The sequence below is a fragment of the Musa acuminata genome, chromosome BXJ2-6 (genome assembly GCF_036884655.1).
Source record: "Musa acuminata AAA Group cultivar baxijiao chromosome BXJ2-6, Cavendish_Baxijiao_AAA, whole genome shotgun sequence".
Classification (NCBI taxonomy): domain Eukaryota; kingdom Viridiplantae; phylum Streptophyta; class Magnoliopsida; order Zingiberales; family Musaceae; genus Musa; species Musa acuminata.
In genome coordinates, this window is record NC_088343.1 from 36,796,520 (window position 1) to 36,940,464 (window position 143,945).

The 143,945-nt window shown below is 37.1% G+C and overlaps 10 protein-coding genes and 1 long non-coding RNA gene across 24 annotated transcripts; 5 read left to right on the top strand and 6 right to left on the bottom strand.

Annotated features, from left to right (window-relative positions):
* Positions 1 to 21,151: 21,151 nt before the first annotated feature.
* Positions 21,152 to 22,367, bottom strand: LOC135613619 (probable WRKY transcription factor 70). Its single transcript, XM_065110646.1, has 3 exons — positions 22,019 to 22,367; positions 21,817 to 21,921; positions 21,152 to 21,629 (listed from the first exon to the last, which is right to left on the bottom strand). Exons 1-3 carry the CDS (start codon positions 22,345 to 22,347, stop codon positions 21,251 to 21,253), a joined length of 813 nt encoding a protein of 270 aa, XP_064966718.1. The 5' UTR covers positions 22,348 to 22,367; the 3' UTR covers positions 21,152 to 21,250.
* Positions 22,368 to 35,813: 13,446 nt separating this feature from the next.
* On the top strand, positions 35,814 to 47,977 carry LOC103989038 (transcription elongation factor TFIIS). Its single transcript, XM_009407773.3, has 2 exons — positions 35,814 to 36,222; positions 46,715 to 47,977. The coding sequence occupies exons 1-2, from the start codon at positions 36,064 to 36,066 to the stop codon at positions 47,699 to 47,701; spliced, it is 1,146 nt and encodes a 381-aa protein (XP_009406048.2). The 5' UTR covers positions 35,814 to 36,063; the 3' UTR covers positions 47,702 to 47,977.
* A 1,887-nt stretch (positions 47,978 to 49,864) lies between these two features.
* LOC135615396 (methylesterase 17-like) lies at positions 49,865 to 51,367 on the top strand. The gene is made up of 4 exons (XM_065113825.1): positions 49,865 to 50,104; positions 50,281 to 50,421; positions 50,517 to 50,651; positions 50,842 to 51,367. The coding sequence occupies exons 1-4, from the start codon at positions 49,874 to 49,876 to the stop codon at positions 51,109 to 51,111; spliced, it is 777 nt and encodes a 258-aa protein (XP_064969897.1). The 5' UTR covers positions 49,865 to 49,873; the 3' UTR covers positions 51,112 to 51,367.
* LOC108953043 (uncharacterized) lies at positions 50,647 to 56,380 on the bottom strand. 3 transcript variants are annotated; one of them, XR_001978327.2, is made up of 8 exons: positions 56,220 to 56,380; positions 56,001 to 56,123; positions 55,192 to 55,282; positions 54,975 to 55,097; positions 52,126 to 52,235; positions 51,775 to 52,000; positions 51,580 to 51,680; positions 50,647 to 51,099 (listed from the first exon to the last, which is right to left on the bottom strand). It is a non-coding gene; the product is annotated as an uncharacterized LOC108953043 (long non-coding RNA). The 3 variants fall into 3 exon arrangements; XR_001978325.2 differs by having other exon boundaries at positions 54,975 to 55,109; XR_001978326.2 differs by having other exon boundaries at positions 52,126 to 52,268; positions 54,975 to 55,109.
* Positions 56,381 to 57,301: 921 nt separating this feature from the next.
* Positions 57,302 to 62,693, bottom strand: LOC135615397 (probable inactive receptor kinase At5g58300). Of its 5 annotated transcripts, none has more exons than XM_065113830.1 (5): positions 62,332 to 62,693; positions 62,158 to 62,249; positions 61,777 to 61,921; positions 59,751 to 61,095; positions 57,302 to 58,150 (listed from the first exon to the last, which is right to left on the bottom strand). In XM_065113830.1, the coding sequence occupies exons 4-5, from the start codon at positions 61,018 to 61,020 to the stop codon at positions 57,525 to 57,527; spliced, it is 1,896 nt and encodes a 631-aa protein (XP_064969902.1). In that variant the 5' UTR covers positions 61,021 to 61,095; positions 61,777 to 61,921; positions 62,158 to 62,249; positions 62,332 to 62,693; the 3' UTR covers positions 57,302 to 57,524. The 5 variants fall into 5 exon arrangements, with proteins under 5 accessions (XP_064969902.1, XP_064969899.1, XP_064969901.1 ...); XM_065113827.1 differs by having other exon boundaries at positions 59,751 to 61,100; XM_065113829.1 differs by lacking the exon at positions 61,777 to 61,921.
* Positions 62,694 to 67,056: 4,363 nt separating this feature from the next.
* Positions 67,057 to 72,216, bottom strand: LOC135615398 (uncharacterized). The gene is made up of 5 exons (XM_065113831.1): positions 71,895 to 72,216; positions 71,712 to 71,802; positions 70,180 to 70,303; positions 67,938 to 68,987; positions 67,057 to 67,758 (listed from the first exon to the last, which is right to left on the bottom strand). Exons 1-5 carry the CDS (start codon positions 72,091 to 72,093, stop codon positions 67,357 to 67,359), a joined length of 1,866 nt encoding a protein of 621 aa, XP_064969903.1. The 5' UTR covers positions 72,094 to 72,216; the 3' UTR covers positions 67,057 to 67,356.
* Positions 72,217 to 79,590: 7,374 nt separating this feature from the next.
* LOC103989778 (dof zinc finger protein DOF5.7-like) lies at positions 79,591 to 80,991 on the top strand. The gene has a single exon (XM_009408727.3). It carries the CDS (start codon positions 79,879 to 79,881, stop codon positions 80,785 to 80,787), a length of 909 nt encoding a protein of 302 aa, XP_009407002.2. The 5' UTR covers positions 79,591 to 79,878; the 3' UTR covers positions 80,788 to 80,991.
* Positions 80,992 to 107,988: 26,997 nt separating this feature from the next.
* LOC103989044 (uncharacterized) lies at positions 107,989 to 110,467 on the top strand. Of its 3 annotated transcripts, XM_009407779.3 has the most exons (7): positions 107,989 to 108,130; positions 108,254 to 108,371; positions 108,673 to 108,761; positions 108,839 to 108,885; positions 108,977 to 109,065; positions 109,160 to 109,293; positions 109,364 to 110,186. In XM_009407779.3, exons 1-7 carry the CDS (start codon positions 108,032 to 108,034, stop codon positions 110,048 to 110,050), a joined length of 1,263 nt encoding a protein of 420 aa, XP_009406054.2. In that variant the 5' UTR covers positions 107,989 to 108,031; the 3' UTR covers positions 110,051 to 110,186. The 3 variants fall into 3 exon arrangements, with proteins under 3 accessions (XP_009406054.2, XP_064966719.1, XP_064966720.1); XM_065110647.1 differs by having other exon boundaries at positions 109,160 to 110,467; XM_065110648.1 differs by lacking the exons at positions 107,989 to 108,130; positions 108,254 to 108,371 and having other exon boundaries at positions 108,673 to 108,885; positions 109,364 to 110,467.
* A 9,957-nt stretch (positions 110,468 to 120,424) lies between these two features.
* LOC135615399 (uncharacterized) lies at positions 120,425 to 130,644 on the top strand. 2 transcript variants are annotated; one of them, XM_065113833.1, is made up of 4 exons: positions 120,425 to 122,273; positions 122,394 to 122,544; positions 122,680 to 123,484; positions 130,308 to 130,644. In XM_065113833.1, the coding sequence occupies exons 1-4, from the start codon at positions 120,885 to 120,887 to the stop codon at positions 130,465 to 130,467; spliced, it is 2,505 nt and encodes an 834-aa protein (XP_064969905.1). In that variant the 5' UTR covers positions 120,425 to 120,884; the 3' UTR covers positions 130,468 to 130,644. The 2 variants fall into 2 exon arrangements, with proteins under 2 accessions (XP_064969905.1, XP_064969904.1); XM_065113832.1 differs by having other exon boundaries at positions 122,394 to 123,484.
* Positions 130,645 to 131,514: 870 nt separating this feature from the next.
* On the bottom strand, positions 131,515 to 134,812 carry LOC103989046 (CBL-interacting protein kinase 18). Of its 4 annotated transcripts, none has more exons than XR_010488011.1 (3): positions 134,642 to 134,812; positions 132,009 to 133,711; positions 131,515 to 131,922 (listed from the first exon to the last, which is right to left on the bottom strand). XR_010488011.1 is itself a non-coding variant. In XM_065113834.1 (3 exons), exons 2-3 carry the CDS (start codon positions 133,379 to 133,381, stop codon positions 131,882 to 131,884), a joined length of 1,329 nt encoding a protein of 442 aa, XP_064969906.1. In that variant the 5' UTR covers positions 133,382 to 133,711; positions 134,642 to 134,812; the 3' UTR covers positions 131,515 to 131,881. The 4 variants fall into 4 exon arrangements, 3 of the variants coding, with proteins under 3 accessions (XP_064969906.1, XP_064969907.1, XP_064969908.1); XM_065113834.1 differs by having other exon boundaries at positions 132,094 to 133,711; XM_065113835.1 differs by having other exon boundaries at positions 131,515 to 132,008; positions 132,094 to 133,711.
* Positions 134,813 to 136,427: 1,615 nt separating this feature from the next.
* Positions 136,428 to 138,412, bottom strand: LOC103989047 (EPIDERMAL PATTERNING FACTOR-like protein 4). Of its 2 annotated transcripts, none has more exons than XM_009407786.3 (3): positions 137,746 to 138,412; positions 137,430 to 137,464; positions 136,428 to 137,187 (listed from the first exon to the last, which is right to left on the bottom strand). In XM_009407786.3, the coding sequence occupies exons 1-3, from the start codon at positions 137,849 to 137,851 to the stop codon at positions 136,972 to 136,974; spliced, it is 357 nt and encodes a 118-aa protein (XP_009406061.1). In that variant the 5' UTR covers positions 137,852 to 138,412; the 3' UTR covers positions 136,428 to 136,971. The 2 variants fall into 2 exon arrangements, with proteins under 2 accessions (XP_009406061.1, XP_009406060.2); XM_009407785.3 differs by having other exon boundaries at positions 136,428 to 137,197.
* Between the last annotated feature and the right edge of the window lie 5,533 nt (positions 138,413 to 143,945).

Below are 143,945 nucleotides of genomic sequence, written 5' to 3' on the forward strand. Positions count from 1 at the left end.
CAAGCTCCTTATCGTGAACTGGCTTCTCAATTTCCCCACCCCTTCGTGAGCAAGGCACTTTTCTCACAATAATCTTCTACTTCTTTCTCGGCTTGTCGATGCTAGCATAGTGGTCGGACGCAGTCGAGCCCAATGGCTCGCGGACAGTGGCTGAAGTCCAAGAGGCCACCACTATGCCCAAAAAGGAGCCAAACACCTTCCTCTTTAAGAAATGCATATTCATGTATATAAGGCATCATAATCACAAGGCTATAAAGGATTAAAAAGAGGGATGAAGTAAAGTAATGGGAGGTTTGGGTCATACCCCGAAGAGTCAAGCTGAGACCCATATCAATCAGCTAGTCCTCATCCATCTTCTTAATGGCCTCGGAGGAAGAGAATATACCCCTTCATTGAAGCACTTGATTTTCCTCCTTATTTGACAAGAAAGGGGGTGTGTTGTCTGCTAGTCATAGGTGCCCTACAAGCCAATCACGTGAGTGATGGCATGTGTGACTTGACACGTAATCTTTTTATTTATTATTATTATTTAGTATTTTATCACTTTATATTGTCTATTGCTTGAATATATTGTAATATTCATGGATCTGTGCAATGGGAATCGAATCGTGATGAGATCATGATAATGAGACTGATTCACCTTTAAACATAGATCCTAAATAATCTCAGTTATACATTACTCGAGAGGGAAATTGAGGTAACTGGACAGACTGATATGCTGCATAACCGTCCATATGATGGATGCAGCTGGTCTCATATGAGGACACTAGGGATACAATATAGGTGCTCATTGGAGAATGAGTTCACTTATTGATCCGCTTACGGAATGTTGGATTGTTGATGATGCCTTATTGTCAGACAACGATTCCATAGTCCTAGTGGTGTATCTGGTCCTTAGACTTGAGACACTAAGGATGTCCTGTATGAGTACTCCACTCTTTGATACCAAACTTATAGGTCTGCAGGTTTCAGATCTAGCACAACCGATCATTAGGAGTGGTAGCTAACCTTACGATGACTATTGAGTGTCGATAAAGGATCATCCACTCTCAGTGTCATAAGAGGAATATCTTATTCATTCTTACTCAAACAAATTTCTGGTCATGGTCATTCAGATTAAGAGAGAAAGAGTTCTCTAGGAGAATCCGATTAGAGCAAGACTTGATTAGAAACTACATAGGTTTGACAGCACCATGCTCGGTATTGTGAGGATCAAGAGCGGCATTAAGAGGGGGGGTGAATTAGTGCAGTAGAAAATTCTTTGATTTTCGTATAAAATATTTCGTACATTCGATGAAAATCGAATCGGAAGGATAGCAACTTGAAATGTATGAGAGCTTAAGCAAGATGAGGAGGAGAAGCAGTTTGCTATAAAATAATTTACAGTTAAAGTAAATTGAACTAATGAAAAGCAAACTAGAATTTAGAGTGGTTCGGTCAACGTGACCTACATCCACTTTCGGATTCCTCCTCCGACGAGGTCTCCAGCGTCCACTAAAGGCCTGTTAGGATCGAGAGCACTAAGAGGGGGGGGGTGAATTAGTGCAGCGGATATCTTTCAGCGATTTAAAAACGAAAGCTGCGTTCGTCCGATAAAAACGATTTCGATGTAAAAGCCGATTCTAGGATTGCATAAGATTAAGCGCAGTTTACGTCTAAGCACAGTTTACTTCTAAATGCAGTTTGCGTCTAAACGCAGTTTTGCGTCTAAACACAGTTTTGCGTCTAAACTCAGTTTACGTCTAAACGCAGTTTTACGTCTAAACGCAGTTTGCGTCTAAACGCAGTTTTACGTCTAAACGTAGTTTGCGTCTAAACCAGTTTCAAAGGGATCTAAACTTAGAAACTAGTTCGTAAAAGCGCAGAAAACAGTTTTGCAGAATCAAAACGCAAACGTAAGCTGATCGTACGAAAAACACAGATTTACGTCTGAATGCAAATTCGAAAAGATCAGCACTTAGAACTTGTTCGTAAAGGCGCAGAGAGCAGTAGTTATGTAGGAGGTTTGCAGTAATGATAAGGTACTCGAAATAAATGCAAACCAGAGATTTAGAGTGGTTCGGTCAGTCTTGACCTACTCCACTTTTGGCTTCCTCCTCCGACGAGGTCACCGACGTCAACTAGCTGCCTTCCTTCAATGGGCGAAGGCCAACTGCCCTTTTACAGTTTCACTCCTTTTGACGGGCTCAGGAGACAACCCTTACAGATCCTTTCTCTCCTCTCTTTACAACTCAAGACTTGAAGAACAGAAAGAGGAGAACTTTTGGACTTTACACAAATTTGAGCTCTTAGAATCACAGAAAAGATCAAGAATTCGTTGTGGATCTGTATCTTTTCAGTGCTGAATGGGTGGGGTATTTATAGGCCCCAACCCAATTCAAATTTCGAGCTCAAAACGATCAAATCCCGGAATTCCGGGATCAGGCGGTTGCACCTCTTGACTGGAGAGGTGGCACTACCTGGCAGAGCTCGAAGTCTGAGCTCAGGCGGTTGCACCTCTCGACTGGAGAGGTGGCACCGCCTGGCAGAGCTCGAAGACTGAGCTCAGACGGTTGCACCTTCTCTGTCAGGGGTGGTTGCACCTTCCTGCCAGAGCTCGAAGACCGAGCTCAGGCGGTGCATCTCCTGACCAGAGAAGTTTCTCTTCTCTGCCAGAGGTGATCGCCCCTTTCTGCCAGAGGTGGTTGCATCACTCTGCCAGAGGTGGTTGCACCACTCTGCCAGAGCTCGAAGACCGAGCTCAGGCGGTGCATCTCCTGTCCAGAGAGGTTGCAGCTCTCTGCTAGAGCTCGAAGACCGAGCTCGGTGGTTGCATCGCCTGCCAGAGCTCGAAACTTGAGCTCTGGCGGTGCTACCTCTCGACAGAGGAGGTTGCACCGCCCAGTCTCGCTTGGAGACTGAGCCCTGGGCGGTTGCACCTCCTGGCTGGAGCGGTTGCACCGCCCAGTCTCGCTGGGAGACTTAGCCTGGGCGGTGGCACCTCTTGCTGGGGCGGTTGCACCTCTTTCACTATTTCAGCTCACTTGGTTTGGCTCCAAACTTGGCCCAAACCAATCCGAACTTGAGCCTAATTGGCCCCTACTTGGGTTATAGGATTAACACCTAATCCTAACCCTAATTAACGTGCTAACTATGATTTTAAAGACATTTTCTAAGCTATTACAAAGTCCGCAAGTCAAGACTTCTTCTGGTGAGCTTCCGGCAAACTTCCGACGGTCTTCCGATGAACTCTCGGAAACCATTCTGCGGACTCCCGGCAAGCTCCTAGACTTCACGATTTGATCATAGCGAGTTCCAACGAGCTTCTTCGGCAAGCTCCGATCTTTCTCGGCGAGCTCCGCGAACTTCCAACGAACCTTCTGGCGAGCTTCCGAAAAACCCTTCGGCAAGCTCCCAACTCTTTCTTGGCTGGTTCCGGTAGCATTCCCGACGAACCTTCGGACTTCCGTCGAACTCTCGAACTCGCAACAAATCCTTCGCGCTTGACTCCGACACTTTGTTTCGCTTTATGTCTTCATCGTTATCATAGTTAATCCTGCACAACAAAACAAAACTTCGATCGAGACAATTAATCCTAAGCAATTAACCAAGTTGTCCGGCATGTCATTGGTCCCTCGACGCTTCGTCTGATTCTTCGGCGCATCGTCCTCTCCTGCGGCCTATTGCCCAATCGGCCAGTTGACTCCGCAACTCCGATATCCTTGGCACAATACCCGCTCTTCTTGGCCCGATGCCCGAGTCCACGGCCCGAAGCCTTCTGTCGATACGTCGACCGATCCACCGGCCCGACGTCCAATCTTCTGACATGTTCCTCCGGCACAACATGATTTTCCTGCTTTAATTGTCTCATCCTGATCGAAGCATCCTGCGTCACTCAAAACGCAGATTAAATCATAAACATATATCAAGTAGTTTCATCATCAAAATACGAGATTCAACAAGGTCTTCCTTCAATAGGTGAAAACTAACCACCTTTTACAACGCTTTCTCCTTTTCACGGGTTTAGGAGAGAACCCTTACAAGTCTCACACCTCTCTTGAATGATCTCAAAACTTAGAAAGGAAGGAGGAGAATTCTAGCACTTGCTTATAACACTTTTACACCCCAACAACTCAAGAATATCTTAATGCTTTCATACCCTTTCATGCAGAATAGGGTGGGGTTTTTATAGGCCCTGATGACTTTAAAAATGGAGCTAAAAAGTGTCTAATCCCGGATTTATAGGGTCCTAGCGGTACCACCGTCATTACTTGGCGGTACCACCACCTGACACCTAATACTAGATGATACTATCGCTTAGTTTGGGTGGTACCGTCGCCTAACAGAGCTCGGAGACCGAGCTCTAGTGGTACCACCGCTTGATAGGGGCGGTACCACCACTAGCAGCAATAACAGCCGGCGGTACCATCGCCCAGTCTGGGCGGTACCACCACCTAGATTTTCTGGGGCATTGCTTACCTGGCGATGCCACCATCGGCCAAGAATTCAGGGGCTGAATTGGGTGCTCAATTCGGCCCAATTCAGCCTTGTTAAGGGCCCAATTGGCCCCTAATTAAGTTAATGAGATTACCTCCCAATCCTAACTTAATTTACGCTATAACTATGACAATTAAGACATGTTTACTGCACTTCTTATTCTGGTGCGTCAATTGCTCTTTCGGCAAGCTTCCGACGAACATCCGACGAACTCTCGGCAATGCTTCGGTGGACTCCCGGCAAGCTCCTGGACTTTACGACGATCTTCTTGGCAAGTTCTGATGAGCTTCTTTGGCAAGCTCCTGGACTTCTCGGTTGGTTCCGACAGAATTTTCGACGAACGTTCAGACTTCCGACGAACTCTCGAACTCCAAACGTGATCTCGAACATGACTCCGGCACAACACCTACTTTATGTCTTACTGCTATCGTAGTTAATCCTATACACTTTTCTCAACATATAGATTAGATAAAACAAATTACAATTGAATTTATCATCAAAATTCGAGATTCAATAATCTCTCCATTTTTTATGATGACAATCAATTGATGATGGAGTTAACCTTAACTCCCCCTATCTATATGTCATACTTGAGAAAAGATACTCTTGAATTCAATGCCTTTGAATTCAAGTATCAAACTGATAAGTTAGATTCATTTAAACTTATCAACATGCACATCATGATTACTATCATGATCTAACATTCTCAAAATGATGTCAAGGCATGACATCCATTTTCAAGTATGATATTTCAAATATGAAAGATGAGAAAGATAGCAATTCATCATTCTATGGCAAGATATCAATTGTAAAATAGTAAGTTAAGCTCTAGATATCTTATCATAATGAAGAAAATTTATTAAGCAAACATTTTAAGTATATATGATGAAATAAATTACATATATTTGTCATCAATTTACCACATTTTTGGTATTATTTCTCCCCCTTCGTCATCAACAAAAAGGAGAACGATTCAATGATGCAAGTGTGGTAAAAATTCATGTCACATTTCAATTTGTATTTGACGATACCAATCATATTTTAAGTATTCACGAAATGATATCATTCAAAAGTTCTCGCATTAAAAGTTATAAACATTTAAAAAGATGGCTTCCATCACTTTCTCCCTTTTTTATTTTTCATCAAAACTTCGCATAAAGAAGAAAAGTAAGGAGGAAAATCCATTGAGAACCAACTTTGTGAAATAATTTGAATCAAGTCAAAAACGATAAAAGATTTTCATTAAATCATTGCTTCAATTTTCACAAGGATCAAGATATTCATGTAAAATTAAATCCTCACTCTAGCAAGCGTTCATCTCATACTAAAAAAATTATAAAAATTCTTCCTTCATTAAGAAAGAATTCATTAAGAAAGAATTCATGTGAAAGAATCATCATATGAACGATAAAAGAAATTCCATGAATGATCACATCGAATCCATTTCTCATTAAAAATTCACAAGAGATAAACCCGTGAGAGATGCATTTGTCAATTAATTCTATGGATCAAAAATCATTAAGTGATGGAACAAGGGTATGAAGTGAACTTGATATGACATATACTCATGAAAGCTCCATTCAAGAAGATAGTCCAAAAAAGAAATATAACAACTCATGCATTCAGACAAATTAATATTCTTAATTCTCTTCTAATAAAATTATATTATTTTTCACTTAAAGGTTTTATAAAGATATCAGCTAATTAATATTTCGTATCAATAAACTTTAAGATTATATCATGATTAGTGATATGATCTCGTATAAAGTGATGTTTAATATCAATATGTTTTGTTCTAGAGTGTTGAATGAGATTCTTTGTTAAACATATTGCACTTGTTATTACATTTTATGGGAATATTTTTTAGATGAATCTTATAATCTTCTAAAGTATTTTTCATCTACACAACTTGTGCATAATATGCACTAACTGTAATATACTCAGCTTTAGTTGTAGATAGTGCAACCGAGTTTTGTTTCTTGGAAGACCAAGAAACAAGTGTATGACATAAAAATTGACATGTTCCGGATATGTTTTTTCTATCTAATCTACATCCAGCAAAATCGGCATCAGCATATGTAATTAGTTCAAAGTTCTTAGATTTTGGATACCATAATCCTAGATTAGTGGTACCTTTAACGCATCAAGATATGTAATTAGTTCAAAGTTTTTGGATTTTGGATACCATAATCCTAGATTAGTGGTACCTTTAAGATATTTAAAAATTCTCTTAACTACTTTAAGATGAGATATCTTAGGATTAGATTAAAACCTAGCACAAAGACCTATACTAAACATGATATCCAGTCTAGTTGTGGTGAGGTATAGTAAACTTCATATCATACCCCTATAAGCTTTTTGATTAAAGCTTTCTCTACTTTCATCAATGTCTAACTTAGTGGAGGAACTCATGAGAGTATTGATAGCCTTTGAGCTATCCATATTAAACCTTTTTAGCAAATCTAAAGTATATTTTGTTTGACTAAGAAAAATACAATTACTTAGTTGTTTGATTTGTAAGCCTAAAAAGAAAGGTAATTCCCCCATCAAACTCATTTCAAATTCAAGACTCATACTTTTGCAAATGATTCACAAAGAGATTCATTCTTAGAACCGAAAATAATATCATCAACATAAATTTGAATAATAAAAAAATTATTTTTAAAATTTTTAATAAACAATGTAGTATCAACCTTACATTTAGAGAAATTATTTTCAATAAGAAATAAACTAAGTCTCTCATACCAAGCCCTTGGGGCTTGTTTTAAACCATAGAGAGCTTTAGTCAATTTAAACACATGATTAGGGAGATTATTATCCTCAAATCCGGGAGGTTATTCAATATAAATTTCTTCAGAAATAAAGCCATTAAGAAAAGCACTTTTAACATCCATTTGAAACAACTTAAAATTATTACTACTAGCATAGGCAAAGAGCATCCTTATAGCTTCTAATCGAGCCATAGGAGCGAAGGTCTCTTCATAATCGATACCTTCTTCTTGGTTGAAACCTTTGGCCACTAATTTAGCATTGTTTCGAACTACGATACCAAATTCATCTTGCTTGTTTCTAAAGACCCATTTAGTACCAATAACTAAATTGTCATTTGGTCTAGGAACAAGCTTCCACACCTCATTTCTCTTAAATTGATTTAACTCTTCTTTCATTGCAATGACCCATGAATCATATTTCATAGCCTCGTCAATACATTTAAGTTTAATTTGGGAGCATTTAGGTTCAATTTGGGAGAGAAAAGCGGCGTTGACATAAAAATTTTTAAGAGAAGAATGAGTTTGAACCCCTTTCGATGTTTTTCCTATAATTAGCTCCTTAGGATGAGCATCTATATACTTCCATTCCTTCGGTAAAGAAGGTTCGGAAGAAGATGCATCCAAATTGCTATTTGGAGAAGGGGTTTCATTTAAATTTAAAATGTCAAAATCAACATCATCATCAAGTTCATTTTTCTTAACTTCGAAAATTTCATTAAAAACAACATGAATAGATTCTTCTATAATCAAAGTTCTTTTGTTAAAGATACAAAATACTTTAGAAACAAAGGAATGGCCAAGAAAAATTCTTTTTACCTTAGGCATCTTTTTCATTCAAAATAAAACATTTATATCTGAAAACTTTAAAGTATAAAATGTTGAGCTTTTTATTGTTCCACAACTCATAAGGAGTCTTGGAAAGTAGTGGTCTTACTAGAACCCTATTCATAACATAACATGCCATATTTATGGCTTCGACCCAAAAATATTTGGGTAGGCTATGTTCGTTTAATATGGTTCTTGCCATTTCTTGTAAGTTTCTATTCTTTCTTTCTACTACTCCATTTTGTTAAGGATTTCTTGGAGTAGAGAAGTTGTGGTTGTATCCATTAGATTCATAAAATTCTTGGAAATCATAGTTTTGAAATTTACCACCGTGATCACTTCGAATTGACAAAATCATAAAACTCTTTTTTTAAAACAAGTTTACAGAACTTAGAGAAATACCTAAAGCATTCACTTTTGTGTGCCAAAAAATAAGTCTATGTGTATCTACTATAATCATCCATGATAACAAATGCATATTTGCTACCTCCTAGGCATATTATAGCAATTGGTCCAATCAAGTCCATATGGATCAATTGCAAAGGTCTAGAGGTACTTATTTGGTTCTTAGGTTTGAAGCTATCTTTTATTTATTTTCCTAGTTGACATGCATCATACACATTATCTTTGATGAACTTGATATGAGAAATTCATCTTACAAGTTCTTTAGATGAAATTTGAGAAATTAGTTTCATGCTAGCATGACCTAATCTCCTATGCCAAAGCCAAGTATCGTCATTCAAAACCGAAAAGCACATTTCATTACAAAGATCATTAATCTCGATAGTGTATACATTATTTTGTTTTAGGGTAATCATAGATGTGTTTTTGTATGATTTTTCAATAATACAAACATTAGATTCAAATCTAACGATATATCCTTTATCACATAATTGACTAATACTCAAAAGGTTATACTTTAAACCACCAACTAACAATACATCTTCAATAAGAAGGTTGGATTTGTTACCTATGGTTCCTTTGCCAATGATTTTACCCTTATTGTTGTCTCTGAAGGTGACATATCTTTCGTCTAGGCTAGTGAGCTTAGAGAAATGAGATGGATCTCTGGTCATATGCCTTGAGCATCCTCTATCAAGGTACCATCTCTTGCTCTTAGCTTATGATGATACATTTTTCTACAAAAAGAGATGATTTTTAGGTACCCATTTAACCTTGGGTGCCTAAAAAATCGATCTACATAGCTTATCATGTTGCATTGAGTCACTTGAGGTTCTTTTAGGAACCCAAATCAATTTACATGGACAACATTTCTTGAATGGACAATGATAAACTATATGTCCAAATTTGCAACAAAAATTACATTTGTTTTGGGGCAAAGTGGGGCCTTTAACAAAGGTGGTTGGATTTTGGTGAGAGCTACTCACAAATTCAATTCCGTCTTTTCTATGAACGTGACCCTTGTTGGCAAGAATTATGTTCAAGTAATTGCTACCAACCTCAAATTTTTTTAAGGTTTCCTTGAGTAGCAAGTTGTCCTTTCTAAGTGTTTCTAATTCTTCATATTTCGTACATGGAGCTAAACTATCATTGTGCTCAATGTTTAAACTATTGAAATCATTAACAAGAGAAGCATGCTCCTTTTTTAACAATTTATATTTTTTTACTAATTAATTTATATTCATCAAATAAGTCATAAAAAGTATTTAATAGTTCATCAAAGGATAAATTTGTATCAAATGAACTTATTACCTCATCTCTAATGGCCATTAGTGCATAGTGAGCAACTTGCTTGGTGATGGTAGGCTCCTCTTCTTCGGATGTACTTGAGTTATCCTATATAGCTTTGAGAGTCTTCTTCTTTGGTTGCCTCCTTTTGCTTGGGGACATTCACTCTTGAAGTGTCCCGGCTTCCTGTATTCATAACATATCACTTGTTATTTCTTATGTTCAAATTTATTTTTAGTATCATTTTTAAATTTTTTTCTTTTTATGAATCTTTTGAACTTCTTTGTTAAGAGTGCCAAGTCATCATCAAAGTCCTCATCACTTGAGTTTTCTTTCAAATGGTCTTCTTGTGTTCTCAGTGCTATGTCCTTCCTGTTCTTTGGAAGGGTGTCCTCAAGCTCTTCACGAGTTTTACATGTCATTTCATAGGTTATTAGTTATGCAATTAGTTCTTCAAGAGGAAAATTATTTAGATATTTGGCCTCTTGAATGACCGTTACTTTAGGATCCCAACTTTTTGAAAGGGATCTTAAAATCTTATTAACAAGTTCAAAATCCGAGAAACCTTTACCAAGTCTTTTTAGACTATTGACGACATCCGTAAATCGGGTGTACATGTCTCCAATGGTCTCACTCGGATTCATTCGAAACAACTCATAATAATGCACTAAAAGATTAATTTTTGACTCCTTTACTCTACTAGTACCTCCATGAATCACTTCGAGTGTGTGCCAAATATCAAAAGTCGTTTCATAAATCGATACTCAATTAAACTCATTTTTATCTAATGCACAAAACAAGGCATTCATAGCCTAGGCATTTAAAGTAAAAATCTTCTTCTCTAACTCATTCCAATCGCTCATTAGAAGAGAAGACTATTGAAAATCATTTTTGACAACATTCCAAATCTCAAAATCCATTAAAATTAGGAAGATTCTCATTCTAGTCTTCCAATATGTGTAATCCGTCTCATTGAACATGGGCGGACATATAATTGAATGGCCCTCTAGGTTACTAGCAAATGCCATCTCTCTTGGGTTTAAAACCAAATGAGAGTGAACCTTGCTATGATACCAATTGTTGGGATCAAGAGCGGCACTAAGAGGGGGGGGGGGGGGGGGGTGAATCAGTGCAGCGAAAAATTCTTCAATTTTCGTATAAAATATTTTGTATGTTCGATGAAAACCGAATTGGAAGGATAGCAACTTGAAACATATGAGAGTATAAGCAAGATGAGGAGGAGAAGTAGTTTGCTATGAAATGATTTATAGTTAAAGTAAATTGCACTAATGAAAAGCAAACCAGAATTTAGAGTGGTTCGATCAATGTGACCTACATCCACCTTCAGATTCCTCCTCCGACGAGGTCTCCAGCATCCACTAAAGGCCTTCCTTCAATAGGTGAAGACTAACCACCTTTTACAACACATTCTCCTTTTCACGGGTTTAGGAGAGAACCCTTACAAGTCTCACACCTCTCTCAAAACTTAGAAAGGGAGGAGGAGAACTCTAGCACTTGCTTACAACACTTTTACACCCCAACAACTCAAGAATATCTCAATACTTTCGTACCATTTCATGTAGGAAAGGGTGGGATTTTTATAAGCCCCAATGGCTTCAACAATGTACCCAAAAAGTATCTAATCCCAGATTTCCAGGATCCTAGTGGTACCACTGCCATTACTGAGTGGTACCACCGTCTGACAGAGCTCAGAGACCGAGCTCTGGCGGTACCACCACCCAGTCTGCTTTAACTATGATAATTAAGACATGTTTATTGCACTTCTTGTTCCGATGCATCAATTGCTCTTCCGGCGAGCTTCCGACGAACATCCGACAATGCTTCGGCGGACTCCCGGCAAGCTCTTAGACTTCTCGGTTGGTTCCGGCAGAACTTCCGACGAACGTCCAGACTTCCAACGAAGTCTTGAACTCCTTCCGACGAACGTCCAGACTTCCAACGAAGTCTTGAACTCCCAACGTGATCTCAATCTTGACTCCAGCACAACACCTACTTTATGTCTTAGTCTTTGGGATATTAGATAGATGAGGGACTATAGATACACGGTAACTGAGGACAGACAGGTCCAATAGATTGGATTCCCCTATATCGTCTGGGGACTACTGTCATGACCCGAGTCTGATGAGCTAACTGGCCAATAACTCCATTTTGGTCCTTCAATTGTGGACCAAAATACTTAAGCGAGAGTTAACGTAGTACACTCATCAGGCCCATATAAGCCAATCATACACATTGCCCACTTCCGATGTGGGACTAATGGGATGTTACGACTATGGCGTAGTGTCACGAACGATTATCGTGCACTCGCAACAACTCCGTTCAATGAACCATTCGTCGCTCTCGTCTATATGTACAATTGCTTTGCAGCATGTTTTGGCTGATTTTAAGTCCTTTTGCATATAAAAATGTAAGTTTGAACAAATTACAGTGCTATAGTGTGATCGCTCACCGAACCGAGTAAAACAGCCCCAAAACAGCTACGTTTTCATATGCCATGGGCTGATTTCTGTAGCCCACTACTGCACATGAAACGTCAGCCATCTCAGCACCCTGGAACCCCCCGAGTGGCACAGGGCTAGATGGGGCTTCGGTATAGTGTCAGGTGTTGAACAATCTTTCGCAAGTTCGCATGTTACCTTGACGGGAACTTGTTGTCGTGCTCGGCACCCGGTGAACAACTGTTTGTGGACTTGCAGCTGTTCGTTCAACCTTCTAAAGTTTTTATTTTCCCCCTCTCCCTCTTTTCTCTTGTACACGCAAGGTGCTCATTGGATTACTTATAAAGCTTCCCCTTTTTGCAAGACGTCGGGATTTGTCCGTCGCTCATTCTTCGAACTAATCAACTTTCTCTGTTTACAGGTCCTTCGGGACCTACGAGAGGTTACAAGTGGGCTAATCTTTGTGGACACAAATTGCAAGGGCGAAGCATGACTTAGGCAACGCAAGTTAAGTTTGCGTCTTTGCCGTAAGGGTGCCTCGCGACTTAGGCAACGCAAGCTAATTTTACGTCTTTGCCGCAAGGGTGCCTCATGCCTTAGGCAATTCTAGCTAAGGTCGTGACATTATAGTATTAGAGCAGGCAAGCACTTCGAGCGAGTAACGAAGGAACTTTGCAACTTCACTATGGCAAAGCATTGTGGCGAATCAAGCAAGACGGGGCAAGTCGGACCCTTGCCCCAAGCAGCCACAGGTGGGCTGCAAGTGCACATTCACTCGCATGTTGTTGGAGCTGCTCAGGAGTAGTGTGGTAGCAAACATGATGAGCGAGAAGTTTGCTACTCTCTGCAAGTGGAGGAGGCACAATCTAGAGCGCCAATCGGGAAAAAGAGTCATAAGGAGAGACTCACAATGATGGAAACCCGCTTGGACATTCTCGAAGCGAGCTTGGAGGAACTCTACCATGGCCAATGAAGGCTTGTTGGGGTAGAGAAATCGCAAGAAGAAGCGGAGTCTAGGATCGACAAGGTTGAGGCCCTAGTCGACCGATTGTCAAATGACACCAAAGACTCCGTGCAACACCTGCAGGAAGTTGTGGCGAAACTCACTTCGAGGGTGTCCATACTCACAAGGGTACTAAATGCGGAAGGAAGCAACACCCATGTTACGCTGTTACAAAACTTGAGGGCACTTGAGCCTCATGGTTATGGAGAGGCCAGAGATGTAAAAGAGCTCGAGAATTTCTTATTCGATATAAAACAATACTTTCGAGCAACGAGGCCTGATTCTGAAGAAACCAAAGTTTCTATAGCAATCATGTATCTGAACGGAGATGTAAAACTTTGGTGGCGAACCCGTTGGGAGGAGATCCAACAAGGTCAGTGTCGAATTGACACATGGGAGGACTTGAAGCAGGAGTTGAGAATAGGCACTCCCTCACCATGTGCGGCCCTCCGCACAAGAAGCATCCGCCAGGTTTCGGGGCCTTGCCTTTTGGGCTTGGCCCTTTGTGGGAACTTTTCTTCTTTTGTTCGCCCCCGAGCTCCTTCCCTCGAGAATATTTTGGAGGGTGATTGCTTGAAGATTGTTTCTTTCTTCCCGGGTCTTCAGAGAAAATGAAGTCAGTGAGCCTTTCTGCGGTAGCAATTGCCCCGATCAAATCGGCGATATTCCTTCGATGTAGTTCTTGTTATGCCCATGACTTCAAACCATCGAGGAAGCTGAATAGCTTATCCTTCTCGGACATGTCATGGATGTCCAACATTAGCATAGAAAATTACTTCACGTAGTCTCGGATGGAAGCATTTTGGCGGAGTTGTCTCAATTTCCTTCTTGCGACGAACTCGACGTTCTCCGATCAGGCACTTAATGCTTTAACAGCTTCCATCCATTCCCACAAATCGGACAAGGGCAAGGCTATCGCTCTTTATTCGAGTAGTTCTGAACCCAACAGCGATGGCGAGGAGTCGCAAGGACCCTGGATGGGAGCAATGTGTTTGTTGAACACCATGTAGGGTCAAGTGGGGGAGAACACGAAGACAAAACTACAAAAAGTAGGAAGTGGTGAGCTGATATACGCAGACATCAAGCTAAATGGCCAAACGACCCGTGCAATGGTGGACACAGGTGCTACCCATAACTTTATTGCCGATCGAGAAGCAAAGCGACTTAGGCTGATCTTAGAGAAGAGCCCAAGTTGAATGAAGGAGATAAACTCGGAGGCCAAGTGGATCTCCAGGTTAGCAAAGGGAGTCCCCATCAAGATTGGAATATGGAGTGGGAGCATGAACATAATGGCGGTGCCATTGGATGTCTTCCAAGTGATCCTTAGAATGGAGTTTATGAACGCGGCGAAGTTGGTACCAATGCTGTTCCTAAACACTCTATGCTTAATGGGGGGTGACTACCCCTGTGTGGTTCCTATTTCTCAAAGAGGAACCAAAGACCCCCAACAGATATCAGCATTACAATTGAAGAAGGGGGTACGAAAAGGCGAACTAACACTCGTGACCGCTATGAAGCTAGAGCCACTCGACAAGAAGGTCATTCATGAACCTGCTATGGTGGCGAATGTCTTGAAAGAGTTCAATGACGTTATGCCACCCGAGTTGCCAAAGACTCTTCCGCCACGTAGAGGCGTGGACCATAATATTGAGCTAGAGCCAGGAGTGAAGCCTCCAGCGAGACCACCCTATCGCATGCCCCTGCCAGAGTTGGCAGAACTCAGAAAGCAATTAGGTGAACTACTAAGCGGTGGTCTCATCTGCAGTTCGAAAGCACCATTCGGAGCTCCAATTCTCTTTCAAAAGAAACAAGATGGGAGCCTCTGATTATGCATTGATTACCGAGCCCTCAACAAAGTGATGGTGAAGAATAAGTATTCCATCCTGCTTATCATGAACTTATTCGACCAATTGGGCAAAGCCAAGTATTTCTCAAAGCTCGACCTTCGGTCGGGGTATTGGCAGGTGCGCATTGCTGAAGGCGATCAAGCGACGACAACCTGTGTGACTAGGTATATAGCGTTTGAGTTCTTGGTGATGCTTTTTGGCTTAACCAACGCTCCAGCCACATTCTGTACTATCATGAACTAGCTATTCAAAGAGTATTTAGATAAGTTCATGATCGTCTACTTGGATGATATCATCGCCTACAATCAAATGCTTGAGGAGCATGTCAAGCACTTTCGAACAATTTTCAAGGTTCTCAAGGAGAACATTTTGTTCATAAAAAAGGAGAAATGCTACTTTGCTCAAACAGAGATCTATTCTTGGGGCATTGAATCAGTAATGGCTTCATTCTGATGGATAAATCGAAGGTGTAAGCGGTTGTGGAATGGCAAACTCCAAAGAAGGTTCTAAAGTTGAGATCCTTCCTTGGTTTCGTCAATTACTATCGACGCTTCATAACGGGGTATTCGAAGCATGCAACTCCATTGATGGAGTTTTTTAGCCTTGATATAGCTCATTAAAGAAGGCAAGGCACGACGGTTTTGGGTTTAGGAGGGACTCGTTTATACCAAAGGGAATAGGGTCTATGTTCCTCGAGTGGACAATCTGAGATGTGAACTCTTAAGAGAGTGTCATGATTCCCTTTGGGCTGGATATCCAAGCATTCATAGAACCTTAGCTCTCGTGGAGAGGGCCTTCTATTGGCTGAAGATGGGGACTGATGTGGAGGAATATGTTCGAACGTGCCTCACTTGCCAACAAGACAAGGTGGAGCAACAAAAGTCGGTGGAACTTTTGGAGCCGTTGCCTATACCAGAAAGGCCATGGGAGAGCATTTCCTTGGACTTTATATCAAGCTTGCTCGTAGTAGGGAGACTTGGATCGATACTTATGGTGGTCAATCGATTTTCTAAGTATGCAACTTTCATTACTGCTCCCCTACACGGCTCAGTAGATGAGGTGGCCAAGCTGATGATGAATGATGTGGTGAAGTATTGGGGAGTCTCGCACAATATCATCAGTGATCGAGACACTCAATTCTTAGGACGATTCTGGACCGAGCTATTCAAATTATTGGGGTCAAAGTTATACTTCTCCACAAGCCTCCACCCCAACACGGATGGCTAGACTGAAAGGATAAACTCACTCCTAGAGCAATATCTTCAGCACTACGTGAGTGCCAACCAACGAGATTGGGTGAAGTTGTTGGACAATGCCTAATTCTCTTACAACTTGTAGCAGAGCTCTACATCTAACAAGAGCCCCTTCGAGATTATTATAGGACAACAACCATCAACTCCTGATACCATGGTAATTGGGTATACTGAGAGTAGTTCGTTAGCCTATCACTTTATAAGGGAGTGGCACCGAAATACAGATATTGTGCGGGCTTACTTGGAGAAGGCGACAAAAAGAATGAAGAAGTGGGCAGACTTGGGAAGGCGACCGCAAGAGTTCAAGATCGGCGATTTGGTGTTGGTCAAGCTCCAACCAGCATCACTCCAATTCTTTAGGAACAAAGTACATAAAGGATTAGTGTGCAAGTATGAAGGGCCCTTCCTAATTATCAACAGGGTGGGCAACGTCTTCTACAAGTTGCAGCTGCCGGCATGGTTCAAAATTCACAATATTCTTCATGCTAGCAACTTGAAAGCCTACCACTCAGATCCATAAGATGCTTCCCGAAGTATTTCAACTCGGCTAACCCCCACCCCAGCCTCCTATGAGAAGCGAGTTGAAACCATTCTAGCGGACCGTAAGATAAAGCTACCTACTGGAGCTGAGCAAACCGAGTACTTGGTGAAGTAGCAAAAGCTTCCCCGAACTGAAGCTAGTTGAGAGCCTGAAGATGCCCTATGACATGAAAAAGCAATCATCAACAACTATCAACAAGCGTCGACGAGGGCGTCGACAGTTTAAGTGGGGGAGAATATCACGAACGGTCGTCGTGCACCCGCAATAACTCTATTTAATGAACCGTTCGTCGCTCTCGTCTACATGTACAACTGCTTGGCAGCATGTTTTGGCTTGGTTTTAAGTCCTTTTGCTTGTAAAAATATAAATTCGAATAAATTGTAGCGCTACAGTGTGACCGCCCACCGAACCGAGAAAAACAGCTCTATTTTCACGTGCCACGAGTTGATTTTTACATCCCGCTGCTACACGTGAAATGTCAGCCATCTTAGCACCTTGGAATCCTCCGGGTGACACAGGGCTAGATAGGGCTTCGGTATAGTGTCGGGCGTTGAACAATCTTTCGTAAGTTCTCATGTTACCTTAATGGGAACTTGCTGTCGTGCCCGACACTCGGTGAGCAGCTGTTTGTGGACTTGCAACTGTTCGTTTAACCTTCTACAGTCCTTGTTTTCCCCCTCTCCCTCTTTTCACTTGTGCACACAAGGTGCTCGCTGAATTGCTTGTAAAGCTTCCCCTTTTTGTGAGACGTCGAGACTTGTCCATCGCTCGTTCTTTGAACTAATCAACTTTTTCTTTTTACAGGTCCTTCGGGACCTGCGAGAGGTTGCAAGTGGGCTGATCTTTGCAGACGCAAATTGCAAGGGCGAAGCATGACTTAGGCAATGCAAGCTAAGTTCACATCTTTGCCGCAAGGGTGCCTCACGACTTAGGCAACGCAAGCTAAGTTTGCGTCTTTGCCACAAGGGTGCCTCATGCCTTAGGTAATTCTAGCTAAGGTCGTGACAGTAGTAGCCTAGTACGTTTGTAGTTGATAAGTCGAGTGAATTATTATAGAGATAATAATTCACTGAGTCAGAAGGAGTTTTGATATATGCGACTCATGGCCAACTCGATATTAGGCCTAGAGGGTCACACACATATGGTAGGCGTTGCAATAAGTAAAGGTTTAGATATGAGATATCCGCCGAAGCCCCTGTCTTATTGGATATCCAATAAGCCCATAAATTATTGGATCCTATGGATGAGATCCAATAAGAGCAAATGAGAGATTATTGGATAGAGATCTACTAATCAAAGAGGCTTGGGTAGTTGGATGGAGATCCAATACTCAATATGGCAGGATCCATTAGGGTTAAGTTGACAGGGGACCTCTATAAATAGGAGAAAACTAGTGGTTTATAGGCTAGAGCTTCTTGGTTGCCTCTCCTATTCTCCTCCCCTTCTCCTCCTTAGAGCAAGCTTGGAGTTTTGAGGAGCATCGTCGTAATCCTGCTGTGTGGATCATCACTAGAGAGGAGGATGCTTGACCTCCTTCACTCTCTCCTAGATATGCGAATATACGATCTCCTTAAGTAACATAATCTTTTATATACGTAATTTTTAGTTTCATGATTTTTATGCACTAATTTTTGCACGACAATGAACATATCTTTGAGAAATTAGAGATTTTGTTTTTAATGTTCTTTCGTTGTGCATGTGATGTTGCCTCCTAAGATTTCCCAACATTTTCCATGTAGTGTGCCAACTAAGCTAGATCAAACCCCCAATCTCAACTTGAACCTATGAAGAAGAATTGCTCCTTCCAACCTTTATGGTTAGAAGGGGCTCCACTAACTTTGAAGCCCCCTTAAGTTATCAAGTAGTAACCATTTTTTCCCTTACATTATCAAAAGTAAGCCATAAAAAGTTTGCGGGTCTTCATAGTGTCGGCATACCAATATTCCCCGATAAATATTATTAGATTGTATTATGAGTTGGGCATCATCTTAGAAGGTGATATCTTAGGTGGAGGGGAAGACAAAGTCTCACCTCGAGAGTATCACAGGATAAGTAAAAAGACCCCGACGTGGGGTTGAATAGACGTTTGACTAAGTTGGGGGACCTGCAAATCGAACTCAGTTGGGATGGAATACTTACTCTTAAGTGATCTAGAAGTGGTGCACTCACCACTAAATCGTAGTCATGTGAGCCTTTAATAGACTCTAAGTCTTGAAAAACTTTTGAGTTCATAGGAACTACCTTCACCAATGAAGGGGAGGTATGGACTTCCTTCGCCATTGAGCTATCCAAAGACAAAGTGTGGACCTCAATTGTCTTGTACCTAATAGATCGAGATGAAATTGTACAAGAAAGAAGAGATATCCTGCCCTAAATAGACAAAAAAATAGAATGGTAGAAGACAGATCTATTACTAAACCGATGTTGGGATTATAAAAGACCCAAGGACTAACTCGCCCTGTAGGGAACCAAAAGGAAGTAGAGAAGATTTCTATGAAAGCTTTGGAGGCTCGAATGGAAAAATAAACCTCATTCATGAAGTGAGGAGGGATTTATAACGAAGGAGCTAGTCTCTCTCTTCTCACAATTGAGACAAGTGTCCCTTCAGGACACATCCATAGGGACGCTAGTCTCGCTAGCGAATTAAGGACTCAAAAAGCATGGGCTAAAGGATTCAAAATATATTGGATGAAGAATTTAAAAAATACCAATGAATGACTTGAAAAGCATTAAATCTACAATAGTGGAGGTGCAAGGTAAAATATGTCTGAGGTGCATGAGTCGTGAAGAAAAATATGCCATAGTGGAGGCGTTTATATATCTCAGGTTACTAACTTGAGTGTCAGAAAGACTAGGTTGAGAAACCTCTCCCGACCTCAGTTTTCATGTAGGCGACACCTTAGGAACTCATCATTTCTACCACGGAGGCATCTCGAATAATCATGTACACACAGGTCCGAACCACATCGGACTGACTAAGATATCAATAATATTTTCTCCTAATAATAATATATTTAAATATATTTTACTTTGAAAAATATTATGAAAAAGACATGATTTGAAGTGTATACCAAACTGATGATTTGTAAGTCGTATAAGCATAATGAAAGATTTAGTATTCAAGTATTTTATTTTGTAATGCATGTAAAGTCCAAGTTTTGTATAAGCATAAGAAAAATATTTAATATTTATGTATATTTTAAAAATATATTTTGAATGTATAAAAAATTAATTATTTATGATAAGTTTTGCTAGCAATGAGTCATGTTGTTTATTGAAGTGTAGTTTTCTCGTATGGTTATCTTCAAATTGTTTTGAGTTGCACGCAATAGAAGCATGGTGGAACTATTGCTGATTGAATTATGTAACTAATCTATTAAGATTATTATTGTTAAGAATGAAACGATGAAGATATCACTGTGTTTAATACAGTACTCCCTATTTAGACACGTTACGATGGAAGATTTTTTCAACAGAACAACGATATTTCTTTATATGATTGAGGAAATCTTAGCTGTTATCATAGAAAATCTTAGCTGCTATCAATTATAAATTAAAATTATTTTATATATATATATCATTTGGATTAAAATATTATGATTTTTTAAGGAATTAATGAAACTATTGAATGTCCTATGAGTGGATTGAGTTATGTTATTAATGTTTTGTGGGTTAATTGATTATGAACTAGATTATACAATAATTATACTGTAAAAGTTATTTAATTTTGATTTTGAACTTGTATTCTTAAAAGCAAAACTATAGGATTACGACATTGTACCATCCCTAACTTTGTGCTGATTGGGGATGTTACATTACCTCCATTTAACTTACCAATTAAGCTATTTGATGTGCAAGAATCAAATTCCTCTTAAATGTTAGAATCTCACTACTGAATTATCCATCATATTTTCTGAGCCTAATCCATTTGATTTGGAAATCCTCAGAATTCTTTCTTACTAAAATATACAATTTTATTTGTATAGAATTGAAATAACATAACCATTACAACAATAAACAATAAGATAAAACAAATAACATATGGTTGATGTCAAATGATATTATATACATAAACATCATATATATAACTATGTACATAGAAATAGAAGCATAAAATGTATTAAACTAAATAAAATGAAGTACTAAAACATAAAGCAGTATATAATATAATATAATATAATATAATATAAATAATATTATAAATTTATATTAAGTTAATATAAGTACCAAATATTAGACAATAAAACTAGCTTATGAGACAATAAATTAATAAAGCACAGGAGAGGGTTGCATAATATTGATATTGATATAATATAAACCCATCACATCAATAACTTGAGCCGTATGTCGTGCACTAAGTAGCGATAAGCATCGTTCCTAACTCTTTTAACGTAGATTCATCAGAACACTGCTGTAAAATGGATCTGCATCAGCAAACTCAAACAAGCTCATCACAGGATCCAAATCGTTGTCCAGGTTCCACTGCTCTGGAGTCAGTGATATGTTCGATATCTCATCAGAGAGTAGCAGGTGGGTCATCTGTGGGTCACCGTCGGAGGGGGTATCAGTTCGGCTCTGGTTCTTCACCAAGGAAGCTTCAGCAGACTCCATCACAAATGGGATGTGTCTATCACTGGATCTGCACCTGTGTTGCATGTTATAGACGACAATAAACTCTGGTGGATCTGCATCCCTATCCACCCTTTGCACTGTCTTTGTTGCTGGGCAGTCCTGGTCTTTGTGATAAATGCACCTGTGGTAGCTCCTTGAGAGAAAAAGGAAACATCGAATCAAGTGATTAAGTATCAATGTGGACGCTCTTTTGTACATATATACATACATACATATATATACATATATAAATATATATACATATATATATACATATATATATACATATATTTATTTATTTATTTATATATTTATGTATGTATATACGATGATGAGACTACCTTGGGTATTTCGCACCGTTAATTCTTTTCTGCCCATACGTTGTCCACTGATGTCCATCTTCATACGGAACAGATGTTACTATGGACGATGCGTTCTGCGACTTCCTGCATCGTAAACTCCTTCCTTTTACTTCCGTTTTTTTTTTTTTTTGAAAGAGAAGATTCCTCCGTGGATTAAGCATGTTATTATAGATGTACGGACCTTTTCTTGTGACCGTCAAGCATGGGTCTTTCTCCCTCACCGTGCTGTTTACTTGTTTGATGGCCATGGCCGCCGGACTGGAGCATGAAGACAGCCAAGGAGCAGGACTTGATGATTTTGTCGAGAATCTCTCGGGCGAGGTCGGCCAAGCTTCCTGCAGGCAGAGATGGGAGAAGAACTGCTCGTAGTTGCCTCGTGAGCTCATGCGCTTCGTTGATCTCCTTGATCTCCAGGTGATGATCGCAGTGCGATAGGTCAGTGGAAGTGAAAACCAGCAGGTTGTTGTGCTCCATCATCAGCAAACGAGAAGTGGTTTCCCTTGCTCTCATAGATAAGGAAGCTATGAGAGCCAACCACTTTATATAGCAACTTTCGGCAATGCATGACCATTTCATCGTTTACATATATATATATATATATATATATATATATTCTCAAGTAGTATTTTTTGACAAAATAGCTAGAAAAGACTCTCATTTTGAATATTTTTTGGGAGGTGCCTCTTTTTATATTTTCCAAAGGACACCCCTTATTTATTATAATTTTTGAAATACCCTCTTACAATATAATTAAAATAACACTTAGTTAGACCGTATAGACTATTCTATAAAGCAAACTGATCCATGGATTTGGATTGGTTGTCTCTATGTTAAAAATATTATAATCAAAAAATTAGATCGATTTATCTTATGCACCGGTCCACATGATCTTTTAATCATCTTGTGAGGGATATTTTAGAGATTATGATAAATAGAGAATGACCTTTTAATCATCTTGTAAGTGTTATTTCAAGAATTATGACAAATAGAGAACATGAGAAATATGAAAATTATACCTCTCGAAAAACCAAACGAAAAAGGATTTTTTACGTGAATTCACAATTTTTTTTATTTGGTAACATTTTCTATTCCTCGTCTTGAGTTACAACCATATACATCGGAGAAGTGATAAGGTTCCTATGTTCTCACCATGATTTTGACAATGATTAAATGCATGATTTGACAGTGAAAGAATCACGACCACAAGTATTTCCTATGATGAGTCGTACAAGATGGCGTTATACTGACACGTATGAAGTAGCATTAATATAGGCTCCGGCAAGATTTCCACTTTCTGACCATGACTAATGTGTTCATATCAAGGATTTAATGCGAACCACCTACATATTTGTGAAACTTTGTTCTTCTCATTTTATTAACAACTTTATTGTCCTCGTGTTTTAGGCATCATCAATTGAAAGTTTCTGTTCTCCAACTTATTCGAACAATTAAATGTTTAAAGCACCTTGTTATTTGGATCATTGGATATATAACTCTCATGTTCATATATATCTTCAATCAATCGATGGCTCTGAATTCACAAAATGTCACACCATACAGTTGGAGACTTAATAATAATAGAGTTTTCAACGCAAATTACCCATCAAATGATGTCCATATTAATTGAATGCATTCTTCTCTACGTGTATGTCTGATGTAGTGAATTCACATGGTGTGTATGTGGATGTTGATTAATTTCTCTAACATCCAACTCTAGTGTGAAGATAATCTTTTGGAGGTCCACATAGTTTTCAAGCTCAAATCATCGAATATCGTAATAAATACATATGACATCGAACAATATCAAATGAAACTTTAGGGTTCAAATATTTTTAGAGGCTGTGAGCAATGCTCATGACATATTAGGGCTTGGATCATATCGATGGTGATACATATTAGGTTTGGAATTATAAACACGAATATTATTTCCTTATATTTGTCATAATCTAAGTGTAAAATCATATGAAATCAACCATACATTATTATTTTTTTTTTGGAGTGGATAATGAGATAGAATAACTTTTCAACTCACATGCATGAGATGTCACAATTAAGAAGATCTTTTCTACGTTCACACATCATAATTGGTCCATATCTTCCAACAATCCATTTGATGTGATATTTCTAATATAGTAATCAAGTCAAACATTGGCTTAAGCTTAAAATCTAGGAGATAATTTTTTTTGTATTTTTGTGCTACAAATTGATATCTTGCTTAGGACTAGCAAACGACTTCTAAGGTGACGTATATAACATGACATCATGAAGAGGAAGCACTGATGACCTAACGAGATGGAAAGAAGTGATATCATTGATATAGTAGTCCTTTAATAACTCCATCATAATGTTGTGGTTTGTATGTCTTCGTTATATGTTAGAGCAATTCTATGAAATAAAGTTAAGGATATGAATATCTATCGCCTACCTAATAATGATATAATTATAATTATATAATTCTGTTTGATTCGATTGAAGGATATATAAATTAATAGCTTCGAAATGTACTAAAATTTAATTAATAGATTAGGCTGATTGGCTCATTTTTTATAAGATTAATTTAAATAAATAGAATTAGATGACATAAAAAATAAAAATTTAGATTAAAATAAATAGATGATGGTGAAAATATTTATTGAGATATGTTAAATTTTTTTATTATTTAAAAAATTTATACCATATCTTTTGTTTAGGTACTTTTGGATGAATTCAATACGAAGTACTACTCATTACTTCTACTATATTCTTTCTCTTTTTCAAGTTATATAGAAAAGTCAATAAATATAGTAGCAAAGCCTCATTCTAATAAGACCAATAGGAGTAGATCAATTAAAAAAAAAGAAGACCAATAGATAAAAAAAAAAAAAAAGATGACAAGCATTAGAGTAAGTGTTTCTAATTAACTTCTTCTTATCTTCAAAGGTAAAAATTATCAATTTTGGATAGTTAAAATGATAACTCTATTTATTTCACAATAATTATAAAATTTAATAGAAAATAATTTTATTGAGTATGAACTATAGGATCATAATAGTACTAAAGATCAAAAAGATCAAATAAATAAGAATATGTAGAAAGATATAAGAGCCCTCTATATGCTACACCAAGCAATATATGAGTCTTTATTTTCTTGAATTATAATAGTATTAACATCAATAGAAACCTAAAAAATATTTAAACATATATTTAAAGACACGAACTAGATAAAAACTTCAAAGTTTCATATTCTTCGATGTGAATTTGAAAAGATTCTGAATCTATCGTTAGATTTTTCTCAAAAGTCTCTTTTATTGTAAATCAAATGCGATCTTATGATCAAAATCTAAAAGATTAAACTATTAAAGAGTTTTTCTTCTTAATATGATTTCTACTATTATAGAAGATATTAAAGATACAAATATATCGTCTGTTGATGAATAAATATGTTTGCTTCTAGTTCATAAACAAAAAGTGAATAGATATTTAAATGTAATTTTATAACATGATTTTCAGATAAAGATAAATCAAAAGAATGATAAAATAAAATTCAGAAACCAAATATCAGAAAAGAGATCAAAACGCTAAAGGTCGTGGATGATCTGATGCTTGAGGCAAGGGATGAGGCCAATCAAATAAGGGTCAGAGAAATTCTAATGAAGGTAATAAGGAATCTTATTAATATTTTTATTACAAAATAAATTAGATAATCTAGTGTTTGAAAAAGATTGTTCGTATAAAAATAAAAATATAAATATTCCTCTCTACTCTCATTGTGAAAAATATAACCATTTTAAAAAAATTAAGCAAATTATTATGAAAAAAATAATAGTAAAAAAAGGATAAAGAAATATATTTTTTTTATAGAGTCTGATAAAGAATATTCTAAATCTATTTGATTTTTGCATGGTGGATATAGTAATCATATGACAGGAGATAAAAGTTTATTTTAAAGGCTTGATGATTTAATCAAATCTATATATATGAAAAATGATAGTAAGATTCAAGTGAAAGGAAAAGGAACTGAACATAAAATTTGGTAAAAAAATTATTGATAATGTGATATTTATTTATGGTTTAAAATAAAATCTCATTAGTATAGAGCAATTAATGAGAAAAGTATATTATGTTATTTTTTTATGATGAAAAATATTTGATTTATGAAAAGAAAATAGAAGAATTGATAGCAACTATAAGGATGAAGAAAAATAAAGTGTTTCTCTTATTTATTTCATATTTTTCTGACATGCATTAATTGCTAATATTATTAATGAATCGACATTATAGTATAAAAGCTATGATTATTTGAATTTTTATGGGTCTATGAAAACTATCTCACATGACAGCTATGAGATAAAATACCATAGTATAAGTCATGGTAATTAGGGAACTATAGCTAATGAGACATATGTACAAAAAAGAATGAGGTCCTAAAATCTGATGATAACAAGCTTACAATTGAGAAATCACAAGAATAGAAAAAGTTAATATTATCCGAAGAGACTAAAGATAACAAAGAAGGTATAACTAATACTTGAAAGAAAAGAAAGAGGATATATTGATGACTCTGCAAGAATATAAAAAGACAAATGAAGAGAAACAAAAAACCTTACTTGCAATGAAGTTTGAGGAGAGAAAAATATTAAAATTGACATAGAGTTGCAATCAAAGAAACTCAAAGAAAAATAATCCTTTCTTTATTAAGTTGGGTTCTAAAAAGGATTCAAGGAAAAAAGAAGGAAAACATTGATTGTGATAAACAAAGCAAAAAAGTATTGAGTATCAATAAGTTCCTAAAAGTAGCTAAAAGAGTTCTTAGATATATCAAGTGAACTATTAATTATGACATCCTTTATAAGTAGGTAAAAGATTTTAAGCTATATTCTGATAGTGATTAAGCTAGTTGTATAGATGATACAAAAAGCATATAAGGATTTGTGCCCAGCCTTGACTCATGTATGATTTTATGGACAACAAAAAATTAAGAATATATTGCTCTTTCAAGCTTTGAGGTAGAGTATATTGCGATTACAAGTGTAATATATCAAATAATTTGGTTTCGAAGAATTATAATAGATCTCTAAAAAAAAAAAAGATGAACAAACTAAAATCTACTTTGACAACAACTCTCCTATTCTATAGGCACACCAAATATATCAAAGTTTGACATCATTTTATTTATAAACTAGTTAGTTAATAAGGGAGAAATTTAAATAGACTACTACAGCACTGAAGATCAGCTTGTCAATATTTTTACAAAAGCTTTGACAAAAAAACTTATTTTTTTCAAAGATAATTTCAAGTTATAACTATTTTGAATTAAGAGGGTATGATAAGATTAATTCAAATAGTTAAGATTAGATGAAACAAAAGATAAAAATTTATATTAAAATAAATAGATGAGGGTGAAAAATTTTATTGGGATATGATGAATTTTTTTATTATTTAAAAAAACTTATGCTTTATCTTTTAGTTAATGTAAATAGATACTCTTAAATGAATCAAAGCATTACGGAAGTACTTCTCATTCTTTTCTCTTCTCCATGAAGTTTTACAAAAAAAAGTCAATAATTTTTGCATTTTTCAAGAAGCACATATCCTCCAAGCTGTTGAAAATATCATTATATGGTATTTTACGTTATCATTTTATCAAACATCACAACTCTGGCAATTTATGACATTTATTTTTTCGATTGAGTAGACATCCAAATTTAAACTCATCATATTGCCAATAAAAGAAAATTCTCATTTTTCATTAAATTTACCTCTATATTGAGAAAAGAAGAGTACATGAAGCACAACCAAATATTTTGAATTGCTTCATTCAAGGTTTTAGATAATGAAGTGTAGGCACTATCGTATTGAATCATTTCTCATATTGATCTTGAATTTTTATGTTGGCCAGTATTTAATGATACTTTTGCAATACTTTTCTTCTTTTCCTAGTGTTTTTAATTAATAATATCTAAAGTAATATGGAGAATATTCACCCTATTTGATAACTCAACATATGGCCACCATCAGTAAAAAAAAATAAAAAAACCTTATAGAACGAATATATTGAAATTCAAATGAAAAATATTTGAATGAAGAATATTTTTCATTCAGGAGAATATCTTATGACTACTCAATTTTAGAGGAGGCTAATAATAAAAGAGTCGGCCAACATAATAATTAGGTGGATCACTCTTTCCCCATTAGTTTCTATCAACTTTATCTGATCTTAACAACTCAACACCATCTTAAAAGCATCCAATAACTAGGGTCGACTCCATCAATCACTCATTTTGGAGGGATATGCAAGTAATTTTAAAATTTATATAAAATGCAAAAATATTGCTTTCAAATATTACATAGAGTAAAAAGATAGCATGTTGTCCAATTAGTGGCATTACTTTTTGTCTTTTGTTGAATGGTTGTTAAAAGAAAAAAGGCTTTGAATTTTTGCTGAGATTGATTCAAGTTGATTAGGCACAAGCTTAGTGAGATCGATTCACCATTATTATTACTATTTTTTTTTTTACTTCATCCTCCCAAAGAAGAAGCTTAGTGATGACAAGAACTTGTAATTGCATCCTTACAATTGCTCTAGGTGTTAAATAGATTAGACTGAGAAACTATGGGTGTTAAGAGAGAGATTCCACTAAGAAAATCTCGTTTTTGTCTATCTCTTGTCCTCCTCTTGCCCGTGCATTGCTACCCTCAATTGCTCTTCAACTTTCCTCTGAGAAAAAAGATATGTTCACTCAGCACCCTTATAACTTCTACCCTCAAGAATATATATTTATTAGTAAACGATTTACCCCTCTTATCCTCTCTTGAATGTGCCCATCTAAACATGAGTTGGCTCTAAACAAGGTGTATTTTGGACATAAATCATCGCGGGACCAGTGCCTTCCTCAAGGGAAGATATCTTCTTGTACTCTAGAGTTTTTAATCAGATTAAAGATTCTATAAAGGATCATATTTTGTTTCTAAACTGTGAACTCTATAAACTTCATAAACCTTGGTCATGTTCCTTAATCAGTAAATTTTTAAGAAGGCCTCCTCTACTTGATGCTCTAGGGGCTTCTATCAAACATTTTACGGACTCTTCCTTTATTAAGATTAGTATGTATTTTAGAAATCCTAATTAGGTTTTAGCTACTTAGGAGGAGTCTTATTAATTTTAAACTCCTTGACATATTAAGATTATGATTTAGATTAGAGATTTAAGTAGGAAAAGTCCTTAAAGCATTAGGATTTATTTATATAAATATATCTTGAGTCTCAAGGTTTTGGTGAGAGGAGAGGCATAGAAAAATACATTTTGGGTACTCTTATGTTTCACTGTTTATAGAGGGTTGAGAAAAGAGTTTTTTTATTTATATAAAAGTGTATAAGAGGTTTTATGCTTGTGATTATATTAACTCAAGCGATAGTGATTTCTTACATTAATTTTTCTTATATACCGAAGAATTTAATTTTTTATTAAATGTTTATCGAACCACATTAAATCTTACATCATCTTTTTGGTTTCTTATTTATTTGTTAATATTTGATTTTTGAGTTTTCTCCTCTCTTTCCCTAATAAAGTAGTATCAGAGTTTAAAAGATCTGATGATCAAAGATTCAACAAGGATAATAATGGTAACTTTTATTGGTCTTATCATGAAGAAATTTAATAGAAGAAATAGTTTTATCCAGTTGTAGAGGAGGGTAAAGGGTTCTCTTGTTCAACAAAATCTAACAAAAATATTGAAGGGATGAATAGACAAAATAAAAAAAATGAGCGATGAAGATTAAAAGGAGCTTAAGGGAAAGTGCGTAAGTAGTATTCATCTTTGCATCACTAATAATATAATCAATAATATTATTGATGATATCTCATCAATAATATTATCAATAAGTATTATTTAACTTTAAAATAAATTAAAAAAGCTTTAATATCTCATGCTACTAAGAAAAAAGAGTAATTTGATAATATGAATGGTGAGGCATTAGCTGTTCAAGGTAAAGGTCAATGATAAAGATTTTTTGATAGAGGGGATCTCAGCATGATAGGTCAAGATCAACAGTTAGATCTTTAGATGATTTTAGTACTATAGATATAAAGAGTATGGATATATCAAACAAAATTATCTAAAAAAATAAAATAAGAAAAAGAGGTTGATAATTGCACTCTTGTGATGAATAGTGATGAAGATGTCCTTATAATCTCCAAAGGTAATGATGCATCTTTCTAAAAGAGTTAGTTTAAATTTTTATTTTTATTGTTTATGTTTAGGTTTAAAAGGATTATTTTGATTCACTGAATGATAAGTTAACTAAGAAGTTAAGTTTGGGTGATGATTTAATGCTGATGGTCATGAGTGTCGGTAGAGCAAAGATCAAAACATTTAATAAAGTAGTGTATACTTTGAAGGATGTGGCCTATATTCCAAAAATATGAAAGAATCTTTGATGGAGTTGAGTCTTTTATATCATTGCTAGGGTTATGACGGTAAAAATAGATGTAGAGTTTTAAAATTCACTCGGGGTTGCATGACTTGATGAAAGAAGGTTATATTAAGGTTATACCATCTAGAATAAAAATATAATAAATATCTCAAATGGCTCAAAACAGGTTACACATACAGAAGATGATAGGTACCAATGGCTACAAGCTTTATACACAATATAGGAAATGAAGGGTGTCATAGTTTCTAGGATATATATGTTTTTGAGAAAAAAAAAATCCTATTTGTGATAAGATTGTGAGATGAAGGTCTCTCCAAAATTAAGTAGTGCTATTGATTAAATTCCAACTATACATGATGCATTGGTAAGTTTGTTAAAAAAATTAGGTGTTGAATCATGAACTGATCATTTTATGAAGCTATAGTGAATTTTTTATAACAATAGTTCAATTTCTAAATAAAGCATAAAGTGGCATTATACTCATGAAGATAAAGATTGTTAGAGTTGATAAGAATTCTATAAAGTACTAACTAGGTTCTAAATACTTGGGAGGAGTTCTAATTAAATTCAAACTCCTCGACGGATTAGGATTAGGATTTATATTAGAAATTCATGTAAAAAGAGTCCTTAAAGAATTAAAATTTGTTTATGAATACACATTGAGTCTCAAGGATTTAGTAATAAGGAGAGGCATATAGGAAGATATTTCGGGTACTCTTGAGTTTCTCTTTTAAAGTATCTATATAGGGTACTTTCTAGGGTTTCTAGAAAGGATAATAGAAAATGCTTTTAGATTTATATGAGAGGGTGTTTAAGAGGTTGTTGAACCACATTAAATTTTGCATCGACTTTCTAGTATATTATTTATTAATTGATATTTGATTTTTAAGTTTTCTTCTCTCTATTCCTAACATATTTCCTTCCACAAGTTCTTAATATGGCTCATGGTTTTTCTTGTTTTGATTTTTATCAAAACTTGATGGTTTGAGGATCCTCACTAAGAGCCCTTGGTCCACTGGGAGGTGGGAATCTGCATCTCATCCATTGGTGGTTGAATTTTTAATGTTTATTCAAAAATTTCTCATCAACTACTATGTAGATCTAAATGCCTGAGCTTTTATTTGAGTACTAGACTCCTAAATGCATGTTCCATATTGCATCAGTGATCGGTTGACCTCTTAAACTAGATGATCATTCAATATCTTTTAAATGGATGTTTTGTAAAGATTTTCATCGAACTTGATTTGTTGAAGCCCCTAAAATAGGGCATTTTGATAGGAAAACCCTATGAGAAAATTTTTAAATTTTTATCAAAGAAGGGTGGTGGTAAAGCAACTATAAGTAAGGCAGTATGGTTTTAGTTTATCAAGTGAACCCTTTTTGGAGGAAATTGTTTATGGGCTATGGATTTTTGTTCAATATAAATGCCTTTAAAAAAAAGGATAAATTGGCTTAAAACAAATTTAATATAGCTATTTTTCTTAAGGGAGCATGCGTAAACACAATGATCAAACTTTTCATAAAAGTTATATTTAATTTTAAGGTATACATGAATATGTAATGTGGATCATTTTACATATTTGATTGGCTTTTGATGAATGATATTATTAGTGAATCCAATACCTTTTATTCTAAATACATTATATTGTTTAACAAAAATCATATCAAGTAACTTATTTTATGATGATTTTTTTTAATTATGGGTATTTATTCTTGAAATGTCTTTACTTTTGCATTTATAACATATAATTACATCTTTCTTGGGTTTACTTTTGGTCTTACCTTGTTTTCTTATTAGATTACTATTTTTTTTTCCTCATAGGTTTTTTGAATCTTTTTGTAAGAAGTGTTATATTTTCATAATCATCATTTGACTTTATTTTAAATAACTAAGATTAAATTTAGATTATTTTGCTCTATTAGTTTATTCATGTGTGACTTCAAATATGTGTTATATGTGTGTGTGTTTGTGTATGTGTGTGTCACAAGTGAAAATTTGTGTGTGTGTGTGTCACAAGTGAAAATTTGTGTGTGCGCGTGTGTATGCGCACGTGTGTCACAAATAAAAATTTGATAAGAAAATCTACATTCTAGTTTTATAATAGGTATAGACTATCCCATTAAATACAGAAGGATATGCTATGAAGTGACCTTCACGATTGCCTAAAAGAGTTATAATCTCTCTTGGATGTTAATACAATTGAGAGAACCATACTATAAAATCAATTGTTAGGATCTTAATGGTATGAAAGAATAAATTAGTGTTATAGTAAATTTTAATTGACTTTTAATTTCAATCGAGAAAAATATGTATTGAAAATATAATTAAACAAAAAATGAGTGTGAGTAAGAATTACGAGTAAAATGAATAATGATAAGTAGTAAGCACTCATAAACAAAAATCACAATGGAAAGAATGAATGATAAATTAATTTATAATAGTTCGATCTTTCTTATTTACACATATTCTTGATTCCTTTATTCTCGAGATTATCGACTTCCACTATATGATATTCCTTTCAATAAGTGAAGATCAATTATTTTTTTTATATATTTTTTTTTTCAAGCTTAGGAGAGAACATTCATACTCAATCTTATACAAGAGGCTTTCTCTCCTCCTATCATTTGTATTATAACTAAATTTATGAACGAGGAAGATACTCAAGTAATACACAAAGTGAGAACTACAATACTTTACAAACTCACGAATAAATGCTCCATCATCCAAGACTAAGTAGAGTACTTATTGCCTACAAAAGAATTTAAGAATGAAACCAAATATTTAAATTCTCTATATTTCAGTATACTATCACTGATTTTGAGTAGTACTACCATAGTAACATTTGATATAGAGATGTAAATCTTTACTCCAATGCTTATACTAGCAATACCATCATTGCCCTAGGTATATTATCACCACTATAAACAGTATTATCATCAGAAATATTGACAAAGTACAAACAATACTTGTTTTTTAACTCAAGTAGTACTATTGCTTAGGTCCGATGGTACCAAATTACTTTAGCCACTTGTTTGCTCTTCTAATGACCCTAATTTGATCCAATTTCAAGCTCAATGACTTTCATGACAAGTGAACTATATTTTAGCTTAATACCAACTCAAATTGGTCCCAAATAACCTCAACCAAAATCTTGACTCATCATTCACTCATCTAACATATTTCTAAAATATTCGACACATTGTTTACTCTTTCAACATGTTGTATAATCATCTAATGCTTTGTCTAAATCTTTAGCATATCACTCTATCCATTATTACATTACAAAATCCTTCGATATATCGAGTTTATCATAATATTTGATCATATGATATCATATCCTTTTGGATACGATGCCAATCTTAAGCATAAAGTCCGAGCACATCAACTAGTTCTCTGATTCAATATCCAAATTTTTGACATGATAATCTTTCAACACAATGTCCAACTCTCAAACTCAATATTTATCCCTTTAATAATTTAAGTGTACGGTAGAAATATTTCTCACATCACTTATTCAAATAATATATTCATTCATTAAATTCATTGATTAATTTTATTATTAAAATTTGAGATTCAATATTTCATTCGTTACTAGGTTGGCTAAACTAAATATTTATACTGTCCATGTGTGTTGTGTGGGATGAATTTTAACGAACAAAACCATAGTTTTTTTTGTTGTTCTGTGGTTACCAAGGCATGCAAGAGTTTAGAGATGAATCTTGGCCATAGTTTTTGGTCTTTGTTTGGGTGAAATTCTACAGAGTGGAATTTTAAAGGGGCATCAGCTTGCTAGATCCGTAGGACCCTGATAGCTTATTGCCTTTGATTGATATGGAAGATCCGAAATAAGACCACCTTTAATGGCGTAAAGGATACTCCTTTCACTAATATTGTTAGAACTGTAGCTTATGTTTTATGTTGTAAATATTTAAACCAGTATGGTGGATGCTTGGGGAATGCCAAATCATTGTGACCTAAGCGAAACGAATAGTTTGGGTAAAGCTTGATAGATCTTTTGACATGCAGGACACAGTGGAAAGGGCTCGTTCTATAATATGCACAATTGATGGCACATGTAATGCGAGCTGACTATAATTATCTACTGGATACAACCTCCTGCAAAGCCAAGCTTGATGCTATCAAATATGGAGTGAAACATGCTTGTGAAGCAGGTCTGACACATCTGGAGATAGAATCCGATTGCAAATTACTCATGGAAGTCCTCTCAGCAAAGGGAAACAATTACCATGGGAGCTCTTGAACTAATTAATGCTTCCAAGAATATAAATTTTGTTGTGTGTTCCAAAAGAAAACATGAGTGTCAATTAGTTGACACGTTTTGCTAAAATATCCAAATCCTCGAATATTTGAAGAGAATCTTAAACTAGATAACACAGACCAAATTTTATGCTCGAGAAGCATGGTTTACCATCTTATTATTAGAGCTTTAGAGTAATATATTTCTTCTTATTTTTGAAAAAAATAATTACCATCATTTCATTAAATGAGATAGAAACTTTGGTTAGTTTGATTGGGGGGATTCTTTCTCTGTTCTTTACATCCAAACATTGATCATCTTCATCTTTCATCTTTGTCGTTATCCATATATATTTGCTGTAACTATCCATACTTAATGAATTAGATATGTAAATTGATTAAATAAATAAATTAAATTTGAGATTGATATAAATCATCACATATTTAGCTTTTTATCTGAGCTTTCCATATCCTTATAACATAATTATTCATAAAAGATTAATCTTTTTATAACCTCGTATAGTCCAGACATACACGGAAAGAAGATAGATTAATGATAAATGTCAGTCAAATTGTCATTATTGCATCATTGCTCCGCTACTCATGAATATTAGGACTGCATAAGGAAACGAACACTTATAAGGCAAATTAAGACAATCGTATAAGCTTAAAACTATCATATAACAAAGGGTCTAACACTAATTCATCACTCATAAATCCCTTAGCAAAAGTGCCCACATGATATATGGCTACGAAACATATAATGAACAAACCTTAAATATCATCTCGAAGTCCTTAAAACTTTATTTTCCGTGTCATCCAAGGGTTTCTATGATACTGAGAAGATTATTATTCTTGTACAATATAAAAACTACCAAAATACCATGAACGGACCTTAGATACTATCTCATCGAAATCAAGAGATTTTTGGGTACTGAGAAGATTCACGGTACAACTATACCTCACTTAAATGGTGAGAGCCCGAATGGGACCCACTTGCACGGTTGCAGTGCCTCCGTCACCGGTAGAAAAGTTATTTTACATTTACGGCTAAAATATTTTATCATGGTTATCATCATGCATGCGCGTCGTCATCTCGACAGTGATGTCTCCCTCGTCAAGAGTAGCACGTGACCCAGCCCAGCCCAGGAGAGTACATGACCCAATGCCTGCAGCCTTCTTCCGACTTGACGAACGACTTTGAACACAAGATGTCAACGTGGCGCACGTTGACGAGTCTAGTGGCAGGCGTCGTCGGCCTCTCGATGCACACCAACACAGCTCCGCAAGTTTTATTCGTAATGTAAGTCGTGCATCTACCATTTCCAACCCCTCGAACTTCCCAATCTGTTGCGGTCGCTTTCTTTTCTTCTCAATCTCTCCTACCTGAGAGAGAGAACTCGATCAGCTTAGGTGATTACCGGGATCAATTCCTGGGGATTTCGATTGATCAATTGATTGATACCTGCGTGCATGGCTTCGGTCCTCGCCGATCGGGGGATCTTTGACTGGTGATTTGCTTTTCATTGTTTGATTCGGGTTTTCGGTCGGAACTGATGGACAAAGATATCCTCGAGACCTTCGAGGCCGCAAAGAAGGCGGCTGATAAGGCGGCGGAGGCCGGCGATGGGTCATCGGAGGTGGATCGGTGCGTGGACGCGCTGAGGCGGCTGAGGAGGATTCCCGTTACTATGCAGCAGTTGGTGGAAACTCAGGTACTGCCATCTCTTTTTCTTGATCGTATGCGATGTGCGTAAATCGATGCCTATGATTTTGGGGCAACTTTATACCTCTATGAAAAGTTGTTACATTGGTTAGCTCTGTATATGAATTTTGGAGACGCTTATGTTGAAAACTTGATCTTATCCTCAAATTTACGATTCCCCGTCAAAATTAGTAATTTGTTTTCTGAGATTTGTGTTACAGTGATTGCGACAATTCCTTTTACATAAAAGACTAGGCTTGTTTAGTTTTTTTTTTTTTATTTAATGTTTTTTAATGTTGTATTCCAATTATAATGCAGTAATGCTCAAATTAGATAGTAAGTGAGACTTCAGGGTTTTATCATTATGCTGCGCAGGAAGAAATTGTGCAATGTCATTGATAGAAACATATAGGCATTTGCTTAGTCAAGGATGAATACAAGCAGGATGTAAATTTACCAGTTTTTCCAATGTTCTGAGGGCGTGGCATATCCATAAGTGCTGTTGTTTTGGCTGATTCCATATTATACCTTGCTCATTAGTGATAGTAATGCCACATAGATTGATGATAGTGTACTGCAAATGAAGGAGGTCATGATGACATGAAAAGTAATTTGTTATCATGGTAAAATCAGAGGCATAGTGTAGGTTGCAGAAGTTCCTAAATCTAATTTTATATTTAATTATCTCATGTTATAATTTTTTCTCTAATCTTTTAGTTAGTTTCTAGTTTTATATGTAACTTTAAGTTGAATCATGGTGTCATATATATGACAATGTTTATACCCTTAAATTCATGTTACTTATTTGATTTGATATCATTTTGAGAAGCTGCTCTATGACAAGGGAAAACCACTTGACAAAACTTGTAGTGAATTTTATTGTTAAAAAACTACTAAATCTGATTCATCAATATAATCAAAGTCCTCCAACTTGCTCCACTGACCACCTCTACGATTCATTGAATATGAGGGGCCTTTTGCGAGGGCTTAAACAAAGCTTTACAATTCAGTCACTTCTAATATTTCACCTATCACTTTGATGTCTTCTTATATGAGTTGGATATGTGCCACTGTTTGGACCCTGAAATTTATGTTACTTAATTTGATTTGATATCATGTTTTATAGAAAGTGAAAATTACTTGACAAAAGTTGTGATGAATTTAATCCTAAAAAAATAACTAAATCTGATATGTAATTTTAATCAAAATCCTCCAACTTTCTCGACCGACCACCGACACCTTGCTCGACTGACCATGTCTATGTTTCATTGAATATGAGGGGCTCCTTTGCGGGGGCTTAAACAAAACTTTACAATTTAATCACTTCTAATATTTCACCCATCATTTTGATGTCTTCTTCTATCAGTTAGATATCTTATCCTATATGCATGCTTCAAACTCTTTGTTGAATCAATGCTAGAATTGAACCAACAAATGGTTAATGGTTATCAGAATGACTGAAAAAAACCAAACACAAAGTTATACTTACAATCTTGATTATAGTCTTACTAGAAATCAACAAATTCTAGAGGAAACCAAAAAATAATCAATCCAACATATATAATGGAAGAACTCAAGCAAATTAATAAAGTAATAATGGTACTAAAATAAAATAAAAATCAAGTATGTGGAACATTGACAGTTTGCAAACACTGATCAATGAAACTCTTAACAAACATATTCTTCAGTTGGCAGCATAAGTCATAAAATTCTGTAGTATTTTATAAAATCATATGCAATTAATTCAAATCAGTTCATAAAGAAGAAGCAAGAGAACAAAATGTAACAAAAATTGATCTTTCATATAATCCAGACAAACTCGAACATAAGATCAAACTGTAGTTATAATTTTCAGAAAGATAAAGAAAAATAAAAGGAAGAAAAAAAAACACTGAAGTACTATTTGATCTTATGTTTGAGTTTCTGCCCTGATCATATGATAGGTAAATCCTTGTTATTTTTTGTTATCTTACTTCTTTTGTATAATCTGATTTGTATTTATTGCATATAACATCATAAAATACTATAGAATTTTATTATGTTGTCAACTGGAAAATATACTTAGTTTTGAGTTTTGTTGACCAATGTTTGCAATTTGTCAATGAACCACATGCTTGATTTCTGTTTCATTTTCTTCCTTTATAATCTATTGGACTGGTTGTTGGATTGGTTGCTGTTTGACTTGCTCTAGAATTTGGTGACTTGCAGTAAAACTTTAGCCATAATTGGATTGTAAGTACAACTTTATGTTTGGTTTTTCTTGTCATTCTGATAATCATTGCAGAGTTCAATTCTGGTATTGACATCTTCGAAGAGTTTGAAATATACATACAAGAAAATATATCCAACTCATACAACGAAGACATCAAAATGATGAGTGAAATATTAGAAATGGTTGAATTAGATTCATCAAGTAGTTTTTGCTTGCTAATGTATCAACTTCTCATAATTTATATTAGATAAAATAAAAAACATGAATTTATGGGTCGAAACATTGTCATATATACTATTGGCATATATATAAAACCACAATTCTAATTAGTTTGAGATGAGGCACTCATGACCTTGCTATTTATTAGTCCAAACATGCAAAAGGTTCATATGCACCATAAGAGAAGACTATATACCATGGTTCGAATTACTTATCTGTATCGGTGTACCGACCAGCTATCAGTACGATAAGTACTGAGCTATATTGAGCGTACTGACACACAGTACATTGGGGTGTACTAATGTACCACCCATATCAGTCCTCTGTCGGATCAATACGTATTGCCCATATCGAGCAGTGCATTTCGGTATGTCAAATCTTGTTATATACCATCAAGTTTTATGGCTTTGTTATTTTACCGAAGATAACATGGCATAACGATCTGATTATCATATCAATAAAGGTATATTTTATGGATTTCAATTGGTTTAGCAGATAGCAAGCTTCATGCTTTAGCTGAAATACTATAGTGATTTATTGGTTTAGCAGATAGCAGGCTTCATACTTCAGTACTTAAATGTAAAGGATTTTCTATTTCTATGCTTATTGCTTGAATGTGTAGGTTACTTTTGTAGATAATTACCTAAGATCTAACACCAAGCTAGAACAAAAACCCAAACTACTAATCTACCAAGAGCCTAAAGAAGATGTTCATTACTATGCTACCCTATTGTCACGAACAAAACTGTAAAGGAGTGTTTGATGTAATACTCATGTATGTTCGTATCTTTCGGTTTTGTTCATGCTTTGCACAGCATATAAAGGGATGACAGTAGGCTTAGCAACCCTATTTTGGTTGGTTTTGGTGGTCGTCTTAGGCGTGCAAACAAAGGTTGTGTCATGTGGGCACTTGTGGGGATTTCAGTTTATAGTGGACCATTTTGGACCTTTTGACCGTTCAAAGCTTACGAAGTCTATTTGTAATTTGCATTGGTCATGAAATGTTTGCTGAAATGATTGCTTGTGGATCCCGAGTGAAACACTTTCTCTAACTCGTTTTTCCTTTTGTAGGTCCTAAGGGACTATAGGAGGTTTCAGGAAGGCTGACCTTTGCGGACGGACACGCAAGGGTGCCACACGACTTATGCAAAACCAACTAAGTACGTGACATATAATATCAGAATGAGACAAGCATACATAGAAACACTTGACATGCAAACGTGGGGGACCTAGCGTGACTGCGTTAAGGGCAGCTAGCACATGCGACCGTTCAGGGGAAATGGGCATGGAGATGTAGAGAAAAGGAGTTGTTCAGAGGAACGAGCATCTGAGATTGATATTCAGAGGAATGGCCAATCCTTCATGTAAGAGGCATCATAAGGACAAGCAGTTGGGAAGAATGCTTAGCGCACAAAGGTTGGGATGGCTAAGTTCGAGTTACGACTCGACGTTGGCAACCATACTTGATGGTGCTCAAGGCAAGCGAGGCGCTTAGCAAAGGATGAGACCGTGCAAAGAGGAATAGGTTACTCAGTGATCGAAAGTGTTGTGCAAAACTCACAGATGTAAGGGAAATTGCTAACTCGAAGAATTTGGTACTCATACAAGGGCTTGTATACGGACGATGAAATGTTCATGGCCATCCCAAGGCGACCGAAACTCGATACCATGGAGCATTGAACGTCATGGAGTATTGAAACTTTCTCTTCAGCATGACAAGGATACGTCCGTAGGAGGCTGAAGTGTGCGAGTTCAGCATGTTGCTAGGCCTTAAGGGGTGCAGCTGGGGCTGTATTAGCAAGGAGTCTCAATCTATCAAGTGCATTTGTATGGGTAGAACAATGCACAGTTTGTTCAGCAAGGCGGAGTAGTCCAAGGGGATGGTGGTCTCCGAAACTTCTAAAGGGAAGGATGCGAAGAGAGAAGTTACTCCAACATGATAGATACCTTGGAGGGATAAGTCCCGGTTCTCCAAAGGGAGAATCATGTGCAACGGACTGCATATGTTGAGGAGGAGTACCTCAAGACAATAACCCTACAAAGCTCAACCGATCGAGCGAGTGGTGAGGAGTCATTGAATGGTCTCACATAAGGTAATGCATTAGTGGATGCATTGTGAGATCAAGTAGGGGAGCGACCCAAGACAACACAAAGTGAAGGCACACTTAGAGCCGATATAGAGATCGGACTCAACGGAGGGCTAACCCGTGGAATGGTGGGCGTAAGGGCCACGATCAACGGAGCAACTTGAGTGTAACTTGGTGAAGTACCCAAACCGCATGAAAGGAGTCAGCATAGAAGATGGAACATCGAGCGAAGGCATGAAGCTTTCCTTGGATAAAAGTCAAGAACATGAACTCTTGTAGAGGCAAGAGTGGAATCATGTCGTTCCATGTGTCCGTCATTCTGATGGAGCAAACTCATCCTGCATGGTGCCAAAGACGAAAGGAGCTTCGAGACACATGCACCTTATCTTGGAGAAGCATTTGACAGAGAAACCAAGGCGACTCAACTTGTGGAGGCGAAATTGGGTTCAAAAGATCTTGGCACGGGGCAAGAGGATGTGAAGCGGGTACTCTTGAAGAATACGCCATAGTGTTGTCATTCTAGTTGTTATGAAGGAAGCGGTGCGCAATCGAAATTGTGCTAGTGGGGGCAGAGGCCTAGGATCCAAACAATGATGCACCAATTTCAACAAAGTCGGTGGACTTCGAGAGCTGCTAGGCGACGGACTGTCCTAGAGCGGTGCTTCACTTGGGTGTAACCCGAGAACGGGTGGACGAAGGTTGATTGTCAAAGAAGCGAACACAATCGAAGGTGGAAGAGACCTTGTAATGTGTTGGCAGAGGCCATATATAGAAGGATCGCAATCCGAGTTCATCCCATAATGATCAGAATACAATGGAGATGTCACCAGGAGGCGACATTGTGCACCGGATCATGGTGGAACAGTTCATGGCAATGTGATACACACGAAACTAGACCCATAAGGGACTATATCATACGGAGGTATGATCGGGAGCTCCACTTCGGTGAATAATACGACGGCAAGAACGGCTATGGATTCAAGGAGTGAATGTTATGGTATCGCAGAGGTGGGTCTTTCATGCGTGCATCGAATTTTGTATCGGATAAAAGCATTGGTTATCAGTATATGGGGGCTGTGTACCACCGAGGAAGAATTTCGAATACAAGTATCAGTGAATCTTATGGGGAGAGGGGGGGAGGGACTTGATCATGTAGAGGTATGATCGGAGCGGTTGGAGAGTTGGATTGCTCCAGATCTTATATTCGCTTAAGGGAGCTCGATAAATCATAGGACAAGGCGGAGTAAGCGAACGTTGTTAACAAGAAAGTTAAGGAGAAAAAAATCGATGTGGGCCCTGCAACATGATGGTGGAGGCCATGCATGGGAGTTGCAGTCTATCTTTCCATCGACCAAGGAGAACTGCTCAGATAACATAAAGGTGTTGAAGTAAGTAGTCAAAAAGGGCGAGAAAGTGACGATGAGTCCAGAGGGACTTAAAACTAAGCATCGGTTAGAATGGAGGTGGACTCGGAGAAGTGTCATAGTGTCACAGAGGCTGATCTATCGATCGTGAAGAAAGGGATACAGATGCGAGGCGATGGATAGTAGGGTCATGGGCATGGCAGTGCTATGGTACCGTAGAGTCGGGACTTCCATGAAGTCATCGATCCCTTGTTCTCATGAAGGGAGAGCATATGGTCATGAAAGGGGTTGAGAAGGTGGAGAATGCAGAGGCAAACCCCAAATACTAAGGCAAGGCTAAAGGGCATAGGCTAGGGAACTTTGTAAAACCGGTGTCAACGAGCTTCTCATCAAGATAGCTGAAAGTGGAGGACTTCGGGTCGATGCAAGAGTGCTCGACTAAAGAACGAAGTAGGCAGTACACAATGTTGTATCATTGCTACTCAAAGGAGTAGGCGATAGAGATGATGGAGAAGACGGTACAATCCCAAAGGCGACCAAAACTATTAGAGACTGCTCCAAATTAGGGTGAAAACTTTTTGCATTCCAGAAGTTAAATGACATTAATAAGGTGAATCATAGTAGCTAACTCAACGCAAGGAGTGCAAACACTTCGAGTGCTTCGGAAATGTGAGCAACAAGCGACCGAAGGCAAGTAATCAGCTTGATGCATGGAGTACAACCCTCGAGGAGGCGGGCGAAGTCAAGTAAACTTTGCCTTCTCAACTCTTAAGAGAATGGGTGAAACTGAGTGCCCCAATCCTCTTATCTATCTAGCAGAGGAACTCTGCATAGGTTCAAAGACCCTTTAAAGAAATCTAATAGAAGACAATACTTGTTAAATCCTCACCAATGGTGATCAGTGCTGCTGAGAGTAGATTATCCACATCATTTCCTAATATAATGTCAATCGAAAACAGAAGTGATGCAAACCTACTTGGAAGTGACAACTAAGTGGAAGAAGAATTGATAGACAAATTTTATGGAGGAAGGACCCAAAAACTTTAAAGTTTGTGAGGCGATGCTAGTTAAAGCTCCAACAAGCATCCACCTAGTTCAAGCGGCATGAGGCATTTGAGAGACTAGCGCATACCAAGGAACCATCTTTTCTTTCATCTGAGGGATCCATAGGAACCAACAGGGATCAACACAACTTAGCTGACCTCTCACCAGAGTCAAAGTCATTGGCGAGTTGAAGTAGCACGACGGATCAAAGTTCGACTACTCAACAACAGTGGCGGAGTACAATTGGGAGCCAAGAGGCGCATTGCAACCGGAACAAAGGATTAAAAACTCAACAAAAGCGAGATGATGCAACGTTTGATGTAATAAGTGGGGGAGAATGTCACGAACAAAACTGTAAACAAGGTGTTTGATGTAATGCTCATGTATGTCCGTGTCTTTCGGTTTTGTTCATGCTTTGCACAGCATATAAAGGGCTAATAGTACAGTCTCATTTTGGTTGGTTTTGGTGGTCGTCTTAGGTGTGTAAACAAAGGTTGTGTCATGTGGGCACTTGTGGGGATTTCAGTCTATAGTGGACCATTTTGGACCCTTTGTTGTGCGACTGTTCAAAGCTTGTCAAGTCTGTTTATAATTTGCATTAGCTATGATGTGTTTGTTGAAATGATTGCTTGTAGATCCCGAGTGATACGCTTTCTCTAACCCGTTTTCCTTTTAATAGGTCCTAAGGGACCGTAGGAGGTTTCGGGTTGGCTAACATTTGCGGACGAACACGTAAGGGTGCCGTACGACTGCAAAACCAGCTAAGTGTGTGACACTATGGTGTTGACTAGATGTAAGACGGTAACTGAAGATAAGATGTTATTATCTTAAGCGAATCTCTGAAGTTTGATGCAATGATCAACTATGCATTATGCTAGTTGACTTAGGGAGTTGAATGAATGACAATTTAGAAGAAATGGTCAATATATTAAACTATAATCTGAGTCTCGTCCTAATCACTAATCACTATGATGGCCTAATTTAGTGCCTAGTTGTACAAAGTTATGAATACAGGAGTGAAACATGGTGCCTTCTCACTTGCCTAGTCCAATTATATTGGTTTAAAATTATTACATGCTTGTCAAAAACCTACTCTCAGAATAAAAAAAGACTACAGGTATCTTCTTAGTGGAATAAATGGACAATTATGGATATGAAATTCTTAGCTCATATCCATATCAAGCTAAAAGCAAAATAAGTCGATGACACAATCATGAGTGCAAGGTACAATTTGGAGGAAGAAAATTAAAGCTTGGACTGATGAAGTTGTGTGGAAGGAGATCATAATGGGAGGAAGGCTTGATCTCAAACAAAAGAGTTAGGGGCCTGATGTGACTGGTGAAAGGCCCTAAATCTGAATTTTAATCAAGTTGCCTTATTTATTATATTACTTAGGCATGTTGTTATGTCTAATCTAAATTTAAATATGTTTTTGGAGTCAATATAACAGATTAAAAGTCTGAAACTGTTAATTCAAACGACTGCTCTATTGCAACATTGATGAGTAAAAAAATTACAATGATGCCTTATCTGAACCTTTTTGCTTAAGATAAATTCACAGATTTCTTTTTGCTTTATCTTAGCTCCTTTCAACAAAGTCATCTTTATTTTAAAATGATGCTTATGTCACCATATACTTGTGTTAATGCTAATTTTGGTCATCAAATAGATGTGGTCAAGATTGTCAAACCCACTTTCCTACCTAGAATTGGAAGAGGTTCCATAAACTAGGTCACAGAATCAGATCATAGGATCGTGAGATCCTATAAACTAATTAAAAATAATTTAAAAACCATGCTAAGTCATGAAGGATTAGATCCTTCAATTTGGAAAGGACTAGATTAATAACTTATTTATTATATAGTTATGAAGCTATACGTTTGAAAATTGTGAGCACATGAGTATGAAGGTGTAACATGAAATGAGGATCTCGGGCATTATAAAATCAAAGTTAAGATTTTTGTCTTACTGTATGGTGCTTGAATTTGGACAGATTTAATTTTATCAGGCATGCTATGCTGCAAGTTTTCCTCATTTTAAGGGACCACTATAAATTTATCATTCAGCATGTTTGAAGATATTGTTTTGAGTTTGAATCTATTGTAATTGCTGTTCTTGGTACTTCAGAGGTCTACAAATTCAACCATATGAGTGGGTATGTTGATCAGAAGATTGTGGTGATGCAATCCTGAATCCACACAGGTGAAACAAATGGATGCACCAAGGTTTTGGTTAAGCCCTGTTATATTGAGTTTAGGTGTAAGATCATAATTTATGGTCTAACTTTGAGTTTTCCTAAAGTGCTGTTATTGAGGATCAAATATGGTATATAAAAAGTGTTCGTTATCTATCATTGCATGCAGTGGAATGCTCAGGGGAATAAATGTATTGTTAGTGCATGTTTAAAAGTGAAATAGGAGTATTTCCTTTGGTGAAGAGGGTCCCTCTTCCATATTTTCATCCTGTTTTGCTGTATAATCGCTGCTTTTGTAATGATCTTGCATCAGGTTACTAATTCAAATAATCCAGAACAGCTTCTTGCTGGTTAGTTTTATGCCTAGCTGTAGTGTTGCGAACAATGGATGGTGAGACTGCACCATGAATTTTGGTGTTATTATTGACTTTTCTCAAAAGAGCCTGGGATCTTGGTTGGATATGGTCAGCCTGTAATGTTCTCTCTGAAAAATAACTTGCAGAACCCTCACATTCTAGTTTTTGAAGATTTAGTTCCAAGATAAAATTTCCAGCATGTCACTCAGGATCCTCATGCATTTTGCAAGATCAAAGACCCTTCTATGAAACATTCTGAACATGTAATTTGCTAACATCTACTTATTTTGTGACAAAGGTTCTAGATATTGTTAATTATCAGTGAAAATTTTGACAATTGAACACTGAAAGAAAAATTAGTTTGCAAGTGAAAATTTAAATTCACTTACCATTTAATTCTGGTATCTTACTGTTGATGACTATTTGATTGATAGAATATGCTGTGCTTTATGATGCTTTTCTCTGTGATGCTTTGAGTTTCAGAAACTTTTGAGGAGAGTCCAAAATTAGCAACCTATTTCATCTGCTTTGCTAATTTCGTCTGAAATAGTATCTTGGTCTTTTTTTATGGGAGTCCGGAGTTATTAACCTATTTCATCTGCTTTTCTGAGGATGTCAAATGATATCTTGGTCTTGGAATTACAAAAGAAAGTGTTTTGTACAATCACCCTACATTTCAAATTTGACCAGACAAATTGCCATTATGATTCCATCACTGTTGCAAGTTTCGGCAAACATATACCTTATTGTTGAAGCTTAGCCATCTCTTTAATTTTCTTGTTGGTGTTTTGGAAAGAACTTTCTCGAACCATCAGATGTTTGGGGACAAATCAATTTATGTTGCATGTACCTCATCATATAAATAATTCTTGTTGACAGCTTATGTTTCTCTTTTCTGGAAAAATTGAACTTTTCATTTAACATAACTGCATATGTTATAGATCCTCGGCAGTTATGTAATGTAAAACTTGTTGGATTTGGCCTATTCTTTTCCTCTTGGAACTTAAACATGCTTTCTTTTTCCAGGTGGGCAAACGTCTCCGCAGTCTTAAAAAACATGTTAATTCAAAGATTCAAGCTGAGGCATCTGTTTTGCTAGAATTCTGGAAAGATGTAGTCATTCAGGAGACGTCAAATTCTAAGAAAAATGGTGGTTCTGAAAGTAAAAGTTCAGTAGAAGTTAATATCAAATCTGAGAGAACAGAAACTTTCAAGATTGACAGGACTCCAAAGGCTGGGCCTGTCAACATGGATAGGATTTCAACTTCAGAAAGTCTCAATTTTGTAAAGAAAGACGAGAACCAGGGTTCAAATACAGAAAGGCACAAGACTGAGAAGAATGAGAGCAGTGAATCAGGAGGGTGTGCTATCAAAGCTAACAGAATCCCCAGTGGAAGTCATCAAGCATCTACTACCAAGAAGCCATCAACAGTATCAGCTGCTCCTCCAAAGCTGACAACGATGATCAAATGTAATGATCCTATCCGAGACAAACTTCGGGAACTTCTAGCAGAGGCGTTCTCAAAAGTTTCCTGTGAGACCAGTGAAGATGAAAGAGATGAAGTGAGAAATATACTGGATGAGGTAAATGTGTGTGATCCCATCCGAGTTGCAGTCATGGTGGAGTCCGTGATGTTTGAAAAATTAGGCCGTTCTAATGGTGCTCAAAAGCTGAAGTACAGATCCATTATGTTCAATTTGAAGGATGGCAACAACACAGATCTTCGAAGAAGAGTTCTCCTTGGGGAAGTGAAGCCTGAGAAACTCATAGTTATGACTCCTGAAGAAATGGCCAGTGACAAGAGGAAACTTGCAAATGAACAGATTAAAGAGAAGGCTTTATTCGAGTGTCAGCGGGAAGGAGCTGCTAAAGCTACAACTGATCAGTTCAAATGCGGTCGGTGCGGACAGCGGAAGACCACTTACTACCAAATGCAAACCCGAAGTGCCGATGAGCCGATGACTACATTCGTCACATGTGTAAACTGCAACAACCATTGGAAGTTCTGTTGATTACAAATTCAGCAGACTATTTGCAGGAAGATTTTCCAAAAAATCCTGTTACCTGTCCTATTTTGGGGCGCTTCTATTCATTCTTCGGAACTCATTAGCATTTTGTTGTTGGATGCATGTAACACCCGCCTGCAGTTTCATTTTAGTTGCTTTAGTTTGGCAGCTGCTCACTGCCTCTATCATCAAGTAAAACGTTTGTGTTAGTAGCATATCGTGCCAAGTGTAACGTTTATGTATATTAAGGTGTGACAATCGAATGTTTTGCATTCATCAGCATTTTTGTGCTTGGTCTCAGCTGGATGCGATTCAGCTTGTCGACTGTGAACTGGAACAAATATAATGCTCAGAACCAACAATGTTGCTCGTGTCAAACTCTTCTTCAAAGAATTGCGGGTTGGAAAATTATTGATGAAGCATCCAACGGGAGAATCGTCTTTTCGATGACGATTCATATGCTTCGACTGTTCTCCAAGTGGGAACCAAAGTGCTAATAATTCCAAAATGTTTGGTCAACTATATTCAAATTTTAATTGTACAAGTAAACATGATAAAAATTTCATCGTGCACCATAACATTGTAAACGAGACCATCACCCTATGTTTTTGCTTTTTGCTTAGAAGGATAAATTGCCAGTTGACTCTCTCAGTTCCTTCTCTAAATATATACTAAAAATTCCAAATATCTTCGACCATGCGATGCATAACCTAGCGAATATAATTTTTCTTTAGCTCGAACTCTCATTCCACTTGATAAGGATATTTAGTTCGATAGATTAAGAGAATCTAAGGGCTCATGAATTTCGAAATGATAAAATCGTGCGGGTACGTTCATCGTCAGTTTAAAACGAAAAATTTCTCGTAAGTCTATCCCATTAATAATGATAAAAATTAACTTTTCATATTAACCCTAGAAGGAAGGCCTTAAACCCTTGACACCTTCTATAAAAAAGGGTACTCATTAAAAATATTTAATCTTATATTAATTAAGAAGTAGAAGAATTAAGATAATTTCTCAAGCTAATCTATGATAAAATTGCTCCTCTATAAAAGAAAGTACTGGTTAAAAATATTTAATCTTACATTAATTAAGAAGTATGAGAATTAAGATAATTTCTCGAGCCCATCTACAATAAAACCCTTGGCTCCTCTATAAAAGGAAGCACCGATTAAAAACATTTAATCTTACATTAATTAATTAAGAAGTAGGAGAATTAAGATAATTTCTCGAGCCCATCTACAATAAAAACGTTGAGCCTCCTTCCCCTTCCGCAACCGAACCATCACAGTCGAGCACTTCATCTTACCCACCCGCTACAAGGTCTACACCATCAAATCAGCGATCAGGTCCCATCGGTTTCTCCACCCACCAAAGAAGGAAACGAACGTCATCTTCCACACTGCAGCTCTCATTTTAGGCCGTCTTTTAGGGTTTGCCAAACAACGACAACTCGACGTGTTCCACGTACGCTGGCATGCCGGCAAGCTCCTTGACTAGAAGTCCTAACCAGACCAAAAAAACCAGCGTAGATCTCCATTTGAAGTGTCGTGAGGTCAGCGAGGAAAACTAGGGAGCTTGTCGGCCGGCATTTCACATCCAGGTCACTGCAGTCGTCTCCTCCTCCATGCACAAAGGACACATACGCTGAGACATGCAGGAAGCAAGCCACTGCAGTCAACCTGATCTCATCGTGACAGTTTTGGATGTTACCAGATGAGGCTTTGTTTGTGGCCAGTTTTGGTGAACTGCGAGTGTCGCCTTCTCCGAAGAAGAGGAACGGCAGGAACTGGGATGTATTCTTCGTCTGTCATAGAATAACCCGACTAGCAGAGGTTGACATTAATATTTACAATAGAAGGAAACCAGCCATAAGTCTTGACCTAATATTGTCCCACAGACACCCATTTGGCATCATCATCAAGCGGTGGAAAAATGATACTTTTGTCGATGATTGTTTAGTGAACACTTTGTTTAGTGACGTGGAGCCAAATACAATACGAGCTTAAGAATACGCGCACACAACCAAGAATTTGAAGTGGTATTCGTCGTATTCCAAGCTCAGGTACGCTTACGTGGACAAAACCATAGCTGTACGTTAGCTAGCTTGACCCGGTGATACATGTGGCCTTCTATATAAGAAACATAGAACGCTTGCTCAGAGGGCAAGAGAAGGGAATGGAGGAGGTGACGGAAGGGCATCACTTCGTGCTGGTGCATGGCGCCGGCCATGGAGCCTGGTGCTGGTTCAAGCTCCGGTGCCTACTGGAGGCCTCAGGCCATCGCGTCTCGTGCCCGGACCTGGCGAGCGCCGGCATCCACCCGGCCGACCCCAACTCCATCCTCTCCATCGATGAGTACGATGCACCGCTCTTCAGCATCATGTCTGCCTTGCCGGAGCACGAGAAGGTAACACCCCCCCGTCCCATGCACACCAGAGCTTGTTTCCCTTCAAACAACTCCTCCTCCAGGAAACAGTAACTTGCAAGCCAAAGATGGATAGATAGATAGAAATAGTCAACTTTGACCGTCCGGGAAGATGAGATCTCCATGTTGCCGCTGAGATTGTAAGGTTTTGTGTTTAGGTGATACTGGTGGGGCACAGTGCGGGAGGACTGAGCGTAACTCACGCGTTGCATGTCTTCAACAACAAGATCAAGGTGGCCATCTTCGTTGCAGCAACCATGCTTCCATGGGGATACCAAACGGAAGAAGACATCAAAGATGTAACTTTCTTGCCCTCTTCTGTGCAACTCGATGTTAATAACTGTGTGATCATCATTTCTTAAGGCATGGGATAATTATTTCTTGCGTGAGGTAGGGAGTTCCTGATCTATCACGATTTGGAGATGTTTATGAGCTCAAATACAACATGGGGCCTAATAATCCACCCACGAGCGTGGCACTGCGAAAGGAATTCCAACGCAAAATACTCTATCAGTTGAACCCAATTGAGGTAACAAATCCTGACAATGCTCATTAGATTAGATCTGATGTAATATAAAATAGTCTGATCGACAAGCATCGATCAATGTTTACCGGTATAACCAAAGATGTATTTTCCTTCTTTGTGTCGAGTCATCGAGTGATAAGTACGACAAGATATAGATTTGTAGTCTCAACATGTGTTACGTTGCATGGCTCAGGACTCCACGTTGGCTTCCATGCTACTACGACCATGGCCGGCCACTCTACCCAGCACAAGGTTCCACAAAGTGGAGGGGTTGGAGAAAGCAAGACGAGTGTACATAAAGACCACACATGACAACATGGTGAACCCACAGCAGCAAGACGCCATGATCCGGAGGTGGCCACCGGATGAGGTGTTGGTCATGGAGACCGATCACAGCCCCTTCTTCTCGGCTCCCATGGAGCTCTTCAAACTGGTGATGAAGGCATCCCACCTGCGCCCATGATGTACCATGAGATCCATCTCTGTTAATGATCATGTATGCGTTGTCATGTTCATACATCCAGTTTAAAGTACATTACTAGTTTGCCCAAGAGGCTGGGAGGTGAGGAAAGATTTTGATGTTGAAGAAGACTAAATCAATCAACCATTAGTTCATAAACATGGAATATGTTTGTTTCAGAGTGTTTTCAAAATTGGTAGAATTAAATGAGGAGGATCAAAAATACACACGACAAGGAATGTGATTCTATTTAGTTCTCTTGGTGATGAAGAAGGAGGTTGTTCTGTCTACCTCCTCTTCAAACCCATGTGCATTTACACCAACTTTTCTACCTCATCTTAACTTCCCTAATTCTCTCTCTCTACATGTTTCCATGTCTTCAATTTATGGATGATTTGAATTGTAAACCAGTGGAGTTTGACATGCATGAATGATTCACAAGACGAAGCATTTTGATGAGAATAGTCATACCTGTGTTCTACAGTGAGAATAGTTGCAAATGCTGGCATGAAACAGTCCGTCCCTATCGTAATGTCCTATATCAGGGGCAGGAAAGTTCTCCACTTCTTTACCTATAAGAATAATAAGGTAGTTTTAGACAATTCAGAATCCACGTATTTGTATGTATGGTTAGCACATGAAGAACATTTAGAAGATAGATCAGACCACAAGCCAAAGGGAAATATAGTAGCATTTGAAGACCCAGTTTGGGAAGTAGATGCAGTTGTCTTGATCTCCATAATCCCCAGTCACATCCCATGGATAGGAACAATTCAGTGTAATGGGGACAAGCACCGACACAAATTGAGCCGATTCATCTCTAATGGAAAATATATTATACGGAGTACTGTCCCAATTCCCAAATATGAAACCTCAATGTCAGCCAATCAAGCTGGATCAATGATATACCAATAATAAGAAAAACATATTAGAGGTAGACTATAAATCAATGTGAAGAATGTGTGTTCCCAGCCAGGAATTTCCTCTTGAGAATATGTTTCTGGAATGGGATCTTACCAGAATCTCCAGGGCTAGTCAGGACTTCTACAGATCAGACATGTCTATTCCCCTTTAACATCATATGTTTGTTTCCAGTACATGATCAAACAGTGTGTCCTTGGAGCCAACTGCAAGAAAAAGAAGCCAAATAGTTCGGCACTCTGTAGAAATTGAAGAACACAACAGTGTTAAGAGCAGCAGCAGAAAACCTGCCATTGAGATTGAACCAGGACTGTGGACATTAATATCAATAACTAAGGATCTGTGAAAAGTTCAACACATGATATACACACCATAAAACATGTCAAAGAGTCAATCTCAACCTAGGAGCATAAATATTATATGATGTAGAACCATATAAATATCCAATGTCTTTTCAAGCTGTACACAAGCATTATTAAACAGCATAACCTGATAATTACAAAGATGATACAGTAACTAGAACCTATGGTACAAATTAAAGAGCAGAACACTGACTATTTGATGTAGTAAGTAATGGAGTCACAAAACCCAACTAAGGCTTCAACTCCAACATGTCAAAAGAATGTGTTCAATTTTCTAGACAGACATGCTAGCGAGAAACTCAATGAACAGATGGTTATGACCAAGCAAGAGTTCTTCGAGGACTATATCAATAAAATGAGATTCATTATAACTTCATGCTGAAATACTTGTTAAGGAATAAACTTAATCAAAATCCATATTCACAAATTCTACAGCTTTGAACACCTTTGCAGCAAAGTAGTCCTAGAGCTTTGATTAAATATAGCTCTAAAAATATGTGATTAAGTTGCCAGATCAGTTGCAGCAATTGTAGAAAGTATTAGATCAGATGCATATCAGCTCCGGAAATTATTGCATGGTTGCATCTTTAGATTTATTGAATCATAACCCATACCAAAGAATGTTGAATTTCCATGGTGAAAGATATTAATCCTATCAGTCTTATTCAACATCATTGTGAAAGTAATTTGAAATGAGATTTTGAATCAAAAATAATCTGTCACCGTCCATGCAAGAGATCATGAATAATTATCTGACGGCTCATTGAAAATGTATAATTATGCAATAAAAAGAACAATGTTGAAGCTACATTTTCAAAACGGTTTTGATAGAGTTGAGAGGAAGCCCTTATTTAATCTTTTAATAATGTTCGGAATTTTACTGAATGGTGCCACTGGGTCTTAGACATTCTAAAAACACATAAAATAGTTGTCATTCTTATTGAGGTTCTCTTTGAAGAAAGCTACTTATTTCTGAAGAGTGATCTGTCTTCCGTTGCTATGGATTGCATGATGATCTTTTAGATGCCAAAGTGAGTTATTTGAATTCCAAAGAGGCTTATGTGGAATGGGAGTAAAGAAGAAAAGGCTCCAAAAACTTTGGTTTAGCTATAGTATATAAAGGGAAGGATGCAGGGGGCTTGAGGATTGTGAATATTCAGGTTAAGAAATCATCTTCCAGTGAATTCTGGTTAAGGTTGTTTGAACATCAGAACAAAGTTAATTTTATGGAAGTCATTTTAAAAGTTAGCATCCTTTTGGGCACCTTGTTGTCTCTGACTATTCTTCATGTTGAGAAGGTTTCTTTTGATGCAGAGATACTGTTTTTGCTGGAATTGTTTTCCCATTGGCAATGGACTGATAGTGAGGTTTTGGCAGGATGGGTAGTTGATAGAGGATTTTCTTTGTGATAAATTTTATAAAATTTATTATTGATACCATGTGGCATCAAATCGAGATTTAGTTGCTGGTATTGCTCATCCTACAATCTCTGATGTCTTGCCTTGGAATATAATGTTCAATAATAATGTTCAAGCTATGAGGCTTAAAGATCTTCAGTTACATTATCTTCTAAGTAGATAAGATCTTATGGTGGGGATATGACAGTAAATTTACTAGTGTACTGAATACAATTTTGAAGCGAGAAGAAACAAAAGACTGGGTATTGGAAAAAAATGGATTGCACTAACTCAGGAAAAGATTAAGTTTGTTGTTTGGCTCCTATATAAATAACAGTCTGGCAAAGAAAGGAATACAATTGTCTCCTGTTGTGTCTTATGCAACAATGAAAAAATGAAGATATTTAACCCCTGCTTTTCAATTGTATTTTTCAGTAAGTGGTACATGCTGGCTGATAATGGTTAGTCTGCAAGTCTTCCTTCCTGAGCATCTTGGATGTAGTTCATAATAAAAGAAATCTGAGAGAAAGAAGATCATGGGGGAGATTGTTCTGAAGACTAGAATTTATTTGGACAGAAAGGAACAATAGAACCTTTAGGGGTAGTTCTAAAACTTTGACGGAAGTTGTCAAATCCACACTACTGGAGAACAATGGAGCAAAACCTTAATTGTCCATGTGAACCTTTGTGGTGGCTTCAGTGAAGCAATACTGTAGTTTTGCTTACTACTTCCTCTTTCCCTCTATTTTCTTTTTCTTTACATTCTTGTGCTTTCTTTTCTATGTTTGTCTCTTAGAAAACTTGCATGCCTCTTATAAAACTCTTAAAGATGTGTGATCAACTGACAGTCCTCATGCTATGCTCCTGAGCTAGAGACATGACATTTTCTACACCATGAGTTAACTAAATTTTCAGATTTAATGATGTCCCATTTAAGGAGGGGGAGCTTCCTAGCACTAAACTGTATTCGAACAGCTTATATACTACAAATTCAAATTCTTTTTTTTTTCTTTATCTTCATACTGGGAAAGAGAACTATAGAGTCATTTAACTCATAAAAAACACCATAGAATGATCAAATTGCGAATCTTGTATTTGATAGAGATTGAAAGCAATTAGTCCAACACATACGTTAAGCAATGGTATAAAAATGGTGCCAGCATTTCAAGTCAAACAAATAGCATACCATTGTTGGGTCTAAGTTTTCTCTTGTGTTTTAATATCTCAGGTGAGGAATTCTGGCTCAGACGCTGCTAGTCCTGTAGACACTGTGACCTTAGTTCCATCTTCCAGATAATTATAGACAATCCTACATAGTCTCCTGCATTATTCACAAGCACTTGTACATAGCAACCAAAATTGAGGATAAGAAAATGCAATATCTAGTCGAAGAACATACTGACCTTATCGTATCCAGTGACTGGGCCACTTGGACATTCGAAACATGAGGAGGAGCGTCAATGGAGAAGATTCCACCTTAATGTGCTTTTTCACCTGAAAATGGAATTAAATTAGGGAATACGGATTGTATAAACCGGTACAAAAAATCAAATTCCATGCATCCTAATCACAATTACTGTGAAAACAATAAAACCAAGAAATTAAATCATAACAACGAGAGACAAATAACCAAGTAAAAAATTCTCAGGATGCTAAGTTGTGTGCATGGAGGCCAGTTTTTATTCATAAGATTCGTGGATAATTTTCAAGAACATTTAAACAATGATGTTTCATGACCACAATTTATAAAACTCAGTATTGACATGAAATGCACCTACAAAAAAGTTTCTAACTCTGAAGTAGTGGAAACTTCAAAGCTTTTACTTAAAAAGACAAACAGAACAATAACTTTACGTAACCTCCATAAATTGATGGCATGTGGATGCATGATTGGTCAATTATCAATGTGACACTTTTGAAGAGCACAATTGTTCTGCAACGAAAATCTTGTAATTAGAACAATTGTACTTAGCACAAATAGTGAAAACAACATTTTCTCCAATCTGCGTCATAGTTCTATTGAAGCTAATGATCTCAAGAAAACCTCTGAACAATAATAGATAATGGCAATCTTGAACTACATAACCAATGTGAAGTCTCTTGAAGATTTCTATATGAGATCATAATATAGTTACCACTTAAAGAACGCTCGATCTAAATCGAACAAAATCAAAGAACCAATTAAGCAGTTCGTCAGTATAAGAGAACCAACCGGATTCTTCCCTTCGAGGATGACCGAATTCCGGGATCGGATTGCGCGCTTGATGATGATTCTTCCCTTCAAGGATGACCCTCTTCCGGGATCGGATTACGCGATTGATGATGATTCTTCGCTCTTATGATCATTACCGGTGACAATCACCAAAAAACATCAACTTTTGACCGAAAAATAACCAAAATTAAAGAGAAACACAAGCGGATGAGAGATTACACTGTCTCTCCTCCGAGGATCTTCCGATTGCTGCTTTCTCTCCTCTCTTCCCAGGGTTGTAACTGACTTGTGTCGCGACTTACCGACCGAACACGGACGTGGCGCCGACGATGGTGAGGTGGGGAAGAAATGAAGCGTCTTCGATGGGAGCCGCATCATCTATTCGTAACTCGTGTCATGAAGCAAATCCCGGTTTTAAATGGGCCCCTGATTCCTTATTGGGCTTGCTGAGATATAAAAGAAAGGTTACAATGGTGACGCCCGTTATGACATTTATAACGTTCGTCATTCCATATGAAACTGTAATGCTACGTCGGTGTCTCACCTTTCTCTGTGTCATCAAAATACCCTAATAGAACAAGGAAAAAAGGTAACTTCATCTTTGGACCAATCCATAAGGTGAATCGATCCACTATTATGTAAACTATAATATTTACCAAAAGGTTATAGTTTTTTAGTATCAAAATATTGTAACTCTATTCAAATATAATGAATGAGATAGATGTCAATCTTTTGAACTTTCTTGTTCCTATACCAATAATAATACACTCACTCAACCAAGATTAGGTAGTTTGTATCAAATATTTTGAAGCAGTTATAGTTTTTTTTTAATATAATTTTTATAAATGTGTTTAAAATATTGTAAATATATATATCTATCCAATACAAAGGGAAGTTTCCTTTTTCATATCATGTCAAAGGCATTTGGTGAATATAGAAACTGACTAAAAATAATAATAATAAAAAGAGTTGTCAATTGGAGAAATTTAGGAAAGTGCAGAGTCAACCCTCTTCTTACGAACGCATAATAAAATCAGATTGTGTAAGGCCAACATACAAACCCAATATTAACGCTATTGCATTCTAATCTGTGTTATCTTCATGTGCTGTGTTATAGCAACTTGGAAGGATCCTTTATTTCAAATGAAATGGTCATTCAAACCAGAAGAATATTTATTATTGGGAATCATCGTATGAAACATAGTCATCAGTGTGACTTGGAAGGAATCACAAAATCATTTTTCACAAGTTCATCAGTAAGAGAGATACCAATGTCACCTTACGAAAAGGAATTCTGTGCTGTAAAACGCAGTAACCAAGTTCACAAAGACATGATGGAACAAATAGAATTGTTAGCAATCATCAACCACAATGTGCACAAATACAGGCCAAGACAACTTCGGCGATGATCAAGCTCAGTGAAAGCCACAACAATGGTGGTATATAATGCCCTTGTGAGCAAAATTCACCATGCATGAATCAGACACCAAAAACTACCTCTAAATTGGCTTCTTCTGCGACTCCTCATGGTGTTTGGACACCATCGTCCTTAGACTTGTCCTCTGAGGATGGCCGGTTCTCTGAGTTAGAGCGTTGGACGTCCTCAATCATTCTAACCACATCCTCCATTTTAGGCCGTTGTTCTGCAACTCTTGCAACACATTGCATTGCAACCTGAAGCATCTGAACCATGTCCTCCTCAATGTTGGGATACCTCATCAGCTCCACATCAAAAACTTCAGCAGTCCACTCTTCTCGGACCACAGATTGGACCCATCTAGGCAGATCTACCACATCGTCACGGCCTGGAGATTGAAATGGAGATTTCCCAGTGAGTAGCTCAAGCAGGAAGACTCCAAAGCTGTAGACATCAGACTTCTGGGTCGATTTTCGGTGCTCTATGACTTCAGGTGCACGGTAGCCCACAACTCTTGATGGGGTTGCTGCAGAGCTCATGAGTGGGGCGAGACCGAACTCGGAGACACAAGCATCGAGTTCCTGAGTCAGGAGGACATTGGAGGATTTGATGTTGCCATGGATGAATTTTCCACCACCTTGAGAATGAAGGTGGGCAATTCCACGTGCCACGCCTAGTGAAATCTTTACCCTGGTGTCCCAGTCCAAGGGAGTTCTCCCAGCACCTTTACCACCTGCAGATTAGAGTTCAGATATATTTATTTTAGGACAGGAAATTTGTTAATTCAAACTCCAATGCTGATAGCATCATTTTGGTAAGTTTCATTTTATATGGAATGATGCAAGAAGAGAAAATTCATAGAAATTCAGTATAAAAGGAAGCTTCAATAAATAAATTACACTAGAAGATATCCTAATGACATGGCTTGAATGAATTGAACAACAAGAATAGGAACACATCATGGAGCAAGAATATGGTACACGAGTTCCTATACAAACTTATTCTCATTGGTTTGGATGTGTGTTTTACATTCTAAGTCCGTGCCACTTGTTCCATCCGGCCAAAACAACTGTCTAACATTCCCTAGCAACTACGAACTGTCTTAGATTTCCTATCATTTATTTTCTTATATTTTATTCCAAATATTACATATGTATAAATTTTGATACCTTAGATGATAATATTAAAGATGAAATAATGCAGCATCCACTAAAAAACATCCAAGTGTATGTCAGATTTTCCTGGGATGTACCTTTGTATTGAAGCACAACATAAGCAATTTAAATTTCTGTAACTTAAAAGTGAAATTAATTCATCTTGAATCCGATTGTGCTTAAAAGTGTCTGTTCCTTATAATGGTACTAGTACAGATCTTTAAGACATTTACACCAGCAGAACATTGTCTTGAATTATACGTCTGACTACTAAGCTTTCCGAATAATATTATTTGGTCATGTTCCAGGAGATCTAATATAAAATAGCCAAATAGCGAGTCATTTCTCTATGCTGGAACCTAACAATTATGTAAAAGAAAGTAGCCCTGACCATATTACTAAGTAAAAATTATATGATCTCCACAATGGAATTTCGTCACTTTGTTTTTGCATTTCAAGATGCATTTTGTCAACTATTTTATAACCATTCCAAATGCAGAGGAAGACACCAAATAGAGTAGCACATATAAAATGCCAGTAGATGTATTGAATAATAACTTAACTATAATAGTCCAAAAAATTTAATGAAAAAGAAGCTCGATTTACCATTAAAAAAAGTAGTTCTTTTTCAAGCTTGTTGGCAAACAAAGCTGAAGGGCATATATGCACATGGTGCAGACGACCATCCAGCCTCGTATTGTCCAAAATATCCACACATGTTATGATTAGTGTGTTGAAAATAATTTCTGTGGAAATAGCTTATCAGGGAGTCTTTATAAACATAGTAGTTTATTATTTGAATCCATGACTCTATGACCTGCATGTTTGACTAGGTGAATTATTCATAATGATTTTTAAAGTAATTATCTAGGTTTTATTTTAGAGAGCTGAAACACCAGTTGGCATGGGCATCGACATAGAAATTAGACACCAGTTCAACTCAAGAACTACAGCTCATAGGTGATGGTTCAACATTTGGTATACACCAATCCTGACTTCTAATATTTTAGCCATGCAGGAATATTTGAATCTCATGTTATCACTGACTGCAAGTCACGATATAGAATTGGCTAACAGTATCAAGATAACTTTAAAACACAGCATTGTTTCAAAGAAAGTTTTTCACTTAAACAAACAACCTTGTTTGAGAGTAGCAAAGCAGAGTTTTGAAAGTTATACCATGCAAGAGGGTAGAGAAGGTCCCAGAAGGGGCATAGTCATACACCAAAAGCTTCTCATCCTTGGAGTAGTAATAAGAACGAAATGGCATCACATTTTGGTGTTGTCCAACCCTTCCGATTATTTCCATCTGCTGCTCAAACTCTCTCTTTCCCAACACTACCTCCTTCAACCTCTTCACTACCACAGTTACACTATCTTCTAGAACAGCTTTATATGTTGTTCCATAACTTCCTTTCCCAAGAACTTCAGCAGAAGCTCTTAACAGATCTTCTAAGTCAAAATTGTAAGTACACCCTTCAAAGAAAACCAACTTATTCTTCTCTGCCTCTGGAGCACTACTGCTGTATTCCTCAGGTTTCTCAGCCCTTCCACCAACAGAGCCCTTTCCTTTCGGTGTACCACTACCTTCCCTACTCTTTTTCTTTGAAATGCATACCAGGATCACAATCACCAACAGAAATAGAAGGCTTGATCCTCCAGCAGCAATTGCTATTATGATCCTTGTACCTAGCTTTTTCCAAAAGCTTCTTTTGGGCTTTGTAGGTAGTACTGGTGCGGGCGATATGGGTGACGGAGGAACTGCAAAGCATTGTGCTAGAGGAGTTCCACAGAGGGAAGGATTCCCCAAGAAACATTCCTCAGGGAACTTCTTGAGAGATACTGGTATGGGACCACTAAGGTTATTGAAGCTCAGATTTAGATGTCTTAGCTTGGGAAGTTGAAGGTCAGGGATGGGTCCAGAAAGAGAATTGTTCTCGAGATACAATGCAGTAAGTTGGGTAAGATTTTGAATTGACAAAGGAATTTCTCCCATGAAAGAGTTATAGGAGAGGTCCAGGAATGTGAGTTTGGAAGAGAGAGAGGAAGGTATATTTCCAGATAATTTGTTGTGCTGAAGATACAAAGAATGCAGAGAAGGAATTGATGGGACATCAGGAGAGAGATCTGCTACAAGACGATTGGACCGGAGACTCAAGACTTCAAGGGCATCAAGCTTACCAAGTGAGTCAGTAGGGACTTGGCCAAGAAGCCCAACCCCTGGCAAACGGAGGCTTCGTACACGGGTTTGATCTGGTGTACATGTGACACCAACCCAAGAGGAGCAGACTGAGGTCCGAGAACTCCAGTTAAGTTTCCGGCCATGAGGGATAGATGCAGCAAATTTAAGGAGGGCTTGCATATCAGAAGTCAAGTTACCAATTGCTAAAGCTTGGAGACATAGCACGAGTATATTCAAAGGAATCAACAACACCATCTGGAAACCCATAGCTAATTGAAGGTGATGACACCAAACAGACGTTAATGGTAATCTCAAGAAACTATTTGCAGATCCTCATTCCTGCTGTACTGCAAACAGAAGAAATAAAGAGCAATAACATATTAAGTCAGAAGAAAAAATGTGATGGAATTCATCAAAGGTAATAACAAGTCCATAAAAGTATATGATTTTACATATTAATTTGCCAACCACTACAGAAGTGAGGATTGTACACTATATCAATGATCTAGCTATCCATGTTTTCCGTAAGTCTTTTTTACAGTCTGCGCAAAATTCCAAAATACTAACTATATAAACACAATGCTCAACTACTTGTTCCCCGATACTTGCTAGGTAGTGGTGCTCTCAACATCCCAAGGTCCTACTTCCCTCTATAAACACAAGGTTAATTTGCTTTTAAATTTTTTCTTAAAAGTTCAACTACTTATATCCTAATAACTGCAAGGCGGGCGACAATTTCAAACTGCAGTAGCCTTCAAGAAGGATGCATTTTTTATCTCTGCTTCTCTTATATTTCTTAATTAAGCTGTTATACTTGCACTAATTTACTAACCACTAAAGGGGCAGCTGCATTATTTTCAAATATTAAGAATTAAATTCCTTCACAAAGAAAAGACCAGGATTCTCCGAAAAGGTGAAGAAAAAGCCACAAAAAGAAAACATCGAATTTCCTTTACAAAGCAAATTAGAGTGCTTGAGCCAAAGAAATTTCAACAGCATGCAATAAGAAAATGAGGAGCAAACCTCCAGCAAGCACTGAAGCAAAAGAGTGGTCAACTCCCAGTGAAGTGTAGTCCTACTAAACTCTGCTTGACAAAAGAATCACCCACAACTGCTACAAAGTCATTATAGATCGAAGGCAGAGGCACATTCATCTTTTTCTCTTTTCCTTTTCTTACCAACAAAAGGAAAAAGAGCTTGGAGTTAGCAATGGAGCAAGCGGGGGACTGCCCCAACCCATGGATGCGGTAACATGGGCCACCCTGGCGCATGTTAGACTCGCCCATTAAAAGGACAAAGAGAAACTACCAGAGAGTGACAGGCATTGCAAAAGGATAAGCTTAGTAAAGCAAAATTCTTTATTTAGAAAAAAAGGACTTCAAGTCCAACCTTCTACTCTCTCACCTGATTCAAAGCGGAGAATCTGGGCATGAGTTTACTTCCCTTAACCAGTTCTCGGAGGAATCACCATTGGAGCACCTGAAATCTGCAAGAACCTGCAGGAAGAGTTGCAGACGTATGAGACACATTCGAAGAAAGAAGACAGCGAAGGATGCTAAACATTGAATTGCAACATACCAAGAAAACCTTTGCAGCTCACACTACTAAAGATCCAAACTTTGGCCCGACCAGCGCAGTATCGTTCCTCCACAATCAATGTTCTCCACCGTAATGCGACGCAAGCGTCCAACCGAAGCAAGAAACTATGGTTCTTGCCAAAACCTCCACATAAACCTCCAAAAAATAGACCAAGAACCGTAGAACCCACGGCGCTCGTCTAAAACAGAGATTTTTAAGGCTTCTCAACAGTCATTGAAGCCGAACGAAAAGATGTCGAGCAGAAACCAAACACCAGGATCAAAATCCCACCCATGTAGCTCCCCCGCCACGAAATCCTCTCTTACCAGTTCGCTGTATTGACTCCTCAAGCAACCGAGTCCGCCATTAGAGCACGAATCGAAGCTGCTCAGTCTCGGCGAACTCCTTGCACAAGGGGAAGAAGGGTATTAAAAGGGGCAGCTTTACAGAAAGGCCCTCGTAATATAACAAAATTACCATTTTGGCATGCTCGAGTGTCACGTGCATCAAGCGTGATGGAGAAGCGAAGCAAAGGCCATCAGATGGGCGACTACCATCACTGAGGTGATCATGACCGTCAATTTGAATGGGTCCAGCTGCATCTTGGAATAGATAGAAGCTCATAGTACGAGTACAACCCATCATTGGTTGGGGGCTTGAAGAAATGACATCTAATACATCACCCACAAGTGAGATGATGACCGACACATTTTTGTGCGCAAAACGAGAGGAAATGATCCCATCCATTTGGCTTCATTGGCTAAAAGGCTAAGAGGATTCTTTGTACCTCAAACCAAAAGAGAGAGAGAGAGAGAAGAGAGAGAGTCGAAAAGATTCAATGGGCAGGTCAAGCATAGGTCTTGTTATTAGATGTTGAGATCTTGTGTGTGTTTGGATGTATCCTTTTGAATCCTAGTGATGCTACAGTAGAGAATTGGAGTAGGCAAGCAGAAGCTGCGTTGGCCTTTTCTAAACACTGTCCAGCTAAAGGAAGTCAATGGCCAGTAGGGAATCTTGATGGCGTTGTGACCACTGATATCGGAGAGAGAGAGTTAAGTGATTTATATGAGTTAGGTTTAGGAGCTGATGATAAAGCAAATGGTGGTGATTATGTTCATTTACCAGTGATGATACTTGGATTTCTTATCTTTCGGTAAGATGTACTGTTTTCACATATGCTTTTGCAAAAAAATAGATGAAGTTTATATTTTAGCTTATTACAGTGTATGACGTTGCGAGTAGGAGAAGATGAAGTCCAAAGCCCTTGCTTTAGACATTGGACTGTGAAACAAGTTGCTTGCATAATGAAGATGAAGGTTAGAACTTGAGTTGGGCATGTGACAATGGCTGTGCTTTTGAGCATATTGCTTTAAAGACACACCTGGATTTTGTGCTAATACATATGAAGGTTAGACTATGGATGTTGCTTCAAGGACAGACCTGGATTTTGTGTTGATACATATGACAATGGCTAACCCCATCCCCCAAAAGCCCCCTACTCACTATTTGCAAATGAAAAGTATTTGATGTTGGGGGTTTTCATGGCTCCATAATAAGAAAAATGCATGTTCCTTTAGTATAATAATCTTAGTCTTTTTTAGATCTTATTGGTATCGAGTAGATGAGAAGAAACAAGCACTATGAATCCTAGCAATCTCTTTGAAATGGATGTCTTTAACTGTCTAAAGTAATAAGTAGAGTTGCTAGAGAAAAGTATATTTTTTATAGTCACTTGCTTAATTATGTTGAGCTACCTCACCGATATGAATTAAACATCAAGTACTGTAGGTCACTTAGCTTTCTACTAAGATGAAGAGAAAAGGAGAGTGTGCTACAACTTACCATTTCATGCAAAAGTTGAGGATGATAGTTAATCTTCTTTTTTCTTTGAGTCCACTTATTATTCTCCTCATGGTAGGAAGAGAAATACGGTGACCAAACCTTTTATCTGTGCTCAACATCTCCTAGGTGAATTCTGTCAAGTTTAATTATGTGAGGGAGAGATAAATCTCCAGCTGTTCTGGAAGATTTCCTCTGACAACTCAAACACACAGAGGATATTTATGAGCTTTTGACTGAGGTGTATATGCTTTGGAGTTAGGGCACTGGCAGAAGAGGTAGGTACACATGCTTTAGTTCCCTCGGCTTGCAACTCCTGACTCACTCATGGACATGATCATATGGGGGCAAAAGAATTACTCATCATACCAAACAATTTCAGCTCATTTACTAACATTAACTTCATCAAATGAATGCTATACTGTTGTAGGGTAGAGAACATGTGCTGCAATACAAAGGTGAGAATATACATTCACCTGATGCCAGTGACACTTTCCAAAACATGAATGAATCAATCTGAGTTGAACTAGAATACTTGATACTAAAGGGATTGTTTCATGCTTGCAAACATGGTTTTGTGGTCTAATCTGAGACTACATATGGAAGCTTTGAAGAGTAAGGGAGCCCTAACTTACACAAGTTTTACCATTTGCACTGAGTCATCTTTTTTGCTAGTTGTTGCATGTACCCTTCCAACCAAGCTGGTCCACACTTCATGTCATTTTGTAGCAATTGTTTTGCCAACTGCCTCAATCCTTGTTTGCATTTTAGTGAGTGTAAAGCTTCAACAACATGGGATCATTTCCTGAGCTTGTTCATGACATGTCAATGTTAAAACCATACCAACACTTGTTTCCTTCTTTTTTCTTTTCTTTACCTTTCATTAGATGTGATGAAATGTTCATTTGGTAGATGAAACCCTGAATAATAAGATACATTTATTCCAAGAGAATATTGACTTTTGAATATATTAACATGAGAAGAAAAATGCAATTATCAACATAATATTGCAAAAAAAGGATGTGAAATGAAATTTTCTCTAAAAATGTACCATGCAGAGACAATACAAGGTAGTGTAATCTTTAAATCCTGAACTGCCTTAGACCTAATGGCATATATTAGCCAGTGTAGGTAGCAACAAGCTAGTAGTGGTCCTTGATACTGTAGGACAACTCCCATGAAAACTTGGTCACATGAGCTGCTGCTGCTTCCTTTTGTGATATCTTTCCATGGGGTCATTGTCAGTGAACTCAGTTAATCTCCATACTTTGAGCAAGTGGCAAAGAGTTATAGAATACTTCAGGAGAAAAAAGAAAGAAGAGTCACTTGTGATGGCACATTGAAGTAGAGTGTAAGAGAGAGAGAGAGAGAGAGAGGGAGAGAGAGAGAGAGAGAGAGAGAGAGAGAGAGAGAGAGGTGGGGGGAGTGGGGTGGGGGAAAAGAGAAGAAAGTTGATGGTATATAGTAGCAGTAGATATGAGAGTTTGCTCTCTTGTCAAGCAAAGGTTTGAAGGCATTAAGATAATGTGTTTTGCTTCTTGTTAAACTCATACTACTTTATTGCACAATAATGCTAAATCCTACAAAATTAGAGAAATAAAAATAAATAACAAAAAATATTAATTTTGAAAACCGAGTATTTTAGTTCATAAAAAGGGAGAACTTTTTTATATGCTGTCGCAAGCATAATTTGTTTTTGCAAGAGATTGATGGGTTTGGGGGATATTAAGAATATAAATGAACATATCATATCTCTTTCTATTTGAGTTAAGCTTTTTAATGGATTGATAGACTCTTAAAATTTAACATAAAAATAAGCTTAAAATAAATTTTATATTCGACCACCTCAATAGGGGGAGTACTAATGATAAAAATGAATAGCTCGGTCTTATCAATTAACTTCAATTTTTGAATAATTTTATAACCAAGGATAAAATATTCATATGATAGTGCTACGATTATAGGAAGAAATAATATATAAATTATGGAAGAAATTGGTTGAAGCATGCGGGAAATAATAATCATTCTTTTTCTGTGCTCCACTGATCAACAACACACAGGATTTCCCAAGTTTTCCTACTTAATTGTTCTAGCAAAAATAAATTTCATTGTGTGTATCACTTGCATGAACACCACATGTTGACCAAAACTTGACCTTCTGGACAATATAAAATTTCTCTTCTTCCAGTTGAAGCTCAAATCCTTGTGAAGAAATGCACAAAGTAGTTACATGTTCATCCCTGTTGGGTAATTGATAGGAAGCATTTATTACACACTTCATCAACAACGCATTCATATTGGATAATAGATAGATACCATAAGAACAGAACTGGCGCCATCTTTTCACCTCACTCCTGTCAAAGGAATAGTAATAATTCAATTCAGCCCTACCAAGGAGGAAAACCTAATTTCCATGCAGTGATTAGTAGTATTTTACGGCAGTGATTAAGAACTGAGAAGTACAATATGGATCCATTGCATTCATATTGGGAATGGCCTTATTCTTAACTCTTGTGGTTGTGAAAAAAAATAAAAGAAAGAGAGAGAGAGAGAGAGAGAGATGGCATTTGTTTCAACTTTCAATCAGGAATCAACTCATCCTATGAATTTTGATCTCAATAATGATTCTTCTAACACTTACAAAATGTGGGCATTATTGATGTTCATGATAAGATGTGATAGGTAACATAAATAGGTATAATATAGTCTTTGCTTGACCTTAGGGAGTTGTGGTGAAGTATTTGAATTCCTGGGGACAACCTAATCAATGGAAGTGACCAGAAGTGAAAACAAGTGGATGTTTTTACATATCTATATTGTTACTATTACATCACCAATATATATGTATAAAGACTCTCTGCTAGCTACGATGAAACAGGTTCTACATGGCACACTGGAACTGTCACCAGTCCACTAAATTAGCCATTACAATAAAACCAATGTTTGACAATAACATCAGTCTTAGGAACCAAAATGGAATATGTATTACATTGTGGATTGGATCAGGTATTCTGATCTGTTAATATCAATTGGATAAAACATATATCCACATCAACAGCCTCTAGTAATAAAGAGAAACAAGCCTTTGATAAAACATGGGTTACCAAACAACAGAACAGCATATCACCAATCAACCATCACAAATGCACGGAGCACAGAGAACAAGAACCAAACTGTTATAGAGGATCAAAAAGGTTCCGGAAGAGGCTCAAATCGGTGATCAAACAGAGAGCCTTGATCAGATTTATCATCGGCACTTAGAAGCCAGCTTGCATTCTTTAAGTCCTCTTTTGTCAGCATCGCATCGTACCTGTAGCTACCATATAGATCTATGTCATTCATTCTCTCCCTTCTCATAAGGTTTTCCCTGTCTGGAGACTTGGTACTAGTGTTCATGTTATACAATACGCCTCCATTGAAGTCCCCAGAGGTTCCATCATAACTACCATTTTCGGCAAGGATTTCATCATTAGAGACAGGAACAATGGTCTCTGACACTCGAGCAGTTCGACCTTTGGGAACTGCAGACCGGATACTATGAGGAAAGATTGATGCACCCCGAATGCCCCCCAAGCTTTGTCGAATGTCCTACACCCACACATAAAGAAGACCTCAGAAGTTTGATCTACTATATATTAAGCATCTATGAACTATGTCATTATCCCGCTTTAGCTCATTGCAGACAAAGCAGGAAACAGAAACTCTTTTGCAGGAAACTTAAATGCTTAATTCAAATTTCTGCATGCATAAAAATAACTGGAGCATACCATATGCTTAATAGCCATGTCGAGTGACTTCTTTGAGATTGTTCTTCCAAATCCGGTGTTCTCTGTAGAGGAAACCGGTTTAATATTCCTGCGAGGTCCAGCTTCAGAACCCACAGGCTTTTGGTTATCAGATGAATTAGCATAGTGTCCATTGCTATGTAGAGGAGCTTTTGGTGGATTTTCTGGGAACTTGCTCCGAGAAATAATTGGTAAAGATAGCCTCCGGTTTGTAACAGAAGGAACCACTGGTTCAGAATTCGAACTAGCTCGGATGGTAAGTGCCATTCCTGGACGTGCCCTGCCAGCAGATAGAGGACGCTCAGGCAACTTTGTCCTTAGGTTTGGTGGCACATCATTGGGAAAATCTGGGAGATTAATTGGCCGCACTGGAGCCCTAGGCCGTGGATTTGGGGAGCTGGGACGAGATGAAGATACTGTATTTGCTGGAGCCCGAGGCCGTGGATTTGGAGAGCTCGGACGAGAAGAAGATGCTGAATTTACTGGAGCCCGAGGCCGTGGATTAGGAGAGCTGGGGCGAGAAGAAGATGTTGAATGTGGAACTCGACCATTGCTAACTGGCAAACGCCCAACAGATGGGGACCGCCCTACAGTCGAGGTTGGTGTTGTTGTTCGAGCAATGGGCTGACGAGTGGGCGTTGACGGCCGGGAAGTCAAACGTGCTACTATGGAACTAGAGTTTGAGTTTACACTGGTAGAAATTTGAGATCTAGAGGTTGGAGTTGCAGGCCTAGAATTCTGTGATGGTTCAGATTTAAGACCTGGAGAGACAGAGGTTGGTCGGGTTTTTTGAGGAGTGGATGAACGGATCGGCACAGGACGAGAGACTGGGGTCGATGACTTTGCAGCTGAAGGGGTAACCGGTCTCTTGCTTGGGGTTGATGGCCTTGAGGTGACCGAAGCAGAGCTAGTATTGAGGACTGAGGTTCGATTGTTATTAGATACATAGCTAGATGAGACAGAAGCACGAGTGACCGAACTACTTCTAGCAGGTCTTACAGAATGGCCATTCTCTGTTTGAGAAACAGAAAGCTGCACAGCAGATAGAAGAGTGAGATGCATTATCAAGACCCCCTTGTGCTAGCATTTTATATGTACAAACAACAAATGGATCAAGGGATTTTGTGCACTGGTATCCATCATAAAAAGCACATGATGCAAAATGATTGCAGAGAAAATCAATGCATTGATTCTAGCCCTACGAGTTTTTTCTATAATAAATTTTTGTCTCAAGTTAAGAATTTCTTTAATTTTTCAAGAATATATGAGATACTTGTTGGATTCCTACCCTATCATAAGGGTTCCCCTAGGAAAATATACAGATTCCAATACAACTAAAAAAGAAAATGTTAGTAGAAGTAAAAAAATGAGCTTCTTATAAGAAAACTCATTGATACATTGTGCAATGAAACTTTCTACCTTCAATAACTAAATAGCAAGTCAAATATGTGTCATCATATAAAGAAACTCAATCCAATTAAGATGAGTAATAGTAAGTTTACTTTAACAAAATGAAAGGTATGCTTTCAAACCATATCCTGAATAGAAATTAAATAAAAATCACTCAGAAACTAACAACAATATATATAGTGCTCCAATTTTTAACCATCTTATTAGGTATTGTAGCATCCCAAGAGCCTTGCCTAAATAGATTAATTGCATGTAAAGGCCTCCTCTTTAGGCTACTTGCATGTTAAATAACCATTATGAAGACCACTAAGTTTGGAGAATTATTCTCCTGTAATTTGTGCATATGCAATCAATAATAACAATAAGAAACTATAATGTCTCAACTATTTGAGTTAAGCTACATGGTCCAAGAAATCATAAAATTACGCATATGAATCCAACAAAGTGAAGAGTTTACAAGAGATTATAATTATTAATCTAATAAATCTTAGATGCTGGTCCAAACAAGCAGGTAAGTATGAAGTTCAACATTTGTTAAGGAAATGAGCATTAGGATGAAGGTTAGTACTGAGACATGAGTGCTCTGAACTTTTCACGTCATAGAAATTTTCTAGTTTTGGTCATGAACATTGAGGCTCACCAATCATCTAATTAGATTCAACAAAAAGATTGGCATATTAAAAGAATAACATGTTCAAATCATATCAGCTTTATGGTACTAAAGGATGAACAAACATTTTGACTAAGAAACTTCTACGAAGAATATATGAAGAATGTCACTGAAATAGTAAATGCCACTGTAGAATATACAAACCCTAGATGCTCTTGTAGTTGAGGATGATCTAGCAGTAGAACTACGCTTAGGTGCCACAGTAGGTAACTGACTCTCACTAGAAACCAATGGAGCAGCCTGAGGTGTTCCAGGGGGAGTTAGAAGCCTGTTAACAGTTAATTTGAATTGACAAGTAATCAGCTTCAAATTTCATTAATGATGTCAATAAAAAATAGTCAACTTGTAATGCAAAGAAAAGAAAGAATACAGAATTTTAGTTCTAGCAGCATCAATATCTTAATGACAGGAGAAATTACAGTTGCTAAAGTGAAGATGAATATTTCTTAAACTCAAATATGTTTATAACATGCACAACTGGTCATGCTAAGTGCAAGTAATTCAGCTTTGCTAGGTTATAAGTGCCTCATACACCTTATTGGATACAATGTTGAACACACAATCTTTTTTTTTATATATTTTAGACTAGTTATAGCCACAAGAAGGGCTGTAATTCTGTTCACTATGTAAAGAAAGAACTGCAAAGAAAACTTAGTTTAGAGATGGATAAAAAGATACGTAGCTCTTTAAGATCAATATTTAATATACTAAGAAACATTGGAGTACTGCACAATTTAGTTTCATCTAAAGTCTGGACATTTGGAAATAGGTGAAATACAAACTAGCATAGGATGATACAAGAATACAAGAAATCCCTGAAATCATGCATATTTGATTTCATTTCCTAGGAAGAAAAATACATTTTTTAGTTACCACCAATAGTGGCTCAAATTATTGCTGAGAAGATTACACTGTATGCAATGGACCTTTCAAAAATTCACCCACATAGAGCTCATATACAATATTAAGATTGTGATTTACACATCTATTCCAATTCTCTTTTGGAGAAATTGTATTTTCCATCTGATGAAATCTTGGTAAATATTGGATGTGTTGTACTCATTTGATGGTTCCTAGTCATGCCTAACTGAAAGCATTCTCATTGAAGACATGCAGGGTTTAATATGCCAGTTTTGCAACTTCCTTATCCGACACTGAAAAGACACAGTATAGGACATTATCAGTAAAGGGAGAATGCTCCTACATAACAATTTAACATCATGAACTCAGAAATATGATCTTCATTCTTTCACTGTCATTTTTCTCTCAAAATATCTGAAGAAATCTCAACATGATCCTTTTTTAGCATCTGATATTATGTTATAAACGCTTGTACTTAAAATCACACTGTCCTGGATCCAATCAGGAAATACTCAACATTGCCTTCCCGAATGGGCATGGTAGTTCAGATGGTTGAAAATTACCAAAGGTTGCATTTTTCACACTCTATCGATGTTGTTGACCTTTAGTAAATCTTTATTTGAAACAGCACCAGTAATAACTAGTTTCTAAATATGTCAACTTGGGGATATATCTAAAACATCCAACTCACCAAAAAACATACAACAAAGTTGACATCAATGATTCAGTGAAAACACGGCCTTTGACATCAATGATTCAGGAATCTTACAAAACCTTACCAAGAATCTAGAAAAGCTTCAAATTGCAATATTTACCAATCGTAATCGTGCTTCCCGATGTCGGCATCCAGCAAATCATCCATGCCGATCCTCCCAATATTGGCTTCCCCAACAAATTTGTTAGATCCTAGGGCCACCACCAGCAGAAAAAAGATGAATCGGCAAACGCAGCGACGAGAAGGGAAAAGCAACAAATTCAACTAGAACAACAGCCGGGACCTTCCTGGACGTCGGATCCGGAGGCAGATCCGATAGGAGGGCCAGCGATGCGGCTTCTGGAGAAAAGATCCAGCTCCAAGCCGTCCCCCTCCGCCGACACCCGCCCTCTGCTGACGAGGCTCCTCCCGCGCCGGAGAAGCAACGACGCCGCCGTAGAATTCCTCGAAGAGATCAGCGAGTCCTCGGAGATGCGGCTCATGTGAGCGCTGATGCCATCGCCGTCGTCGGAGTGGAGGGGGGTCCTCCAAGATCGGATCCAGAGTAGGAGGCGGTTGAGAGCGAGAGAAGAAAGAGAAGAAACTCTTAAACAACGACAGGAGGAGAAAGCATGTATTGTTTTATTATTATATACACGCTTACAGATAGATAGATAGATAGATAGATGTGTAAATCTTTGTATATATATATATATATATATATATATATATATATATATATATTAAAGAAAATAGGAGCAAAAAGAGGGGAAGGTAAATTGGGTAGAAGGACTAAGAATAGTACGTGGCAGTTATCCATTGGTTTGGATTCATAAGTTGGGATTATGTGTTTTCGCCCAGCGACCAAACACACAAAGCACGGTCTCCCATTGGCAAGTCGACGCTCGGTCGCGCGAGCACTGCTGTCTCGGGCCAACCATTAATTTGGTTAGCTAATTTCCATTAATAATGAAGCCATCCTTTTTGCTAATGAAACATTTGCTCAAATATAATTGAAATTTTTTTGACAAAGTAAATATGCACCTTTTTTCATTCCATGAATTTGCATCGATTATATATATATATATATATATATATATATATATATATATATATATATATATATATATATATATATATATATATATATATATATATATATATATATATATATATATATATATTTGGATCCACATTCATTAATTTGGATAAGGATAATAGTTTACTTGGACATTATTTATTTTTCGTATGTTTGGGAACATTGCTTGACAATTTTAGATAGAAAATGTAAGATATACTTATTTTGCTTCTGTTGCATATATAGTCTTATGAAATCAAATAATGGGTGATGGCAAAACGAGACTGATCATGGATGGTCAATTATTGACTTTTAATGTAGTTTATGAAAGGCTATATATCTTTTCTATGCATTAACTTCACATAAACAATATTTTTATTTTATTTGTATTAAGTGAATCTTAGTAACTAAAGAGATTGATCATTTTTTACAAAAATAAATATTTTTTTTATCTTTTTTTTTATTTATGGATATTATCTTACCTAAGAATTTTAAATTTTTTAGACCTCACTTAAATGTAATGATATTGATGCAAATATTCTTGGCTTATCATTAGCTAAATTTAATGTATTTTTTTATTTTTTTACATATGTATATGCATACAAATTAATTATATATTTACCTCTTTTAGGTATTGAATTGGAAATATTTCTTTTTTATTAGTAGGAGGCAAGAAATTGAGCAACTTCTTTGTCCTCATCATAAGAGGAGGAGCATAGCAAGACAAACAAAACTTCGTTTAGTTGTTAGTCCTATCGACGAGAAAATGTAATATATTCTTCTTTTTTTTTTTACTTAGACCACTTGTTTATTACCATATAATTAATTCTTACATAAAAGCATTTTCATCTCAAAGTTTTTTGGTGTGGGTTAAATTATGGAGAGGTGCATTTGTAATTTTGTTTTAATTTTATGGGGTGTTTATGCACATTGATCATTTATCAATTTATATCACAGTGGACATTACCATTCACATTATGCTAACCTTTAATTCTTACATAAAAACGTTTTTATCTCAAAGTTTTTTGGCATGGGTTAAATTATGGAGAGGTGCATTTGTAATTTTGTTTTAATTATACGAATTTATCGGGGTTGTTTTATGCACATTGATCATTTATCACTTTATATGATATTACCATTGACATTATGCTAACCTTTAATTGTTACATAAAAACATTTTCATCTCCAAAGGTGCATTTGTAATTTTGTTTTAATTATACGAATTTATCGACAGTGTTTTATGCACATTGATGATTTATCATTTTATATCACAATGGACAGTTTTTTATATCATAATAACATTTAAAATAAATCTTGTTATGCATATAGACATTTTAAAGGAAAAAAAAAGATATTTGAATTTTGTTAATTTTAATGCGGCATTTATGCAATGAAAAAGGAACCTTTTGCTACGATTATATTTATTGAAGTCCATGCATTTAGATAATAGATCGACCATAGAAGCATATTAATGGTTCTTCTTAAGAGAGAGAAAAGAAAGAAATGCTAAATTAAATAGTTGCTATCATCACTATACATGGGATGAAGTTTTCAAGACTAATTTGTCAGATATGTTGAATGTTAGGTGTGCATTACCATCAATCTCTATGACATTTCTTGAGCACCTTTGTTAATTAAGCAAGAATAAGGAGAAAGAGAAATGTAGCATCAACATTAAGCTTGAGCATGGATATTGCCAAGTCATACACAACATAAATAGAATGTATGCAATTGCCATGATCACTATCGATCATCAAAACAAGATCTAAAGAGTGACACTCCAACTGACTTTAATCAATTCTTTCTTTTTACCTCTTTTTTTTTCTCCTATAGGACAATAACTACATCAATGCATGGATTTTTAGTGTCCACATCCAATAAATTTACAATTAAATATATCTATAATAGGAAATAAAATAAAGAAGAAATATGTTTTAACAAGGTCTATAGATCTTGTAGTTAAATAGGATGGGGCAATTAGTAGTTTTAGTATAAGTAGATGTAGGAGATGTGGAAAGATTATAATGATAATATCTACAAATGAAAATCTAAACATTCTTGATTTAATTAAGGATATTGTCTTATACAAAACTTAATAATGAAAAAAGTATTCATTATTGTTGTTTGATCCAATAAATTAGATTGAATTAGGTTTATTCTATACTAATTTCTTTTATTTTTGCAGCAGTGTAGTAGTTTATTTTTAGTGGCTTCACAATGCCACTCGCATCAAAAGCCATAGCCCATGGGGACAAAATGGAAGTAGAAAGCATAAATGTCTTTTCTTTCAAATCAAAATGCAGCTCTGAAAGTGACATTGCTCCAACCAAGCCATCATTGGCAATTGAAATAATAAGAGGTCCCAAAGAGACAAAGACATAATTGAATTATAATCATTAATTTAGTTTGGGAACTAGTACTTGCTCTCTCCACTAATTTAAAGAGTTGTAGACATATGCCATTCACCAAAGTCCAACAAAAAAATTAATCACAATAATTGCATGGAGCATTGAGATCCTTATTTCAAACATGAAATTATATTACTGATGTTGGTTTAGCTTTTAATTAGCTTGGTTCTTCTTTTCCATTCCTTCTCAAGTCTCCACCACTTCCATCATCCTAAACTAATGGAATTGTTTGCCACCAACTAAACAAGAGATCTCATGTAAGGATGTGTTGGCTTTTCAGTAAACCTAAACTAGCTTCATGCAAGTGCTTTCTGATTACTTAATTATCATGCTTTCTTTCAGAACATGTAGGTGTCATCTCAGGTGACATAGAAGAAATAGATTGGAGTGGCATTGATAACATGAACTGTGAAAGCAAGAATAATAGTCTCAAAAGTAAGCTGAGATTGTTATGAATGAAAGTCTTTACTTTTGAGTGTATTTATTATTCTCCTCTACTGTTCTTCGTTAAAGTTCATTAATTTTCCACCAAAATTTCCAACTACCACATTAGCTTTTGAATGGATCTCTCATCTGTATTTGATTCGAATGCAAAGTCCAACATTGCTTTCTTCCTTTCGTTCTTTCATCTCAAGCGGATGGAATAGTTTGCATGTGGAAGTCCAACTTGATGAACTTTGTCACCACGATCCAGGAAGCATGAAAGGAGAATGATGCAGTGGATGGTGCTTTTATATCCACAAAACCAGAGAATGGTAGTGGGGTTTATGCCATCACCTTGCAGAGAATGAAATATGCACAAGAGATATCCTGTTGCCATTCCTTAGAAGCCAAGATTTGTAAATAGCTACATTCTTTCTTTATTGTTCGTGTCATCATGGTTGTCATCACAATGATCATTCTCCCTGGTGATGACTGCCACTACATCATGGCAGATACAACCTTCAATCAATGCAGTATCTAATAGTTTCAGTATCAGGTGTGCATGGGATGAAATCCACAGAAAAGAAAGACCTGCGAGATTGTGTAAAGCTTTGATTCACAGATGATGATGCCATGGGAAGCTAAATTTTGGATAAACTTCAGATCTATGACTAATTGGGTAAACTTAGAATGTTGCAGATCTCCTACTGTCTATGATTGATGAATTGCAATCACATATGCAACTCATGCATTTGTAGGAGCATCTTAAGATTACTAACCCTGCTACTGAGAGTGAGTGCCTCCTGCCATGACCAAGCTAATAAATCTGTGCACCTATCTTTGATCATTAGCAGCTTCTTCTATAACCAACTTCTATCATCTGTTGGGTTACAAAATATTTTTGGATTCTTGGAGCCTAAGTATTCCAAGGAATCCCAGTATGGAAATGATTTTGCTGGGAAGGAAAGAAATCTTATGAATTAGAATTTTAATTTTCATAAATATATCATATATCATTAGGTGTTAATAAGAGTAAGATATGAGGAAATATTTTGAGCACTCCTAAAATTCTTTCTAGTGCATATAGGGAGATTATGAGAAAATATTTTTTTCTAATTTTATCTATAGATATAGACAAGAAATATTAAACTATATAAATCTTTCTCTTAAAAAGAATAAAATCTGATTGGAAGTAAAATAAAAGAACTTTGCGTTCACTGCACACTATTCAAATTCTGACTTGACTCATAAGCTTTGGTTGACTGGTATGACACCCACCATATAAAGTATTTGGTAGTGTTGTATGATTATTTGAGATCGTAAGTCCCTTATATTTGAGATTTATAAAAATATTATATTTTTAGTTAAGTTTAAAGTATTTAAAATTTTATTTATAGTTTTTGTTAAGATTTTTTTATATATATATCTTACTCTATCTCGCTTCTGACCATTAATATTAATCATTTTATTTCTTTTAATTATTATATTTATATATTTTTTTAAGTACATGTCCGTACCATTCTAGACGATTCTTTCTCATCTTATCATCTATCAAATCGATCCTGAATAAATTTTTTTTTCTAACTTTCCTAATGACTTTACATATCCATCTTAATATTCTTATCTCGATAATAATAAAAATTATTTTTTATATTATTTTTTAACTGCCCAACATATTATTTTTTAAGTAATTACCCAAAGTTCCATACGACCATTAGGATTTCAATAAATTAAACCATCACCTTAACTGGATATACAAGAAACAAACGAGGAAAAAAACAATGACTAATTCTATAATTGACTCAATCTTGATCTTCATAATTTTTTGGTATGTCCCTACAAGATTATCATCTTGATTCAGATATTGTAGCCGTTGTTGATTGCAAGTTAAAAGTACCATTGCTGCACTACTGCATATTATTTGTTGTAGGCTAAATATGTTTAATATTGTCTTCGTTAACTGTAGGATAAATTATTTATTACTGCAGTATAATTTGTAGGGTAAAAATACACCCCTATATTTATCGCAAGCCCACACAAAGTTTTAGTTCTTGTATGTTGGGTTGACAGCCCATAAGTAACCATAGTGGACTTTAATAACCCATAGCCTATTTCTCCATTAATCTAATCCTATATCTAATAGGAGGGTGTGATGACTATGAAAATAGGGAGAAAATTTACAACAACGAGGTAGAAAATTACAGCAACAATTTGAGTCAAAAAATAGAAGAAAAAGATAAAAAAAATAAGAGAAGGAAAGTGAAGAAGATAAAGACAACGCAAAGAGATTTTTCTTAATCATCTAAGTAATGTTATCATCTCATCAGATCCTTTATAGAGAGTTTGGATATTATACACAGTGACGTAATCTTTGTATCTCAATTATTCTTTTGAAATTGTTATTTGAGTTTTGGGTAAAATATTTTAAGATTTATATATTCATTATTTTTATAGTGGGTTATCTTTGATTTACCTTGTGGTTTTTATCCAGAATTTTTTACGTAAATCTTAATATCATATTTGATTGTGATTTTTATTTAATTTCACTATATGTTACGATCTACTTGTATTTGTTCGTATATAAATTTTTTTTTTGTTTTTCCTCTCATTGTAAGTGAATCTTGCCATGGGGGCTCTTTTCGCGAAGAAGAAGAAGCCTGAAGCGAGGTCAGCTTGTTGTGTCAGTCCTATGTATCTTTACCATCACTGTCATAAACGAACCCCTCGGATCCTGCGTGCACTTGCACCCTTTACTCTGTGTCGCCAACTTGTTCACCCAGATGGCATTTATATCCCTGAGATCGTGTGGCAGGAGCTTCTCCTTTTCCTTCTCTGCTACCAACGCAACAAATGGCATGATAAGAGGGAGCATGATGATTAGTGGATGAGTTAGATGATGCGTTTGATGAGCTCCGGTCTCTTCCTTCACGAGAATCCCAGCTCCTGTAGTCACGAGCTTCCAATTCCCAACTCCACCACGGCATTGGCGCACTACCATTCCAATTGCATGCACTGTTGGCCTTCCCGGATTAATGCACAAGCCATTGTTGATGGTCACACGACGCTGATGGCAGTCTAGGTGGAATGAGGTACACTGCCGTTTCTGAAATAGCTTCATCGGCTCTACTGTTGAGCGGCAGATCCTCCGTCCCTGTTCGACGTCAGCCAAGGGAAAAGCCGAGCTCTGAGATGCCTACCTATTCCCAAAGATATCATCCAAATGACGAACGGGAAAGGCACGGGTCTCCCCTCCTCGGATTGCGCGAGTAGGAAGAGAGATGGAAAGCCCTACCTTTCCATAGCCTGTCACCCTCTGATCTCCGTACCTGTTTGCCTCCTGCAGTCACTGCAGCAAATTCCAAATGATAGAAAAATGGAAGAGCATTTTAGGAGGCAAAGGTTGACATGAATAGGTGGAGAACAGACAGTGCTCCTACTAATGATCCGAGTCTTCTTAAACGTGTGTAAGAAGATGGGTAGAAGAGAGGAGACAAAGACCTCTGTTCTCGGAGGAGAAAGCTGCATGCCTGCACTGCTGCTGTGGCCGCCCAGTAGTAGTCAGAGCATCATCTTTATCAAGCCTGACAGGAACTTTATTTATCTGCAAGCTCCCATGATGCATGGGGTCTAACACTGTTGCTCATTGTGTAGCAGTCTGCTCCTACCTTTGATTCCTCCCACCGTTGGGAGTTCGCCGAGGGGAAATATAGTGGTCAAAAAGCAGCAGTGAAACTATAGCTTAGGCAGTAGATTCTAGTTGAATCACATCAAGTGGAAGGGTAATGAATTGCAAGTGGAATAAGTTTATGGCAGCTTGATCTGTATGAGAGTGCACTCCCACCATGGCTCTTGTTTTTGTATAGAGTCAGTTGGAATCAGATGGCTTTCCTTTCTCCTTGATATTTTATGTCTGCACTCCTTTCTCTTCTTAGCCACTCACCTCACACTCTCTTCCTAGTCTGTGTTTACACTTTCTTTTATTAAGATCCTTCAGCTTCTGCTGCTTCCCGTGCTTTACTCTCTCTCTCTCTCTCTCTCTCTCTCTCTCTCTCTCTCTCTCTCTCTCCCGCACCCCTCCCCCCCCAAAAGAAATCTCCATGAAGAGTCTCTGTTCATCTCACCTGTCTCAAGCTAATTGTAGAGCCACTTGATGAACAGTTTGCGATCGATCTCCCACTTGATGGCACTCACAAGCATCAAGCAAACCTCCCTCTACCTATTAATCCCCATGCATGCATGAAGCCGTTTAGTAGGGGGCTTGCTCTTTCCCTCCGCCGCAGGAAAACTAGCACGACCACAAGACACCCACCTTCCTCGTATCCATTTCCCTCGCCATCTCCAAAGGTCACTGTTCCTCCGTTACCCCCCTAAAGAAGGATATGGCTGATGGCCTGCAAAGCTCGGGTGGCTGCAAGAGCACCGCGACAGTGCGGCCACCGGAGAAAGGCCTCAAGTGCCCGCGGTGTGACTCTTCGAACACCAAATTCTGCTACTACAACAACTACAGCCTGTCCCAACCGCGGCACTTCTGCAGGACCTGTCGAAGGTACTGGACCAAAGGCGGCGCACTCCGGAACGTGCCCGTGGGTGGCGGCTGCCGCAAGAACAATAAGTCCAAGTCTCCGGCGTCGTCCTTCCTTCCGTTGGATTCCTTCTCCGGAGTTCCTGAAATAGGCAGTAGCCTCAAATTCCTCGATGGAGTGCCCACGTCGACGGCCATGGATTTCCACATAGGTCTGCCCCCTGTCTCAAGGCTCCAGTACGCTCCAGCTGCACCAGGGGTCTTCAGCAGCAACCAGTTCATCACCTTCAGGGACATATCACACAGTGCAACATTCTCTTCTGCTGCCACTCCTGCTGTGGGTGCGTATAATGAAATCGGCGGTAATTCATCCTCTGCTGCTAACAGCGGTAACATTGTTTCATCCGTCGAATCCCTGAGCTCCATCAACAATGACCTCCATTGGAAGCTTCAGCAGCAGAGGCTGGACATGCTCCTTGGAGGAGAAGCCCATAAAGAGAGTCGCATTTACGGTCCGGACCAGCAGAAGCTTAACTCTTCTAGGGTAGCAGAGAGACCTACAGATGATGTTTGTGAGGGCAGTGGATCATCAAATGCTTACGTTAGTACATGGTTCCTGGAGAGCTCTTACGCCATGCCTCCTTCAACCAGTATAATTAACTGCAGCACCAACAGTAGTACCAAAAACAACTGCAACATCAACGCAAGCTATTGGGATGGAATCCCAGCATGGAGTGACATGCCACAGTTCACCACAATGCCATAGAAACAAAAAAGGCCAGAAATATTAGGTCTCTGAGGTCATGGGTAATCGTTTGCAGTCAAGCAATTAGAGAGCTCAGAAGGTTACAACTATTTTTTGCTGTCTTCTTCTGACAAACATTCTAAGCTTCTACTTTCCTTCCTTGTTCCATTTCGATAGCTATGATTAGGTCAAGATATATATATAGCTGAAGTTGATGTGTTGTCAGCTGCTGCTTTTTCCTACAAATCTCTCTCTCTCTCTCTCTCTCTCTCTCTCTCTCTGCAGGGTTTTAGTTCTCGTAGTACAATAATAATATCCACCTTAGCTGGTAGGTCTTCTATTTTGATTTGTCATAGGTTTAGCCTGACACCAAAAACTCTCGTGTCTATCAATAGAGCTTAAGTGATATCTGATACAAGATCAAAATAATGTATGGAATAACATTCTAATATTTTTTTATTTTAATTAATTTATAATTTAAAGATTAATCATATATTTAAATAATTAATTTGATTAGGTAATTTGAGTGTATAATTGAGAGAAATCCTTTTCTCAAAATTTATATAAATATGTATCACCTCAATGAATAAAATTCTTCCTCTTCACGATAATTTTTTTTCTATTCTACATGGGATCACAGTCCTCTTGTTTCAAGTGAGAAAGACTTTTCTTCCTCCCTCCTCTTATCCCTTCCCCATCAGCCGACCAAAGATGCCTACTCTATTTTATTCCACAACAACTATCGGAATCATTCCATAACAGCTATTGAAGCCATTCCCCTTTCCCAATTATTGTCTTTCCTTAAATCGGACACCCCCCTCCCTAAAGCAGGAGTCGATCGTTGCTCCTCCTCGATTGTTGCTCCCAAAGCCCTTCCCAATTACTACTCTTGAACCCTCCCCACAACCCATTCTTGGAACTAAAGCTGGAGCCAGAGCCCTCCTCGATCGTTTGTCCATCCGAAAATATTCAAGTACCAAAAGAATCAACCCTAATGACAAATCATAACCACAAAATATGGTTACATCGAGATCATCTTATTCTATAAGTCATTCAAGCCTTAGTTATTGGCACATAGCACTACTAATCTCTTCATGCAACATTGTATCAAAAACATAATCCAAGTTACAAATCACCTTCACAAATCACTCTCATGCTCGCATGCTAAGTCTTTAATCTATCTTGATAAAAATAACCAAAATAAAAAGTACTATTATTGATTATATGTAAAATCTAAAAGTTATTATAGATGATTTAGCTTTAATAGGTCATCTCTTGAGTGATGAAGAAGTCATTGTTCATACTCTCAATGGCCTAGGAGATGAAAATAAAGAACTAACGGTAGCAATTTAGGCATGTGGCTCATATCATTTGAAAAACTATATGACATAGATTAATATAAGTCATAGTCCAAGTTACAAATCACCTTTGAGAATCACTCTCGTGCTTGTATGTTAAGTATTTAATATACTTTAATAAAAATAACCCAAGAGGAAAGTACTATTATTGATTATATGTAAAATTTAAAAGTTATTATAGATGACCAAGCTTTAATAGGTTCCCCTGAGTAATGAAGAATTCATTATTCATACTCTTAGTGGCCTAGGAGATGAATATAAAAAACTAGCTGCAACAATATAGGCACGTGACTCACCTATATCATTTAAAAAACTATATGACAAGTTGATTGATTATGAAACATATCTAAAATGAGAAGAAAGAATGATGGGACCAACTAACACTACTTAATTTAATCAAAAATCCAAAAGAAAGAGCAATCAAATAAGAACTTCAATAAAGGATAGAATAAGATGGCTCTTGGACATATGATAACCACCCCACCCCCCCCCCCCCTCGGGCTGAAATGATGGCAACTACAATCCAAAAAAGTCAAGAAATAACTTCCACTATAACTACTAGCCGTTTTGGTGTCTCAACATAACAATAAATTTAAAGTCATTTGCTAACTTTGTAATAAAATTGAATACACAACAAAAGTTTATCGATCTTGATCTAAGCCTATTATCACACCGAATTGACCTCAAGCAAATATCATGACTACTCCAACTACTAATCTAAGCAATTGGATTATTGATTCTAGCACTTCTCATTATATCACCTCTCATTTATATAATTTATCTATTCACAACTATAGAGGCAATGAAGACGTCATCATTGGTGAAGGTAACGGAATCCCTATTACTCACATTGGTTCTACAACACTTTAATTCACATGCAAATACTTTCACACTTAATGATATTTTATATACACATTATATTAGAATGAATCTCATCTTTGTTTCTTAATTCTGTAAACAAAATAATATCTTTATTGAATTTTTTTTTGACTTGTTTCTTGTGAAGGATCTTTTTATATTTGAGTATAGGAGCATTCTTGGTCCGAGACCAAAATAAAGATAATATCTATGAATGACCGGAAGCTTCATAAATCACCCAAACAATTACTCTTGCTTCAGTTGTTGCTCTAATAAACGTATGGTATCGTCACTTTAGTTATTCTTTCATTCAATAATAGTTGATTTCTCGTTATTCCCTTCCAACCTTCAAATCAAGTAGAATTGAAACTTATTGTGATACTTGCTTTAGTGATAAAAGTCATAGACTGCCTTTTAAAATATCTTCTATATCCTCTCCAAACCACTTGAAATTATTTACGTTGATGTCTAGGGCCTTACTATCACAGACTTAGTTAGTTTTGCCTAAGTCATGTGGCACCCTTACATGTCCGTCCGCAAAGGTCAGCCTCTCCGAAACCTCCCATGGTCCCTTAGGACCTACAAAAGAGAAAACGGGTTAGAAAAAGCGTCTCACTCGGGATCCACAAGCAAATATTTTCGAAAACACTTCATAGCCAATGCAAATTATAAACAGACGTTACAAGCTCTGAACGGTTACACAACAAAGGGTCAAAATAATCCACTACAGACCAAATTCTCTCATAAGTGTCCACATTTCATAACCTTTATTTACAAGTCTAAAATGACCACCAAACCCAACTAAAATGGGGCTGTTAAGCCTTCACCGTCCTTCTGTATGTTGTGCAAAGCATGAATAAACCAAAAGACATGGACATACATAAGTATTACATCAAACATCTTGTTTAGAATTTTGTCCATGACATTCTCCTCCACTTATTCCTTCGATGTCTTCATCGAAGCCTTTGCCGACACTACAACTCCTCGCCTTCGCTGAGTCTTCAATCTTTTGCTTCAGTTGCAATGTGCCTCTTGGCTTCTAGTTGCACTTTGTTGCTATTGTTGAGTAGTCAAACTTTTGATCCACCATACTACTTTAACTCGCCAATGACTCTGACTCTAGTGTGGGGTTGGCTGAGTTGTGCTGATCCTTGTTGATTCCTACGGATCCATCAGATGAAGGAAAAGACCATCCTTACTATGCGCCAGTCTCTCAAATGCCTTATGCTGCTTGAATTGGGTGGGTGCTTATTGGAGCTTTAACAAGCATCGCCTTGCAAACTTATGAAGTTTTAGGTCATTCCTCCACCAAATTTGCCCATCGACTCTTCTTTCATTCAGTTGTCACTTCCAAGTAGATTTGTATCACTTTCGCTTTTGATTGTCATTTTGTCAGGAAATAAAGAGGATAATATACTCTTAGTAGCACTGATCACTATTGGTGTGGATTTGACAACTATTATCTTCAAAGAGTCTTTGAACTTATGCAGAACTCCTTTGCTGGATAGATAAGAGAATTGGGGTACTCGGTTTCGCCCATTCTCTTAAGAGTTGAGAAAGCAATGGTTACTTGACTTCGCCCGCCTCCTCAAGGGTTATACTCCATGTATCGAGGTGGTCACTGACCTTCGCCTGCTCTTTGCTCACACTTCTGAAGCACTCAAAGTGTTTGCACTCCTTACATTAAGTTAGCTACTGTGATTCACCTTCTCAATGCCATCGAACTTCTGGAATGCAGGAAGTTGTTACCCCAACTTGGAGTAAGTCTCTAATAGTTTTGGTCACCTCTGGGATTGTACCGTCTTCTCCATCAACCCTGCCGCCTACTCCATTGAGTAGCAAAAGTATAGCACCGCGTACTGCCTGCTTCATTCTTTGGTCGTGCACTCTTGCATGACTCGAAGTCCTTCACTTTTGGCTATCTTGATGAGAAGCTCGTTGACACCGATCTTACGAAGTTCCTTGGCCTCTACCCTTCAGCCTTGTTTCAGTACTTGGAGTTTGCCTCTGCATGCTCCACCTACTCGGCCTCTTTCACGACCAAGCTCTCTCCCTCCATGAGAGTAAGGGATTGATGACTTCATGGAAGTCCCGCCTTTGCGGTACCATGGCACTACCATGCCCATAGCCCTTCTATCCGTCGCCTCGCATCTATATCTCTTTTCTTCACGATCAGTAGATATGTCTCTGTGGCACTCCTCCAAGTCCACCTCCATTCTAACCGATGCTTTTGGGTAGCTAAGTCCCTCTAGACTCATCGTCGCTTCCTTGCCCCTTTCGACCCCCTGCTTCAACACCTCTGTGTTCTCCAAGCAGCTCCCTTTGGTCGATGGAAAGATAGACTACAACTCCAATGCATGGCCTCTGCCATTGTTGTAGGGTTTGCACTGATTCTGTTCTCCTTAGCTTCCTTGGTAGCAACGTTCGCTTACTCGACATTTTCCTCTGACTTGTCGGGCTCCCTTAAGCAAATATGGGCTTTGGAGCAGTCCAACTCTTCAACTGCTTTGATCATACCTATGCATGATCGAGTCTCTCCCATGGGACTCACTAGTACTTGCATTCGAACTTTTTCCTTTTTGGTACACAACCCCCATATGCTGATGACCAAGGCTTTCATCCGATGCAAAATTTGATGCACGCATGAAAGACCCACCTCTACGATACCATGACCTTCACTCCTTGAATCCATAGCCCTTCTTGTCGTCGTGTTGTTCACCGAAGTGGAACTCCTAATAGTTCCTGATCATACCTCCGTATGATAGAGTCCCTCACGGGACTCCAATTTGTGTGTATCACATTGCCATGAACTATTCCACCATAATCTGTTGTACCATGTCGCCTCCTGGTGACATCTCCATTACATTTTGATCATTGTGGGATGAACTCGGATTGTGATCCCTCCATGTGTGGCCTCTGCCAACATATCGTAGGGCCTCTTCCACTTTTGATTGTGTTCGCTCCTTTGGTAATCGACCTTCATCCACCCGCTCTTGGGTCACACCTAGATGAAGCACCGCTTTAGGATAGTCCGTCGCCTAGTAGCTCTCGAAGTCCACCGACTTTGTTGGAAATGGTGCACCATTGTTTGGATCTTGGACCTTTGCCCCTACCAACACAATCTCCGCTGCGCACCACTTCCTTCATGGCAACTTGAATGGCAACACCATGGCATATTCCTCAAGAGTACCCACCTCTGCGTCCTCTTGCCCCGTGCCAAGGCCTTATGAACTCAACTTCGCCTCCGTAAGTTGAGTCGCCTTAGTTCCTCCATCAAATGCTTCTCCGAAATAAGGTGCATGTGCCCAAATGCTCCCTTAGTCTTTGGCACCATGCAAGATAAGTCCGCTCCATCAGAATGAAGGACCAATGGAATGACATGATCCTGCTCTTGCCTCTGCAAGAGTTCATGTCCTTGACCTTTGTCCAAGGAAAGCTTTGTGCCTCCGCTCCGTGTTCCATCTTCTATGCCGGCTCCCTTCATGCGGCTTGGGTACTTCGTTAAGTTACACCCAAGTTGCTCCACTCCTTGTTTTACATTGAGTTGATGGTGGCCCTCACGCCCACCATTCCACAGGTCAGCCCTCCTTTGTGTCCAATCTCTATATCGACTCCAAGTGTGTCTTCATTTCTCAAGCGAGATCATATGATGATTCCTCGCTGCTCGCTCGGTCCATTGAGCTTCGTAGAGTTGTTATTTTTGAGGTACTACTCCTCAACATGTGCGGTCTGTTGTACATGATTCTCCCTCTAGAGAGCCGGGACTTATCCCTCCTTGATATCTATCCCATTGGAGCAATATCTCTCTTCGTTTCCTTCTCTCTGAAAGTTTCGGAGACTACTATCCCCTTGGACTACACCGATTTGCTGAACAAACTATGCATTGTTCCGCCTCTTGTAAACACACTTGCTAGATTGCAACTCCACGTCAATACAGCCCCCGCTACACCACTCAAGGTCTAGCAACATGCTGAACTTGCTGCACACTTCATCTCCTATGGACGTATCCTTCTCATGCCGAAGAGAAAGTTTCAATGCTCCATGGCGCCGAGTTTCGGTCGCCTTGGGATGGCTGCAAACATTCCATCGTCCGCATACAAGCCCATGAATGAGTACTGAATTCTTCGAGTTAGCAATTCCCCTCACCTCTGTGAGCTTTGCACAACTCTTTTGGTCACTGAGCAACCCATTCCACCTTACATGGTCTCATCCTTTACCAAGTGCCTCACTTGCCTTGAGCATCATCAAGTATTGTTGTCAACGTCGAGCCATAGCTCAAACTCAGCCATCCCGACCTTTGTGCGCTACGTATTCTTCCAAGCTTGCTTGTTCTCATGGTGTCTCTTACATGAAGGGTTGGTCATTCCTTTGAATACCAATCTCAAATGTTCGCTCCTCTGAGCGACTCTTTTTCCTTACATCTCCATGCTCGTTTTCCCTCAAACGGTCACGCGTGCTGGCTGCACTCAATGCAGCCCCACTAGGTCCCATACGTTTACATGCCAAGTGTTTCTATGAGTGTTTGTCTCGCTCTGATACCATCTGTCACGGACTTAGCTAGTTTTGCCTAAGTCGTGCAGCACCCTTGCGTGTCCGTCCGTAAAGGTCAGCCTCCCTAAAACCTCCTATGGTCCATTAGGATATACAAAAGAGAAAACGGGTTAGAGAAAGCGCCTCACTCGAGATATACAAGCAAATATTTACGAAAACACTTCATAGCCAATGCAAATTATAAACAGACTTTACAAGCTCTAAACGGTTGCACAACAAATGGTCAAAATGGTCTACTACAAACTGAATTCTCTCACAAGTGTCCACATGACACAACCTTTATTTACAAGCCTAAAACGATTACTAAACCCAACTAAAATTAGGTTGTTAAGCCTTTGACCATCTCTCTACATACTATGCAAGGCATGAACGAACCAAAAGACACAGACATACACAAGTATTACATCAAACATCATGTTTAGAATTTTATCTGTGACATTTCCCCAATCACTTCTTTTGATAATTTTAGATTTCATATAATTTTCATAGATTGCTTCAAAAAATATATATGACTATATCCTCTCAAACATAAATCTGATGTCATTAAGATCTTTACTAATTTTAGAATGGTGGTAAAAAAAAATATTTTTAATCTATCATTAAAACAATTTATCTTGATGGAGGAGGTGAATATCAAGCTCTAACAACTTACCTCTCATCTTGTGGTATGTAACATCTCAAGTCACCACTATACATATCTCAATTTGTTGGTTTCATCAAACAAAAACATCGACATATTATTGAAATTAATCTCACATTTTTATACTGAGTCTCTATGCTACTAACCTTTTGGTCAATAGCATTTCAAGCTGTAGTATATCTCATTAATTACATGCTCACCCCAATCCTATAACATCAATCATCATTTAAAAAATTATTTTATAAAATCTCAAACCTTCAAAAACTCAAAGTATTTTGTTATTTATATTATCCCTAGCTACGTCTCTATACTTCACACAAATTAACACTGAGATCTAAGCATTGCATCTTCATTGGGTATTCTCTTGAACATAATACTCTCTAGTGCTATGGGCCTCAAACTCAAAAAATCTTTATATCATATCATGTTATGTTTGTTAAGTCCACTTTTCCCTATCAAAATCTTGCTCCTTTAGCAATGTGAGCAACTACAATAATAATATATCACTGGGTCCATATGAGTACACCTTAAACCCCTTCAAACACACCTCTCACCACATTAACAAATAGCTCTCCTCTATACATATACTCCTTTATCACTCTAATTCAGTAGCACCTCACCCTCTTTGCAACTTCTTTACTAACTCACCCTATAATGCCTAATGAAGCAATACCCTCAATACAACAAATGATGTCTTTGTCCTCCCCTCGACTAAGTGACACTGAAGTACATCAGCCTAACTAGGTACATGTCTCTATACTAATTCTCATACCTCCAACATAACCTAATAATACCATGGAGCATAAACGTCACATGACCATGTGCTCTAAATATGTTATCTTCAAATCATGTCAAATCCTTAACATCCATACTGCTATAAGCTCTCCACCTAAGTTTACTGAACCTACAACTATCATTCAAGCTCAAAAATATCTATACTAGCATAAAGTTATATGTGAAGAATATGATACCTTACTTCATAATACTATATGGACCCTTGTACTATTTCACCGCATACAAAATATCATTAAGTGTAAGTGGATCTTTCAAATTAAACAAAATCCAGATGGGTCTATTATTAGATATATAAAACATGTCTAGTAGCCAAAGGGTTTTACTAATGACCATAGATTGATTTCATATAAACATTCAATCCAATTATTAAATCGATGACAATCTAACTTATCTTAAGTTTGGCTATCACTCAAGGCTAACATATATGCCAACTAGATGTTAATAATGATTTTTTACAAGAGACCATAATTGAAGATGTGTAGTAATCTTCTAATTTCATTCGCTTTCAACATTTAAGTCATATTTGTAAACTATGGAAAGTTATTTATGGACTTCGCTAAACTCTAAGAGCTTGGTATACCGAAGTTAGCTCAATTCTAATGTTAGTCAACTTTGTCAACTCCAAATCTAATACTTCTTTATTTTTACGATAATAATAAAAAAGTATTATATATTTACTAATTTATGTAGATAACATTATCATCATGGGTGTTGGTGAACAAATGTGTCGTGGCTGGTGAGTCAGCACGGCTCGATCCACGGGTCGATGTTGGGAGTCTTCTGCTAGCTGAGTTAGACGCCGAGGTAGGCCGGGCCCTCACGATAGGGTGTTGATCAGCGTTTCTCGGTCCGGGCGTCGTCTGCGTTGAGTAGCGTCTCTCCGTTCCCGGGCTGGTTGGCAGCCCGCCTTCGTTCACTGGATGGTGATTCCCAGGTCGAGACGCTTGTGGCTCGGGGGTGGCCGCTTGCCTGTAAAAATGGCCATCGTCGGGTGATTCCCGACTTTGGCCCCTCCGACGAGCAAGTCAGTTGTGTTTCTCTTCTCTTTTTTGTCTCTCCCTTTGGCTAGATGCCGGCCATGGGCTTTTATATTATTGTACGAGGGTCGGTCGCACGCGGGTTCGACGTGGCGGCTGATCCTTGGGGGATGAGGTGGTACTGTGCGGTCGTTGTCCCGGGACGCATGGGACGACGTCAGACGGCGCCGTCCTGAGCATCCAGGATGGGACATGCCAAATAGTGCATCGGTACGGATTCTGACTTAGCGTGTGGGGGTGCTCCCCTTGCTGACTCGGCTGTAGCACGACGTTGCATCGGTTGTGATGTGTCCTAGACCCAAAGTATACCTTATCAATGGGCAACAATGTTGGGAAATCATGGGGGGCGACATCATATGCGCAGTGAAAGAACAAGAAAACAAAAATCCCCGATTCCCAAAAAGATGTTCGTCGTCGTGCGAAGATTGGTGCGCAAAAAATCCGCAAAACACAAAACTGCGTATAGAGATTGTGTTACCTAGGGAGATCGTATATCCATGTTTCCTTGCAGATCCTTAGGAGAGGGTGAAGGAGGTCAAGCGTCCTCCTCTCTAGCGGTGATCCACACAACAGGGTTGCGACGACGCTCCTCAAAACTCCAGGCCTACTCTGAGGTGGAGAGGGAGAGGAGAATAGGAAAGGCAAGCAAAGACTCTAGCCTATGAGGCTGTGAATCCCTCCTATTTATAGAGATCCCGTGTCAAACCCTAATGGGTCCTTCCCTAGTGGGTATTGGATCTGCATCCAATAAGACAAGGGCTCCGTCGGATATCTCATATCCGAACCTCTACTCATCGCAATGCCTACCATATGTGTGTGACCCTCTAGGCCCAATATCGAGCTGGCCGTGAGTCATACCTGTGAGAACTCCTTCTAACTCAGTGAATTATTATCTCTGTAATAATTCACTCGACTCATCGACTACGGACGTACTAGGCCACTACGCCGTAGTCCCCAGACGATACAGGGGAATCCAATCCATTAGACTTGTCTGTCCTCAATTACCACGTACCTATAGTCCCTCATCCATCTAATATCCCAGAGACCATATATCGAGCATGGTGCTGTCAGACCCATACGGTTTCTACTCAAGTCTCGCTCTAATCGGATTCTCCCGGAGAACTCTTTCTCTCTCAACCCGAATGACCCTGGCCAGGGATTTGTCTGAGCAAGAACACATGGGATATTCCTCTCATGACGCCGAGAGTAGATGATCCTCTGTCGACACTCAATAGCCCTCGTAAGGTCGACTACCACTCCCAATGACCAGCTGTACTAGATCTGGGACAGCCAAACCTATAAGTATGGTATCAAAGAGTGGAGCACTCATACAGGACATCCTTGGTGTCTCAAGTCTAAGGACCAGATACACCACTAGGACTACGGAATCGCTGTCTAACAATAAGGCATCATCAACCATCCAGCATTCCGTAAGTGGATCAATCAGTGAACTCATTCTCCAATGAGCACCTGTACTGTATCCTTAGTGTCCCTACACGAGCAGCTATGAGACCAGCTGCATCCATCATATGGACGGGTATACAGCACACCAGTCTATCCGGTTATCACGATGTCCCTCTCGAGTAACCTATGACCAGGATTATTTAGGATATGTGTTTAAAGGTGAATCGATCTCATTATCGTGATCTTATCACGATCCGATTCCCATTGCACAAATTCAAGGACATCACAATATATATATGCATTTATGCAATAGTTATAAAGTGATATACGCCAAAATATAATAAGCAAAAAGATTCTGTATCAAGTCACACGTGCCATCACTCACGTGATTGGCTTGCTGGGCACCTATGACTAGCAATCTCCCACTTGACCTAAAGCCAATCACCTATGTGTCTGATCCCCATCAGACTCCTGTGACGCTCAAAGATAATCTGAGACAACGGCTTTGTCAGTGGATCTGCAATGTTATCTTCGGATGGAACTCTTTCCACTGCTACATCTCCTCGGGTTACGATCTCTCTGATAAGCTGGAACCTCCTCAGAACATTTCTGATGAGACTCGGGTTCCCTTATTTGAGTAATCGCCCCATAGTTGTCGCAATATAAGGAAGTTGACTTCTCGCTATTCGGAACGACTCCCAAATCTGTGATGAACATCTTCACCCAGACTCCCTCCTTTGCTGTATCTGATGTAGCAATGTACTCCGCCTCTGTGGTCGAGTCAGTAGTGGTATCTTGCTTGGAACTCTTCCAGCACACTGCTCCTCCATTCAAGGTGTACACATACCCTGAATTCGACTTGCTATCATCGACATCAGACTGAAAACTTGAGTCAGTGTAGCCTTCAACCTTAAGGCTATTACCTCCATATACTAGTAAAAGATCCTTAGTCCTTCTCAAGTACTTAAGGATACACTTTACTGCTTTCCAGTGCTCCAAGCCTGGATCCGCCTGATACCTGCTCGTGACACTCAGAGCATGCGCTATATCAGGCCTAGTACATAGCATGGCATACATGATAGACCCTATTGCTGAGGCATAAGGTATCATATCCATGTTCGCCCTATCTTCTGGAGTCTTTGGGGACATACTCGTAGAAAGCGATATCCCATGTCTCATCGGTATGAGACCTCTCTTGGAATTTTCCATGCCAAACCTTTTGACAATAGTTTCTATGTACCTGGACTGGGACAAGCCAAGCATCCCCTTGGATCTATCTCTATAGATTCTAATCCCTAAGATATAAGATGCTTCCCCTAAGTCCTTCATGGAGAAGTGTCTAGATAACCAAGCCTTTACTGTGGATAGCATTCCTATGTCATTCCCAATGATGAGGATGTCATCCACATATAACACCAAAAAGGTGATAGCGCTCCCACTTACCTTTCTGTATACACAAGGCTCATCTTTGTTCTTAACGAAGTCATAAGATTTGATTGCCTCATCAAATCTTATGTTCCAACTTCGGGAAGCTTGCTTTAGTCCATAAATGGATCTAAGCAACCTACACACCTTATCTGGGCAGTTCTTGGACACGAATCCCTCAGGTTGCATCATATACACCTCCTCCTCGAGGTTCCCGTTGAGGAATGCGGTTTTCACATCCATCTGCCAGATCTCATAATCATAGTGTGCTGCAATAGCCAATAGAATTCTGATGGATTTTAGCATTGCTACGGGTGAGAAAGTTTCGTCGTAGTCAACACCTTGCCTTTGACGATACCCCTTAGCCACTAGCCTTGCTTTATAGGTCTCTACCTTTTCATCTACTCCGATCTTTTTCTTAAAGATCCACTTGCAACCGATGGGTACAATACCTTCGGGCGCATCAACTAGGTTCCAAACCTTATTGGAGTACACAGAATCCATCTCAGAATTCATGGCTTCTTTCCACTTCCCGGAGTCTATACTCATAATAGCCTCCTCGTAGGTCTGAGGATCAATATCCTCTACATCCTCTGCTCTAATATGTCCCACATATCTCTCAGGAGGATGGGATACTCTATCAGACCTACGTAAAGTTGATACTTGTGTATTAGGTACCTGAACAGACTCGGGCTGTAGAGTGGTGCTTGAGCTTGGTTCTCCAACCTCGCTCAATTATATCATTCTCCCACTGTCTCCGTCAAGAATGTGTTCCTTCTCAAGGAACACTGCTCTCTTAGCTACAAAGACCTTTTTGTCCTCGGGATGATAGAAATAATACCCACAAATTTCCTTGGGGTACCCCACAAATATGCATCGCTCTGTCCTTGATTCTAACTTATCGGGGTTGTGTCTTTTAACGTGGGCTGGGCAGCTCCAAATCTTAACAACCTTAAGATCAGGCTTCTTCCCTTTCCATATCTCATATGGTGTAGACACTACCAACTTAGTTGGAACTCTGTTCAGAAGGTAAGCTGCGGTTTCTAGGGCATATCCCCAGAATGAGATGGGTAGGTCAGCGAAACTCATCATGGACCGTACCATATCTAATAATGTACGATTTCTCCTTTCAGAGACACCATTGAGCTGAGGTGTATAAGGAGGTGTCCATTGGGATAATATCCTATGGTCTTTGAGGAACTGAGTAAACTCTGTACTTAAGTATTCACCTCCTCGATCTGATCGAAGAGTTTTGATACTCTTTCCAGTCTGGTTCTCCACCTCATTCTTATACTCTTTGAATTTCTCAAAGGCCGCGGACTTGTACTTCATTAAGTACACATATCCATACCTTGAGAAATCATCAGTAAATGTAATGAAGTAGGAGTAACCTCGAATGGCATGAGTTGACATGGGTCCACATACATCACTATGTATGAGTTCCAACAACTCATTTGCTCTCTCTCCAGTTCTACTAAATGGAGATTTGGTCAGTTTTCCACGAATGCAAGGCTCACAAGTTGCATATGACACATAGTCAAATGGATCTAGATATCCATCATTTAGCAACTTTTGAATCCTTCTTTCATGGATGTGACCTAGCCTACAATGCCACAGGTATGTATTGTTCAACTCATCTCGTTTCCTTTTGGATATATTTACATTCATGATATGTGGAGTGGTGTCTAACATAAATAAACCATTATGCAATGTTCCTTTCGTGATGATCTTATCATCTAATAATATCGAACAACCATTGTTCTAAAAAACAAATTTATATCCACTAACTGTTAAACATGAAATGGAGATAATGTTTTTGATAATAGAAGGAACAAAATAACATGCATCTAATGCAATAAAAGCTCCACTAGGCAGATGTAGGGCTACCTCGCCAACAGCTAATACAGTAACTTTTGCTCCATTACCCATCTTGAGGTCCATTTCGCCTCTCTCTAGTCTCCTAGGCCTTGCCAAAACCTGCAACGAATTGCATATATGATAAGCACTACCGGTATCCAATACCCATGTGTTATCATAAGAGTCTGACAAATGGAGACTGATCATGAATGTACCTGAAGCTTCATCAAGCTTTTGTTTCGCCCTTTCTGCAAGGTACTCTTTGTAGCTTCTTTTCCAATGCCCATCTTTACCATAGTGGAAGCACTGGCCTTTGTCCTTTGCTGGGTCTTTCTTAGCAACCTTTGCTTTACATTATTTGTCCTTGCCCTTTCCCTTCTTAAGGGACCTTTCTGCTTTCCTTTTCTTTCTGGTCTCACCAGTGTAGAGAACTGGCTTCTCTTTCTTAATAGTACTCTCTGCCTCCCTCAACATATTGAGGAGCTCTGGGAGAGTTACCTCAAGCTTGTTCATATTAAAATTCATTATGAACTGTGAAAAGGAATCTGGTAGGGATTGAAGCACAATGTCCACACACAAGTTATCCTCTAGGACCATTCCTAGACCTGTGAGTTTCTCTATCCACTCAATCATCTTTAGGACATGGTTCTGAACCGGTGTCCCCTCAGTCATCCTAGCGCGGAAAAGGCTCTTGGATATCTCATATCGTTGAGTCCTTCCCTGTTCCTCAAACAATTTGCGGACATGTAGGAGAATGGATCTGGCATCCATCTTTTCATGTTGTCTCTGTAACTCTAGAGTCATAGAGCTCAACATATAGCACTGAACAAGAGTGGAGTCATCAATGTACTTCACGTAGCGAGCGATCTCATCCTCGCTTGCCCCTTCTTCGGGCGTAGGCATCACTGTATCAAGGACGTACACGATTTTCTCCGCTGTGAGAACAATTCTCAAGTTACGGAGCCAATCTGTATAATTTGGACCAGTGAGGCGGTTGACATCAAGTATGCCACGTAAGGGATTTGAAAGCGACATTTTCTGAAAATAAAGATGTAGCAGAAATGAATAACATGCAGATTTTGCAAGAAATAAACTATCAAGATATGGACTTCTATCTTAATATGCTCCCACTATTTTAATAACGAGTCACGCGACACCCTCAGCACGTGAAACGGAAGTCTCCGGCAGACTTCTAGTGGGGATCAGGATCCAATCAGCGTCTTAGTGTAACCTCGAGGGACTCGACCAATCACACTAAGCCTAAAAGGTAGGCAACTCTTGCCGATCACAACTCCTTGTGATTCCCGTCCTGTTCGGCCTCCGAATCACCATGGCCTCGAGGGATTCGACCAACCATGATGCTCGGTTAAGTCAACACCTTCGTTACAAGATGAGTCTAATTTGATGATATACCCTCGAGGGACTCGACCAAGCATACCATGCCCTCAGGTCACCGGTGACATCTCTATGTCGTAAGCAAGATAGCAAATCGCGATATAGGTGAGTCTCGAGGGACTCGACCAACTCAACCTACACTGGGAATCGGTTCCTACTCATAACGATGGAAGGCCACGTGGGTCAATCTAATTGCCTCACGTTTACCGACTTAATATTATCGAGAGATGTTTCTATAATTTGGTCTCCTAATATGACATGTCACACATATACATATTTAATATATATCTACATCGCATGCAAATATATATACATATCTAGTATGTGTATAAGCAATCACATCAGATGATCATGGACCACAACCTAATATGATTAGGCCCGAGCCAGTAGGCCTAATCACTCACATCAAGATCTATGTGTGCAACGGTGCATCTCCATGCCCTGTGATCGTCTATCTCGTCCTCGTCGGTTCCGTCGACATCTTGATGCATCTCCATGCATCACGATTGTCCGTCTCGTGGGTCCCGCTATCGCATCCACGTTCCCGCTGCGCCTCCTCATGTGATTACAACTTAATCATAGGCACGCAGGCCCGACAATAAACGAGAAATATAATGGAGGTTCGCAGACCTCAATAATAATCACAAGTACACACATCACACGGTCCATGATCATCCGTCCACACATCATACATCACATGTATAAATAATCATCATCATGTAGGACTACTAGATAATAATAAAAATAATAATCAACTAAACCTTTTAATTAATTAATATTTTTTTAAAATCAACGACATGTAGGGAATTTCTCAATTCCTAAGGGTATTTTCATAATTTGGACAAAAGATACAAACTGGAATTTCTCAAATTCCAAGGGGCAAAACTATCTTTTGCCTAGAAAACCCTAATACCCTTTCCCCTTTTCGCTGCTGCAGCCGCCGCCACCCAACCGGCGGCGGCCTGTGCGGCGGGGCGAGGGCACTGCCCTCGCCTGCAGGCGGTACGCCCGTTGGCAGCGATGCCGCTGCGGGTGGGTGCCCCCTTCGGGCGCCGCTGCCTCCGCAGACGGTGCTGTACCGCCGGGCGGCCGCCCCTGTGGGGGGGTTTCGCCCGCGGGAGCAGTGGCGGCAAGCGCCGCTGCCCTGCAGTGCCTCTGCCCGTGGGCTGCCAGCCCCGCCAGCAGCAAGCCTGCTGCAAGCAGACCGCCGGCCGGCTGCTGCAGGCACGGCGCTTGCGGATGCGCCGGTGCTGTGCTGCTTGGCTGCGGCAGCGGCTGCCGCTGCAGGTGGCTGCAGGCATGCAGATCGAGGGCAGCAACTGTTGCTGCCCTTCCTCGCTTTTGCGTCAACGATTTTGACGTCAATATTCTTCCTAAACACAACACACGCAGTTCAAAACTAATCATTCGCACGAACAACCTGGCTCTGATACCACTGTTGGGAAATTATGGGGGGCGACATCATATGCGCAGCGGAAGAACAAGAAAACAAAAATCCCCGATTCCCAAAAAGATGTTCGTCGTCGTGCGAAGATTGGTGCGCAAAAAATCTGCAAAACACAAAACTGCGTATAGAGATTGTGTTACCTAGGGAGATCGTATATCCCTGTTTCCTTGCAGATCCTTAGGAGAGGGTGAAGGAGGTCAAGCGTCCTCCTCTCTAGCGGTGATCCACACAGCAGGGTTGCAACGACGCTCCTCAAAACTCCAGGCCTACTCTGAGGTGGAGAGGGAGAGGAGAATAGGAAAGGCAAGCAAAGACTCTAGCCTATGAGGCTGTGAATCCCTCCTATTTATAGAGATCCCGTGTCAAACCCTAATGGGTCCTTCCCTAGTGGGTATTGGATCTGCATCCAATAAGACAAGGGATCCATCGGATATCTCATATCCGAACCTCTACTCATCACAATACCTACCATATGTGTGTGACCCTCTAGGCCCAATATCGAGCTGGCCGTGAGTCATACCTGTCAGAACTCCTTCTAACTCAGTGAATTATTATCTCTGTAATAATTCACTCGACTCATCGACTACGGACGTACTAGGCCACTACGCCGTAGTCCCCAGACGATACAGGAGAATCCAAACCATTGGACCTGTCTGTCCTCAGTTACCATGTACCTATAGTCCCTCATCCATCTAATATCCGAGAGACCGTATATCGAGCATGGTGCTGTCAGACCCATACGGTTTCTACTCAAGTCTCGCTCTAATCGGATTCTCCCGGAGAACTCTTTCTCTCTCAACCCGAATGACCCTGGCCAGGGATTTGTCTGAGCAAGAACACATGGGATATTCCTCTCATGATGCCGAGAGTGGATGATCCTCTGTCGACACTCAATAGCCCTCGTAAGGTCGACTACCACTCCCAATGACCAGCTGTACTAGATCTGGGACAGCCAAACCTATAAGTCTGGTATCAAAGAGTGGAGCACTCATACAGGACATCCTTGGTGTCTCAAGTCTAAGGACCAGATACACCACTAGGACTACGGAATCGCTGTCTGACAATAAGGCATCATCAACCATCCAGCATTCCGTAAGCGGATCAATCAGTGAACTCATTCTCCAATGAGCACCTGTACTGTATCCTTAGTGTCCCTACACGAGCATGCTATGAGACCAGCTGCATCCATCATATGGACGGGTATACAACACACCAGTCTATCCGGTTATCACGATATCCCTCTCGAGTAACCTATGACCGGGATTATTTAGGATATGTGTTTAAAGGTGAATCGATCTCATTATCGTGATCTCATCACGATCCGATTCCCATTGCACAAATCCAAGGACATCACAATATATATGTGCATTTATGCAATAGTTATAAAGTGATATACGCCAAAATATAATAAGCAAAAAGATTCTGTATCAAGTCACACGTGCCATCACTCACGTGATTGGCTTGCTGGGCACCTATGACTAGCAAACAATCCTATGGAGATCAAGCTATTCTTTAAACAATTGACTAATCGATTCTCCATTAAAGATCTAGGAACCTTAAGCTATTTTCTAAGAGTGAAAGCTAACGTTCACATATTTTTTCTATCTCAAAAAGAGTACATTTAATATCTATTATCAAACAAGTCACCATCTCACTCTCCACCGCTAATACACTCAAATTATATGATGACAACCTTATTATGGATCCAACACAATATCAACAAGTACTTGGTTTCTTACAGTATTTATCTCTCACACGTTCAGACATCTAATTTATAAATTAATAAATTATCATAATTTATGCATTAGCCCTCAACTACGCATTGGTCGGCATTAAAATGTGACATGCAATATCTCAAAGAGACTCTCAATCATGAACCTTTTCTTCGTAAATACACATAGCTTCGTCTTCATGCCTTTGTCGATACTGATTGGGCAAGCAACACTATTGATAGAATATCTACATCAACATATGTTGTCTTTCTTGGAGCAAATGTAATTAGTTTAAGTTTCCATAAATATAATATAGTCATAAGATCCACTATTGAACTGAATAACAAACCATCGCCACTACCATCGTAAAACTCAACAGGATAACTAATCTGCTACATGGCATCACCTCCCAATATACTCCTAAAATATATTGTGATAATATCAATGCCACCTACCTATACGTCAATCCGTTATTCCACTCACGTATAAAACATATTGTCATCGACTTTCACTTCGTTAGAGATCAAGTTATCAGACATCAATTACATACTTATCATGTTCAACTTCTGACCAACTAGCAAACTCACAAAATCTCTCGATCACATAATATTTCAGTTACATTATTTCAAAATTGACATCCTTAATAAAAGCTCAATTTTACAAGGGCAAGATAGAAGATCTTGATAGAAGTAATTTTATTTTTGTTAGTGATGGTATTGACTAGCCCATTATTGACAAAATCATATTTTTTCAGTAATTAAAATAATTTTAATGATAGGCTTAAATAATATCATCCTTTTTAATGACAACAAATATGGTCACTAAGTATTGTCACAACATCATCCCTCCGTCTTGTTACACATTAAATATTGAGTTCTTTCTCTCTAAATTATTAATTTGGCGACAAACATTTTTGTTCATCATAAAAAAGTTTAAGCACAAGAAGAGGATATTGTTGACCCAGAAAAAAATGGGTATTGATGAGGATAGTAATTATGATAAGACTCGGCTGACGTCAGATGACGCCTCATGCAACAGCATCTGGTCAATGCAGACCGAAACATCGACCGAGGCGTATTAACATCCTACCAAAGCTCAATTCTTCATACGCTAACACAAAGTCAGACGCTACCAGCCTACCCCCTACAAGCGGGCAGCTCACGAAGCAGTAAGCTTCCCTATAAATACCCTCTCGTTCATCAGAAAGAGGGGGCGGGACAGACACACAAAAATACTTCTTCATCTGAAACCCCCTCCACATCTGCTAACTTGATCGTCAGAGGGGTCGGGCCGAGTGCCTCGGCCCGACCTTCGTGCAGGTGCGAAGCCGAAGGACCCCTCCGGAAGTGCAGGCGAGGAGTTCCTGCCCGGAGGAGACGGCTACGCCGTCCCGATCGGACACCGCACCCGATCGCCTCAGCGGGCTCAAGGAACGCCCCAGGGAGGTCCCCATCGTCCGGACTCGAACCGAGCCGCGTCGGCCCCGAGGCCATGGCTCAAAGTTGTTTCCCACAACAGGTATATTCCTGGAAAAGATGCATCCTCAACTAGATATGCCTTTCTAAGATTGGCCACCTTCCATGCACATTCCTCATGTGATCATCACTAATCCTATCTTTCAAGCTCAAGAAAGGAGCAGCTAGCTGATGATTCATTGAACACGTTAACACCATGTTTAGGCACGGGAATGAGATTAGGAGTTCTTCGTGTCATTGTAACCGTTATTATTAAATATCTAATTTAATAATAATATAACTGTTATCATTAAGATTCATAATTTATTATCATGAATTTCTTCATTAATTATGGTAAATATAATTTCAGCTTTTTATTCTTTAAACATGAAACTGTTATTATTAAATTAAATATTTAATATCATTAAAGCTCTTCATTATGGTCCAAACGTTACAAATCTGAATTAATTCTTGAACATTATGATTTGGTGATAATAAATGTTCTTGATGGGAGAATATCTATATATATGAGGATTTTGGTCCCTAGGCTCAATCATCTCTTTGAAGCGAAAAGCTTTCTTACACCATCTAAGGCGAGAGTTCTGAGCCGAGAAGTACCAAAGTTCAAGAAGAAACCTCTGCAGAAATTCTTGACGACAATGGCTGGAGGTACGCTATTTCGTTTCCGCATTTGTTTTATTGTGTTTCTATTACAATGATTTAGAAACACAAGTTGGCTTCATTGATTTCTAACATTTGGTATTAGAGCCTTTTGACCTCTGCCTTGAAACGAAAGAGTTTTTATTTTTTATACCATGAAAATGATTTGATTTTGGTTTCTTCTTGGAAACTTCTTGATATATTTTATTGAAAATCATGAGGAAATATCATTTTCAACATTTTAGTCGGTAAAATGCTCATATTATGTATGCATATTTAGTTATATTAAATTATGCTTATGAGTAATTTTTTTATGTTTAAAATGTCTAGTGATCCATATAATCTTAATTAATTAAGAATTAGCCACAACATCCTTAATTAATTAAAATTATATATAAAGTTAAAATAAGGATCACATAAGTAATTAGACATCATATTGTGATTGATTATATTTCATATAATAATTGTTATCCCACAGGATCTTTTATTATATTTAATATAATTAATCAGGATAAAATATCAGATTATTTTCATAATTTACCCACAAGGATTATGAATTGGAATATAATTTGATAGTTTTATCATAAAGACCATATGAATCTATTTGAATTAAGAATTTAGCGCATATGCAATTTTTATGTCATGAGATTCATATTTTTGGCATGTTTCATATTGGTAAAACATGTAATTTAGTCTATTAAGCTTCAAATTTTGACATAAGCATGTTTGATTTTATGTAGTTTCTCAAAGTGTTAATTTCTCTGATATTCGATGTGATATTCCTGAACTTAATGGTGATAACTATAAGATATGGAAGGAGAGGGTTCTCCTCCATTTAGGGTGGATGGATATCGATTATGCTATCAGGAAAGACGAACCACCTATAGTCACTAATACCAACACTCCAACTGAGATCACGTTATATGAGCGATGGAGCGATCCAATCGGCTCAACGTGATGTTTATCAAAACTAAGATGACTGCTGGCATACGTGGTTCTGTTGACCAGCATGAAAATGTCCGAGACTTGCTAAAAGCTATTGATGAACAATTCGTCACTTCGGATAAGGCACTAGCAAGTACCCTTATTATGAAATTTTCATCTCTTAGACTCACCAACATAAAGGGTGTGCGTGAGCACATAATGCAAATGCGAGATATTACGGCTCAACTTAAGAAACTTGAGGTTAATATGTCAGAATCCTTCTTGGTGCACTATATTCTGAACACCCTTCCACCTCAATATAGCCCTTTTAAAATTTCATACAATACACATAAGGACAAATGGTCAATCAATGAATTAATGACCATGTGTGTTCAAGAAGAAGAGAGGCTAATGATGGAATTGGATGAGAGTGCATTGGTAGTAACCACTCGAGGGAAAAACAAAACTGACAAACATCAAGCCAATCAGAAAGCTCATCAGCAAGGAAAAGGTAAAATACCACCCCAAGCTGATATCAAGAAAGAAGCAAGGTGTTTCTTTTGTAAAAGAAAGGGATACATGAAGAAGGAATGCACGAAATTCCAACAATGGCTTGAAAAGAAAGGTAAACCAACCTCATATGTATGTTATGAATCTAATATGGTCAATGTTAATATTAACACCTGGTGGATTGACTCTGGATCAACAATCCATATTGCAAACTCTTTGCAGGGTATGCAAAACCTAAGGAAGCTAGTGGGAAGTGAGCAAAGCATCTTATCAGGAAATAAGATGGGCTCACATGTGGAAGCAATTGGAACATGCATTTTAACTTTAAGTAGTGGTTTTGTTTTAAAATTGGAAAGAACCTTTTATGTACCAAGTTTTTCACGAAACTTAATTTCTGTTTCCAAACTCGTACCATTTGGGTATTCCTTTAATTTTAAAGACACATCATTTTGTTTATTACATAAATCTGATTGTGTTGGGAATGGTATTTTGTCTGATGGTCTTTACCGTATTTTATTACAAAATGATAATACTCAAAGTTCAATGCATGTTCACGCTGGCATTAAGAGGTGTAATATTAATGAGGACTCCTCTATATTATGGCATCAGAGATTAGGACATATCTCCATAAAGAGAATTAAAAGATTAGTTAAAGATGGGGTACTTAGTACTCTTAATTTTACTAATTTTAAGACTTATGTAGACTGTATTAAGGGAAAGCAGACCAATAAGTCCAAAAAGGGTGCTAATAGGAGTTCAGACTTATTAGAGATAATTCATACTGATATATGTTGTCCAAACATGGACATACATGGTCAGAAATACTTCATCTCTTTTATAGATGATTACTCACGATATATGTATATATATTTGCTTCATAACAAAAATGAAGCATTGGATGCCTTCAAAGTCTTTAAGGCTGAAGTTGAGAACCAATGTGGTAAGCAAATTAAAATTGTGAGATCAGATAGGGGTGGAGAATATTATGGTAGATATACTGAAAATGGACAAGCACCTGGTCCTTTTGCTAAGTTTCTTCAAGAACATGGGATTATTGCCCAATACACTATGCCTGGTTCTCCAGACCAGAATGGTGTTGCAGAAAGAAGAAACCGAATATTATTAGACATGGTGCGGAGTATGCTTAGCAACTCCAGTCTTCCTAAGTTCTTGTGGACTGAAGCACTAAAGACGACTGTGTATATATTAAACCGAATTCTAACCAAGGCTGTCCAAAAGACACCATTTGAATTATGGAAAGGTTGGAAACCGAGTTTGCGACATATGCGCATTTGGGGATGTCCGTCTGAAGTCAGGGTATATAATCCACAAGAAAAGAAACTGGACCCGAGGACTGTTAGTGGGTATTTCATTGGATATGCCGAAAAGTCCAAAGGTTACAGGTTCTATTGTCCATCTCACACAACTAGGATTGTGGAATCAAGAAACGCTAAATTTCTTGAGGATGATGTGATTAGTGGGAGCGATCATTTCAAAAACATAGTTTCCACACATGATCATATAGAATCTCAACCTTCCATATCAAATGATAGATTGGTTATAGTTCATAGCATTCCTCAAGTACAAACTAGTGCTGAACAACCAATCATTGAAATTCCACAAGTTGTTGATAGTATTCTAATAGATCAAGCAGTTCAGGAATTACAACAAGCTCCTGAACAACTAGTTGAACCACAAGTTCCTCAAGGAACTATTGGTACAACATTAAGAAGATCTACTAGAAATAAAAGATCAGCAATTCCTAGTGATTATGTTGTATATCTACAAGAATCTGATTATAATATTGGAGCCAAAAATGATCCTAAAACATTTTCACAAGCCATGAGTTGCAAAGAGTCAAATTTGTGGCATGATGCCATGAAAGAAGAGATGAATTCCATGATGAGCAATGAAGTCTGGGATCTTGTAGAGTTGTCTAATGAAGCAAAGGCTATTGGTTGTAAATGGGTCTTTAAAACTAAGAAAGATTCATTAGGCAACATTGAGAGATACAAGGCAAGACTTGTTGCAAAGGGATTTACTCAAAAAGAGGGAATCGATTATACGGAGACGTTTTCTCCTATATCTAAGAAAGATTCTCTACGTATTATTTTGGCATTAGTTGCTCATTTTGACCTTGAATTGCAACAAATGGATGTGAAAACGATATTTTTTAATGGAGATCAAGAGGTTTATATGAAACAACCTAAAGGTTTCTCCTCTAGTGTTGGTGAACAATTGGTTTGCAAGCTTAGGAAGTCTATATACGGCTTAAAACAAGCCTCTCGCTAATGGTATTTTAAATTTCATGAAGTGATTTCTTCATTCGGATTTGTTGAAAATCCCATGGATCAATGCATATACTAGAAGGTTAGTGGGAGTAAAATATGTTTCCTTGTTTTATACGTAGATGATATTTTGCTTGCAACCAACGATAAGGGTTTGCTGCATGAGGTGAAACAATTCCTTTCTAAAAATTTTGACATGAAGGATATGGGTGAAGCATCTTATGTCATTGGCATTAAGATCCATAGAGATAGACCTCGAGACATTTTAGGTCTATCACAAGAAACCTATATTGATAAACTTTTAGAAAGATTTCGGATGAAGGATTGTTCACCAAGTGTTGCTCCCATTGTGAAAGGTGATAGGTTCAATTTGAATCAATGCCCAAAGAACAACTTTGAAAGGGAATCAATGAAAAACATCTCAGATGCTTCTATCGTAGGAAGCCTTATGTATGCTCAGGTCTATACAAGACCTGATATTGCATTTATTGTGGGGATGCTAGGTCGATATCAGAGTAATCCAAGTATGGACCACTAGAGAGCTGTAAAGAAAGTGATGAGGTATCTACAAGGAACCAAAGATTACATGCTTATATATAGACATACAGACAATCTGGATGTGATTAGTTACTCAGACTCAGACTTCACCGGTTGTGTTGATTCTCGTAAATCAACATCAGGATATATTTTTATGATGGCCGGTGGAGCTATTTCTTGTAGAAGCGCTAAGCAAATCTTGACTGCTACTTCTACCATGGAAGTTGAGTTTGTCTCATGTTTTGAGGCTACTTCACATGGTGTATGGCTTAAGAGTTTCATTTCTGGGCTTAGAATCATGGATTCTATTTCTAAGCCATTAAGAATTTTCTGTGACAATTCAACTGCTGTCTTTATGGCTAAAAACAATAAAAGTCGAAGTCGAAGTAAACATATCGACATTAAGGATCTAGCCATAAGAGAATGTGTAAAGAAAAAGAAAGTGGTCATTGAGCATATTAGCACTGAATTAATGAATGTTGATCCTTTGACTAAAGGCATGCCACCTCTGAAATTCAAGGATCATGTAGAGAAAATGGGACTTGATTCCACTTTATAAGAATATTGAAACTCTTATATATTATGAAATTTTCTCATTCATGTGCACATTATTTTGAGAAAATATATTGTTATTAGACCAAGAATAAACATAAGGTTTATTTATTAAGTAATATTACCATATTAAGATTAAGAAACTAAATACATCGTGATACATGGATGATAATACTCGCTCTTAGAGGACTTATCGTTATGATTCGTGTATTTATTTCTTAAGAAAATTGTTCGAGAAAGATTAATTCAAATTATTAAGATAAACGTATGGACCAAGTGGGAGAATGTAACCGTTATTATTAAATATCTAATTTAATAATAATATAATTATTATCATTAAGATTCATAATTCATTATCATGAATTTCTTCATTAATTATGGTTTAAATGATTTTAGTTTTTTATTCTTTAAACATGAAACCGTTATTATTAAATTAAATATTTAATATCATTAAAGTTCTTCATTATGGTCCAAACGTTACAAATCTGAATTAATTCTTGAACGTTATGATTTGGTGATAATAAATATTCTTGATGGGAGAACATCTATATATATATATATATATATATATATATATATATATATATATATATATATATGAGGATTTTGGTCATTGGGCTCACTCATCTCTTTGAAGCGAAAAGCTTTCTTACACTATCTAAGGCGAGAGTTTTGAGCCGAGAAGTACCAAAGTTCAAGAAGAAACTTCTACAGAAATTCTTGACGACAATGACTGGAAATACGTTATTTCGTTTTCGCATTAGTTTTATCGTGTTTCTATTATAATGATTTAGAAACATAAGTTGATTTCATTGGTTTCTAACTATCATCACAACCAAGTAGAGGATGCAATGAGATTATGAGTTCTTCGTGGTAAAGTTCCGTTAAAACTAGCGTTGACACTAGGCTTTACTTACCCCCACGCATGAAGCAGACGAAGGAACGGGAATCTCTCGCTGTCTCAATGCTTACATTTAGATCAAACGCCCGGTAGAATCCAACTGAGAGGAGCTCTTCAATGCCGACCTGTACGCCCAGTCCTCGGGAACGCCTGCGGAAGCCATGACGGGTGTGGAGGACTTGTTGACTCCTCCCATGCCCATTATTCTAATGCCACGGCGGCCTCTCTCTCCTCAGCATTCTCCCGCTGCGAATGCAGAAGCGTCGTCCTCTTCATCCTTTTTCTTCTCAGTGGCTCAGTGGGCTCCGTTTCAGGGTTTTTTGACTTCTGCTCGACTGGGGGTTCGTAAAATAAGACGTTTTCGGGAGTCGCCAAAGGTCTTCCCCCACCTTTGGCTAGCTTGGATTCTGTCGAGATACGTGTCCGCTGCTAAGTCGACGCTTCGAACGATCCCACTCGACCTAACCAATTGAATGTTAAAGTCAAAGTGCTTAGTATTCTTTTTCCCCTGTTAAGGCATCACTATTTGGATTTTAGTACATGAGATATGAAATCATGTCATAATATGCTAAAGTAATAAATATTTGATTAAAATATTTAATTTTTAATGATTATATTATACTTTGAAATAATACATATAGATATAAAGGCGTACCTGTGCACAACACAAGTTCTGTTATATAGGGGACAAGGGAATAATACCGTTGATTTGAACTTTAATGTGTCACCTCCTCGCTTTATTATGCCGGACCGATATATCGGTTCCGGATCACAGTTATAGGTATAAACCAGATCCGTTATATCGGGGCCATGGGCATAATACCGTTGATATGAACTCTGAGGTGCCGTCGGTTATAAATATCGGGTCGACTCCTCTGACGCAGCAGCTGTTCTTGCTCCTCTCTCTCTCTCTCTCTCTCTCTCTCTCTCTTCGTTCTTCTGATTCCATCAGCTGTGACGATGAGAGCTGCTACAGAGAAGAAAGATCCCAAGGACAGAGAACGAGTGGAGGCTGTTCTCGGCGTCTTGAAGAAGCAAGCTCCCCTCACAGTGAAACAAGTAAACTTTATGTCAAATCTTTCTTCTAGTTCATCATAACTAGATAGTTTCTTTTGTTTTGATTCACGGAACATGTATGAAGATTCTGAGGCTTGTATTTGTTTGGGTCGACAATGGTGGCAGGAGAAGTTCTGCAGCTATGCGTGTGTGGAACGCTTCCTGAGAGCTGAAGGGGACAGCGTGAAGAAGGTGGCCAAGCGTCTCCGAGCGGTTCTTTCTTGGAGGGAGAGCATTGGAACCGGTGGCTCTCATTGCTACATTTCCTCACTCATGATTTCTTAGCATTGATGCAAAAAGAAAAAGCTTTTACGCTCTGATTTCTGGATTGATCTTCTTCTTCCAATGTTTCTCTTTGGCAAAAGTAATTCGAAACAACTTTTGGAAAAGAAGAAATAAATGGCTTTTGACTCTGTCCCGTTCGAGTCCTTCGGATTTTTCCCGAGAGCTGTTTTCGGTGTTCTGACACCGGCCAGCTCTGTCTTCTTCCTTTGTTGCTTTGCCTCCCGTTCTAATCACCGTTTCCTTGTTCGAAAACCGAACAGATCACTTGATAGCAGATGAGTTCTATGCGGAGCTGGCTGATGGGATGGCGTATGTGGCAGGTCATGACGACGAGGCCAGGCCCGTCATGGTACATTCTGCTCCAATTACCTCCTCTGCTCCCATGGCAGCACCTTTTTTTTTCTATCACACCGATCCATCTTACAGGTCTTCCGCATCAAGCAAGACTATCTGAAACTTCGTTCCCAGAAGTCGTAAGATCGATCACACCTGCGTTTCCACTTCCCTTTTCGCGTACTTCTTCCAATCTCCTGTTGATTTGTCTTGTGGTTCTAACGCCTTCAGGTTCCTTCGGTTGTTGGTCTTCACTCTGGAAGTCGCTGTATCATCCATGGCCAGAAATGTAGACCAGTTTGTGCTTCTTTTCGATGCCAGTAAGCTATCAAACCCTGCAAACTTCACTCTTCTCTTCTCCATGACAAGTTTGTCGTGGACCCTCATGAGTCTCTTTGTTCTCGTTTACTGCAGGCTATTTCAGATCGCCGAAATCTTTCCTCCAATTGTTTATGGGCACGCTGAAGATTATCTCGGACTACTACCCGGGGCGCCTGCACAAGGCTTTCGTGATCGATCCTCCCTCCCTCTTTTCTTGTCTGTGGAAGGTATACGATCTTGATGCGGACAAAATTAAGCTCTGTTTTTCACGCATTGTGATTCTGGTTGGACGTTCAGGGCGTTCGGCCGTTCGTCGAGCTGTCGGCGGTCACGGCGGTGGTGTCGTCGCTGGACTTCGAGGACTCGCTCGAGGACGGATCCTTCACGTCGCTCCTGAGGACGGCCTCCTTCCGCTTCGATCCGGCTGCGGCCAAAGTCGGCAGCTGCGCGTCGTCCCGGTTCTCCTTCACCGTTTCCCACCTCAACTCGCTCAAGCCATGGTACCTGAGCACCACCACCACCACCAGGAGCGCCGTGGTGCCCACGGCCAGCCCCTCCCTCATTGGCGCCTCCCCGCTCAACGCCCGGTCGTTCTCCTTTGCCTCCTCGGCCCCCCAGTCGACGCCTTGGGTCGGCATTGCCGGCGCGGCCATCAGCCGGAGCATACCGTCCACTCCTTCCTCAGCTCCGCCATGCAGGCCGCGTCAGCCGCAGCCGAGGACGCCGATGCCGTCGTTCTTTCAGTCTCCGGCAACGCTGTTCTCGTTCAAGAAAGAGGGGCGCCTGAGCAGAGTGGAGAGGGAGCGAGAATCGTTTCTGCCGTTCCTGAGATTCTACCGGAGGCCATACGACGAGGCGGTGTACCGAGCCAACATGCGGCCGCCGCTCAGCGGCCTAATCTCCATCGTCTCCCACCACGACCAGCTCAAGCAAAGGCGCAACAAGATTCAATCTCCTCCTGCTCTCACCGCCTCAACGAAGTAGCAGCGGCCGCCGCCGCATTAATGTTCCCAGATTCGATGGAAAAGAAATATTTTGCACTGCAAAAGAATACAAATAAGTATTGCATGAGAACGACATGGACGTTCACCGAGCAAACACGGCGTGCGTGGGAGGTCGTTCGAGGGACGAGGTTGGTGTGCTTCGTGCCTGTGGCGCAAGCAGAGGAAGGGAAATGGCCATGCCGTGGCCGCCACGGTGATGCCGCACCACGTCACAGTGGTGTATAATGGTGTGGAAGACAACGCCAAGGGATAGGAACATGTGATGCGGTCTACGGTCTGTGCCCGCTAGCCTTTATCATTTGAAGAAGTCAAAGGGGAAGTCTTACCGTGTCGAAGCTTGAGAATGTAGAAGAAGTGTCATCTTCTACCGTGAAGAAGCCTTCGAAAGGCATTTCTAGTGCCATTGATGAGATCAAGAGTGAATGAACAGTGCTCCTTTTGCCTCAGTTTCTCCTGTAGGCGATAGCTTCTCGCTCCTATCAATTCATGCACATCTGACATGCCTAATAATAATAATCACAAAAATGATACAATAATAATAGCATAAAAACATAAAAATGTAAATAAAAATAAATAAGAGCGATTGCCTTGAAAAAGCCCCTAAAGTTCGGCTTTTGTATTGGTTTTTTGGGCAAGAGAACTCATGTCTTTATTTTGAACAGAAGTGCTCTCAAACTCTTTTATTATTATTATTATTTTACATATTCAATTGAACCAATATTTTCAATTGAATCGGTTCGATCAACTCAAATGTTGTACCAATTCAGAATAAAAAATTTTAAATTTTAAATAATATAAATGTACCAATTTATGGTTAAAAATATAAAAATTAATATATATAAACTAATACATATTTTTGGTGTATTATAAATAAAAAATAATGAATAAATAAAATCATAAAAATCAAATCAAATCAAATTATTAAATACAAAGTTAATATTATTAATATAATTTAAATAAAATATAAAATATAAAATTTCAAAATTTAAGGAAACAATGAAAATGACTTACAAAAACCAAAATAATTATTTTTGTATTTAAACCACTAAAATATTTATATTTTACTAATTTTAGCCGAAAATAATAAATAGGATGTAATTAAATTTTTTTCAAAAATTCTAAAATTATCATAAAACCTTATAATTGACTAGAGAAACCAAATATCACTATTTTTTTTCTAATTTTGGAACGTCAAAGGATTTATTTTAGTTTTTTGAACATAAATGACCTATTTTCAATAAACTAAAAATAAGTTCTAAAAATTTTTGGAGGAAAAAATTTCAGTTCCAATGATTTTTAATACGGTTATACTATTTTCTGAATACGACCCAAAACTAGTATATTCCTATTCAAAATCAATGTAACTAGGATCAACCTTCATATGCCCAATCTCTGAAGGCGTCTTGAAAATGAGTTGTGCCTAAATGATCCTTTTTTATTTTAAGAAATATTAATACATTAATTTGTATGATTTCAACCATAAATAAGTTATTTTTTTAAAAATTCCCATATATATGGCTAAATATTTGAATATATATATATATGGGAATTTTGAATAGAACAGTAAAAAAAGCTGCTTTTTTTTCATTTTTAGTCAATTTATGCTGAAATTATAACTTAAAGGTTTTGTTTCATGTAAAAACTTGTTAAATAAATATTTAATCATATTTTAGAGTTATATGACAAAAAAAATCTTGGACCCTCAAAATATTATATAAATAGGAATTTTAAAAATCCAGTCTATTTATGGCTGAATTTACCCAAATTTATGTGCTAGTATTTTAAAAAATAAAAAAAAAGATCATTTAAGCATGCACAACTCATTTTCAAGATGTCCTGAAATTTTAGGCCTAAAATATGGAAATTTACCCTAGTTACATTAATTTTGAATAGAGTTACATTGTTCTTTGGGTCCTACTCAAAAAACAATGTAACCTTATTCAAAATCAGTGTAACTGGATTTAAAAATAATAATAAATAATTTTATTAAATATTATAATTCACCAGAGAAGTTCAAAATAATTATTTTTTCTATTTTTGACCATTAGAGAACATACTTTCAGTTTTATGCCATTAAAAACTGATTTTTTTTCTTATATTTATCATTTTTACCAATTTAAACTAAAATTTTAATTTTTTCTACCAAAATTTTTAGGAAACCTCGAAATCTATTGGATCCCAAACTGATTATTGTTTCTATTTCTAGAGCATTAAAGAACCTATTTTCAGTTAATAGAGCACTTCAAAAAGCTAAATTTTCTGTATTTTTTTATTTTTGGTCAATTTATGCTGAAATTATAATTCAAGAAATTTTATTTCATTTCAAAACTTGTCAAAATCTATCTTTGATCATTTTAAGAGGATATATGACAAACTATCACCTTGGGCGCTCAAAACATTATATAAATATAACTTTTTACAATTTTTCAGCTTATTTATGGTTGAATTTACCCAAATTAATGTATCAATGTTTCTAAATAAAAAAAGGTCATTTAGTCCTACACAACTAATTTTCAAGGTGTTATGAAGTTTTGAGTCCAAAATATAAAAACTAACCCTAGTTAAACTGATTTTGAATAGGAATTCAATGTTTTTGGGGTCTTATTGAAAAATAGTGTAACACTATTGTAACTACAAATTTTTCCTATAAAATTTGAAAGTTTTATTGGAACCTTGTAATTGATGAGAGAAGCTTAAAATAACTGTTTTTTTTTTTATTTTTGGACCATGAAAAAACCTATTTTCACTTTTTTGAACCTTAAAAGTTGAATTTTTCTTTCTTTTTTTTTACCGATTTAAGCTGAAATTTTAGCTTTTTCTATCAAAAATTTTCATGAAACATTGAAAATATCTATTGAATCTCTAAATAATTATTTTTTCTATTTTTAGACCATTAAAGAACCTATTTTCAGTTAATAGAGTGCTTAAAAAAGCTAATTTTTTTAATTTTTAATTTTTTGGTTGATTTATGCTGAAATTATAACTCAAAATTTTCTTTCATTTTAAAAATTTTCAAACGAATCTATGATAATATTTAAGAGGTTATACGACAAAAAATCGATTTGGACTGTCAAAATATTATATAAATAGAAATTTTTTTAAAAAATTCAAACTATTTATGACTGAATTTAGCCAAATTAATCTATCAATGTTTCTAAAAATAAAAAAAAATTATTTAGGCCTACACAACTCATTTTCAGGGTATCCTAAAAGTTTGGACCTAAAATATAAAACTTGACCCTAGTTTTACTAATTTGAATAGGGTTACAATGTTTTTGGGTCCTATTCAAAACATTGTATAGGGTTAAAATTTTAGTTACTAGTTGTAACTAAAATTATTTTTCTCTAAAAATTTAAATTTTTTTATGAAACCTTATAATTGACTAGAGAAGCTAAATTTTTTTTTGCAATTTTTGGACCATTAAAGAATATATATTCATTTTTTTCAACATTAAAAGCTATTTTTTATTTTTATTATTTTTATCAATTTAATTTAAAATTTTAATTTTTTGTCCAAAATTTTCATGATTATTATTTTTATCAATTTAAATTGATTTTATTGAATCCATAAATGATTATTTTTTTCTCTTTTTAGACCATTAGAGGACATATTTTTAGTTGATAGTGCACTTAAAAAAACTAATTTTATCTGAATTTTTATTTTTGATCAATTTATTGTGAAATTATAACTTAAATTTTTTTGTTTTATGTCAAAACTTGTCAAATGGATTTTTGATTATATTTAAGAGATTATATGAAGAAAAATCATCTTATATAAATAGGAATTTTTGAAAATTTAAACTTATTTTTGGCTAAATTTACCCAAATTGATATATAGAATATTTCTAAAAATTTAAAAAAAAAAAGGTTCTTTAGGCCTCCACAGCTCATTTTCAAGATATCTTTGAAACTGTGAGCACAAAATACGAAAATTAACCCTAGTTACATTGATTTTGAATAGGGTTACATTGTCTTTGGGGTCATATTAGGAAAAACAATGTAACCTTATTCAAAATCAATTTAACTGAAATTTTTTCCTCTAAAAATTTTATAAAATTTTATAATTGACCATATAAGCTCAAAAACTATTTTTTTTCTATTTTTGGACCATTAAAGAACATATTTTCAATTTTTTAATCTTAAAAGCTAATTTTTGTATTTTTTTTACCAATTTAAGTTGAAATTTTAACATTTTTGCCCAAAATTTTTATGAAAACTTCCGATATGATATATGATCCTTCCGATATGATATCCAAATGTCTAGTATAAAGTTCATTCTTTTTTCGGTATGTTGACTAATCTTCCAGCTCAATATCTAATGTTTAACACTATAATCTTCCGACACAATATTTAAATCTCTTGCTCGATATTTGGCCCTTCAGTGGTCTAAGTTTATGATTGATGTGTTTCTTATATCACTTATCTCAAAAGTATATTAGTTCATCAAATTCATCAATTAATTTTATTATCAAAATATGAGATTTAAGAGAATTTTTAAAATATTATATAAATATAAAATTTTGAAATATTTAAGCCTATTCATGGTTGAATTTACCCAAATTGATGTATTAAATATTTCTAAAAATAAAAAGGGTCATTTAGGCCGGTATTACTCATTTTCAAGATGTCCTAAAAGTTTGGACCCAAAATATGAATAGGGTTACATTGTTTTTCGATCATATTCAAAAACATTACAACCCTATTCCAAATTAGTGTAACTGAAATTATTTTTTCCAAAAACTTTATTTTTTTTATAAAACCATGTAGTTGACCATAGAAGTTCAAAATAACTATTTTCTAATTCTGGACCCTTAAATAATATAATTTCAGATTTTTGAACCTTAAAAGCTCTTCTCTCTCTCTTTTTTTTTTTTTTTTTTTTTTTCTGATTTTATCATTTTTTTATCAATTTAAACTGAAATTTCAATTTTTTTTCCAAAAACTTCATGAGACCTTAAAAATATCTATTCAATTTGTAAATAATTATTTTTTTATTTTTAGACCAACAGAGGACCTACTTTCGGTTAATGGAGCACTTAAAAAAGCTGAATTTTTTTTGGGGTCAATTTATGCTGAAATTATAAATCAAGAAATTTTGTTTAACATCAAAACTTGCCCATTAATCAATGATAATATCTAAGAGTCTACGATGAAAAAATCATCTTGAACCCTAAAAGTAGTACATAAATAGAATTTTTTAAAGAAAAGTTTGGTCTATTTATGGCTAAAATTATACAAAGTGATCTATTAATAATTCTAAAATAAAAAATAAGGTCATTTAGGACTAAAAAACTTATTATAAAATTTTTAAAAAATTTTGGGCCTAAAACATGAAGTTTGATCATAGTTATAATGATTTTGAATAAGATTGCACTATTTTTGGGTTCTATTCCAAAACCTATGGAACCCTTCAAAATCAGTGTAATCAAAAAATTTTTATCTAAAAATTCTAATTTTTTTTATAAAATATTGTAATTAATTAAATAAGCTCAGAATAACTTTTTAAATTTTTCGACCATTAAAGAACCTATTTTTATTTTTTTAAAAAATAAGTCCTTTAGGTTCAAAAAACTAAACATAGGTTCTTTAGTGGTCCAAAAAATAGGAAAAAAAAATCATTTAGGCTTCCCTAGTCAATTACAAGGTTTTATAAAAAAATTTAAAATTTTTGAAAAATTTCAATCGCATCCTATTTACTTATTCGAGGCTAAATTCAACCATTTAAAGACTAAAATTAATAAAGTATATATTTTAGTAGTTTTGAAATATAAAATAATTATTTGATTTTTGTAAGCCATTTTCAATGTTTCCCTAAATTTGGGAATTGTTAGATTTTAAATTATATCAATAATATTATAATATTATATTTTACTTTATATTTAATAATTTGGTTTTTATTTTATTTTTATAATTTATTTTTGATAATTGTTATTTATTTATAATTTTATTATTACTTATATTTTTATACTATAAATTAGTATATTTATATTATTTATTTTTAATTTTTTATTTTGAATCTGTCCAACATTTTAGTTGATTAAACCGATTTGTTATTTATTTATAATTTTATTATTACTTATATTTTTATACTATAAATTAGTATATTTATATTATTTATTTTTAATTTTTTATTTTGAATCTGTCCAACATTTTAGTTTATTAAACCGATTCAATTGAAAATGTTGGTTCGATTGAATGTATTTAAAGAGAGAGAGAGAAAAAGAGAAAAATAACAAAAGAATAGTTGAGGGCACTTTTGTTAAAAAAAAAAGGTTATAGTTCTGTAAAAGGGAAAACCAACACGCTACCAAAAAAAAAAATGTTTTTATCACATCCTAGATTTATAAAAAATATTATTACTTTAATATTCATAAGTTAAATAAAATTTTATTTTAGTTTTGAATTTAAATTCCTATCTTATAATAATAAATATTTTTAAATTAGAAAAAAAAAAGATCATATTTTTTTGATAGAGCTACGAGTAATGAAAAAGTCTATTTCACCTAGGTCTCAGATCTATCAGAAGGTAGTAGATTATTTTCAAAATAAATATAAGATAAAAAAATATCAATAAGACCACAAAAATTAGATCACATGGGTTAGACCATGCTTGGTCAAATGGATTGAGTCTTATTTAACAACATGAGCTGAGTTGACCATATGGACTGGACCATACTTGGTCACATGGGTTGGATCATACATTGTCACATGAGCTAAGTCTTATTTGACCATAAGGGTTGGGTCGACCTGGTTTAGCATATCAACTTGATGCAAGTCAAACCTGCATCATAAAATTATAAGAATCTTAATATCAAGATTTTAAAACATAAATCTGGTTAGAAAAAAATAAATGATCCTACCTCTTTCACTAGCCAACTATGAGGGAAGAAAAACCCCCTTTATATAGAAGAAATAAGTTCTCTCTCCGAAAGATAAATAATAATTTAAATTTTATTTTAATAAAAATATAATATTTAGTTTTTATGGTTCACGTACAAAAATAAAACTTAAACTATTTACTTTGTAAAAATCTCAGTAATTATGAAATAAATTAATTAATAATTTAATCGATTGGTAAAATTTTTAATTTATCCACATGATTAAAAAAATAATTTTAATCATTTTCTTAACCATACTCCATAAATAAATAAGTTAATAATTTAAATAAAATAAAATATTATTTATAATAATTAATTTATATTAAGGGAGAAAATTATTGGTGATTATAGGTTTTTTCAAGGCAATCACCTAACAAATAATAATATGAAAAAAAGTAAATATCTTTTAAATAGAAGACAATAAAAAAATACTCAACACACAGTTTTATAAAAGAATTCAAAGTGAAAGAAAGATATTATTATTATTATTATTAAAATAAAATTTAAATAAAATAATATTATATGACCTTAAAAGCATGGCTACACATTCTACTAGTATATCTTAACATAAAACCAACCAATCCTATCCTTGGGAGATGGTTCATTGTGAGCTCCATCAAAACTTACCTTAACCCACCCTAGAAACAAGCCTAGTCTATTGGATCCTAATTTGGCAAGACCAACTAACTTCAACTTCCTTTACATTTTTGTAAATTCGTTGAATTCATTGCATAAACAACAACTTCATAATCTAAGGAGGAAGGAAAAGACCTAACTAACTCCATTAAAAATAATATCATTATGAGCCTTGGAGATCAAACAAAAGTTTTATACAATAAGAGCATATCAATACTCTCAGGAAGATTATCACCCTCTTTTCATTCCCTAATCAGATCAAACCTAATGTTCATCATACCTTTATATAAGGATAAGATCCTCAAAGAAGTAAAAAAGTTAAAAAAATATATGTTGCTAGTCATCAATGTCCCACTATAGATCAGAAGGAAAAGAATATTTAATTATCTTAATCATGCAACAAGTTCTTTAGTTAAGACTTTTGAAGAAATATGTTTTAGACAAGAAAAACAAAATGATACCTTAAATTATTCAAACATTCAAAAGACTCAAAATAAATACCTTAAATTAGTTATTAATGATACCAACAGATGGATAAAAGGACAACATCAGCATGATGATTGCTAAAAATAATACTTATATGATGTTGATGATGGTATTAAAAGACCAAGATACATCATTAAGTTTTAAGAAATTTGATTTTTGATCATATGCTAATTATTCTTTTTTATCATAAAACATGGAATAGACAATTCCACCAGCAATTAAGATTCATTAATTGCTAAGGTATCTCTTGATAGGGGGTTAATTATAAATTATCCTTATAAATTAATTATCTTTAATATCTCGATCCCTATACTTTCTAACGTTATATTGAGATCCTTACATTTACGAAAGTGAAACATTGAAATCCTTATACAAGATTAAAATGATAATTTTACATGATTAAAAATTAAAAGAGAGAATAGTTTTATTGGAGTAATCGAGTTAAATATTTCACTTTCATAAATATATGAATCTCAATATAATTTTTAAAAATATAAAAATTAAGATATTAAGGGTAACTAATTACGAAAGATAATATATAATTAACCTGAGTAAAACTTAGTTATGCCTACTAGTATTGCTAATAAATATTAGCTAATTAAGATGCTATATTGGTCAAAGTTATATATCTAAGTTTGGCTAAAACCCAAACCGATTATTCTAAGTAGCTTTTAAATCGATTATCCATAGGCAGGTTCATTTTTAGTCTCAATTAATCCCATGATAGAAGAATTATGAATGTATATGAACACAATTGAGACTAGACTTGGTTATAAGAATATTGGACTAGTTGCTAATAAATATACTAATCCCTTGTTACAACAGAGCTATCTTCTTATGCGGAGATGATGAGATGTGACAAATTAGTGACCACAAATGTCACACTTGTACACTACTTCACATGTTGTCTATGATGTCATTGATCAATAGGATGTAACCATCATAGGACCTATCGTGTCGCCCAATAGAGAGTTTGGACCACTTAAGCTCATCCTTTGATGTGCCTCTCATAACTATAGCTTCCACGTAAAAATATCATATGGATCATGCCATGTTAAACAACTACCATACCATTAAAATAGCTTTTAGTGATTTTTTAGAAATTGAATTTTCTTTTTATTGTTGCAATGCAAGCATACATAACAACTAATATTTTTCATCTTTTTAACAAACTTAAAAAAAATTGACTCGTTAATTTATTGAGTTTGAATTATCGGTCGCATTTAGACTTAAGTAAATGTCAGTTTATGCAAACATAAATCTTATATATATCTTTTTAAAAAAGATAGATAAATTACAAAATGTTCCGAGTATATTTAAACTCTATGAGGAAAAAAAAAAGAAAAGCCTAAAAAACATTCATCAATAAATTCAAGAAGATAAACATATACATTGATGATAATAATAAACAAGTCAAAATTTATTTTAGTAAAATTATGAAAAAAACATATAGCCAACTTTAAGTAAGATAGTCTTGAGATCATAATATAATACGTGGAAAAAGATAACTAATGATTCCATAAATTTTTCAGGAGAACTTATCGTAATCAAATCCTTAAAATCATGCCTCGGTAACTAATAACATCGTATGGATGTAAGGATATGTCAAGAAAGTTAGTAACTTTATTGGAATTTCATCTTCTATTAACAAATAATTCATGCAATGAATCAGGGACATGATAATTTTCTAAGATATGTTATAAAAAAGGGAATGAATGTTAAGATCCTTCGCCAATGTGTTTGGTTAATGATAAAAGGAGAAAGTACTTCCATTTCCATTGTTGTTGATGTAGGATTAAATTGAGAAATTATATAAATGATCGTATATTTAAAGGAAAGCCATGAGAAGATGCTAGTATTAACCATAAGGAAATACTTAAAAATTTGTTATTCTTTTATGTCTATGTAAAATTATGTAATGTTAGAATCAATTCATCGATTGATTTTATCATCAAAATCCGAGATTCAATAGTATTAATAATAAAAAAATACTTAATAACGAAGAGTTATCTCATGTAAAATTATGTAATGTTAGCATGCCACATTAATTTAATTATGTTGAATAAAAGATGTCCCAACCTATTTGCATGCCACATTTAGATTGATGGGATAATTTAATTATTATCCCATCATCTAAATATTAAAAGCTTATTAATGATACCCACAACGGAACATAAAGGTGCTCAAATTTGTGTATGTCTGTAAATTAAATGTGGATGGTACAAAAATACGGATAACATAAATGTTAAATAAAAATATTTGTTAAAAAAATAGGGGGGGAAAAAAAGAAAAGAAAAGAAAAGTGGAGGAAGATATGGTATATGGGTGTGTGTACTGTAGAAAATAATATTCTATCGACTCTTTCATATGCTCGTTCTCCTTCCGACTACGTCTCGAAGCCATGGGCACGGGGAGGTTCCCAAATTAGGGTTTTCGCCATGAAGGATTTCGAATGTGTAAGTCACTGATTCCCCCCGTTTCCTTTCGATTCGTCCGATCCTGCGCTGTTGATTCGCTGATTCACCGCCCAAGGAAGTCGCCTCCCTCCTTGATCAAGGTTTCGAGCGGGTTACGGCTCCGAGATTCGAAACATTGGGATTCTAGGGTTAGATTTGTGCCATTGGGTTGCTTCGTGGCTAGGAATTGGGAGATCTCTTCAAGTTCGCTTTTCTTGTGTTTTTTGAGGAAATTTTGATCGAAGAGGCCGCTGATCGGAACGTCGGTTGAGGAAGAAGCGCCGGAAAAGAAGATTTGATTTTTTAGGGTTTGTAGGTTGTTGGATTTTGCCGTCGTTGGTCACCGGTTCTGGGATAAATGTGTATAATTTGTGTGGTTCAGAGGTGGTCGCGGTGGATCGCCACCATGCTGCCTTGGCTGTTGATCCCGCTGCTTCTGTTCTGGGCCATGTCGCCGTTCCTCCCACCGGGTCTCCGATTCGAGATCACCTCGCCCCGGCTCGCCTGCGTCATGGTCCTTCTCGTGACCCTCTTCTGGTACGAGATCTTGATGCCTCAGTTGTCGCTTTGGCGGACCCGCCGGTCGGCTCGCCTGCGGGAGCGCCGCCGTGCCCTTGCGATTGAGATGCAGAAACTTAAGAAGACTGCAACCCGCCGCTGCCGGAACTGTCATACTCCGTACCGAGACCAGAACCCCGGTGGAGGACGCTTCATGTGCTCGTACTGTGGCCATGTTTCTAAGAGGCCTGTCTTGGACCTTCCACGGTCGGTTGGTAGTTCAGGAGTTAATGATCTTGTTGGCAAGAATGGATGGATGTGTAGTCAGGACTGGTCAGCTGAGGGGAGTAGGAATTGGGCCAACCCTCTTCCCCACTATTGGCCAAGTGATGATCAGTGCTCCACGGAGAAGTCGTGTTCTGGTGTGGTGCTTTTTCCTTGCAAGCTGCTATTTTGTTTCTTTACTTGGTTGTTCAGAAAAGTTTTTGGATTTGGTTCGAGGGAAGATGGCTCTGATGCAGACCAGAGTGGGTCATCATCTAAGAGAGGGGAAAATGGAGGAAACCTGCAGGAGAGCAGATGGGAGAAAGCTAGAAGGAAAGCCGAGGAGAAGCGTCAAGCAAAGTTGGAAAAAGAGATGCTGGAAGAGGAAGAAAGAAAGCAAAGGGAGGAGGTTGCAAGGCTGGTAGAAGAAAGGAGGAGAATACGTGATGAGATGCTGAAAACTGAGAAAGAGCATTCTGAGAGTTCTGTTGCTCATAGGGAAAGGGATAATAGGAAGGTAGCAGAGAGAGGAAGGCCTGAAAGAAAGAAGGACAAGGATAAGGGATCCAGCAAAAGTAATTCTGATGTCGAGGACCTAGATAAGAGGATAAACAGGGAAAGTGAGAGAAAGCGTGAGTTTGAAAAGAGGAATGAGACCGAAAGACGGGATTCATTGAAAACAACAGATATACACAAGCCACATACATCAGGGGCTTTGCATGGGAATAAAGTAACAAGTAAGCCTAGATACTTTGCTCGAATGACAGGTAGTTTTCTATCTTCTTCTAGAAGTTTAAGTGGTGCCACTTTTTTCGGGAGAAATACTCATATCCCAGCTACCGTTAACAAAGCTAGTAAGCCATCTACCGGATTCATGGATCATGTTTCTGATAAAAAAAGAGATTCTCAAGTGATCGGGGATAAAATGGTCAAGGCTACTCCAAATGGAGATGGTAGAGTTCAGGGGGCCAACGCTCATGAGCCTGTGAGTTGTGATACACTAAGTCTCTTTCTTTGATTGTTGTGTATATTCATTTCCATGTATGCTTTTGAATTTTTTAACTTATTAATTAATGCTGGCTGTTGATCTCTTTACATTTTCTAGGTAGGTTCATATGCACAATTACTACAAGGTACTTCCAAAAAATCATGGCATCAACTGTTTACTCGTTCAGCTACTGTATCTCCTTGCCCTGACACGACTACTACATATCAAAATGAGAATGTCCAAGTAGAAGCTCAAAGTGAATGTTTAGGTAATAAAAGATTGCTGCCTAGTTATTCTTCTGGGCAACCATTGCCTTCCGCTGCCTGTACATCAGTCGATGGTGCCTTTAGTAGCAGTTCAGTCTCTTCTTTGGTAGCTGAATCATTAGTTCCTTCTTCCAAAGATGCAGGTGCAAGTTCAATAGCAGATGAAACAGAACTCTTTGAAGATCCATGCTATGTTCCAGATCCAATATCCTTACTTGGGCCAGTTTCTGAATCACTTGATAATTTCCCATTGGATTTGGGGGCTGGGTTTCTTTCTAGTGATAAGGTGGAAAAGCCTCAAGTCATTGGGATTCTTTCTGGTGACAAGGTGCAAGAGCCTCAAGTCATAAAGAATATATCTGCTCCTCGAAACATATCCAAGCCTTCTCCAATTGAGTCTCCTATCTCGAGATTGCGTGTTTCAGATGAAAAACAGACTGCATTGGGCCAACTTCCATGTAATTCAAAGTCACAGGATTCACATCCTACTATTGTGGATGAGTCACAGGGTACTTGGCAAATGTGGGGAACTCCACTCGCTCATGATGGTTTGGGATTAGGTGGGCCTTCCAGCTGGTTTTTGCCCATAGGGCAGAAGAATCTGAAACAAGAAGACGCCATATATCCTTTTCCTCACAACCCTATGACATCATTTATTGCAAAGGAGAGTCCTACTCTTCTGGGTATACAGGCTCCTCAGCATGTATATGATGGTAATCAGCAGAATGGTGGGACATATAATTTCCATGGTGTTGGTATCAATGGCAGCGATCATTGCTTGCAGAAATCACCCTTCCAGTCATTACCTGTTGATGCAAAAAGCAATTTGCTTCCTGTTGGTCTTGTGGATAATATGCAACACATTGACCCAAGACACAATAGTCCAAAAAGGTCATCTGCTGACTGTCCTTTTGAGCCAGCCCCTGCAAATTCTTGGTTCAGGTAAGTATCTAACATGCATTACAATTATTCTATTGTTGAATTCCATTTATTGTAGAACTGTTTTGTTTGACACCTGTGCTTATCTGTGTCATCGAAATTGAAGACCAAAGAATAGTTCTTGCTGTGGACAAATTACATGTTGTCGTAGTTGGATTTGTTTGTTTACTTGTATTTGGACCTAGGTGTGTTTGTTGTCTTGCCTGCTGGTTTCCTATCTGACACTACAATGTATTGCCTTCCGACTCTTTTCTTGTATTATAATTAAAAGGTTTAATGCATATAACATATTGCATTGCATCTATCTAATACTAAGTTTCCTTGCCTTAGTTATTTGTTCGTTCGCATTGTGAACTTAAACGGTCTTATGTAAGCTAATTGCAAATTAGGCATCATGTCATCTTAGCGAGATTGAAAATTTGTTCCTTGGAAGATATTTAACAAGGATTAGTGATGCTGATAAAAGAAGAAAGATAACCTTTACTCTTCTGGTTTATGTACATTTTTTGATAAATTCTTTGAATCATGCAAATCATAAAAGGTCCTTGTATTTTTGTGATGTTTGGAGGGTTGAGAAATGTTTTCTGTAATTCTTAAATCTTAAAATTGAGGATGACGTTTTTAGTTCTTTGCTATAATTGGAATCTTCATGCAGATTCCTTATTTTGATAGATGGTGGTTAAACTTTCTTCCACATTTGGTGACTTCATTTAGTAAATAAGATATGTTACCATTTCCAGGACATGTTCATGCAACTTCTTACTCTGGACATTATTTATCTCTTTGTTGACTTGTATGTCCTGACCATATTAAGTATGGAAGTGTGTGTTAATTAGGGAGGTACTTACAGCCTTTTTCAACAGCGCGGAGTGCCTTTTTTTTTGTTTCCGTGTATGTTGAGATGAGCTGCTTGGCCATTCAGAATTCTGTTTTTTTTAAGTTCATCTAGTCTGATATGTAGAAATTAGAATATGAAGTCATGCTCTATCATAAAAATCAAGGTTAACAAAAGAAATAAGCAATTGAATTAGGAAAACTGCTTCAAAAGTCCATTTTCTTTTGCTTAAGTTAGTGTGGTAGGTGCTTGATTAAAATTTCATTTTTACTTGGTACATTGCATATGCTTTCTAATATTAGGACTCAATAAATTTACAGCCATAAAGTAAAAGTGTTTGTCCATCCCAAAATTTCGAAATTATGTCTATTATGGGCAAAATCAGCCATAACTGACATGATACTATATATATTTGTCAAAATAAATATTTTTGCAGCTACTGTTCAGAACCATTGCCTTTTGATATTTTAGTACATTGCCATTGATGGAGCTAAATGGGAGCCTTACACATTGTCACAGACTCATTGCCGAAGTTGTGTGATAATCTTGGGTATGAAATCCTTTAAAGGACTGGTAAAAGAGAAAAGGACGAAGTGAACAAGTGAATGCATTGATGTCATCCCTCTACTGAAGTGTAAACTCAAGATACCATAAACAAACATAAAGTAAACATTTTATAGACAATACAAAGTATAGAGATGGATTTTGCAATCTTTGAATGGTCATGCAATAAAGGATCCCTTGCCACGCATAAAAGATGCGTAAGTACCTATCCGACACTGCTGCCAGACTAAGCAATAAACCAACCTGGGACACTACTTTGGTGTCCCATCCAACCTTGTGCCACTTGGGGATTCTAGGGGTTTGTGTTTCGTGCCATATCTCTGCTTTAGAAAATCCCAGCAAGTTGCGAGTTGGAGGCTTCATTTTCAGACAGTTTTGCCTTGAAGTGATGACAACATGCAAGCTATGCAAGCTAGAAATGGCCACAGAATTCAATCAAAATGGGGCTGTTAAGTCTACTGTCAATGTCAATCTTTTACATGCTACCTAAGGTATGAACAAATTGAAAAGTTCAAACATTACATCAGACACCCTTGCTATGGACAGTAACAAGGACAACCAAATTACACTATTGGAGGACAAAAGATGGCCTTCATGACTCATACAACCAAATTACACTATTTTTTTCTTATGTATTGGCCTCCAAATATGTCAAAAAGGAAAACTGAAAAACATACAATACCACGTCCTAGGAATCATATTACTTGATTCAAGGTCAGTTGATCGGGAATCTACCATTTATAGAGAAGCTTTACTTCCATTTTTTTCTTTTGAGATATGATCTTCCTTATATGTAAGATTGTTGCTTAGGATTAGTTTGTTTCTTTAGCAGATGCAATCAAATTTATTTTCCTAATCATCATTCATTTTTTAGCTTAATTTTTTCCTTATCTTGTATAATATTGGTAGGTGATGTAGAAATACACAAGATTTTGTGCCATGTGGCAACTTCCAAACAATCAAAATATTTAAAAGATTAAAATTACAAAAATTGACTTTTACATCAGTTCAAGCGGTGTTAAGATATGGTATTTCATAAAGTGACATAAGACAAAAAAGTTACTTGGCGTTTTCTTGATGTCATGCTAAGATATGGTATTTACTCCGACCTTGATGTCATGCTGATCTTTAAGCTTTATTCTTGTCCTTGTCATAATATAGCTAGAGAAGAAAGATATTTTGTTTGAGAAACTGAATACTCTAACTGTATTAAGATAAAATTATCCTTTATGTCAAATAATGTTGACAAAAATCATGAAGTGCATCAAAAAAACTATTGGAAGTATTTTTGCTCCGAAACATGATTCATGGTATCGATCAGTTCCTATATGACATCCAATTTTTGTTAATATCTTCCAGGATCGATCTGATTTTGATCAATATCTTGGTCTTATAGTAAGAAATCAGTAGGAAAGTTGGAAACAACTAAATAAATATAATCAGGTGGTGTCGGCTGATTTTGGTTGATTCAGTCTGATTTTTACCTTCTCAAATAAGAAGAGAGATTGGAGAAGAAGAGGTAGGCTGAATTAGAGAAAAAAAAAAATATCTATGGCTCTGTGAAATAAATGAAACAGTCATTGTTTGTTTTTTGTTGCAACGATGCTTTTCTCATTGACCATTCTGCTGCAATTCACCATTCATTATCATTAAAATGAGGAAAGGTTTTAGGGATCTAAAAGGGAGGAATTGAGGAAAGTCCTTGACTTCTCAATGAAATAGGGATGCTTTCATACAGAGAGGATGTTGAAGATAATCCCAATTCCTTGGTATGTTTATGCTTTAATCTACTTTCCACCTGAATGATGATTGCAGAAGCATTTAGGCCATAGCAGAGCTTTTATGTGATTGTAACTGTTACTTTAATAATATCTTTGTATAATATGGTTATATTTAAAATTTAATAATTATATAATAGTTTTAAATGAATTATTCTCTATTTCTTGTTGTTATTATATTTTTTAAATATTTTATATGTTAATTTTATTTTTATTTGAAAAGACAGATATCTTATGAAATATGTTCCTTATATTTTTTTTTTATGTTTTCTAGTATTTTGCTATTTATATGATTTTAATGATTTTTTAGGATTAAAATTCTAATTTATACTTTTTTGTTGATCCGATTCTGTTGATTACATCTGATTGTTCTGTTGATCCTGATTATATTGTCCCTAGTCAATATTGGTTTTGAAAACCAATTTTACCTACTAGCCTTTATTAAATTGGAACTTTAAGTTCACAATAATGGTATAACTGAAATCAGTATTTAGTGCAACTGGTCTACAAACTGGTCTGTAAGGCTCTGTGAGAAGTTGTGCAGGCAGATTGTGGACCGTAGAGTGGATCTAGGATTTTCTCTGGTTTTTTGGGTTGACTGACAGTGAACCTGTGGACATGTTATAATTGTAGTGTTGCCTTATTGATGTGCATTTCTTGATGGCGAATGGAAGGTCTGGCATTAGAGGCAGCTGAAGCTGGACCAATATATTGTATATAATCCTTTTCTTTTTTTCTTCAGTTGTTTAGCTTTTTGCATTTTTTCTAATTTCTCTTACAGAGACACCTATCATGAATGGTGACAAAACATACCAAAATGTGTTCATTTGCTAGCATGTGTGCAGATGTCCCTAGATGAGGACTATATTGAGCAATGAAATATCTATTTTTATAAATCTATAAAATTCCTAAAGATCGGACTCCCTTGAGAACTCATCACTGACATTTGTAGATGACTAATTGATTGATGAGAACAATCATGCCTTTTAAAGTTGACTTGATGAAATTTGTTTCTGAGGCTTAGTTGAGAATTGTGTGATTTATGTTCGAAGAATTGTGGTGCGTAATATAGTTTTTCATGTAGTCTTGAAATTCTGGAGGAGCTATGATTTGATGAATTGGTATTCCTGCATATGACTCGAGAAAAAGTCTGGTCATTTCTGAACATGTGAAATTACTGATTTAGCATTTTGAGGTTGTCATGACATATTGACCTCTTAGTTGTGTGAAAATTTATTAGTTAGTATATTAACGAGGACATGATTTTTAATTATATTGGATCAGCCTTTTATCACTCATGTCAATGCTGTTGAGTTTGATCAGTTGATTTCTTGATCTGATCGATCTCATTTGCTTGGTCTTATCATGTTTGGAGATATTTAATATAGATTTGGTCCAAACATTTTGTGTTTACTTAGGCTTGGTAATGTTTAATTATTGAAAAGATCTTCTGATTTTGTTTCATCATCTTTTGTGGTACTGATGAATTGGATTTTGTTTTGAGTTGCTAACAGTTCATATCATAGTCATATACTCCAAGCAGTAATCACATGTGAATTTGCACAAGAAGAGGGTTTATTATTAGCAGTTGGTCCTGATGACTGATGTCTTGCCTTTTGGCGTTAAGCATCACAATATTATATAATTATTAGATTTATTTTCTTTTTCTCCCTTGTTTAGAGGGTAAGCTTTGAAGTAGCATTTCATTTGCTCTGTTGCAACCTTGGAATCATTCATGGCATATGAGGATGAGGTTTGCATCAAATTCTCCCTGGGAAGAACCTAATTGTCTTTTTTTTAGGCTTATTGTGGAGAGAGAGCTAAAGATGATGTCTTTGTGTTTTATTTTTTTTTTAATTTTTTGCCTTGCCATACATTTGATGGCAGAACATGAAGCTCACGAGAGCAGTAGCTTCGTATCATGATATGCATCCTATTCATGATTCTTTCCTACTTATGACCCTTACTGGATTCAATCTTAGGACCATTCTGATTTAACTTGTTACGAACCAATCCAGTGAGATAACTGATCTATTAGTTTTATAACCCTGAATCATAGATCCAAAATGCACAAACTCATGATAATAATTGTGGTCTCATCTACTCGTTTAAACTTTCTCAATTCTTTGACTTCCAATGTGGGGTTATATTAGGATGCCACAATTAACATATGTCACATTTTGTGGTAGTAGTTTCATTTTTAGAAAAGACTTTGATAGTTAAAAGTTATAAAATGACTATTGTTAGTGATACAACAAATGGTAAAGGAAGATTTAAAAGAACCTTAATAGAAACTATAAATAAGGATCTAAAAACTCTTAACTACAAATTTAACTTTTTACAGATCTCAATCATGGCAAAGGATTCATGTAGCCGACTCCAAGTAGTTGGGACTTATGGTTTTGTTATTGTTATTGTTGTTGTTGTTTTATTTCTAGAAAAAGAACAATTTAACCTTCACATGGGTTTATTGTGATATGATATAACTGTGTGAACTATAATTTGTAATTTTCCAAACCATTGATCAAATAATGCTTAAGTTCAACATCATAGTAGTAGACCTATCTAGCACTATAAACCAACTCAATTCACCAAAATTTGATATGGGACTAAGTTGGGATGTCACAATTGATATATTTGGTAATATGCCTTATTTAACTTGGCTAAAAAAACTGATATATACATGCTGGTAATAATTTCATTTCTGAAAAAAAGGAAAAAAATAATTTAAACTTTAACTTTGTGAACCTTGAATACTTGTATTTGTCACTGTTCCTTGCTCAGTACTTTTAATTATTATCTGTGAGTCTCAAGCTTGCATTTCCCTATTCTTAATTTTTTTTAATGACTAGAGAAATTTATTTATTTTTCCTTTTCTGTACAAGCTTAGACTACAAACAAAAAGGTATATAATTGTAGTACCAACCATATGTTGCGAAAAATTAGGTTCTGGATCAATTTTTGGATCTTCTAGAAATGAATTACCACATTTGAGTATTTATCCTTGGATAAAAACAATCTTTTGCATCCAGTTCAGGTAACATGGGTATTTCGGTACATTTTGACATCCTTCTTTGGACATATATTCTTTCTATATCTTTAGTCTCAGTATATTTGACTGTTAAGTATTGTCATCATAATTGAGTGAGTACCTTCTCTTCATATTTTTAGCAAGTCAGGTTGGATTATATAATTCATCCCTGGCCACTGATTTCTGGAATTCAAATATGGTAGAACTTAAAAAATAGATATATGTCTAGGAAGAGGTACTTTCCTTTGATCAACCATAGGACAGTTGATCTAGAGATACTTGCTTCTGTTATCCATAAGACCTCCTCATTTAGCAACACTATTTGGGCTCAATCTTCCTTTTATAATGTGTCAGTTTATACCCATTCATTTGGTTTTGCAGATTTTGCAAGACTCTGTTCTTTTTCTTCTTCTTTTCAATGGACTAAGTGAGATTGGCCTATTTTGTGTTAAAGTGGCATAATTGAGAGTACAAAATTAAGCATGATATCATACAAATTTATGTACAATAGGCATCATATTTTGGAATTATTCTTTTTCGTGAGGATATTCTGATTCGTTGTATCTCAATTTGGATTGATTAAAGGATTGTAACCTTGCCTATATTTTCTCATTCCAGAGATGGCAGTCTTCCGAATGTTGGCAGGGTGGAGTGGGCAGCTACTGGTCCTCAGCAAGATGGAAACTCTTCCTTTGCAAACTCAAATATTGGAGGCTTGTTCTCAGCTAGTCCAGAGACAGCATCAGTCTGGTCGTTCAGTCAAAAGGAGTCGGTATAAAACACTGAAGAACTTGTTCATTTTATCTTAAAGCTAATGAAATGGTCATCTCACTAGCATGATTAGAGATGCATGCATGCATTCATGAATCCCTTCAAGATGCCCATTAGTCTTGTTAGAATGAGTTTATGAGTTGGCAGGTTGATAATGAAGAAGCTCATCATTTCTTTTTTTCCATTCCCTCTTGGTATATTGTCATTTGGAAATAATATTTATGTCCTTTGCAGTCGAGTCTAACCCGTCTCTTGCGTTTATTTCTGATAGAGGTTTTAATTAGGTAATCCACTATATAACAGCACATGGCCGAAGGTTGGAGATATAATTGCAAAACGCTCTGGAACTTGTTTCAACAGTTTGCAACGTTTCACAGGTATGATTCGTTTGGTACTCGGGAAATTATGGTGGGATCAGCGGGATACAATTTGAGGAGGTAATGCATTGATCGAACTTATGGTTTGTGCAGTCCCAATTCATATTAGTTGAAGGTTCTTAATCTGACATCGATAGTCGGGTGTCAATCTTGGCTTAATGATTTGTGCCGCAAAGTATTCGTCTTATTGAATCGGGATCTCATGCTTGGGGCCTTTGATGAGAATCTCTATATTAGTTCGATCTTTATTCTTAGGTGTAGAAAACCTGTGGGACTGATACGGAGCACTCTTGTTTCTCTGTTGGTCCATGTAGATCAGTAAAAGGTAAGGCTTGATAGAACGGTAAGGTTGGTGAGAGATCAAGATTGTTTCTTTATGATACAAGAGACCAGAGTTTGAGTCACAGAAATACTTATCATGCATTTAGAGGAACAGCAATAATTTCATGCCCTTATAATATATTTCGGGACGGAGACTAGAAACTGGTCAGAGATCAATACAGGTCTGGGACGGAGACTTGAAACTTTACATGAGTGTTAAATGGATCCAGATCTTGCAGCAACTAGTAAGTCTGCCCGAGTTTTCACCGTAAATTATCCACAAGATCACAAACGCAAACACGATGGTGATGAACAAACAAATCAACACGAGACTCCTACTGTAAAGCAGCAGCATATAGAAGGAAAAGGCTTCTTATATCCATTGGAATTTTTAGGAGTTGTCCTCCCAGTTTCAGAATCACCATATAAAAAGGGCAAACAGAGAGGTAAACAAGACAATGCCTTCTTACATCCATCCAGGCAACATATCATTACTTGTTTTAATTGGCTAACTGAGAGTCCAAACTCGACAGAGAGGATTGTGTTCTCTCTCTGTTTGCCATCGGAAACACTAGCTGAGGAGGAGCTTCTTTGTCTAAAATTCATGACCATAACAAACAAGCTTATGCTATTTAAAGCAGGGAGATGATGCTACACTAATAAGCAAGCACTAGTGGCGAAGTTGGAACTCATAGTTGCAACTTTTGCTTCCATAGTGAAATCTCACCTGAAGAGGCCGAAGAACATCTCTCTGCCAACAACATCTATAAACAACATACATATATACACAACATTTAGAGAGTGTCGATACGATTGGAAATGTGTCATGAAGCTGACAGCCAAGAATTACCTAAGAAAAATGTAAAGTTGCATGAAAATTACTTGATCAAGGAGCTTCTTGTAATAATGACACTTCTGAAAGTACAGTTAATCACCTTGCCATGTCCACACGATATCCTTCAGAGCTGGCCTCATGCCCTCTTTTATCAACTTATGATACTCTACAGTGTCACCATTGGACTTCTTTATTTCCACCAAACGAAACAAAGGGGTGATCTCAAAGATCTCGGCATCCATGGCTAGAACACCTTTCTTGCCTTCATCCAATCTCTCTATTTTTATAACCCCAGTGTCCTTCTTCTTAATCTTTAACTTCAGATGCTTGGCTAAGTCCTCAAACTTTGAGATGATGGTTGATGGTGGCATGTTGGAAGTGAATAGTGCTTCTTTATCTTGGTTCCACTCCCGAAACAGACCCGAAAGATTGAATCCTGATAGAAGAGTGATGATATCGAAAGCATTCAATTTTGTGACTTCATCCGACTCTTGCATTCCTTCATCAGTTTTGCTACCGACGGAGTTGAAAGCTCTGGACACATCCATGAATACTTTGCTATTTAATTTCTTGTCATCGGTCTCTTTTCTGAACCATTTACTTTCGGTAATTGTTGACATTGAAATTCTGGTACTTGGATTAGGATCTAAAATTTTTGATATCAGCTTCCGGACATCAGATGAGAACCAACTAGGGAACCTGAACTCACTTCCCCCAATTTTCCTGTACATCTCCATGAGATTTGAATCGCGAAAGGGAAGATAACCTGCCAAAAGCACAAAAAGAATCACCCCACAGGACCAGATATCAGCTTTGGCACCGTCGTATCCCGTTCTACTGATTACCTCAGGAGCAACATATGCTGGAGTCCCACAAATAGTGTGCAGTAGTCCATCTTGCCTCTTGGAATCAGCAAGAGCACTCAAACCAAAATCTGATACCTTCAGGTTCTCATTATCATCCAATAGTAGGTTTTCGAGCTTCAAATCACGGTGATAAACGCCTCGACTGTGACAGTAATCGACAGCGATGACCAGCTGCTGAAAGTATCCTCGTGCGACATCCTCTTGTAGCCTGCCTTTGGCAACCTTGTCAAATAGCTCACCACCTTTTACGTACTCCATGACAAAATAAATCTTGCTCTTGCTTGCCATGACCTCAAAGAGGCACACAATATTTGGATGCCTCACCAGCCTCATTACTGATATCTCCCGCTTGATCTGTTCTGCACCACCAACTCTAAATACTTTCTCCTTGTCAATCATCTTAATGGCAACGCTCTGGCCAGTTCTAAGATTCCTAGCATAATATACCTTTGCGAAATTTCCTTGTCCTAGTAATCTCCCTACTTCAAATCTTTGCATCAGGATAGGCCCTCTGTTTTCCATGTATGCTTATGATACTTCAAACCAGACTGATACAACACAATACTTACAACGCCCGAAGACCAGACGATGTGTCACCGACTCCTCCAAGGCTGTTACTGACTATTAACTGACCCTATAACACTGTTAAATCAGCCCCGACTACTCCAAGGATGTTACTGACTATTAATTGACCCTATAACAATGTTAAATCGGCCCCGACGATGGATATACTGGATTCTGCCATGCTTCCAGGTCTTATTTACAATGATAAAGGATCATGCAACTGGAGCAACAATTCTGTAAGCACAGTTGAAGCGATCCTGTTACACGCATCTTTCTTCTTGGACAATGCTGGAAGAAGGGAGAATCCACATTAATTCTCGCAACTTAGTCAGCTTCACATACAAGCTAAAAGATTTTGCAGGTATAGTAAAAGCTAATTTCATAGTCACAAACGACACAGGGTCATAAAAGAGAGCAATAGCAATTAGAAAACACATGATCAATCTAACCATATGATGACTTGTAGCCAAAGAAGCTTCCATTGTGATCCTATACCACTTTTTTTGTTATATTTAGGAATACTTTCAATATTGAAGATCACGTACATCTGTACATGGCATATAGATGCAGGAATAGTGCTTTGAGCCAAATTAAAACATCTGATAAGCCTTACAGAGGAAGGAACAGCAAAATCTTGGTCTTTCAATAGATATCAATACTTGATATCCATACTACAATGGAGAAAAGAAAATTTTCTCATATTTTCTGCATTTAATTCAATGGCCACTGACAATGATGGATAACCATTTCCATCAAACTCCAATTACCACAATCTATCACATGACTCGTTTGATGTATCTTCAAAGATTAGCAGTTCCGGAACTCAAGATGACAGCAGAAACTTTCCAACATATCTAAACTAACAACGAAAGGGGAGACCTTTCCTAGCAGAAAACAAATAATTTCTTTCGCGACATATAAAAAAACTGCCATCCAAATGCAACGATACTTGCGAAACTTTCACCACAATCCACACGAAATCGTCGAAGAACCGCTAACATCACCGAGTTCGAACACGAAATCACGGTCACAGCACTAGAAATCAAGATATTTTACGGGGATCCAGCAAAAAAATAGAAAAGAGGAGACCAAAAAGGCGAGACGTTTCCCCACAAATCCCACTAAAAAACTCGCCTTTTCCGATTCATCGAACAACCGCAACCAACACGAGAACAGAGACATCTACGCAGCCCTAACACAAGACAAAGGTGTTGTTACCTTCCCAGCCTTAGTGGCAGAACACCACACCAACCTCGCCTCGACCTCGGAAGTGGAATCGGACCGGGAGAAGAAAGAAACGTCGGCGGCTCTGCGTCCCACAGCCGCCACTCGGGATTCCGGATACGTCTCGACCGGGCGTTCAAATACCAAGCAATGCGAGAAACGCAGAGGCGAAGAGGCAGGCGCTTCATCATTACCTGCATGTTCTCCTTGAAGTACCAAAACTGCCCCTTCTAATTCTCATTATGACATACAATTGATGCGAAGGTTCCGGAACATGTGGACCCGAATCGAACCAAAATCGAGCATCGGGTTCGGATTAGACGCAATCCATGTGCGATCGATTTTGTAGATTCAATGAATCGGACTTGGATATGACCTCAGCACATGTCGCCTTCTGCCGTTGTTGTCTCTCCAAGGAAAAGGTTGACTTCCTCTTATGGTATCACACGTTTCTTGTTCCACTGCAGAGACACGTCTCTGCCCAACCAGTGTTCGTGTAATCGATCGCAACACACGTCGCTTGTCGTTTTGTTTGCCATACGATTGCTCGTGCCAAACCTTTTTTCTTTTTTTTTTCTAATTAGAAGATATTATTATTATATTAAATAACATAAATTTAAATGTAAGACATATTATTTGTGTTACACTATAATAATCTAGTTGGATGTCGCAATACAAATATTATTTTCTCTCGCGTATGGTTAACCACTTCTAATTATAATTGACATTAGTTAATTGGGGCTAAAAAAAATATAAATACTCAATAATTGGTGTTAATTTTGTCATACCATATTTGCGTCTTGCAAATAATTTAAATATTTTTAATCATACAAAATGCTTAGTAATCGTAAACAATGGTCGATTTATGAAAATCATACTTAGTGTTGTAGGACCTCAAATTTGGTACAAATATGTTGCACTTTCATCACCATAATGTCTAATTATTAGACGCAACAATTTTTTACTACTTTTGTAATTTTTTTTGATAGAATTATTTTTTATAAATTCATAATTTATGTTCATATGATAAGATGCAGACGTTTAACCAACCAAAGCAGTGGCCATCAGAAATGGCGTCACCCCTACTAATTCATTGCTATGGATAATATTTGAGTTTGCTGTGCGAAATTTTTTTCCAATATATTAATATAGTTAATGTTTTAAGAAAATCAAAATTATTTACTATGATGATACATAAAGAGCAAAATATTTTTTATTTATTTCTTTTTTACTTTGGCTCCTTAGCTAATTTCCTTAATAGGTAATACTTGAAATGTGAGGAACATACTTGCAGAATTCACTTTGAAGATTTTATATATATGTGAAAGATTTTATACTGACTAAATGATCTATATTCTGTCAACCATACTTCCATTAAATGAGAATATTTTTCTACTTTGCTGACAAACTACAGTCCACTATTTTTCTTCCATCTTCCAAAATTTGGCTCTCAGTTACTGACCATCTTAAATTGGTCATAGGACAAGTTTAAGAAGAATGTGAAGGCTGTAAGTCTGTGAAATCATACACTTGCAAGAGGATCATTCATATGTCTAAAAACTTCCATTGCCATTTTGCTTGAAAATATAGAGTTCTCAACCAATTTGGTCATGGTTTTGGAGTGAGTGACTGAGAAACAAAGATCAGGTCCCAGCTTCCTCTTGTTGATGGTGACGATGAGGTGCTTTGAGCTCTTTGCTGTTGCCAGATCTGTAGCTCCTGTTTGTACCATGTAGGTAACTGAATCCATCCACATCTAATTAAGGCAGACCAAAGTAAATGTTGATATGAATACCAGAGGCTTTGCATGAGCCCTTCTCTTCAACTCAAGTTTAATGTACACTGCATGAGCCCTGGCCATGGAAGGAACCAGAGTGGCCACAAGAAACATCATGAACATGAGAAGACATACTGTGCTCGCTTGTCTCAGTTGGTAATACATCAGGAACAAATGAGTAAGATCCAAACCTCAGGAGGAGGATATTTAGCTCAATTTCTGGTCGATAACAATATCATGATATCACAATTATGCTGTCATCGATGTCCGGCAAAGAAGATACAAGCTTCTCTGTTTTGACATGTTCTTTCGCATGGTTGGTCCATGGTGACACAACATCGCATCTTTGACCTGAAATGTTGCAAGCCATGAGCGAAAGAATACGGTGGAGTCGGAGTCGCTCCAGCGGTCTTGTCTTGTTCATGAAGCAGGTGCATGAATGAGTAGCTTCATGTGCTACGTTGCAAGGTAGTAATCCTTCTCATATACCACTCGTCGAACGGTTGGTGTGCAAGCGAGGGAAGCTGGCTGGGACTCGGGCGGATGGTCAGGGCATGTAGAGCTTGTTGCCGCACTTGCACCGCCAGGCCTCCGGGTAGTACTCCGCGACCACCGCCCTGCCCGGAGGCACCGCCACGTGGACCGGGTTGCACGGCGTGCAGTCGCCGCACTTGGCCGCGCACAGCGGAGGATACGATCCCGGCCATCCGCCTCTTCCACCGCCACCGCCGCTCAGCTCCCGACGCCTCCCCGCCGACGCCTCCTGCGCCCACCTGCCTCAAGCTGGCATCAGCGGCACACGAGGGCTAAGTTGTGCCGGGAGCAGCGCCCGGGCTCCGAGCAAGTGGCGCACGCTAGCCGAGGCGCGCTCCATGCACCCTTACGGCGCTCGCAACGTCGTGCTAACGTGCGCCACCTGCTTCACCTCCACTGCTTCCACTGGATGCTCACTATCTATTCTACGCAGTCATACAGATCACAGAAACCGACAAGTAGGAAGATTACCTGAGCATGGGAAACACTTGTTAGGCTTCCAACATCTGCGGCAGAAAAGCAAAAAGATTAATTGATGACAAAATACTTGCTAATATCGACAGCTAATTTAGCTCAAAAACAGCCATTGTGCCGAGCATTCATATGACCGACCGACAGATGACCAAAGTAGAATGCAACCATCACCTCTACATCAGAACAAAAGAAGGAACAGAGAGGTGAGCTGACAAAACATCCTAATATGTGCTAGAATCTAATGGCTAAACTGAAGCCAAACAAGCAATAATAGAAAGATCTCGTGATGCCATAAATGTGGAATCTTTCTCACCTGGGTGAGCACTCGTGAGGAGGAGAGCAGAAACGGAGAAGAGGCAGATAAGAGCACAGTACAGAAGAAGAGCCATGTTCGAGCCCCTTTCTCCCCTCGAATCCATCAACAGCCCCTCTTAAAGAAGGAAGTAATAGGAGGAGCAAATGGGGGGGAAGAAGAACGGAGCAAGACGAGACCTGGAGGCGCAGCAGCAACCTTCCCCTCCTCTCCCCAGAAACATCAGATCTCTGTGACTGCCTCTGAGACAAGACTAGCAGAGCAATTTAGTGTTGATCGATCGATCTCGCTCTGACACAGGCGCACAGAAACACAGGGAGCACTGTTCGTCGCTTTGTCTTTTATCTCTTGGCCGCTCTAATCAGCGAAGAGAAGTTATGAACGGCTTGATGAGATTTTGTGCGATCGGATTAGCAAGAAGCAGCCAACGCATGCTTCGGGAATGCAGATATCATCGGCCTCAGTGGTGTTCATGTCACTAAGGTTGCGTTGACCAAAAATCTAAAACTCACCGCGGAACGAAAGCACCTCAGGATTATTAACTTCATCAAAGGATTCCGAGTGAGAAGAAGGGATGGGAAGGTTCAAAGAAAAAGAAAAGGGAGGTGGGAAGGGAAGAGAGACATTTGCTTGTGAAGTGTGGCAGAGTGACTCAGGGCATGCAGAGCACGGTTGTCTCCCTTCACCGTCCTCCCCCTTGTTTTATTCCCTTGTTTTCTCTCTCCATGTACGGATTTATCCCTCCAAGAATCTGCTCTCTGTTCTGCTTAGCATTCTTTCTCCCTACTATTATAATAATAATAATAATAATAATAATAATTAAAATTTTTAGTATTGTGAGACTAATTTCTTGTTCACCGCTACTAATATTTTTCGACAAAATAAAGATGAGTGAAATTGAAAACAAAAAGATAAATTAAATAGATATGACCTATTTTTAAAGGATCTGATTATCGGATTTAATCAATATAATTGTTTGATAAGAATCGCAAAGATGATTAGTAGAGTGTCTTAGTTATCATATCCCTTAATCGATGCGAGAGAAAAAATATTATGAGTATGAAATCATAAAATATGTATTAAATAAATTTTATCAAATTGAGTATGATTATATATGTGATTGTATTTTCAGGAATACCAATGAATTCAATTCTTATAATTACTCTGACACTCTATTTAGTTTCTAAGTCTTTTTTTTTTAATTCTTATTAAATATAATTAAAAAAATTAATAGATCGATTCCGATCGATTCAAAATGATAGTATGTTAGGGCTATAAACTATAATCATAGAATCAACTTAAAACTATATTGGGAATAAGAATAGTTGTGAATGATAATAGATATATTTTTAATTTCATCCAAATTTTAATCTGATTCTACTTACTAAAATTAAACTTGGATACCACTACTTAAATGTATATTTTTCTACTTGAATTGATCGAAGAAGACGATTAAAGAATAAGAGGATAATAATTATCTAATCTCATTATTTTACTAAATAGTAATGTTTCAAGGACAAGTATATATATGCAAATCTGCTCATTCATTTTCTCAAAAGAGTACCCAAATCTGATTTAAGAGTCCCCCCAAAAAATTCTGACCCAATAACCAAAAAAATAATTCAAGAAATTAGCTGATTGCTCCTTTCAAGAAGTGTCACAAGATGAGAGCCAGTTGAGGTCACCAAGAACTGAGTTCAAGAATGCTTGAGGTGGTGTGACTGAAGGACTCCGATGAGGTGACACATTGGCTCCTCGGAGAGTGGGGAAAGATTGACCGGTCTTCTCCATCTCCACCATAAGGCTTCGTTCATGGCTCAGTCTTCGCATGTGTCACGAATTTTGATGATAGTACTCCATATATGCTTCGCTATGTTTGACGGTTTGACTACAAGCAAAATAAGATATTCTTTCTACCTCTATGCCTCGTAGAAAATTTAAGTCTTTTAAACCAAATAAACTTCATCAAAGTGGAAGTGTTTTTCTTTTTCTTATTTATATTATAAGGTGAGATTAATTACAGGACTTCAAATTTCCCCTCTTGTTTGATTCATTCTTTCCGATTTCCATACACTTAGAATGTGATGGGCGATTCATCCTATTCAATTTATTATTTGATTTTTTTTATTTTTTTCTAAGGGTACAGATAATATAAAAGTGTTATTCTAAGAAGAAGGCTTTTCTTTTTTTTTTCCTTTTTTTTGATTTATTCTTTTCGATTTCCACATGTTTATGATGTGATGGGTCATTCATCCTATTCTTTGCATAAAAAGATGTAATTCAATTATGATGAATGAATACAGTGAATCAACATTTTGTTGATGATGAACTGGAATCTAAAATTCATATGTTATTTATTATTTGATTGAGTCTTAAACAATGATAAAAAAACACAAAATTATTATTATTTGCTCTGAGAGAGAGAGAGAGAGAGAGAGAGAGAGAGAGAGAGAGAGAGAGAGAACTTTTTTTTTTTTTTGTTACACTTGAGAATACTTTCTTTTGCACTAAGAGGGTGGCATTGAGCTTCCAACTGCAAAAATCATTGAGAGAGATCTCTTCTCTCTCAAGATGGATCCATTTCCAATGAGCCTATTGTCCAAGCTTGAAGTATGTACTCAACATTTGACATGTGAGCTTCATTGTTGTAGTTTGGCTGGAAATTTCCTTTAACAACTTGTATCCTACAATTAAGCTTAGTTTAGTTATAAGAGAAACCAAAATTCTATTGTCATTCCAATTAGTTTTGTGATTTTTACACCTATCTTATAAAGATTAATTGTAATGTACTAAAAAATCACAAGGTTTATATGACTAACTCCAAAAGAAAACAAGAAAAAGAGATCAAGATTGTGTTGTCTGACAAAGGAGTTGATTATACTATTAACAAGGTTGCCTAGTTTTGCAAAAAAGTATGAGATTAATCCATGAAGTCATTGCTTTTTATTCACCTCATTTTAATTGTACAGTAGATTTTAAATACAAAAATCTTATTGGATATTAATCAGTCCTTTAATTCTTAGCTTGATGCTGTATTTTTCAGAAAAACATTTGATAGAAAAATCTACAATATTTCTTTACCCATCTTCTAACTATCATTCTTCTTCTTATACTCATTGATTTTGTAGTTCTACACTTTGCTGATGACATTATAACATCTCCTAGAGAATACAATAATTTCATTCTAAGTTTTTATGACCTCTTTTTATGCTCCTTCATAGATGCACACTAAGTGAGATATGAATTCTCTTTAATTTACTTTTGGAAATAACACTTGGAGTGCACATTAATCTTCAAAACAAGATGAAATAGTAGATTAATATAACTCAAATCGGGTAGTCATTAAGGATTTCTACAAAGTATAACTATCTTTATATATATATATATATATATATATATATATATATATATATATATATATATATATATATATATATATATATATATATATATATATATATATATATATATATATATATATATATATATATATACACACACACACACACATATATATATATCATTAAATGAATGAAAAGACTATATGAAATAACTTAAAGGTTTTGTCTTTCCTAGATAAGAGCATAAAGCGTGCAAGCTAGCAAGTCAAATATGGTCTTAATGAAACATTTCAAGAATGATATGATAAATTTAAATATATGATCCTTTCCTTTGTTTTTCCAAATCAATAAATCTGTTGAATACCCATACTATAAACAAAGATGGTATATTCATTGTTCTTTACCATTTCATTGGTGACTGCTTAATCAATGTTTTGGTCAATGACAAAAATATTCAAATCAATATTTTCTTCTAACAAATCTTTGAAATGAAAGATCTTGGAAATAAGACATAGTTCTAGGAATGAAACTGTAATGAATTTTTTGAATTGGTCATACTATTTTAGTCTCATTGCATATTGTGCAGATACATTTAGATATATATCTTTAATTGTTCAGTAATTATAACTCTATTTGATTATACAGTTCATCACTTGAACATCATAGTTCGATATGTGAACCAAAAGTCACACATTCAAATCATAGGTGCAATGTATGTCTCCAAAATGAGTTTTGATACAACAAAAAAATGATAAGGAGTTCACATACATGACATATATGATAGGAATCATTTCATATAATGCACTTCCTTTCCTTGGTATATATTTCCTGATCTCTGATAGCTACAGTCACAAAGCAAAAGCATTTCATCCCTACAGAGAAATTGTCAGTGAAAAGGGGTTCTCCCACTTTACTGGCTATCTTTCTTAAAGACTAAATCCAGATCGACACTTTCCTGTCACAATGTTTTGGAGTCCTCAAACTTCCTACAACCATTGAACTTCTGAAATTAAACCTACACAATCATATACTTGATTTCTCATTCCAGTATCTGATTAGTTTTCCAACAAATGCCATGAACTCATTGCTAGCTTGTATTATAGCTGGTGTTTCTTGTTGTTCTTGGAATCACTCTCTGCAGATCTGCTCAGGATGCACCAGCTTTCAATTCATGACTGCTAGATTTATTAGTCTGCTGGATGCTGGAGAGGCAGTTCTTCCACAGAGCCAGGTTTCTGTGTCCCTGTCCTCTAGCTTTGTTTGGTGAGCTGGGAACAGCTGGTAGTGGATTGGTGGTCTCCACTGGTTTATATGGCTTCAAAAAAAATTTTCATTTTCATCATTTGGTTGCTCATTATGCAAGTAATAGTTATTGGTAAAATGGAATATGCTATAAATGATTATATATATATATATATATATATATATATATATAATTTTGCAAAGGATAAATGAGTGAAGTGGAGGATAATAGTCAAAATTTATAACTTCAAAAAAAATATGGATAATTAATTAAAAAATATAGTAATAGAGTTTTACAGGATGATGCTCTCATATTTAATTTTTACTGATGAATACTTTTTTATTTTTATCAAAATATCCTTAATGAAATATTATTATCCTTTGACTAGGTTTGATTTGATTTTTCAAACTCAATTTTTTAAAGATTTGAACCAAACTAGTTCAATTAAGCTCTAGTTACTTGATTTAGTTCAATTGGACTCTAAATTATCTCTTGATTTACCTCAAGTTGTCACTCACCTCCTCTCCCTCTCCACTGTTATTATCTCGTCCTCCTCCCCTACTTCACTTCCATCTTACCATCTTATCCTCCCACTTTATAGTCTCATCTCTTTTCCCATCGGTTTCCTTATCTTCTCTCTCTCTTGACTTGCTTATCCTCTCACTCCATATCTAGCTTTACCTTCTCCTTCTCTTCCTCCTCCTCCTCCCCTTCTCATTTAATTTTTCTTCTTCTCTCTCTCCCCTTACCATCCTCCTTAAACTCCATATTCATCACCTCCTCTTCTTCTCTGTTGCCTCCTTCCCCTCCTCCCTTACCTCCACCTCTCCTTCGTTGCCTCCTCCTCTTATCACTTTTCTCAATGCCTTCTCTACTCTCTAACCATTGCTCTCTCTGTAATGAGAGTGTAACTTGAGTATAACACAAAATATACTAATTATTTTAATTTTTTTAAAAAAATAATTTTTATATAAAACTCTAGTGATTCTAAAAAATATATTAATTTTTACATGAAATTATCCTAATTAGCTGGAAAAGCAGTACATTCTTTCACAAAATATATTAAAAATATATTAATTTTTATAAAAGTATCCTAAATTCATCATAAAATTAATCATAATATTCTATATTTTCTATTTCCTTAGTTGATCTAGTTATAATCGAAATTGTTCTAAGTTAAATTTGTTCACCAAGCCTATTTTAAAACTAATAATTTTTAATTTTAGATGATGTTAGTATAATTAATTATTAAAACTTTGAGAATTTTATTAGAATATGATTCTAATAAAAAAATATGCTATTTTTTAATGATAAATCTTGAATAAGTTTATACAAAAATTAATATATTTTGTAAATAAATATAACTCGATTATAACCTTAGTATAATTTGAGTATAACAAAACTTTTCCAAGTTAAATTATAAGGAGTAGGAGATGAATAGAAAGGAAGCAATAAGGAGTAGAAGATAAAAGATGTAGAGGAGGAGGGAGACGACGAGGAGGTAATGGAGGAGGAGAGGACGAAGACAAGGGGAGAGGGAGGAGGAGAAATGAAGAAGGAAAGGAGGCAGCAAGAGTGGGAGAAAGAGGAAGCCAATGGGAGAGGGGAGGAGGGTG

Bases quoted from the DNA above. Each gene is read 5' to 3' on its own strand.
- LOC103989778 (XM_009408727.3), top strand. From the start codon at position 79,879: ATGGCTGATGGCCTGCAAAGCTCGGGTGGCTGCAAGAGCACCGCGACA.
- LOC103989047 (XM_009407785.3), bottom strand. From the start codon at position 137,851: ATGGATTCGAGGGGAGAAAGGGGCTCGAACATGGCTCTTCTTCTGTAC. The intron at 137,465-137,745 runs GTGAGAAAGATT...TTTCTGCCGCAG, and splicing joins CCTCACGAGTGCTCACCCAG to ATGTTGGAAGCCTAACAAGT. The intron at 137,198-137,429 runs GTAATCTTCCTA...AGCTTGAGGCAG, and splicing joins CAAGTGTTTCCCATGCTCAG to GTGGGCGCAGGAGGCGTCGG.
- LOC135615397 (XM_065113829.1), bottom strand. From the start codon at position 61,020: ATGGGTTTCCAGATGGTGTTGTTGATTCCTTTGAATATACTCGTGCTA. The intron at 58,151-59,750 runs GTATAACTTTCA...TCTAATCTGCAG, and splicing joins CTTCTCTACCCTCTTGCATG to GTGGTAAAGGTGCTGGGAGA.
- LOC135615396 (XM_065113825.1), top strand. From the start codon at position 49,874: ATGGAGGAGGTGACGGAAGGGCATCACTTCGTGCTGGTGCATGGCGCC. The intron at 50,105-50,280 runs GTAACACCCCCC...TTTTGTGTTTAG, and splicing joins CCTTGCCGGAGCACGAGAAG to GTGATACTGGTGGGGCACAG. The intron at 50,422-50,516 runs GTAACTTTCTTG...TGCGTGAGGTAG, and splicing joins CGGAAGAAGACATCAAAGAT to GGAGTTCCTGATCTATCACG.
- LOC103989046 (XM_065113834.1), bottom strand. From the start codon at position 133,381: ATGGAAAACAGAGGGCCTATCCTGATGCAAAGATTTGAAGTAGGGAGA. The intron at 131,923-132,093 runs GTGATTAACTGT...TGTTGTTTATAG, and splicing joins TATCGTGTGGACATGGCAAG to ATGTTGTTGGCAGAGAGATG.
- LOC135613619 (XM_065110646.1), bottom strand. From the start codon at position 22,347: ATGAGAGCAAGGGAAACCACTTCTCGTTTGCTGATGATGGAGCACAAC. The intron at 21,922-22,018 runs GTCCGTACATCT...TTTACGATGCAG, and splicing joins CTTGACGGTCACAAGAAAAG to GAAGTCGCAGAACGCATCGT. The intron at 21,630-21,816 runs GTAGTCTCATCA...TTTTCTCTCAAG, and splicing joins AACGGTGCGAAATACCCAAG to GAGCTACCACAGGTGCATTT.
- LOC135615399 (XM_065113832.1), top strand. From the start codon at position 120,885: ATGTGTATAATTTGTGTGGTTCAGAGGTGGTCGCGGTGGATCGCCACC. The intron at 122,274-122,393 runs GTGAGTTGTGAT...TACATTTTCTAG, and splicing joins GGGCCAACGCTCATGAGCCT to GTAGGTTCATATGCACAATT. The intron at 123,485-130,307 runs GTAAGTATCTAA...TTCTCATTCCAG, and splicing joins CCTGCAAATTCTTGGTTCAG to AGATGGCAGTCTTCCGAATG.
- LOC103989044 (XM_065110647.1), top strand. From the start codon at position 108,032: ATGAGAGCTGCTACAGAGAAGAAAGATCCCAAGGACAGAGAACGAGTG. The intron at 108,131-108,253 runs GTAAACTTTATG...CAATGGTGGCAG, and splicing joins CTCCCCTCACAGTGAAACAA to GAGAAGTTCTGCAGCTATGC. The intron at 108,886-108,976 runs GTAAGATCGATC...TAACGCCTTCAG, and splicing joins AAACTTCGTTCCCAGAAGTC to GTTCCTTCGGTTGTTGGTCT.
- LOC135615398 (XM_065113831.1), bottom strand. From the start codon at position 72,093: ATGAGCCGCATCTCCGAGGACTCGCTGATCTCTTCGAGGAATTCTACG. The intron at 68,988-70,179 runs GTTTGTATATTC...TCTGCTGTGCAG, and splicing joins CAACTACAAGAGCATCTAGG to CTTTCTGTTTCTCAAACAGA. The intron at 67,759-67,937 runs GTATGCTCCAGT...GTGTGGGTGTAG, and splicing joins ACATGGCTATTAAGCATATG to GACATTCGACAAAGCTTGGG.
- LOC103989038 (XM_009407773.3), top strand. From the start codon at position 36,064: ATGGACAAAGATATCCTCGAGACCTTCGAGGCCGCAAAGAAGGCGGCT. The intron at 36,223-46,714 runs GTACTGCCATCT...TTCTTTTTCCAG, and splicing joins AGCAGTTGGTGGAAACTCAG to GTGGGCAAACGTCTCCGCAG.